The sequence below is a fragment of the Chenopodium album genome, chromosome 27, assembly GCF_948465745.1.
Source record: "Chenopodium album chromosome 27, dcCheAlbu1.1, whole genome shotgun sequence".
NCBI lineage: Eukaryota > Viridiplantae > Streptophyta > Magnoliopsida > Caryophyllales > Amaranthaceae > Chenopodium > Chenopodium album.
The window spans coordinates 5,669,872-5,792,298 of NC_137860.1; the positions used below are offsets into that span (position 1 = coordinate 5,669,872).

General features: G+C 33.9%; 6 protein-coding genes and 1 long non-coding RNA gene across 10 annotated transcripts; 4 read left to right on the forward strand and 3 right to left on the reverse strand.

Moving 5' to 3' along the window:
• Positions 1 to 5,201: 5,201 nt before the first annotated feature.
• LOC145619300 (ABC transporter A family member 2-like) lies at positions 5,202 to 11,772 on the reverse strand. Its single transcript, XM_081673967.1, has 16 exons — positions 11,163 to 11,772; positions 9,570 to 9,801; positions 9,295 to 9,464; positions 8,999 to 9,184; positions 8,750 to 8,845; positions 8,455 to 8,655; positions 8,126 to 8,285; positions 7,787 to 8,013; positions 7,349 to 7,466; positions 7,184 to 7,260; positions 6,983 to 7,072; positions 6,670 to 6,813; positions 6,285 to 6,590; positions 6,118 to 6,198; positions 5,833 to 6,012; positions 5,202 to 5,714 (listed from the first exon to the last, which is right to left on the reverse strand). Exons 1-16 carry the CDS (start codon positions 11,529 to 11,531, stop codon positions 5,445 to 5,447), a joined length of 2,907 nt encoding a protein of 968 aa, XP_081530093.1. The 5' UTR covers positions 11,532 to 11,772; the 3' UTR covers positions 5,202 to 5,444.
• Positions 11,773 to 16,809: 5,037 nt separating this feature from the next.
• On the reverse strand, positions 16,810 to 18,048 carry LOC145619598 (uncharacterized). Its single transcript, XM_081674310.1, has 2 exons — positions 17,675 to 18,048; positions 16,810 to 17,611 (listed from the first exon to the last, which is right to left on the reverse strand). The coding sequence occupies exons 1-2, from the start codon at positions 18,046 to 18,048 to the stop codon at positions 16,810 to 16,812; spliced, it is 1,176 nt and encodes a 391-aa protein (XP_081530436.1).
• A 4,724-nt stretch (positions 18,049 to 22,772) lies between these two features.
• On the forward strand, positions 22,773 to 33,289 carry LOC145621207 (ABC transporter A family member 7-like). The gene is made up of 18 exons (XM_081675947.1): positions 22,773 to 22,865; positions 23,716 to 24,079; positions 24,172 to 24,248; positions 24,327 to 24,471; positions 26,611 to 26,730; positions 26,853 to 26,977; positions 27,398 to 27,556; positions 28,165 to 28,327; positions 28,440 to 28,565; positions 28,652 to 28,735; positions 29,649 to 30,016; positions 30,502 to 30,702; positions 31,302 to 31,411; positions 31,513 to 31,597; positions 31,686 to 31,814; positions 31,886 to 31,991; positions 32,153 to 32,241; positions 32,815 to 33,289. Exons 1-18 carry the CDS (start codon positions 22,788 to 22,790, stop codon positions 33,112 to 33,114), a joined length of 2,829 nt encoding a protein of 942 aa, XP_081532073.1. The 5' UTR covers positions 22,773 to 22,787; the 3' UTR covers positions 33,115 to 33,289.
• A 10,002-nt stretch (positions 33,290 to 43,291) lies between these two features.
• Positions 43,292 to 49,226, forward strand: LOC145620520 (putative phosphoribosylformylglycinamidine synthase, chloroplastic/mitochondrial). The gene is made up of 4 exons (XM_081675206.1): positions 43,292 to 43,481; positions 43,748 to 43,803; positions 44,004 to 46,790; positions 47,418 to 49,226. The coding sequence occupies exons 2-4, from the start codon at positions 43,750 to 43,752 to the stop codon at positions 48,795 to 48,797; spliced, it is 4,221 nt and encodes a 1,406-aa protein (XP_081531332.1). The 5' UTR covers positions 43,292 to 43,481; positions 43,748 to 43,749; the 3' UTR covers positions 48,798 to 49,226.
• A 1,983-nt stretch (positions 49,227 to 51,209) lies between these two features.
• Positions 51,210 to 52,925, forward strand: LOC145621361 (uncharacterized). Of its 3 annotated transcripts, none has more exons than XR_014108404.1 (5): positions 51,210 to 51,527; positions 51,616 to 51,753; positions 52,375 to 52,463; positions 52,565 to 52,628; positions 52,705 to 52,925. It is a non-coding gene; the product is annotated as an uncharacterized LOC145621361 (long non-coding RNA). The 3 variants fall into 3 exon arrangements; XR_014108403.1 differs by having other exon boundaries at positions 52,383 to 52,463; XR_014108405.1 differs by having other exon boundaries at positions 52,416 to 52,463.
• Positions 52,926 to 54,899: 1,974 nt separating this feature from the next.
• On the forward strand, positions 54,900 to 76,375 carry LOC145620208 (succinate-semialdehyde dehydrogenase, mitochondrial-like). Its single transcript, XM_081674839.1, has 23 exons — positions 54,900 to 55,036; positions 56,171 to 56,302; positions 56,496 to 56,627; positions 56,818 to 56,931; positions 58,453 to 58,552; positions 59,059 to 59,107; positions 61,385 to 61,472; positions 65,887 to 65,997; positions 68,338 to 68,400; positions 68,555 to 68,665; positions 69,078 to 69,143; positions 69,227 to 69,304; positions 69,381 to 69,458; positions 69,673 to 69,739; positions 70,495 to 70,580; positions 70,870 to 70,902; positions 71,001 to 71,033; positions 71,166 to 71,266; positions 74,731 to 74,816; positions 74,998 to 75,104; positions 75,180 to 75,257; positions 75,956 to 76,023; positions 76,145 to 76,375. Exons 2-22 carry the CDS (start codon positions 56,171 to 56,173, stop codon positions 75,989 to 75,991), a joined length of 1,749 nt encoding a protein of 582 aa, XP_081530965.1. The 5' UTR covers positions 54,900 to 55,036; the 3' UTR covers positions 75,992 to 76,023; positions 76,145 to 76,375.
• Positions 76,376 to 77,093: 718 nt separating this feature from the next.
• LOC145619470 (ribonuclease E/G-like protein, chloroplastic) lies at positions 77,094 to 90,549 on the reverse strand. Of its 2 annotated transcripts, XM_081674164.1 has the most exons (13): positions 90,372 to 90,549; positions 89,935 to 90,062; positions 89,581 to 89,809; positions 88,190 to 89,493; positions 87,717 to 88,034; positions 87,496 to 87,537; positions 86,788 to 86,912; positions 84,019 to 84,166; positions 82,156 to 82,228; positions 81,811 to 81,923; positions 80,946 to 81,065; positions 80,531 to 80,686; positions 77,094 to 77,951 (listed from the first exon to the last, which is right to left on the reverse strand). In XM_081674164.1, exons 3-13 carry the CDS (start codon positions 89,807 to 89,809, stop codon positions 77,772 to 77,774), a joined length of 2,808 nt encoding a protein of 935 aa, XP_081530290.1. In that variant the 5' UTR covers positions 89,935 to 90,062; positions 90,372 to 90,549; the 3' UTR covers positions 77,094 to 77,771. The 2 variants fall into 2 exon arrangements, with proteins under 2 accessions (XP_081530290.1, XP_081530291.1); XM_081674165.1 differs by lacking the exons at positions 89,935 to 90,062; positions 90,372 to 90,549 and having other exon boundaries at positions 88,190 to 89,504; positions 89,581 to 89,716.
• Positions 90,550 to 122,427: the final 31,878 nt, after the last annotated feature.

The following is a 122,427-nucleotide window of genomic DNA, read 5'->3' on the forward strand; positions in this document are numbered from 1 at the left end:
TACTACGTATGTGACAAATTTAACATGTAATTACCATACATGGTCAAACTTTAATTTAATTGGATGTCCTATACGAAATAGCACGCAAACATGCGTGGTTTAACGTAATTTTTCGGGAATACTGAACACGGTTAAGGACTTAAGGGCTACTCCCTCCGTCCCCTTTTGATAGTCTCATATGGGCATTTTTCACGGGAATTAATAAACACAAATGAAAATAGTAAAAGTACACCGAAAAAATAAATTGACATTGGGTATGCAAAAAAGTAGAGAGAGAAAATAATAGAAGTGCATGGGAAAACAAAATTTATCTGGGAAAGTTAAATTTGCACAAATATTGTTGCAAATTGAAGGGAATTTTGGTAAAAAAAAAATAATATTAATGGTTATTGGAAAAAACAAATGGGATGAACATTTTGGGACTAAAATTTGCCCATAAGAAACTATCAAAAGGGGACGGAGGGAGTATGTATAAGCTAAAAGAAGAAAGTGTTAATGTAATATACTTCGCATTCATTCATTTTACACTGATTTGCGCGTGATTTGTTAATGGATTCCTAAACTAATACGGAGCACCAAAAAAAGAAATACTTCGTATTCATTCCGATGGTTATAGCTTGGGACTTAGAGCCTGTTCACTTAAACTTAATTTCAGTTCAATAAATGTGAACATGCCCTTACTTGCAATTTTAAATAATTCATTACTACTAGCTTGACCATTGGAGCTAAATAATGCAATCAGTTTGGTCAAAACTATTGCCAAAATAACAAAAAATAGAATAAATAAAATGAATTATAAAGAAGTTAATTAAGAAAGTGAGGTTCATTTGAATAGTAAGCTACTTCGTAATAGCTAGTCATTGGAGCTCAAACGTAGCTAATATGACAATTAGCTTAATTTGTCATTAGAGGGCTACATTGCTTACGTATTTATGACATTACGTGTGTGTGTGTATATATATATATACATGACTTAGGGCCTGTTTACATCTACTTAATTTCAGTTCAGTTCAGCTCCAATCAGTTCAGTTCAGTTCAGCTCCAATCAGTTCAGTTCAGTTCAGCTCTTAATTTCCCGCTCACATAAAATATTCATTTCAGCTCAATTCAGTGTAGTTCAGTTTAGTTCAACTCTAATCAGTTCAATTCAGTTCAACTCCAATCAGTTCAGTTCAGCTCAATTCAGTAAATGTAAACAGGCCCTTAAACTACATATGCCTTGCTCAAATAATCAATGACAACATATTTGTATTAATTGTGATATTTGTGCACAACAGTAAAGAGGGAAAAGTTAAGAATTCCTTAATTGTAATTAGGTAAACCTTCTTGATTGTCATAATTCCATGATTTTAGCTTAATTGATGACAGATATTTAAAGAACTAATGTCAACTTTTAGCTTGCTAATGTTAATTATAATTGATTAATCAATAATGATTTCATTTCCATTTCAACTGTACTTAATACAATCATTATTTATATAGCTTCCTATATGAGGTAATATTGAATATTTGAATTACAAAGTGTATTATTGCATGTTAAGCCGACACCACAAATTTACCACCCCTGTACCCACTTTTATAATAAACATACGAGTAAATAAATACTTTCTTCAAAAAGAAATTTAAACTTTATAAGTACTCCGAAAAAATAAATTTACTTTTTTTTTTTTGAGGGAAAATAAATTTGCTTTAAAAGAACTATTGTTAACTAAAAAAATCAGAGATTCTTAATTCTTAAAAAAAAAAAAAATGTTTAGAGAAAGTATATTTTTGATATTTTTTTTTTTTTGAAGAAATATTTTTGATATTTTTATTTGCTCATGAGTTTGTGTTGAGTGTTGAGTGTTGACAAATCATGTGTACCCATAATTCCAGCACTTTAACAGTTATAGTACAACCGATGCACGCAAAACAACCCCAATTAAAAACCTCGTTGGTTTGCATCGTAAGAAAAGGCAAACAATAAAAATAAATTAAAAAAAAAAAAAAAATCCCGAATAAAACGCCGCAATTCTATTAGATTTTGGGTACTCTCTATTTTCTCTCTCTTCATCTTTATACCCATCACCGACTTCAATTTCCTTCAATTGCAGTTCAAATTCTCCCACAAACTTCCTTCCTTCATCTTTCACTCTCACACTTTCCTTCTTCTTCAATTCATTGACTCTCTTTCTCTCTCCTATAACAACACCAACCAATCTTCACTCTCAGATCTACTGAATCACGTTCTTCCAGTTTTACAGATCTACAACAATGGCGTATCAATGGCTACCCCTCTTTTTCTCTCTCCTCTTTCTCTCTCTTCACACCCACTTCGCCCTTTCCTCAGATCCCCCTTCTCCTTCTCCTTCCCCTCAACTCGCTGCTTCCGACATTCTCTCTCCTCCTTCATCTTCCCCTTCACCCACCATCTCTCTTCCTCCTTCTTCCGACATTGCTTCACCTTCACCATCTCCTGCAAACGGCGTCGTTCCTGACAACACTTCGTCTTCACCCTCCCCCTCGCCGGAAACCTCGTCGGATTCTCCCTCCTCGCCGGAAACATCCCCATCTACGTCACCATCTCCGGCAACCGGTGACGCAGATGAGGTTGCGAAAGTAGAAAGTGAAGAAGCGAAGAAGTCCTCTTCCGGCGGAATGAACGGCGGTCATAAAGCCGGAGTAGTCGTCGGAGTAATGGTCGGAGTTGCGGCGGTTGGTTGCGCTGGGTGGATTTACAAGAAGCGTCAAGATAATATTCGGAGGACTCAATATGGGTACAATGCAAGAACTACTATGATCTAAAGAAATACTAGTATGAATATTATTCTTTGAATTTCATATTTGATACTTGAAATTTAATTGTTTTTTTTATATTGTTGATTACGGAGTAGTGATATACAGTGGTAGGAGATTTTTGTTATTGGTAATAGTATAATTAGAAAGATTTATTTGATTTTTGGATTTATTAAATAAATTGTTTGTTTCTAGATTTAATTGAATTATTATTGAACAGGGAGTCAAATATTATTCGGTTTTGTTCAGATTATAGTCAAATGTTGTTATTATTTGTTTTTAGAATTAATAATATACAACTACTAGTAGTTTGAATACTGTTTCAATGATTTTTTTGTTTGTTTGATTTCATTGATTATTAAAAGAAATGATTAAAACATGAAGAACGTTTTGAGATGAAGGTTCGAAGAGAAACATCAATGAATTCATACTTTATATGCCTGCAGTTTTTTTAACTCCAGTGTATTTACAGTGTACTTCAATTACATTTTCATGGTTTATAAAATTATGAGTACAGAAAAACGTAGTCATTATTTTTTAATTTTTATGAATACGGAGTACATACTTCGTAATTGACAAATTTGTTAACAGAAATGTGGGAAAAAAAAAAAAAAAAAAGGAGGTTAAAATTAGAAGTTATGAACCAAGATTCTTGAATAACATGAATTATGAAGATCTTTGGCATAAAAAATAACCAAGTTTAGAGCTTGTTTAAGGGTAATTTTCAATTTTTTTAATTCATTTAAAAATCACCCAATAGATAAATAAGTTAATTTTGATCGGCTCTAAAACCGAAGAAGAATTTTTACCCTTTTCTTTTCTGCTCCATACTCTTTTATCTTTTTGGCAAAAGATTTAGCAAGGATTTTAAAAGATAAGTTCTAAGTATGGCAAAAGATTTAGCAAGGATTTTAAAAGATAACTTCTAAGTATACAAACACAACTAGCAATAATCTTTACATTAGGAGTACCCCTCGACCCTCGTGAGGAGGACATCCTAATGTTTTTTTTATCTTACCTTTAAAAGAAACTAGCAATTATCTTCCCACATTTGTTCAAAACAGTATGAAGCAACACTACTACCAAAATAATGATCAGCAACATTACCATATCGTATAATATTCGACCATGGAATACAATAAAAAAACAGAATTAAAAAATAAAATTCCTTTTAAGAGAAAATCAGAACAGTAAAAAAAAATGGCAGTCATGGACGAAGCTCAGTTGAGGCCTAAGGGGGCCATGGCTCCTGAGGTGCATTCCTTAATTTAGTTGTTGTTGACGCTCGAACACATGGCTAAGTCTGTATACCATATATGCACTGCTATATTCATGGTAGTAATCAATCAAGCAAAGAACACAGTCCACGACTAGAGGTGGGGAGTCTCCTTGTTATTGAAAACTCATGTCATGGCTCCTAACACTAAGGTCCCGTTCTCTTCACTTCAATTTTGCTAAACTGAAATTATTTTTACTGAACTGAAATTATTTTTGCTGAACAGAAATTATCTTCACTGATTTTTTTTATTATAAATCTTCTTTATGAAAACTGTTACTGAACTGAAATTATTTTAACTGAACTGAAATTAATTTTACTGAATTGAACTTATTTTTACTAAACTGAAATTAATTTTACCGAACTGAAATTATTAATACATAATATTATTTTTTTTAAGGTAAATTATTTATACATAATATTATTTTTTTAAAGGTGAAGAGAACATGACCTAAATCCATCACATTAGAGCAATATTATTTTTTTAAGGTGAAGAGAACATGACCTAAATCCATCACATTAGAGCAGGGCCTTTTTGTCTTAGCTTTTCATCAAACCTTTTTCGCGATTTCAGTTTTTCTTTGAAATCATCCATATAAGCACCATCCACCAAAATTCTCGCATCCACATTCCCTCCAAAGATCTTGTAAAGCTGGGCAAAAAAATAAGGCATGGTTCACTGTTTCCGGAGTATATGAACACCGAGGGCAGTCATCACATTCCGTCAGGTGGCGTGCCTCGAGTAATGTGGTAGAGACTTTGTATACACTCGTGACTCGCCAAAGAAAGTTACTCGACATTGACTTTAATTCGCCCAAACCCCCATGACAAATCCAAGAATCCGAAACAGAATACTTTGTACTGCCCAATGACAAATCCAAGTATTTATTTATAACAGTCTACTCCGTACTCCTTGGCGACAAATCAGAAACAATGCTACAGATGACGTGCAGAAGCATTTGGTTGCTAAAGAAGCTATTATGCAAAATCACAATGTGTAGCTAGCTAAATTGGTGCATGGCCGCATGGGTATAAGGCCACAGGAGATGATCAATTCGCAAGCAACTAGGCATGGCCGTGTCACTCATCTAACAGGTTATAAAAAAGCTTAATCATAAAGCAAAACTCAATACCAGCAGCAAACCTCGGATTACTTCAGCTTCCAGAAATCCAAACTTTTATATCAGTACAAGCTATTTTATTGGAGACCATATGTACAAATGTATTACAATCCAATTGGGGTGGTAGTTTAAGCGAACACAAACATATTACTATAAGGTCAAAATTTGTTAATCCACATTCTCATATACAAAAGTGTGTATGTGTAAAAAGAATGCATACTTAGCTTAATCATGTAGTATATTATGTAAGCACCATAATAGATATGGCAATTTTATCTTTGGAATAGTGTTTCAGGAATCTGGTCAGGATCAATAACATGACCATGTATTTTCCCCCTTCGACCCAAGACACCTTGGCGAGATGTAGTTGGTGGAGCTGTTGGTAGCTGTACATTTGAGGGTATGGGGACTTCGCGAGAGTGACCTGATATGCACAAAGAGCCATAGTCGTCTTGTTCCCAGTATACTTCTACCATCACGCCTCTGGGATTTTCTGCAGATTCTGTTTCTGGTATCCCCACATATCGAGCCCCAACAGGTATCTGGAATGTATGATGCGAAAAAAGTAAATAAGGCAAGGGGTCAGTTTAGAAAAGCCTCTTTTATTTTTAGCTTATTAGATTCCCGAGTGAATTAGGCACATTTTGTTTATGCACATACCTCAACTGAAGTCTCGGATGTTGTCAGGTTTAAGGTGACCAATTTTCCCTCAGCAGCAGCACTTTCCATCTCTGCTTGTCTTGCAATGTTTAGGAAAACTTCTTCCAGACTAGTAAGAGCAAGCTGGATATCAGCTATTTGGAATTCTGCTTCTCTTTCTTGTAGTTCTTCGAAAAACATCTGATTAAATGAATAAATTAAAGGGTTAGCAACAGAATAACTGCTGCAGGTACATTAGAAGAAGAAAGGAACTTGGTGAGTAAAAAGAAATAAGGGGGATTTTACCGTCAATTGCTCCTCTTTTTTATGAGGAATTACAAAAGTCAGGAAGGATTTGCTCTCTTCTTTAGGCACTACACCCAAGTGCTGCAACAAAACATGTAGAAATTTAGACACTAATAAGATCAACCATATACAAACAAGAACTTTTGGAATTTGGATCTATAACATACATCCTTAAAAAACCGCTTGACAGCTTCCTGGGAGTGATTCACAACAGTTGAATCTCCTTCGATAGGGGTTCCATTAAGGTTCCCAACAAAGCTCACATTGGCTATGAAACCAGTTCCAAAGCGTGACTTCAATCTGATAGAAGTTCCAATGCATCGAAGTCTTCCTTTGGCCATGATTCCAATGCGGTCACCCAATATGTCAGCTTCTTCCATGGAGTGTGTAGTTAATATAATGGCTCGCCCTCGTTTTGCATTTTCTATTATGTCCCAGACATGCCTCCTGCTAATAGGATCCATACCTGTTGTCTGCAGTTTAAATAAGAGCTTACTTTTAGCTTATGCTTCATTCAAATAAATAACAAGTTCTGATGAATTGCATACATACAGGTTCATCCAGAATAATTAATTTAGGATCACCAATGAGTGCAATTGCGACACTTAGACGGCGTTTCATTCCTCCACTGTAACTTGAAGCCCTCATTTTTGCAGCATTAGTTAGCCTCACTTCTGCCAACGAATCCTGAACAACCTGGATATCATATTTAAGTTGAAACTGTTATGAATGACTGAATGAGCGACATCATTACCCTACTCTGAAGAATCAATCTTGGAAATTTATCATTGTTATTGGATAGAGTTTCATATCTAAAGGCATAAGGATTAGAGATAATGAAAATAGGGTGGTTAGGCAAACATACCGTCAAAATTGTAGCACTAGGAAGACCTTTTATATTTGCAAAGAGGTTGAGGTGCTCTTGACCAGTCAATTCATCCCAAAGAATATCAAACTAGAATGCAAAAAAGAGGGCATTCAATTGCTTAACTAGAGCTTAATAGATTTTAGCTGTCATCCTGTTTGACTACTCAAATTGTAAAATCATACAATATCAGAAGACTACCTGTGGACACACGCCTATTATTCTACGGATATTAGACATGCCAACAGAGCTTCGGATGGAATTCCCATGGATCAATGCTGTGGATCAACAATAATTGTGAGATTAACGTAATTTCAGAAAAGAAATTTAAACCAGAAAGTATGGATTCTCAAATCAAACTGTTACCATCTCCACTGGTCACTGGTGAAATCCCAGTCAAGCAATTGATAGCAGTAGTTTTACCAGCTCCATTAGGGCCCAAAAGACAAAATAGCTGATCCTTAGCAAGATTCACCCATAAGCCCTGCAGAAATCGACAAATAAGATATTCTGCTATTGTGTACAAAAATTTAAACAGCTAAGTATCTTTATCAGCAGCAACTTGACAATTCTTGGCTTCAAAATTATCACCCTAAACCTGATTACTGTTAAGCAGCACAATGGAAAAAAAGAAACATTAATAGAAATTTTCAGCTCAAATTTCCTTGTTCTTTTTGCGACACTTTTCCCTATTTTAAGCAGGTAAATCTTAACAAAAGCATAGTTTGTTTTGCGACTTTTGTCCATAATGATGTAGTATACTGCATTAGTATTGTCTAACAAAGTAATCGTGAGGTTGTTTACCCTGAGAGCATGGTAAGGAGGAGTCCTGTTGCATTTACAGCATCCAAGACTTGTTGACCCGGGATAAACCTTTGCAAGGCCACGTATTTGGACTGCAACATTTGAATCGACAACACCTTCGTTTGCTTGCTGCTTTACAGTATTCTCCTCTTGAAGAACATCCTCATCATCAGGAGTTACGTGCTCAATTTGTGAAGAAGAACTAAAGCAGGTACAGATACCACCCTCTGACGCATTCATGTTGAGTGCAGTTAGTTTATTGAAAAAATCTACTACTGTGATATATCAAATTTAGGAGAACTGGAGAAAAAAGTAAAAGGAAAGGACAAGACTTGCTACCTTGTGCCTTGCTTCCACCTTTGCCTGTCCAATATCCAGGAAACAAGAAGTAGAACACTGATTTCCTTACTCCATAGGGGTTTGGAATGATATTGTCAAAGTAAAGAGCCAAAACAAACCACATAACAAACGTCCCCGACAGCCATATGAAGACATCGTTCTGTCACGAGATGGCAGTACTTAATAGTTAGCAGTCTTAGCTCTAAAATGTCAATAGAGACTAAGCAAAGATGGGTAATATTTGAAATTGACAAAAAGGATAAGAATCACTTTTAAGGATATAATAATTTTAATAGACTTCATAAATAAATAAGTAGGATAAAACTCACCATTGTTAAAATACATTCATCATCATTAGCTGGACATTTCGTCCTTCCACTCCAGCTCATTCCAGGGTCTTGAGGTGTACTAGTTGCCTCTGTGAGCATCTGGATACCCTTGGCCAGCAGATTTGGAGGATAGAAGGACCATAAGACTCTGTATGTTTGTGAGAACATTTCACTGTATGGGAACCCAAATGCTGTCACAATCTGCACAATATGAAATAACATCATCAGTAAACAAGTTTATTGGTTTCCCTGGCTTTTAATCAAGAGCTCTGCAAAAGAAATTAGAGAAACTAACCTGGGTGATTAAGCCGATAATAAAGTTGTAGAATCCTATATTTGTAGCTGAAGATGACCGGCTAATGAAGGCTGATAGCGCAAATGCAAAGGCAGTCTGATGTAAGTTTAGCGACAAGAGGTCAGTGGATGAAATAAAAGTGGTATTACAGAAGGGCATAATAGAGTTTTTGAACAATTAATATTATGTAATCCTGTATCAAATTTGAATTTAAAACTGGTCAATCAACAAAAGAAACAAAGAGCTTACCATGTTCAACTGGAAAAGAAAGAACACAAGGAACAAGATTGCAAAGTTGTTGTTCAAGAAAAAATCAAACTGAAACATCATCCCAAATAATACGATGAAAATTGATGAAACAACAACAAGAAGTCCTTCCCAAGCTAGCCATGACAGCCAGTACGCAGTATCATACAGACCCATCATACTCATCACCTGAAAAGGCACAAAATGTATTAGACATGGAATCTTCAGTGTACGGCAGAAATGTTCCTATAAAATTCCGTTTCATTTAAACTGTTCTCCAGAAAATAAAGGGAAATAACCTCTCTAAGTTTTAATTCTTTCTCCATCACCAGGGAGCTCAATTGGAATACAAAGCCAAACATGGCAACTGCAAGGAAAAAGACTGGACCGATAGTTTCAATGGTAGAGAAGGGGTCATCTGGAGGATGAGCGAATTCTGTCAAGCCTACTGTCCAGCTAAAGTTCGGATCTGACCAAGCAAGAAATCCAAGAAAAAAGGCAGGAGTGGTTAAACATAACATAAATCAGAAAAGAGATAGGATAATCCAGTAGAGTATCAGAAAATAGAGGATACCTCCGATAAGAAACCTTGCTATCTCTCGTTCTGCAGCAATCTGAAGTGGAACCTGAAATTTGAAGGTAGGATCTTCATACCTCCCTCTTTTTTGTACTTGTGTAGAATTAGTTTGAACACCATAGCTTATTATGGTCGCATTTTGTTCTACAAAATGCAGTGCTCCTGGACAGTACATTGGGTTATTAAGAAGCCATGCATCAACCTCAGCTTCTGTTGCAAAGGACTTAACCTGCATAAGCAATCGCGAATCAAAGAATTAGCATGAATGAAGAAGCCTTTCAAAAGTTTCGTTTGTAACATCAGCTGTCCTTTTTCACTTCATTTAAGGTAAGTTTCAGACTGCAGCATCCATGCTTAACAGGGGAAATGTCATATGCCAATAAATTATACAACTAATATCTTAAGCTTTAGCTTAAGGTCTCAGATAATTCAACCAGCAGTAATCATGATGTAAGAGCAGCTGGATTTAAAACACGAAAAACCAGGCAAGCTCAATGTGTTATTTCCTACAGTATGTTACACAGCCACAACAATGTCTCAACCAACTTACAAGATTAGCTAAAATCCCTTCTCCCTTGTCATTTTCCACCTTTGGAATTCATGATTGGAGAAACTGTGAGTTGTGAATCAGGTTCCAATCAGGTCAAATTGGTCTAGAAAATACTAGTCAATCAACTCTTAGTGTGGTCATATTGAGGGTCTATAATGATAATCAATTGATTTAAATTAGCTCGAGTCAAGTAATTTCGAGTACAGTTTAGATTTGGGTATGAACATTCTAATCATAGAGAATAGTAGTCACTTGACTTGAAACTACCCCTTTTCTTAACCTTTTTCAAAGAAAAGTCTAAAAACAAAAAAGTCAATAGAAAAGGAGGTAAAACAAAATGTTTTCTAAGAAAAATGTGGAAAGGTAAGACATCCAAGCTATAAGTATCTAGCACACCCTACATCTTTACAAACTTTAGATAAACTCATAAGACTAGCAAAGAATAGTCACTCTACTTGTAAGACTTGCTAAAAACTAATACAAAAATCGTCGTATATTTAATAACGTAAATAACCAATATACTTACAAAGTACTTTTCAAATCGTTAATTAATTGAAGTTTTTTTCTCCATTTTACTCCGTATATGTGAGTAAAACTAACTAACCAAGGTTAACAAGAGTCAAGAGACCTCCAACACCTCATTTCTAGTTACATACACTAAATTCGCCCACAAAGGAAACGTATCAACTATTATCTATCATTGTATACCATTTACAATCATCGAAAATTTCAAACAAAAATTATAAGATTCAAACCCCCGAGCATAGCACAGAGGACTAAAACTATCACGAAGTAACACAATAAATGTTTATTCGCCAAAAACTTGTGCATAACCTTAAATATTGTTAATCACGAGTCGAACAAAATTAAAAGTTCATATTTGAATTTTTTTTTAACTGTATGCACAATGTAAAATGTAATACGGAGTAAGTCATATTTGTACCAAATCTCACCCGTCTACCAATCCAATAATCGGTTAAATTACAGTATCAACGTAACTATCAATTCCGAAAAAAGATAAAAATAAAAAAACCCAGTACCTTAGGAGGAGGAATAGGACGGCCAGGATTATTAGCCATAATTCTGGAAACAATACGTTTAACATTAGGACTTGTGTCACCGCTATAAACGAAGTCATAACAAGGGAGTTTGATGAAGAACTTGTCTTCACAAGGCGGAATCGGAGGCGAAACAAGCGGCTTTGGATCGAGAAGATTCTGGAAATTAGTGGTGTTCTTGAACTGGGCATCGAATGCTTTTTGGATACAGAACATCAAGAAGATGAACACTAATGATGAAAATAGTTGGAGAATTGTTGCCCATTTATGACGCCATGAAAGCAATGCGTTTTTACAGAATAATGATTTCAATTGTTGTAATAATAATGGAATCCCCTTTTGTAATTCCATTATTATTACTCCGTATCAGTAAAACGGGGTCGTGTTTGTGTTTGTTCTCGTGTTTTTTTTTTTTTGTTTTTGAGGATTTGGATTGGTGTAATTAGCAATGAAATGGAATCCCCTTGTAATTCCGTTGATGTTGTGTGTTAACAGAAATTTGATGTTGGATTGTTTTGTTTGGATTGGTTGGAATTTGGTTGGGATTTTGAATAAGTTTGGGTTTTAATAAATAAAAATTGTAAAAATTAAAAGTAAAAAAAAAAAAAAAAAAAAAAAAGAATACAGATTCGGATTGACTTTTTGACTATAAGAATTAAGAAGGATACCATAGAAATTTCATAGGAAGGGAGTTGCGTGTTTCCCTTTGTTTTGTGAAGGCGCGTTGGAATGGCTATTTTTAAGGTTTGTTAACTTATGGAATTTGTTATATACTTCCTCCGTTTTCTTTTACTTGCAACACATCTTTTAGGCACGCAGTTTTAGGAGATGATTAGTGAGGGTAAACGAGCCGATTTTATCACTATAATTTTTACACGAACATTAGAATAGGGTTAAGTATCATTTTTAAAAATTATAATGAATAATTTATCCGTTTACATTACATAAACCCGACCTCAAAACACGTGCCACAAGGCTGTGTTGCAAGTAAAAAGAAACGGAGGAAGTACATCCCAGTCTATTGTACGCCCAACTAATCAAAGTAAGGGTCTGTTCATATTTACTGAACTGAGCTGAACTAACTGATTGGAGCTCAATTGAACTGAACTGAACAGAATTGATTGGAGCTGAACTGAACTGATTGGGCTAAACTGAATAGAGCTGAAATGAATATTTTATAAGAGAAAGAAATTAAGAGCTGAACTAAACTGAACTGATTGGAGCTGAAATGAATATTTTATAAGAGAAAGAAATTAAGAGCTGAAATAAACTGAACTGATCGGAGCTGAACTGAACTGAAATGAACTGATTGGAGCTGAGATGAACTGAACTGAAATATAGCTGAAGTGAACAGGCCCTAAGTATGTTATATGCACCCGGATACACCATACATCCAACTGCATTAGGTTAGTTTTTGCTCTTCATTTGATGATTATATGAAAAACAATCATTTAAATAAGAACAAAATACTCATGGGTATACGGTGCACCTGGGTGTATATAACAATTTCTCTCCAACCCAAAGTTAGTTTTTGCTCTTTATTTGATGATTAAATGAAAAATAATCATCAAACGAGAACAAAATACTCATGGTGTACGATGCACCCGGGTGTATATAACAATCTCTCGTAAACTTGTGAATACTCAAATGTAAGTACATATATACAACTATATGCAAGTAATTTTTCAGTTGTGCATATTTGAAAATAAAAATATTGATGATGTGAAAAAAAAAAATAGTTCCTCTGTTTCACAAATATTACAACAATTATCATTTTAAGATGTTTTACAAATATTACAACATTTCTCTATTTGCGTATGTTTTTCCTCTTCCTCTCTCCTCATCACATAGGTTGCTATCTTTAATCCTCTCTATCTTTATCTTCTTCTTAAAATCTATGTCCCTTCCCATATTACAATATTAGGGAAATAAAGGAAGTACTTTGTAAATGACATAGGAGAATGACAATGTGTAATTATTGTCGGAATATAAAATTAAATGATATACTACCTCCGGTCCAAATTACTTGCAACTTTGGGGTATTATTTGTGAGATATAAAATATTCCAAAGTTGCGAGTAATTTGGACTGGAGGTAGTATAACATATGGGTTTGCCAAAATAACATGTATGTAGTAGGAATAATGTAGGATTGAATGAAGTATAATAAGTTTAAGGATGTCAATAAATCGATACACTCGTGAATTAGCTCGGTCAAATCTTATTCATCAGTATATAAATGAGTTCGAACATAAAAAATCAATTCGATTATTACCCAAGAAGTTGGTTGAGTACTCAAATGGCACATAAATTGACCGGCTCCAAGGAGATTCTTTCGTTACATATGTGAATCAATTAGCTTGAACAACTATGTGCTCAACTTATTTAGGGTCTATTATGTTTATCATGTTTTCGATTATTTTAGATCTAATTCATTCAATAAGTTAAGATCAGATAATTTCAGAAATAATAAGCTCTCATTAGGGTTATCGAAGTTCATATTACAACTAAAATTAATTAATTTTAATAAGTTTCAATAGATTCATATTAGTTCATATAAAATCACATGAATAAAAAGGCTTTTGAACAAACAACTACCAAAAGGGATGGCTAAATCGCTCAAGTGGTAATAAGCAGCTTTGTACCCCACTTAAGGGAGGTTTGGGTTCGAGCCTCATCACCGCATGCATAAACTTTTATTAATAGACTCACCCACCATAAGCCAGGTGTATATGATACGGGGTGGATTCGGATTTAGTTGGAGCTAAAATCTGATAAATCAGACGGGCTTACTAAAAATTAAACAAAAAGGGTTGAACAATAAACAAAAAGGATAACTGATGTTTGGTTACTTTTGAACTTTTAAACTTGCTTATAAATGGATTAGATTTGGGTTGAGATGTATTCATCCCATTTATAATCAACTCGAAAACAAATAAAACCTAGCTAATGTAAAGAGTTAACTATAACTTGCTATACTTCCCTAGTATTGTATGAACACCTCCCCTTCCCCCCTCTAGTATTAGCTCACACGATTAACACGAGTACACGACTATACGGTCTATACCGCTATACCACCAAACATGGAAAGATATGCGCAACTTGAACCCTTCTAAAGAGGTGGACATTAATATTAGTATCGTCAAAGCAACCTATGCAACTTTGCATTGTTTAGAGCTTGAACTTGAGTTAGCTAATGGAATTTTTTCTAATTAAGACTCAAAAAAGTGAATAACTCTCTTTCTATTCTAGGTCCATTTGTTAGAGTCTTGATGTTGTCAATCTCTTCTATTTCATGGAATTGAAGGAACATTCATCATAAGTTTGTTGCAAAATCTTGTGATACGTGTGCAAACAAAAGACTACCGACCTTATGTAATTTATATACTGTATATATACAATATATATTCAACAAAATTTTAATAATTATTTCAGAAAACTAGTCAAAAGACCTAATGATCATTATTATATTGTTCATTAGTACAAGTACAATAGAACTTTAGAATGAAGTCAAGCTAATGAAGATAATGAAATTTCAGACTATGCTCATAATACTCCCTCCGTTTCTTATTTCTTGCAACAATTACTATATTTGGGTGGTTCACATTTGTTGCAACAAGTTTTTTTTTTCCTCTTTTAGTAACTTTTTAAGGGTAAATTTACAGATATACCCTTATTATAACATCATTAGTATGCTGATTATTCCTAATCTATTTTCATGTACCCTACTTTAATCTAATCCTAATCTAATGATTCCCACCAAAAAAAAAAAAAAAAAAAAAAAAAAAAAAAAAAAAAACCCAAAATCAACCCTCTTTATATTCATCAGATTCATGAACACAATTGTTCATCTTCCCAACTACACCATTGAATGCAACCTTCAACCATCTGCATTTACTCCATGGCAACTTCTTTACTTCCTTCTCTCTCCTCTCTCTTCTCCCTATTTAACATTCTTTGTTTCTCTCTCCTCAATTTTCGGAACCCTAACTCTCCTTCTCTCAATCGTCGTTTCCTTCCTCTTCCAGTCATTTCTCCCTTCCTAATTCTCATATCTGTGAAAAACACAAAAAAATATGAGTTCCTCTTCTACAACAGATGGTTCACTCTTCTGCTATGAAAATCTCCCCCCAGAAAAACCCATTGATGACATCCCTCCTGGCACCACCAGATACATCTGCGAGAGGGCCACAGGGAAGATCAAGCCCCTTCGCCGCGCTAGACTGAGGCCCATCTTCTTCAGATGCAAACGAGGAGCAAAGCTGACTGAGTACATCTCCTCATACGAGGATGATGAGGTTAACAAAGCGCTGGTTCCCAAAACCCCAACACAACCCGTTGAGGTGATAGATCTGGACGGGGAGAGTGACGAGGAGGGAGGTCTCAAGGAAACTGCTGGGGGGTCTTCCAAAAAATCTGTTGCTGAGTCCCAGAGCAAAGAGAAGGGGGTTGCTTCTGGATCTGGAAAAGGGGAAGTTGTTGGGTCTGGATCTGGAAAGGGGAAAGCTGTGAAGGAGAAGCAGCAGAAGAAGGGTTCCCTCTCTGGTATGAAGAGGGTCAGATCTGGGTTGCCTATTGACCCGGATCAGCTTGCTGATGAGGATTACATGGATTTTCTGAGGGATGTCCACCCTGAGTGGTTCGCTGACAATTGACTACGCAGCGTATAACCTTTCTTCTCCCTCTTTTTAAATTTCTGAGTATATTTTTGTTGATTAATGGTTGTGTTTGTGTTTGTTCTGAGTCCCTGTTTAATTTTTATGGGTTGAGTCCCTGTGAAATTGGTGTTGTTGTTGTTACTATGCATCTGGATACTGTTGTTTTTGTTCTGAGTATACCTTGCTTTTAACTATCTTTTCCATCCCTGTGGTACTGTTGTTTTTGGCTGTTGTTGTTGGCTGTTGTTGGCTATTGTTATTGGCTGTTATTGTTGGCTGTTGTTGAGTCCCTGTGGCTGTTGTTGTTGGCTGTTGTATTTTGATGGACTATTTTTGCAGTAGATGGCCATTGGAATGTCATGTTGATGAATGATGATCATTATCCACTATGTTTTCTGTTGATTATGTTGCCTATTGTTTGTCTAAGTCCCTACATAGTTCTCAATGACTCTTATGAGAGAGAACAATAACTTGTTAGGATACATAATCCTTGGATAATTTGTTGCCTTTGGTATCTTGTTTGAGTTAGTCCCCTCTATTTGATGCCATTTTATGTGTTTGAGTGAAAACCATATGATGAAGGGACTCATTTGAATCATTGTTGCTTGTGATTGAATAGCTCCATCCTTGGTCTTATGGCCAGGATGTTGAGGTAACTTCACTGAGCAGCTATTTGATATATGCATACCCTATCTGATGGTTTTATGGACTATGTATACAATAAACAAACATATCTTCAATGTCATTACTTGTCTAAGATAACAATGTTTACACAAAAAGACATGAACCTGAGGCCCTAGTTTACATGACTGCCTTACATGTATTCCTTGTGATTCATCAAAATACACCTAACCTAAGCATTACACATTTAAATTAAGCAAAAGCTGGTAAGATATGTTGTATCATTACAGTAGGTGTCTTACCAGAAACTTCAAAATACTAGGAAGGTTAGGTGTGGCAGTCTATGTGCAGTCTATGAGTCCCCATTTGTTTGTGGCTTCACTTCAGTCAGATCCACTTCCATATATGCTTCTTCCTCTGCTGCATTTGGTGTTGGGATGAACATTGTGTCTAGAAAAGTAACTGCTTGTTTGATGAGCTCCTTTGGTACATGTAGATGTTTGGGTAAAACCCCTAGTCTGTCCAGCTTCTTCTTCTTCATGTGTGCTGGTGAGAAGTTGTTGTTGCCTTCCTTTTCTAGAATTTTAATCATGACTGATTGCAGTGTGAGCCATGTGAACTTGTTTGCCTTAGCATCAAATGCATTGTAGGCATTTATGACTTCTCTGATTAAGTCATCCAAAGTAGTGGGGAAGGCTTGATATTGGAGGGATTGAATTACTTTGAACAACCCTAGGTCTAGCACATTCAAGTCAGGAGATTGTGCTGGTTGATAGACCATTTCTATGTTGAACCCTTTTGCATTGCATGCAGCAATTAAATCATCATCTTTGGGCACTTGATGAGGTCTGGCATTATCCCCCTGTATTTTTACCTTTTTAGACACCCCCTCTGGCCACTGTTGATGTATTGCTGGTATTTTATGCTCCATAAGCATTTCTCTGATTGCTTCTTTGTTCACATTTTGCACTGCCTTTGTCTCCCATGTACCTGCATCTCTGTTTTTACTCTTCTTCTTGGCCAATTTTTTCTTCACAAATGGAAAAATGCCATACTTTCCATCATGCAAAAGAGTCCCATCTCTTGCATATAGTGGTTTCCCAATCACTGCCATGAACATGGCCTTCACCTTGAACCTTTTGGATTGTTGACACCTGTAAGGATCCTCTTCCTTTGGCAGTAGATAAAATTTTCTAGTTTTAGGGTTCAATTAGAACCATTTTTCATCAATGTGAATTGTGTCCTGCATGTCAACAAAATTTGGATTCCCTTGTCTTCGTATTGGGTTTATGTGACTTAACACCCACTTCATTCTAGCCACCTTGTGGTTGGATGTTAAAGCTGGGTGGTTTGTGCTTGTGTGAGTTCTGAGTCTTCCTTTCTTCCTTAATCTGTGTATGGTTGAATGTGACACATTTAGTGCCCCTGCATAACTTCTCTCTGTAGTCCTCTTGTAGAGTGGCACAGATTGCAGCCACTCATCTGAGTATTCTTTGGGTTTTGGCCCTGTCCTGCCTAGTTTCTTAGACCTGACATCAATGACATTCCCCTGTGCCATCTGCTTCTTTATGTCAGCATTTAACCTTGACATTGTTGATCTGTGAATGTCAAATTGTCTTGCTAGTTGGGAAAGAAAACCTTTGGGCAGTTCCCCCCTTGCATTTTGAGTAAAATGGCATCAACTATCTGCCTTTTTTGTTCCATGGTGAGGTCTCTCCTCTTCTCTCCATCCTGTTGTTGTTGCTGATTGTTGACAGTTTGTGAATATGCCCATTCTGCAGCATATTCATCCTCTGAATCACTGCTGGTCTGTGATGATGCACTTGAATACCCCTGATTTTCTTCTCCAATTAACTGTTCTATTGAAAAAAATTCTTCTTCATCCATGAGCAGATACTAACGTTGGTTTTTTTTTAGGTCTTGGGATGGTGATGAAGTGGAGGATGCAAGTTTTTGGTCGTGCTCATACAGAACCAGCTTTTGGAAGAAGAAAAAGCAAAGATGCTGCCCCTAATTTTTAGCACTAATTAGGTTAGATTAAGTAGGATTTGGGTAATTATGGTAGGACTAGTTTTAGGTTAGTGCTAACTTTTGAAAAAATCATGGTGAAATGTATTCATTAGGTGGGAGAAATTCTTTATGTAAGGTTGAAACAAAAAAATTCTGGTTACTTTCGAACCTTTTTATACCCCCATTTGCTTGTGAAAAGTAAATGGAGGGAAGAATTTGATGAAAATTTGGCTTAATTTGAATTTTGGTGAAAAATTGGGAGGGAAAAGTACACCCTCCCAAAAATCAGCCATGTGGTTGTTTAAAAAGCATGTGGTCCCTTTCCTTTCCCTCCTTTTTTATACTTAATCACATGGGATTAAAACTTACTTTACTCCCTTAAAAGTTTTGACTTGGGAAGCGTGCTCCCCCCCTTTGTTGCAAGAAATAAGAAACGGAGGGAGTATATCATAATCATACTACTTCAAGTAAAGTTTGAATTGCTTGAACAACTTTAGCATAACACGTTAACATGTCACATATAGCAAATTAAACTTGAGAGTGGGAAACTCAAATCCTAGCTTGAATATTCTCACACATGCTTCCGTCACAAATGAGGCTGAAGAAGTACATTTTTAATTAATTAAACTAGTGTGTGTCCCGGGCGATGCCCCGCATTGCTAGTTTGTACTTCTTTAATTTGATAATTATGTTCAAGTGTTGTATAGCTAATGTGTGATTTGGGCGTTGTCTCGGATGTTATAGTTTTTTTTTTTTTTACTACATATGTATTTATTTTCTAATTTTGTGAAAAATAAATAAATTAAATAACCTCAAAGGAATATACTACCTCCATATCGTATTAGTTGCAACTTTGGAATATTATATATCTCACAAATAATACCCCAAAGTTGCAACTAATACGAAACGGAGGTAGTATAATGTTAAATATGTGAAATTTAAAACACTAATAAAAGTTGGTTGAGATGGTAAGTGTGTAGCATTTATTTGTTTGAGGCTGAGGGTTCGAATCTAGACAAAACCATATTTTATTAATTTTCTTAAATGAAGTCGCAACCTTATGTGTCGCTAACGTGTCATTGTGACATGTTGTCATATACGTTGAAGAGTGTCACGTGGCACCGTTCCTTTAAAAGGAACACCTTTTAATAGATTGTATAGATTAAGGAAGAAAAGGTAAGTAAACTACTATTTGTTGTTTTCTCAAATTAGAACACATTTAAGAATATAATAAATTAATTAGTAGTACGCGGAATTATTATTAAGTTGTGGAATAGCACCATTCTTCTTGTTCTTGTAAAGTCTTACGTAGTACAAGTATATAATAATTTTGAATTTTGGTCTAAGTCAAACTAAGATCTCAGTTTAATTAATTAAATACGAAGTACTAGTTGGTAGTACAAAGTTCTTCTCAAAAAAAGTTAGAACTATTATTTTAAATTTATAATTAAGGCTTGTGCTTAGATGTGCTCATAAGCAAAGTTCATGTCATTACGCAATGACTTACGTATTTGCATAGTCGTGTCATTTAAAAAATATGTTTAATTAGATATTCCTCGATTCGATATAGTAGTGAAATATTTATATGCTACAACTAACAATGCAACTTGTGTGTTCATGAAGGAATATAGTGTATCGTCAAAGATTCAATGATTTTATACACATGGCTAAATCATAGGGCTAAATCATGATTAATAGGTGAAATGGATCAATAATTTTAAACCATATATATGTCATGATATACCATCATATACATTGATATCTCTCATAAATTACAGTTTTGAGATCAATCCCTATTAAGGACACGTACTTGATCTGGTGTGGTGATTCTTAATTCTCAAAGAACATTGTCTGCTAATTAATCCGATTTGAGTTAAATTGTGTAAAGTCTTGATATAATTTGACACCTTCTTAAAGATGATTTACTCGTTTTAATGTTGTTAACATGCATGTATGAATGGTCAATGATCAAGGAAGTGTAATAATTTTTTTTCTGTCGTCATACTTTAATCAGTGAGTTTGACTTCAAACTTAAAAGGAAAGTTCCTCATTCCACATTCCTAAATCCTAAGTATGCTATCTTACAAATTAATAAGTGGTTAATAATTCGATAATAGGGCAAAAAGAAGAAGTCCCGCCATAATTTAATATTCGTTTGTGCAATGAAATGTTAACGTTATGAATATAAAGTGAACATGAATACTACGTATATTAATGAAGTGTACGTACGAGAACATTTAATTATATATTCATGTCGTTTTAGAATAATACTGCGTGTACAAATTAATACATTAATACAAGTATATAATACTCCGTATTGAATTATTGATTCACATTATGAGACTATGAGTTCTGTTTATCAAATTCAACGTTAATCGGGTTGAAAAGATCGAGGAGGTATGGGTCAGAACAACGAAGATTCATCTTAGAGATTAATCATGTCTTTTTTTTTTTTTTTTTTTTTTTTTTTTTTTTTTTTTTTTTTTTTTTTTACAAGAGCAATGTCCAATTTTAATGACTATTGTTTTTAATTGTATCTTTGTATTTCCTTTTAAGTGTAACATTGAACACCAAGGATATGAAAAAATTTAGTGTTTTTTTAAATTTTTTTTTTGATTTTAATTTTTATAAATAAATTCAGATAAGTGAGATAAGATGGTAATAATACATTTTTATTAATGGTCAGTTCTCATTTATTGAATTGAACTAAACTTATTGGAGCTGAACTGAACTGAACTGAAAATTTTATGAGAGGAGGAAATTAGGAACTGAACTGAATTGATTAGAGTTGAACTAAAAATAAGCTAAAGAGAACAGACCCTAACTAAGGGCCAGTTCACTAGGGATGACAATTTAATCCGAGTTCGATTCGAATCCGTTTAAAATTAGTCCGAATCCGATAAAATAGATCTGAATCCGAATAGGAGGTGGATCGGACTTGGACCCTACGCAAAGTTCGACGGAGTCCGATCTGAGTCCGAATCCGAGAGTATGAGCAAATGCTTTATAACTTGGGACAATTGTTTGCTTGTTTTGTAGCAAAATTTGTTATGTAACTTAGTTCATATTTAAATATGTTATGTTTATACTTTACTTGATATGACAATACGAGCAATTATAGGTATATATTACAAAAAAAAATAATAAAAATAAATTCGGATTATTTCGGAGGTTCATATAAACGGACCGGATTCGGATCCGGAAATCATGAGTCGGATTGGATTCGGACTCGGATTTTTCGGATTCGGATGCGAGTCCATGGTCCGTTTACTAAACGGATCGGATTCGGATTTAGCTACATCCAACCCGAATCCGATCCGTTGCCATTCCTACTGTTCACATTTACTGAACTGAACTGAGCTGAACTGAACTGAACTGAACTGAAATGAAATGAATATTTTATAAGAGAAGAAAATTAGAAGCTAAACTAAACTGAACTGAACTGAAATTAAGTAAATGTGAACAGACCCTAATTAAAGTCTATTTTCTTGACATAAACTTATTTTTCCAAATAAATATAAATAAAGTGAGGAGAACATATATAGCATTATTAGCATTCACAAGTTATTTCAAAAAACCAAAAGCTAGAAACAAGAAAAAGTGTTTTCACTTTTCTGTTGTCAATTTTCAAAATTATCATGATTTTAATAAGTTTGACTAATTTTTGTTTCATTATAGGACATATATCATATGAGTTTAAAAAATAAAATACCAAAAAAATTGAAAACACAACAATTCCAAAGGAACCCTTAATCAATGGTGAATTATATTTAACATTGATTAAAGTTATAAGGGGTTACACTTAATACTCGTATATGATATCTAATCTTGTCTACATCATTATTTGTCCTTTTGATTCTTTACCTACCCAAAATAACTACTCCGTATAAAAGTACTTATACAATAAAGTTGTTTTTACAATTGATAATAATGTTTAAAAAAGTCATTCTACTTAACGAGTTGGATGTGACTTTTTAATATAATTTATAGAAGTAATTTACTTTATTAACTAAGCCCGAACATTACATTATTAAAATGCAAGGTATTACCAAGGGGATGATGAGGTTGAATTTTGACTATTTCGAATCTTATGACAACGCATAATTATAACACTAATGATATAAAATTAGAGTGAAACTTCCGTGATTACAGAGGTAATCAGATGGAAATTTCAACGCAATTTACCCAAAAAAAAGTGCATCGTTTTTCCACGGGGGCAAATTCGTACTTTAAAGAACAAAACCCATGAAAATCACAGCTTAAATTTAACGGTCAAACTCACAAACCCAGTTTGAATTTGTTTGTTTCAAAAAAAATTCCATGGCAATTCCTTCACATGGGCGCGCCAGTTTTTCTACTCAGGCCAATGCTCTTCTCCGAAAAAACTTGGTTTTTCAGGTACCCTTTTTCCTGCATTTTTAATGGGTGCAATTAATTTAAAATTCATTTTATGGGGTTTACATTTATAGAATTTAATGTGTTTTTAATTAAGTTGCATTTGCTAGATAATCTGGGAAATGGGGTTTGTGTTGTATTATAATTTAAGTGTTTGTATTTGTTAATTGTAGTGTTAATGTTGTTGTAGTTGATGTTTGGGTTTGTGTAAATGTGTAATTTAGATTAAAAGTAATTTGTTATGCCCTTTGTTTGGTGATAATACGGATTAATATTTAATAGTCACGTTGATAATATGATTTAAACTAGCAATGTGACAACTTAATCAAGATGGTTGTAGAGGTGTTTAAAAAATCGTGCGAATCCAGGGTTTTAACTAAAAAAAAGTGTCTTTTGGCTTGCCCGCGCTTTTTCGGGCCAGGCTAGCGGACCGGGCTAAGTTGTTCACCTCTTGATGGTAGTCAAATGTGGCTGAAGTTGTGAATTTGGGGAATTGGGGGTGTTTATATTAGTGGGCGATCTTGAAATGTATGATGATTGGGATTATTTTGTAAGAATTTCTTAGTGCTTAATAAATTGAGATGGTTTTTTTTTTTTTTTTTTTTGACAAGAAATTGAGATGGTTGGTGATCTATAAATGCTAAGATATTGTGAAATTATATAACTTATTTTATATAAATTAAGAAATCAGTTGACTTGTGTTGTCATAATTTTGCTGACTATATGATTCTTACATCTAGCTGATCATTTTATCATCTTGCTTAACGTAGATGTCAATTCATTTGAAATTGGGAAGGTTATATCATTGTGAATACTGTCTTAACTTTGCTGTTGCCTGAACTATACATTGCAGAGACGGAATAAACGTTCAAATTGTTGTCTCATAATATTCCCAGTTTTACTTTGTGTTCTTCTTGCTGTCTTACAACGAGCAATCGACAATGAATTGAGCAAAGATAAGTATAAATGTGGGTGTGCTCAAGTTAATGGCACAACTGTTTGTGGGGTTCAATATTCAACATTGGATCAAGCTTCTAGTTGTCCGATTCCTAATCCCCAAAAATGGCCTGCATTGCTTCAACTTCCTGATCCCCTGAGTCGCGCTGTGAGAACTGATGGTCTTTCATTTCCAAATTTGCCTAGTGAGTCATGTAGACGGACAGGTAATTGTCCTGTCACTGTACTTGTGACCGGGACTAATCGAACATTGGGGCAAGGTATATCTCTTCTCTTGTACATTTAATTTTCTGTACTTTCTGGTTCTTTGTTGAAACTTGGTTTGGTTATGGGTGATTTTTAATCTTTCTAGGCATGGCCAGCAACCTGTTTCCGACATCCCCTCTGAATTCCTCCAACCCTTTACTTAGTTTGGCCAACAATGTCTTGGTAAGTGTTTATGCATTCACTTTGTCTTCACTAGTATTATGGAAAGGTATGAAATCTTGACACCTTAAACTGCTCCAGGGAACAATTTCGATGCCAGCAACACAGAATTTTCTTGATCCTGCTTACTCCTCAGGCCTTCCTCTTTACTTCGTGAGACCACTCTGCCAGTACAACTCGTCGTTTTCTTTACCTGAAGAGGTTATATCATCAACTATGCAGCAAGGTATAACTAGGTTTCTGGCTTTCCATAGCATAATTTTCTATGAGCAGTGAATAAATTGAACTTTTTAATAAGGCGGGTGTTGTGTTGTGTTAAGAAAATATGCATGAGCAATATTTTTAATAAGGGGTGACTGAGTGAGGAATGAGTGAAAAGTTGCTGTCTGAAGCTCTGAGCAACACACAATGCTCCTTTTTCACTATTTTCTTTTAATTATTAAAACAAAATGTTATACAGTAGATAAAACTAATTTAAGATAATTGAGAAAATGGGTCATGTGAGAATCATAAAAAGCGGAGTTGAAAATCAGTTAATGCCAAATTGCCAATGTAAGCAAAATCAAAATATCCAATTAAAGTCTTGTTCTCTACATCTTATTTTTGCTAAATTGGAAATATTTTCATTAAGCTGAAATTGTTTTAAATGAAATTAAATTATCTTTACTAAATTTAAAATTTTTTATTGAATAAAACTTATTTTAACTAATCCTCAATTATATTTGTTCTTTTAATACATTGATTAAAACTTAGTTTTAAATGAAATTAAATTATCTTTACTGAATTTAAATTTTTTTACCGAATAAAACTTATTTAACTAATCCTCAATTATATTTTTTCTTTTAAAATGAAATTATTTTTGCTGAACCAAACGTATTTTTATTGAACATAAATTATTTTTACCGACTTAAATTATTTAATGAATATTATTTGGATAAGGTGAAGTTAATCGAGCCTAAGGAATCCAATCTTAATTAGAAAAATTTAGTATATAATGAGTATAAATATTATGAATTATCATAAAATATTTCTTGGAAAAAAAATCAACAAAAAGTCATAGATTCAAAGTTTCAAACACACACATTTTAATATTCATAACAATCTTATTCCCAAAAAATATTCATAACAATCTCTATTGATAATGCACCCCTAAGAAAATGTGTGAATTTTGATAAATCATGTTTATATTATAATATTTGAAATTATTAGAAAAATAATATGATTATCAATTTTAAAGTTGAATATAATGAGGAAACTCCATATACTTGAGTTGTTTTACCCATTTTTTATATGTTTTGCACATATTGTGTGCAATTGTGCATACTTCTACCTATATTTGAAAAAGTTTGTTTGTTATAATATCTATAAGAAAATTTTCTATGAAAAAATCTTCACCATGTACAACAATTATTATAAAAATAGCATATATATCAATTTCATAATAAAAAATCATTCATCTATTTTTATATAGATAATTAGTTTTAATAACACACGCTTGTCAGTGCACTTCTCCATTATTATGCCTGTGTAAAAATATTAGAAGTTTCATATTAGTAAAGTACACATTGAGACCAATCTAACAATATCGTGCATAAGTAAATTATACCTTATGAATACATCACAAATACAAGTAAAAGTTAAAGTAACTTATGAGAATGGTGTAAAAAGTTAAACGGGTTGTCTAAAAAATGGAGGAAGTAATGATTAACCTTGTGAGTAGCTCGATTAGCGTTTAACCCTAATTTAGCAATCAACAGTATAGAATAGAAGAAATTATTTAAATAATTTAGCAATCAATAGCTTAGTAAAATGATTGTAGGAAAGTTGTTATTGTTAATCTAGGGCATTAGTATTCAACAATGAGGGTTAAACAAATAAAAAAAGTTCGCGAAGGGTATTTGATCCTAGGATCTTGCATGCAAAAATCTTTTATCCATTAGTCATTAGTAGTTCATTATCACTACATCAATCTTTATATTACAATATACAAGTAACAACATTTCTATATATCCTTATTTATTTGTTAATGAATTCTATATGTCAAATCTCTTAATACTTTAAACATATTTTCATTTATATGAGAATAAACTGTTTCCCTCCTTTTCTCTTCTACCTTGCTTTGTGTGTGTATGTGGCACGCATGAATGTGTATACAATAAGGAGGTTTTTTTTCTGTCAAATTGTCTCCAAAGATTTGTCCTTTCATCTTTTAGTACTTGTCTTTGTGAGTTTATATTTGATAACCTTTTCTCTGTCTATATCTTTATATTAATTTTAGAATTCCTGAGAACGATTCTTTCTCTCGGACTCTCCCATGTACTATCTTATGGCTTGTTGTTCTAATGATCTTATTGATTCCTTACAGATGTAAAATGTGCTCAAGGTCTTCATCTATGGCGCAATAGTTCATCTGATATTAATGATGAGTTGTACAAGGGTTATCGTAAAGGTAACCCAGAAAGGAAGATAAATGAATATGTGTCTGGTAAGTCTTTAGCAATGAACTAATTTTCTAGAATCACTTGTTTACCCATATATAATTTTCTAGAATCACTTCTAAATATATATCTTTTTTTTTTTTTTTTTTTCCTTCCTTTCTTTTAACAGCATATGATTTTCTCAACTCAAACCTGAAGAACTTTAATGTGAGCATATGGTACAATTCAACATACAAAAATGACAGTGGATTTTCTACGATTGGATTGCTACGTGTACCACGCTCAGTGAATCAGGTAGTTTTCTAGATCCTTTCTTGTCTTTTAGGCTCAACACTCATTGAGGTCTTCCTTTTGTTTAATTACCTCACTTGATTTTATTGTTTATATTTATTGATTTTATTGATGTTCTAGCTTAGCTTGTTTGCTCATTTTTTTCCTGCCTTATCTTACTTTCACATTTCCACTTCAAGACTATGTAATTATGTATTGCAACTTGTGCTCCTCCCTCAATTGTGGTGACATGAAATATCTCTATCATTGTGCAATTGCTCATTGTCACCTAAAATCAGATTTGAAAGTTAAAGTGGTAACAAATTTTTTGCTCTGCTAGGAGCTTAATGCACTAATCTATTCCTATGCTATGATTTTCTATGGTTTTTATGTCCATTTGTATGTTCTTTCAGTAGACCTTATACATTCAATCTTATATTACAGGTGTCTAATGCCTACCTTCAAAGTCTGTTCGGACCCGGTACCAAAATGCTTCTTGAGTATATCAAGGAAATGCCAAAGCCTGGAAGTCAGCTTAGAGTTGATCTTTCGTCTCTCCTCAGTGCGCAATTTTTCACATATGTCATTATAGCACTATTTCCTGTAAGTATGCTTTATCTTTTAAATGTTTTTATCTCATACAAGCACCATATATTGGATTTTCCGTTAAATTTTTTGCTGCCATAGCTCTATTATATTTTACGACACTTAGCGATTGGACTTGAATAGGGCAAATTATTGGTTCTTATAGGGTCAGAAAAGTCACCTTATTGGTTCTCTTGGCAAAATAAATGTGAATGAACACCTTAAAAGGCGTACACACTTATGTACTTAAAGGGAGAAGAGGATAGGATTTAAATGGGGCTCATTGTGAGCCTATTATACATACAATTCCTACACTCTCTTCTACTTTATGGTTAGAGGTGATGATGCCAAAAACACCTCTTCCTTCCCCAACTTCTAACAAGTATGATGGAACAGAGAAAAAACCGTTGAACAGTCAAATCTTTCCCCCAACATCTTTATTTATCACATTTCTAATATCTTTACAAATTATTCAGGTGCCTCAAAATTTAAATTGTAGGCTGTTTGTGTATGCAGTTGACACAATCATTATGTAATGATGTTTGCTTATTTTACTGAGAAATTCACATCATTTTTTAATAAAATTTTTATTATTTATTTCTTATGAGTTTTGTATTTTGATGCAGGTTGTGCTGACTGCTCTGGTTTATGAAAAACAACAACGATTGCGTATCATGATGAAAATGCATGGGCTTGGTGATGGCCCATATTGGACAATTTCCTATGCTTACTTCCTAGCTTTATCTGTGATCTACATGATATGTTTTGTGGTACTCGGATCACTTATTGGTAAATAAAACCAAACATAAGTACTACGTTTTTTTTTTTTTTTTTTTTTTATATTATTTTTTTATCCCTTAACATGCAATACCACTCATGCCTTGTATTGTATTCTCTGCAGGACTAAAAATCTTCACATTAAATGATTACAGCATCCAATTTGTATTCTATTTCATCTATATGAATTTGCAGATTTCAATGGCTTTTCTTTTAGCACCTTTGTTCTCAAATGTTTTATCTGCAAGAGGTGTGAATTTAGTCCTATTACTGCCTTCTTACACTGAAGTAGTCTGCTATGTCGTGATTCTAATATGTTGTCCGAATTTGTTTCAGCTGTAGGTTATTTACTTACGTTTGGTACTGGGCTGTTGGGAGCATTCCTATTTCAAAATTTCATTGAAGATACCTCTTTTCCAAGTAAATTCTCATTAAATTTCTATTTCTATTACTCAACAAATTTATTTTGGTCATTCACACTTGTCGTTTTTCTCAATAATAGTTGCAAATTTGTCAATCAGTGAAAGTATATACTCTTTAGCATTGCCATTTTCCCTCTGCCCTTAGGAACAAAGTTAATGCAAGTATACAAAACTTAGGGGGTTTTATGTACAATACGTTATGCTATAGTAATAGTAATAGTAATAGTAATAGTAATAGTAATAGTAATCAGTACATTTATAGGGTATAATGGTATATGTGATGGATTTAGTAGATTTTCGTGTGCCATACACACTTGAAGATAAAACTTCATCATTTACAGCCAATTTGACTGAAAGAAATTTCTTTTACAAACTCAATATAGTGATTTAAAATCTGTGATGAATTTATATGGCTTTACAAATAACCTTTATAATATAAACCAACTCTTGAGAAGTTTGATGATCAACTAAAATAGTAGAATACATAAAAGACCCTTACTGTTTTATTTACCCTTTTAAAATTTAGTATTTTCAATGTCAAAATTATATGAGCTGTCATATATATTTTACGAAATGTGAAGCAAGCATTGCATGAATTTAGATCTATATTTATGTCTCCTCGTTTCATATTAGTTGATGCATATCATTTAGGCGTTTTATACCATTCATAAATCATAATAGTAATAATAATATCTTCAAAGTGTGTCAACTAAATTGAATTGGAGGAAGTATATGATAGCACTGTATTATTCATAAATCACAAGTTATGTATTGTTGGGTATCTAACGCAAATATTGCATGGGCCTGACTTGCTGTATTCTTAATTGGACTTGGGAAAATTCATCAATTTCTTGGTTAGTTGATATAATGAAATTCATGCATATCTAATCTTTTTGGGATTTTTATTTTAGGAGGATGGATTATTGTTATGGAGCTATATCCTGGATTCTCTTTGTATCGAGGTTTATATGAGCTGGGGCAATATTCTTATCTTGGGGATCAAATGAGCTCCCGTGGTATGCGGTGGGAAAACTTGGGTGACAGTAGGAATGGTATGAAAGAAATAATGATCATCATGTTCGTTGAGTGGCTGTTCATGCTTCCTATTGCATACTACATTGATCAAGTTATATCATCTGGAAGTGGTGGGAAGAGAAATCCTCTATTATTCTTCCGCAGCTTGCTAAGAAAGTCAAATTCTATTTCACGAAAGCGTAGTTTACACAAACAAGGATCAAAAGTCTTTGTGGAGATGGAGAAAGCTGATGTTGTGCAAGAGGTATTTCTTTTTTAACCATTGTATGCATATTTCTTTGTACTATGTAATCTTCATTTCAAGTAACAAGAGTTTTAAAATTGGAATGAACGTATCATACTCCCTCCATCCCCTTTTGATAGTCCCTTATGAGCATTTTTCTCGGGAATTACTAAACATAAATAAAAATAGTAAAATGACATTGAAAAAGTAATATGACATTGGGTATGCAAAAAAATAGAGAGAGAAAGTAATAAAAGTACATGGAAAAACAAAATTTACATGGGAAATCTAAATTTGCACAAGTATTGTTGCAAATTGGAGGGAATTTTAGTAAAAAATTAATATTAATGATTGTTGGAAAAAGCAAATGGGGTGAACATTTTGGGACTAAAATTTGCCCATAAGGGACTATCAAAAGGGGACGGAGGGAGTACTATCTTTGGAATTAGTTGTAGCCTGAATTTTTTACTGTACAATGTTGTGAACATCTCTGCTTTCCTGAACAGAGGGAGAGGGTGGATCAACTGTTATCAGAATCAAGTTCAAGCACTTCCATAATTTGCAGCAGCCTGAGAAAGATCTATCCTGGTAGGGATGGGAACCCCCCAAAGCTTGCAGTCAAAGGATTATCTCTCGCTGTACCTTGTGGTGAGTGCTTTGGGATGCTTGGCCCAAATGGGGCAGGGAAGACCTCCTTCATCAGCATGGTGAGAACATTGTTCCCTTTGCTTGCTACAATGCTACATATGTGCATGACTTCTAAAGTACTACCTTCATATCTTTAAGTATGCCCTTTTGGGTTGTCTCTGTTAAGTTTGCTCTATTCCATACGAGGGAACCACAACTTTACTCTCACATACAATACTTTTGGTCCCACCAAATTTTCTATCTCATCAAACTTATTAACGTAATTACTCCCCAATGGGGCAAGAGGGAGTACCTAAGTATGATTTTGAACCCATGTATGATCATTAAGTAATTTTGAAGGAAAGTTAAATTTAAAAGAACAAGTGTTGATAATTCAAGCTTTCTCTTATTAATTTCAAGAAAACATGTAGTGCACTAGTGATCTTACTTAATTTCAACTATTTGCTCTTGAATCCAGCAAACTAATACCATATGTGAGATTTGTTTTGGTGATGACTAAAAATGACAAGTATTAAAACATAGTCAGTGGAAAAATACTTGTATTAGGAACATTCTATGAATAAACACCAGATGAAATATTAATGGATAGAGATTGTAATGTTTAATTGGTTGCAAAATGGAAAAATAGATGATCAATGTCTTCTTTTATCTCCTGTAGATGATTGGACTCACAGAGCCAACATCTGGAGCAGCATTTGTTGAGGGTTCAGACATCCGTTCCCAAATGAGTGATATATACACCAGCATGGGTGTTTGCCCACAACATGAGTATGTTTCCAGTCTTTTATCCTAGTAAAATGCGTAAATTTTTCATTTGAGTTCCAATTGTTACGTTTTTGCTAATGCTTTTTTACTCTTCCTTTACCCAGCCTGCTCTGGGAGACCCTAACAGGAAGAGAGCATCTAATCTTTTATGGACGACTTAAGAACCTTAAAGGTTCTGCCTTAACACAGGTCAGTTTAATATACAGTATCATTGCAAGGACAAGAAAAGGCTTTGAAAAATTAGGAGGAATGTAATTTCTATGTGCTGTTACTACAGGCAGTTGATGAATCTTTAAAAAGCGTCAATTTATATTATGGAGGCGTTGCTGACAAATTTGCTGGAAAGTATAGTGGAGGAATGAAAAGGAGACTTAGTGTTGCTATTTCCTTGATTGGTGACCCTAAGGTTTGTCCCGTTGCTTTGCTGCCTGTAACTTTTTGGACTTCGGATATTCTAATTGATTTTTCTTATTAAAGGTTGTTTACATGGATGAACCAAGTACTGGATTAGATCCTGCTTCAAGAAATAATCTTTGGAACGTTGTGAAGCAAGCTAAACAAGACAGAGCTATTATCCTCACAAGTACTCTTTCTCTACAGTGATCAAATATAACGCAATCAATACGTTTATAAAGACTTATTATTGAGTTGAATGTGACTCATAATACTATACTTTATGGTTATATTTCTTAATGTGATCCCTAATATCTTGTCTCTTTGTCTCTCTTATTTTTCTTCTTTCAGCCCATTCTATGGAAGAGGCAGAAGTTCTGTGTGACCGGATAGGCATTTTTGTTGATGGCAGCTTGCAATGTATAGGAGGCCCAAAGCAGGTAATTTCTACTTCTAATCATCACAGATACAGAATATGCAAGTATTCTAACAGTCATTTTTTTAGCTGTGGTTAACTATTTAGATTAGATCTTGATCACTAATATTGACTGACTTGTCTAAGCTACCCAAATTGATGGTCTAGCATGTTATGTGTTAACACCTTCGATTATTCACTAGCAAGTCAGCCATTGTGCACTACTCAGTACTCACCAAAGTATACTCGTTAAGCCAAGTGACACTTTCTCCTCACTTGACAATTCTCCCATGCCTGGCTATACACAATGCAAGCGCACCTATTGTGCTGATGTAGCACTACACTTAGTGGAGCACGATCCTTATGCCTAGCTCCAAGGGTTAGGATCTAACTGGTAAAATTAAATCAAACAGATTGAAAAGAGTTTATCCTGCTTAAGATTTAGATCAGCTGCATGTTTTTGAATCGTAAAAACATAGGATTGTCAAATTTGGGTAGGAATTCTAACAACCATTGCATGGATACACATACACCATCTCAATAAAGTAACCTTGCTTCTGCTATACATAACAAGTGTTTTGTTCTTGTATAATGGCAGCTGAAAGGAAGATATGGAGGGACCTTTGTATTCACAATGACAACTTCTGCAGAGCATGATACAGAAGTGGAAACAATGGTGATGAGCCTATCGCCAAATGCCCAAAAGATATACCACATTTCAGGAACCCAAAAGTTTGAGATCCCAAAACATGAAATCCGGATTTCTGATGTTTTCAAGGCAGTCGAGAACTTTAAGAAGAGATTCACAGTCCAAGCATGGGGACTTGCTGACACCACTTTGGAGGATGTATTCATCAAGGTTGCTCGTGAGGCTCAATCTTCCGATGTTCTCTTATAATCATATAGGTTTGTACTTATGAGGTTTTGTTTAAGTTCCATACTTAGTTTAGGTAGATTATATATAAACTATCAAAGCATAGTCGTGCCACGTGTTCCTGTGTGCCTGTGTTTATGTCTTTTGTAATATAGTTGTGTAATAACTTTGTGTATAAAATGAGTTATACAATCATTTATAAGAGCTTGTACAGTAATAATAACACTTGGTAACATTTTCTTTGATTTTTTGGGAACTCTACCATACTATATTTACATCAAAGTCACGCAGTAAATTATTTTGCCTAATCAATCCATTACTCCATTGTCTAATAATTTCTGAGATGCCTAGCTAGACCGGCACACCAGAAAATGCCGAGGACGAAATTTATTATTAATTCATTATTTATATATAGATGGCCTTAAATCCTAAATTCCTAATCCTTTACACTTAGGAAAATACCACATTATTCACTATTATGGATAATACTAGATGAACCCCGTGCGATGCACGGTTTGTTTGAATTTATTAAAATATTTATATATATATATATATATATATATATATATATATATATATATATATATATATATATATATATATATATATATATATATATATATATATAGGGTCGGGATCCGGTGAGAACCACCCTTTATGTGAGAACCACCACCAATGTGAGAACCAATACCAACCATTAGATTATATGAAATTCAACAGCTGAGATTAAAAATACAAAACCCACCCAAACCCAAACCCAAACCCAACATCAACCATAACCTCTTTCTCTCTCCAGAAAAAATTACCTAGCTTATTTCTCACTCTCCTAAGTTGAAGGTGGAACATCAATGGCTTGAAGCTTTAAGGATCAATACTTTCTCTCTCCTCTTGTTCACTTATACATAATTTTGGTAAGTAATTTTTGAATATCTTGCCCTTAGTTCTGGTTTTTCATTATAATTTTCGAATAGAATTATCTCAATTTAGTATTTTCATCAAAATTTTCGAATTTGATGTTCTAATTATCAAATTTTAGTGTTCTGGAAAATTTCGAATTTGAATGCTCTTATTTTGGTTATTTGAGTTTGACATTATGATTATTGCTAGATTTTTTGAGTTGAGAGTTCTTAATTTAGGATTTTCATTATCAAATTATCAATAATTGAGGTTTGTTCGTACTTTTAACTTTGAATTGCATGTTAATATGAATGTTCAAAATATTTTGATTTTACATCTCTGAAAATTTTGGAATTGCATGTTAATTTTCGAATTGAATTACATGTTAATTTTCGAATTGCATTAATCGAATTGAATGTTTAATTGCATCAATTCTTTGATTGAATTGAATGAATTATTTAGGTTTGATTAATTTGATAGAGATTTTAGTGATTGTAATGATGTCAGATTAAACTTATGATAAAAAATGTTCTGAAATTTCCAATTAAATGCTCTTATTATGTTGTTAGTAGGTTTTTATTTTCAATTGAATGCTGTTATTATGTTCTTATTTTCAATCAAATTTAAAATGAGCAAATAAATTAAAATGAGCAAACCTAAATATGTATAATAGAACATTTAAAATGAGGTAACTACAATTAAAATGAGCAAATATTAATGACATTCACAAGTAATTCAAGGATCTATAAGTACTCAGTATACAGAATATGCACAACAATACATTTTTCTTTTCCAAATATAGGAGCAAAAATAATTAAAATGAGCAAATATAATCAAAATGAGCAAACATATTATGAGTTCCTTGGTCTACTTGCCTGCGTACAAGCCCCACCCCTTTCTTCTTGGTCTGTTTCCTGCACACTACACACCCTTCTTCCACTTCCCTGAACAAACCTATCCCCCCTGCACACTACAATTTTCTCCCACTTCCCTGAACAAACCAATCCCCCCTTCTAATTTTAGATTCTAAAATTATTGTGTATGTATGTGTGTGTGTGTGTGTGTGTGAGTGTGAGTGAGTGTAACAGTGTGTTTGTGTGTGAGTGTGAGTGTGAGTGTGAGTGTGAGTGAGTGTAAGAGTTTATGTATGTGGGCATTGAATTGCATGTTCATTTGACAAATGAGCATTGAATTATTTGCTCATTTGACAAATGAGCAAAGAATTGTATGCTTATTTCACAAATGAGCATTGAGTTATTTGCTTCTACGCACAAGCTCCACCCCCTTCTTCTTGGTCTGTTTCCTGCACACCAACCACACTCCCTTCTTCTACTTCCCTACACAAACCTATCAATCCTTCAAGGTGATAATTGAATACCACTTGGAACAACATGAGTGGTTAGGTTATATGTACAAGATAAGAGACAAGTGGATTCCGGCCTATTTCAGAGATGTGTTCCTTGGAGGAATAATGCTTACAACATCAAGATCCGAAAGTGAAAACAACTTTTTCTGCTCCTTTATCAATCCTCATGTGTCACTTGTTGAGTTTTACTTGAGATATGAAGCTGCAATTGATGCCCAGAGACACACTCAAGGTCAGAATGATAATGATTCAAAGCACAAATATCTTGAGTGCAAAACACCACTAGGGATAGAAAATTATGCCTCGCATTTAAAATGAGGAAATAAATTTAAAATGAGCAAACCTAAATATGTGTTATAATATAGAAAAAAAAAATGAGCAAACATAATTATAATGAGCAATTTGAACATTCAGCGATCACAATGGTGATGTGAATGGTGTGTTGATTGCCTCAGGCTTTGTCAAGTTGTGTGAGGAATATGGTATTTACAATGCAAGAGTTTCTGGAGCAAAACCTCAGCTTGATGTTCGGTCAGCAGCTAGATGGGTACCTCCGCCTAGTAATGTAGTCAAGGTGAATGTTGATGCTCATATGATGAGTGGTGTAGGGGTGAGTTTGGGGGTGGTTATAAGGTATGCAGAGGGGGCTTTACTGCTTGTTGCTGTAAAGAAGACCACCAATTGCTGGCAGCCGAATCAGGCAGAAGCTGCTGCTGCTAGATTTGGTGTGGAGTTGGCTGTGCGGATGGGCTACAATTGAGTGGTGTTGGAATGTGGTGCTATTGATGTAGTGCGTGCTGTCAAGAAGAAGGTCATTGGTGCTGCTCCTATTTTTTTGCTGTTTAATGATATTGTAAGGATGTCAAATGCTTTTATTTCTTTCGATTGCATTAATGTTAGAAGAGCGGGAAATACTTTGCTCATTTATCAAATGAGCAATAATTCTTTGTTCATTTTGTCAAATGAGCGAAAATTCTTTGTTCATTTATCAAATGAGCAAACAATTCTTTGCTCATTTATGAGATGAGCAAACAAATCTTTGCTCATTTATCAAATGAGCAACAATTCTTTGTTCATTTTTTCAAATGAGCAAACAATTCTTGTTCATTTATCAAATGATCAACATATGGTTAAAAATTTATAACATAGAAAAATAATTTAAAACATGTGATAAAACCTATTAGCTCAATTGGTAGAGCACTATGCAAATGCATAGGGGATGTAGGTTCAATTCCTACATAGGTTATCTCAATAAAAAAAATAAAAAAAAATCAAATTCGCACTAAATTATACGAGCAAAAAATTGGTTTGAAATGATTTATAATCATATAAACTTTGTTACAACTAAACTCTCATACAAACTTGTGTCTCAACAGTACATTAAATAAATGAACCTACGTGGGATTCGAACCCACATCTTTTGTGCATTTACACAATGCTCTACCCGTTGAGCTAGTAGGCTAATGTATTCAAAACACCAACAACAACAAAAATTATTTAAAAATGAAATGTGAAAGACTTACATTATATTTTCTTCAAACCTAAATCCCACTTTTGCAAACCCATGCCTCATCATTGCAACTCCACGATGCAAATGATCATCATCTGAAGACTTCCAGGGAATATTAAGCACAACATACTCCATATACTTTATCTCTTTCGACAAAATGACACTTTGAATACTTCCTTCACCAACCATAAACACATGAAAATGCGCTTTTCTGAAAATTAACACATCAAATTAAAATAAGAATGAGCAAATAGTTAGTTGCTCATTTGTCAAATGAGCCAATACTTAATTGCTAATTTAACAAATGAGCAAGCACTTAGTTGCTCATTTGTTAAATGAGCAAATAGTTAGTTGCTCATTTGTAAAATGAGCAAATAATTAGTTGCTCATTTGTCAAATGAGCAAACATTTCTTTAATCAACAAGCATTTCTTTGCTCATTTGTGAAATGAGTAACCATTAGTTTGCTCATTTGTCAAATAAGCAAATAATTAGTTACTCATTTGTAAAATAAGCAAACGTTTCTTTGATCATTTGGGAAATGAGCAATCAATTTTTTGATCATTTGGGAAATGAGCAATCAATATTTTACTCATGAACAAGTGAGCAAATAATTAGTTGCTCATTTGTCAAATGAGCAAATTAGTTGCTAATTAAACAAATGAGCAAAAACTTAGTTGCTCATTTGTCAAATGAGCAAATAGTTAGTTGCTCATTTGTCAAATGAGCAAACATTTCTTTAATCATTCATTAAATCAACAAGTATTTCTTTGCTCATATTTGAAATGAGCAATCAATTATTTGCTCACTTGATAAATGAGCAAATATTTCTTTACTCATTTATGAAGATGTTACATGTTCTGTGTCTGCAACACTCATACAGATGAAAGATCAATTATGATTTCAGCCACTTCTATCACTAATGAAACACAAATATGCATAGAGCAGCATTACTAAATCATGCTAGAGAACAGGTTAGCACTATATGCAAGCATCCCCAAAATTTAGTCCTAATTGACCAATTACCATGCAAGCATAGTAGGTAAGGTGTAGTATGTAATTGCTGGGGATTAGAAAATGATGATAGCAAGTAATTTCTATCTCATTTATCAAATGAGCAAGTAATTTCTTGCTCATTTAGCAAATAATCAAAAAGTTAATTGCTCATTTCTTAAATGAGCAAAGAATTACTTGCTCATTTGTGAAATGAGCAAACATTTCTTTGTTCATTTATAAAATGATCTGATCAAGTAATTCTTTAATCATTTGCTGTCTATAAGTCTGTTTGGCCACAAAGTGCAATTCAATCTTGGGATACAGAACATGCTTCAGTAACAAGCTAGCAGACACTCTTTTACTGCCTACCCTCACAAAGCTACTCATGAATCCATATTACTGCTCCTGCTCTAGACTTAGTGATATGCTCGGGTTCTAGCTTATTATCTTAGCCTCATCTAATTAGTATCAACTGCAATTCATTAGCCTCATCTAATTGCTTGGTCTCGGAATCATGTACTAATGGGAACCGAATATTAAAAAATACAAACCTTATAACAGCAGTGAGTAAAACCAAACACTCATTTCATTCCTACTGTCTAGCCAAGTTATCACAGCCAACAAAACTGAATATCATACTTCTAGTAGCAAAAAGTATGTGAAATTACTCAAATAAAGCTAAATACAAAGTATTTTACTAAGCAACAAACAGAAAATGAGCAAGTAAATATAAAATGAAAAAATAAAAATAAAATGAGCAGAAACACATACATTGTATTTTCTTGAAGAACATTTGCATTTGCAGAATCCATAGCAATTACTTCTAGGTTTCCAAAAAAAAAACAAAGAAAATGTAAGATAATTATTCAAATGAAGCAAAATTAAAACTAAAAGCAACTAATAATTACTCAAATATAAATCGAATAGAAATCACCAGGAAAAAAATCGAACAGAAATTGAACCGAAAATCGGCAAAAAAATTGACGAAAACCTTAATCAATATAATGAAGATTTCAATTGACGAAAACCTTAAGTAATCAAACTAAAATCAACGAAAATCACCTTGACAAAGAATCAATGAAGTTTAAAGAAGAATTGATGAAGAATTAAAGCAAATACCAGTAAGAAAGGGAGTAGAGAAATTGAAGGAGGAGAGAGAAAATGGCGCATCGAATGAAGGAGGAGAGAGAAAACGCTGAAAAATTGATTTTGAAATTATGTTTGATTGGGATTAATTGTGGCCGTTGGATGTAATTGATCCAACGGTTATAATGAGTCCTCACATATAATATTGTCCTCACATAAGGGATGTGGTCTCATATGATCCCATTTCTATATATATATATATATATATATATATATATATATATATATATATATATATATATATATATATATATATATATGCGCTAAAGTTTGGTATATATTTAGATAAAATTCCTAATATCAAAAGATATTATTTTATATTTAGTTAACTTAAATCGGGAAATCTCATTCGTCAATTTTGCTTACGTGTCATTTAAATTATTTAATTCTAAAAGAAATTAATAATCTCGTATTTAATTGGCTACCACAAAAATTTATTATCGTATAAGGCGCGCTAAGTAAATTAAATCTTACGTGGCTCTCTAAAATCTTGGGAAGAAACTCCCCTTTCTCTCTCTATATATATATTAGATTTTACTCTACCATACTTACTTATCATTGCACAAATATCTTCTCTCTTCTGATTTTCCTCTTTCTCTCTCTAAAAATGTCTGTAATTTTAAGAATCTTCTCATGGTGTTAGAGCAAGACCCACAGTTTGGACCTTTAATGGGTTGCTTGAGTATATTTCCTGGCCCATGATTTGGGATCTTAAATGACATTAAGTATTCAGGGCCAAATTGAATTGGATCATGTGATACTTGAGTTAAGGGACTTTACATGTAATGGAGAGTGTTAAAGTATATCCCACAAAAAAAACACATGTAGGAGTCTTACATTGACAAAAGAAGAGAGAGTTAAAACTTTATAAGGCTCAAGGGATACTCCTTTTATTGCCATATGGTTTTGGGATGTAATCTCCTTTGGACTTGTGAAGTAAATTCTCGATCTCTCTCTTGGTTTGCGGGTGCGACCCAGACCCGTATTTAACAGATAAGGTACTAAATTCTCATTCTTCAATTCATGAGAGACATTTACATTGTTTATTTGCCAATGGACCCATAAAGAGCTAAAATAACTCCCCAAATTTACCCGAACAAATTTCAAGGCAGAAAAATAACTAGCGGTGAAAATTTAATTTACAATATGGATTATATCCCAAATCGAATAAATTCGGTTTTGGATTTCTCAAACTAAATTCGTATTTGGTCTAATCCAATCCAAACCGTTCTAAGGCCCTATTCTTTAGAGCTGCTCTGCTCTGACGAGACCTGCTCTACCCTGCTTTGCTTAAAAATAATAATTAATGTTGAATTATAATAATAATAATAATAATATATAATAATAATAATAACTAATATTGAATTACTATAATAATAATAATAATTAATATTTAATAATACTAATAACAATAAATAAGTAAATAAAATTTAATTTTTTAATAATAATAATAATAAATATTTAAAAATTATAATAATAACAAATTAATATTCAATAATAATATATAATAATAATAGTAATAATAATAACGATAATTATAGTAATAATATTAATTATTATTATTATTAATTGATTTTTTATAATAAAAAATAATTTTTAAAGATAATAACTAATATTTAAAGATAATAATAATCATTAATTTTTACAAATAATAATATAAATAATAACTAAATAATATTTAATAATAATAACTAATAATTTAAAATAATATTTAATTATTATAAAAATAATGCGATAATAATAATAGTAATAATAATAATAGTACTAGTAATAATATTTGAGAAATTCAGAAATTCTCGACCACGCAAAACATTTGGGCTCGTGCTGCTGCTCATATATTTATGATAGGTTTTTCTATAGCTAAAGGAGTGTGGGCCCTGATTTTTTCTCGGCTTATGAAATCAATAGTGCTAAACTTTTATCCGGGGTTAGAAAGAAATTATACAGAAAGGGTCGCGATTTTAAAATTGTACGGATTAAAGGGTCAATATTTAATACTTCTGAACATGATATGTCAAACGGAATAATTGTTATATACGTTAGTGGTAACGACATTGTTTTTATTTTATTTTTAAAAGATAAAATTACTACTATTATTAGACTAAACGATTACACGTTTGGGATATGATAAAAAGATTTACTCCCTATAAAAGGGAGATTTCCCTTTTCCAAAATCACCATTCACCCCTTATCCACCCAAAAAACACACCCCTTGCCTTTTCCTCTTCGATGTCCATGGCTCCCAACAACCAAAACCGTCAAGCCCTTTCTCCGTTCGAGGAGCATTTTCAAATGCTTAATTTATATTTAGCTTTTATCATGGCGTTAGTGGTGCTACTGATGGTGTTAATGATTTCATAATCATGAATAAATGACGACTTGAAGTTTCCGGCACGAAGTGTACAAGGTTCGACTTGTGCTTCAAATTAACATCGTGTTTTGTTCGTAAATTAGGAGTACAAATTGTAAGGGTTTTGTGTACTTCGAAATTATAAATAAACATTACTTGAATTTGTCTCTTATGTCTAATTATTGCGGTTAATGTTAGCAAAATTAAATTTGTTATTACAATTATGAAATTATGCAAAATTTATTAGTAAAGGAAGTATGGAAAATAGGGGATCAAAATTTGTGTCTACAGGCGCCTTCAATGGCTCCTAGTTTTCCCTGCTTTTTCTTTTAGCATCGCTAGAGTTGTTCTTACTGTCGACGTCGGCGTCGGATTTTGAGCCATATTTCTAGACGTTATCTCTGCTTTGCTTGAAGTGTTTCCTTTGAGTGCGGCTCCTTCCTCTACCTCCCATGGCGGTTTCAAGTAAGAAGGAGGTGAAATAAAGTGAAGCAGGACAATGGAGAAGAGAAGGTAAAACCACCGGGAAAAGGGAAATGGAGCCTCCCATGGTGGTTAGGTAACAAGGAAAATGGAAAAAGTGAAGTAGGAAAGAGGTTTTGCGGTTGATGCAGCGGAAAATGGAAATGGAGGTGGGGCCCACAGAAGAAAAAACCACCGGATTTTGAAAAAAGTGGGAATTAACTTTTTAATTTAAGAGGTGATAATTTTTTTTTTCAAAAAAGGAAAAATTATAGAAAATAATACAACCTTTGACGTTCATTTTTAATATACAACCATTGGATTATACATTAATATTTCAACCTTTGGGAGTGTTCTTTTTAAACAGGGCAAAAAATCTTGTAACATGTTGAATTGGTTACCTTTGACACGTGTCATTATGTAATTTGTCTAAACATTGAATAAAATATTTCTTTTAAAAAAATTAAGTTTTAATTAATTTTTTTCCCTTATTTTTTTAAAGAAAAAAAAAACCCCTACCCCCTTCATGTTCAGCCTCTGCCCTGCTAATCACCGGTGACCGGCCCACGTTCCCCCACCCTGAGCAAATCTCCGACCACTGCACCGTCAATCACGCATCATGTCTATCATCACCATCAACCTAGTGGTTGCTCTGTTCTTTAGCTTCAGAGCATCATGCCCATCATCGTTGGCCATCATGAGTCTCAAAAAAATCAACGGTGGTGGGCAAAAATGATGAAATTGGTGGTGAAGTGCTAATTGGGGTGGCAAATTGGTGGCGCTGGCTGTGATTTGATGTGCATATGCGGCGCCACGACAGGGCTTTAAATGTTGTTGCGAGGAAGGAGAGCGATAGTAAGGCTGTTGGTTAGCTGTTGTTCGTGAAGGAGAAGGGAGTTGTGGTCAGGTGGGGTAGGGAGTTAAGGCTTATTGGTGGGGTTTGTGGGAGTTTTTGGTGGTGGGGGTTGGTTACTGTGGTCGAGAAGGGGTGAAATTGAGGCTGTAGAAGAGTTGGGTGTAATAGGGACTGGTTGGTGCCTTGGTGGGTGTGTGGGAGTTTCAGCCTAGTGGTGGGGGTTGGCAATGGTGGTCGGGAAGGGAAGGGGGCGGTTATGGTGGTGGGGATGGGACTGGAGTGGTGTAGTGGTTGTGGGAATGGATGGAGCACTGGTGGCGTTTAAGGGAAAGAGAGAAGAAAAAAATTAAAAATTTTATTTAAGCCAATCGTATAGCGACACGTGGCACAGTTAACTTGTTAAGCAGGTTGTATCCAGTTTTTGCGTGTTTAAAAAGAATAGTCCTCAAAGAGTCAAAGGTAGTAATATTACAATAATGCAATGCATAATCCAAAGGTGGTATTATTAAATAAAAAACAGGCCGGTTAATTTTTTTTTGAAACGCAAAGGTTAATTTTATTTTGAAATAGGTTGTTATTTTTGAGTAGTACGTAGTAATTAGAATTTATTGGACTTTGGAGCCTTCTCACGTTCACTCTGCCTCGCCGCACCCCTCCACCTTTCTCTCTCCGCCATTGCTGGCTACTCTCACTTCTCCATTCAACCACCTTCCGACCTTTCTCTCCTCCATTCAACCACCTTCCGAGCTTTCTTTCTTCCATTGAACCACCTTCCGAGCTTTTTTTCTTCCATTGAACCACCTTCTCAGGTAAGATGCTCTTTTTTTTTTTTTTTTTTTTTTTTTTTTTTTTTTTCAATCATCGAATAATCATTTTATAGTCTAGTGTTAATCGTCAATTCAATTTTCAGTATAATCAGTTTAGGGTTCTTCCATGTTGAATGGATTATTGAACTTATTAATTGTAATCACTGATGTTATGATGGATTATACTGTGCAATTTCTTTGTTAGAATTTTGCTGTTCATGTTCTTAAGCTTGAAGAATTTAATGGAGTTTTCATTTATTTTTTCACAGTAATGGCAGCTCGGTCTGATTTTATGGGTTCTACATTACTCAACTCAGAATTTAAGGTATTGAATTCTATTTTTTTTTTTTATTTTTCATTGATTATGTTTCGTATACTTGGCTACAAGTATCATACAAGGCCGTTTATTGAAAAATTTGCATGATTTTGGCTTGAATTGAATTGTTTAAGTGTCATACCCATGTCCGAGCTATTCGGGGGTGTTTTGTTGTGTAATTTTACTCATGTCTGGTTTATTATACACAGGGTTGTGTACAACGTAAACTATTTCTGTCTCGAAATTCGATTAGTACACGTAGGCATTTGGGTGTCGGGCTAGGTCGATTGCCAAGTTTGCACACTCGTAGTGTTGGGTTGAGAAGTTCAGGATTGGGGAAGGTGAAGGCTATTGTTTCAGGAGATGTGAGTGTCACATTAGGTGATGAAGTACAGCTGTCAGTAGACAAGGTTATACATTTCTTCCGTGTTCCGTTGATTCAAGATAGTGCAGCTGATGAGCTACTGAGGACAGTCCAGACGAAGATATCAAATGAGATAGTTGGTTTGAAAACAGAACAGTGTTTCAACATTGGGGTAGATACCGAGCTTTATGGTGAAAAACTTTTGGCACTTCGGTGGCTTTTGGGTGAGACTTATGAACCTGAAAATTTAGGGACCGAGAGCTTTCTTGATAAGGAGGTAATGGAAGGTTGTACTGTTGTAGTTGTTGAGGTAGGACCTAGATTATCCTTTACAACAGCATGGTCCACTAATGCTGTATCTATTTGTCGATCATGTGGTCTCACTGAAGTAAATCGTCTGGAACGTTCCAGGAGGTATCTGTTGTTTTCTAAGAGTCCATTGCAGGAGCAGCAGATAAATGACTTTGCTGCCATAGTTCATGATCGAATGACTGAATGTGTGTATACTGAAAAACTTACAAGCTTCAAGACGAGTCTGGTTCCAGAGGAAGTTCTGTATGTTCCAGTCATGGAGCAGGGTAGGAAGGCCCTTGAAGATATTAATGCGAAAATGGGTTTGGCATTTGATGAACAAGATCTTCAGTACTATACTTGGCTTTTCAAGGAAGATATTAAGCGAAACCCAACTAATGTTGAATTGTTTGATATTGCACAATCTAATAGTGAGCACAGTAGGCATTGGTTTTTTACTGGTAAATTAGTCATTGATGGGAAACCTGTTGAAAGAACTCTTATGCAGATTGTCAAGAGTACGCTAAAGGCGAATCCTAACAATTCAGTGATTGGGTTCAAGGATAATTCTAGTGCAATAAGAGGGTTTTTGGTGAATCAGTTGCGGCCTCTTCTTCCAGGTTTAACCTGTCCATTAGATGTACAGATGCGTGATCTTGACATTCTTTTTACTGCTGAAACCCACAATTTCCCATGTGCTGTGGCACCTTACCCTGGTGCTGAAACAGGTGCTGGTGGCAGGATTAGGGACACGCATGCAACTGGACGAGGGTCATTTGTTGTTGCTGCTACAGCTGGTTATTGTGTTGGAAACTTGAATATGGAAGAATCTTATGCTCCCTGGGAAGATGTATCTTTTACCTATCCATCAAATCTGGCTTCTCCTTTGCGGATTCTTATTGATGCAAGCAACGGTGCTTCGGATTATGGGAACAAATTTGGGGAGCCCTTGATTCAGGGTTATACTAGGACCTTTGGAATGAGGCTTCTGAATGGTGAGAGACGAGAATGGTTGAAGCCAATTATGTTTAGTGCTGGAATTGGGCAGATTGATCACACCCATATAACAAAGGGAGAGCCTGAAATTGGCATGTTAGTTGTAAAGATTGGCGGCCCTGCATATCGCATTGGAATGGGAGGAGGTGCTGCTTCTAGTATGGTGAGTGGCCAGAATGATGCTGAACTTGACTTTAATGCTGTACAACGGGGAGATGCTGAGATGTCACAGAAATTGTATCGTGTTGTACGTGCTTGTATTGAAATGGGTGACAAAAACCCTATTATTAGCATCCACGATCAAGGTGCTGGTGGTAATTGCAACGTTGTCAAGGAGATAATATATCCAAAGGGTGCTCAGATTGATATCAGGGCTATAGTAGTTGGTGATCACACAATGTCAATATTGGAGATATGGGGGGCAGAGTACCAGGAGCAAGATGCCATACTGGTGAAGGCTGAGAGTCGTAGCATGTTACAATCAATTTGTGATAGAGAGAGGTTATCAATGGCTGTAATTGGAACAATAAATGGTGAAGGGCGTGTTGTTTTGGTAGACAGTGCTGCTGTTGAGAAATCCCGTCGTGATGGAGTTCCTCCTCCTTCTCCTGCTGTTGATCTCGAGCTTGAAAAAGTTCTTGGTGACATGCCCCAGAAAACCTTCGAGTTCCAGCGTATGACTCATCCTCAAGAGCCACTTGATATAGCTCCAGGAACAACGGTGATGGATTCCCTAAAGAGGGTGTTGAGACTCCCATCCGTGTGCTCAAAACGCTTCCTAACCACTAAGGTGGATAGGTGTGTCACTGGCCTTGTGGCACAGCAGCAGACTGTGGGCCCCTTGCAAATTACTCTAGCTGATGTTGCAGTTATTGCTCAGAGCTACACCGACTTCACTGGGGGTGCATGTGCTATTGGTGAGCAGCCTATTAAGGGTTTGTTGGATCCTAAAGCAATGGCCAGGTTAGCTGTTGGTGAAGCACTCACAAATCTCATCTGGGCGAAAATTACATCTCTTTCTGATGTTAAAGCCAGTGGCAACTGGATGTATGCTGCCAAGCTTGAAGGGGAAGGTGCAGACATGTATGATGCTGCCACAGCCCTTTCCGAAGCCATGATTGAACTGGGCATTGCTATAGATGGGGGAAAGGACAGTCTTTCCATGGCTGCAAATGCTGGCGGTGAGGTTGTCAAAGCTCCGGGAAATCTTGTAATCAGTGCTTATGTTACTACTCCTGATATAACAAAAACAGTCACTCCAGATTTAAAGCTTAGTGATGGAGTTTTAATTCATGTTGATTTAGCCAAGGGAAAGCGACGCCTAGGGGGTTCTGCACTTGCTCAGGTTTCTTTCGTTCTTTTCAGGACTCTACTGGAATTTTTTTTTCTGTGCATTCCTACTATGGTAGTTTTTAGCTCATGGCATATGTTTTCTTTATCTCTATTCTTGGTTAAATAATCAGTTATACTTCACTGATACTCTAGTATAAAACTTTAGTCACTTTTTCTTTTGTCTTTTGGCTTATTTCAGCAGATTTCTTATTATAAAGATATAAGGATGTATGCTTGTTACCCAGTACCTCATTTATTTGCCATGCATGAAGCTGCTAACCTTTACTGGACTAGCATCAGTTAATGCTTTTAGAATAGGAACTGTGGAGGTGAAGTCTATAGTGCTGAATCCTAAAAATGTTAGGAATTATTGATTGAATCCTTGAGAGGATGCCTTGTTTTTCTTTTACTTATCTTGGATATGTTATTAAGGTGCTAGATAAATGTTATGTAGTAATTTAGTTGAAGTGTGCCATAATGTTTAGGCATTTTTCTTGTTATGTGAACATTGTTGTGTGTGGTGTGTGGTGTTTCACGTCTTAAAAAAGCTGATTGTGTCTCTGATTGTGGTCACAAAGAATAGTTTGATCCTTTTGTTTATATTCCTGATTCTCTTGCTCTGGCTTCTGTTTTCTTGTAGGCATTTGATCAAATTGGTAGTGTGTCTCCTGATCTTGATGATGTCTCCTACTTCAAGAGAGCATTCAATGCAGTTCAAGAGCTAATTGAAGATGATCTCATTTCTGCTGGTCATGATATTAGTGACGGTGGGTTACTTGTCAGTATCTTGGAGATGGCTTTTGCGGGCAACTGTGGGCTTTCCTTAGAACTAACATCTGGAGGGCATAGCCTATTTGAGACTCTTTTTGCTGAGGAGCTAGGTTTAGTTCTTGAAGTTGACAAAAATGCATTGAAATCGGTAATGGAGAAACTGAATACTGCTGGCATTTTGTCGGAGATCATTGGACAAGTCACTGCGGGGAGGACTATTGATTTAAAGGTTGACGGGGTTGCTCATTTGAATGAAGATATGACTTACCTGAGGGACATATGGGAGGAAACCAGTTTTAACCTAGAGAAATTCCAGAGGTTGGCCTCTTGTGTAGATTTGGAGAAAGAAGGTTTAAGGCACAGACAAGAACCTTCTTGGTCATTGTCCTTTACTCCTGCCTGTACAGATGATAAATACATGCTTGCAACCTCTAAACCAAAGGTGGCCATCCTCCGTGAGGAAGGTAGCAATGGTGATAGAGAAATGTCTGCAGCATTCTATGCTGCTGGTTTTGAGCCATGGGATGTTGCTATGTCAGACCTGCTCAGTGGAGCTATCTCTTTGAAAGAGTTTCGTGGAATTGCATTTGTTGGAGGCTTTAGTTATGCCGATGTTCTTGATTCAGCAAAGGGTTGGTCAGCTTCTATTAGATTTAACCAACCTCTTTTAGATCAATTTCAAGAATTCTATCATCGACCTGACACTTTCAGTCTTGGGGTTTGTAATGGGTGCCAGCTCATGGCTTTACTTGGCTGGATACCAGGTCCCGATGTTGGTGGTGTACACGGGAATGGCGGTGACACTGCACAGCCTAGGTTCATCCACAATGCATCAGGGCGATTTGAATGCCGTTTTACAAGTGTGACAATTGGAGAATCTCCTGCTATAATGTTCAAAGGGATGACAGGTAGTACACTAGGTGTATGGGCGGCTCATGGTGAGGGAAGGGCTTATTTCCCAAATGCTGATGTTCTCAACAGTGTTCTGGGTTCTGATTTAGCCCCCTTGAGGTATTGTGATGATAACGGGAAACCAACAGAGACCTACCCATTTAACCTCAATGGCTCACCTCTTGGGATTGCGGCTATTTGCTCTCCTGATGGAAGGCATCTTGCTATGATGCCTCACCCTGAACGTTGCTTCTTAATGTGGCAATATCCTTGGTACCCAAAGCATTGGGATGTCAACGATAAGGGGCCGAGCCCATGGCTGCGCTTGTTCCAAAATGCCAGGGAATGGTGTTCTTGATTGGCAATTTTATCTTTTGTGGTAGCTTTTAAGATTTTCAGCTATATTTAGCTCGCATCCAGGAGGTTAGTAGCGGGCGAAAATGGTGTCAGTCCTCCGCTTTCTCCAAAGAGAGTCATGGAGCATTAAAGTATGCAGTTTACGCTGGATATATGATTTTCAACTTGTTCTGAGGATTAAACTACCATTGAATCCAAGTTACCTTAAAAACTTGAAATATTTTGCAAAAGCATAATCACCTAGAGGAATGAAATTCATGTATTTGTAATCACATGTCAGCCTTCTTGTATTTCCCTCCCTCCAAAGTCTCACAAAGGAATTTCAGTGAGACATTTTCTCCTTTAAAACATTGATGTATGTTCTGACTGTTATACCTTGCCACAAAGTTGAGATGGTAAATTTTGAGTACTGGCTGTTTCAGATTTCTTAGTGCTTTTTGAAATAGTTTGAAATTGCTATAGTTCATTCTGATACACATCTTTGACACTGAAAGTTGTCCACTTCTGGTGCTATGTGCCGGACAGATAATAAGGCAGTAACAAGTGACAATTTCTTGATAGATATTTCACTCATTTGATTTGTGATTCAAGAATGGGAAGCTCTTTTTTTTTTTTTTCCTTTTTTTTTTAAATATGTTCATTTTCATAAGAAGTATTTGGAAAATAACCGCTGTTATTCTTGATAGCTGTACTGTTTCTTGATGTTATGGTTCCTGCTGCTGTAGTTTTGTTAGTGTAAGAAGGAAGTTCTGAAATGTGTTTATCAGTGTTCATCTGATGTTGCAAAAACATGATCCAGTGGGGAGGTTTCATAGTAGATAGTATGCTCAATCCTCTTGCAATAAGGGCATGCAATTTTTTTGCCTTTAAAGTCATCTGTTGGACTGTCAATGGCAAAATTATCTACTTCAGCTCTGCCTGGGCTGATTGTCTGAGAAATGATTCTGTTTTACAACAGTTTCTGCCAGGTTGCTCGAGATTCTGTATTAAAAGTTTAGGCATCATAAGTTTTACAGTCCTCCATGCTAATCCTAAGAGCTCTGATATTGATATGTACTTAAGCAGTTCAATGATGCTTTCAACAGTCTTAAAGATCTGGATGCTATGTGACATGTAAACCACATCCACTTGGAAGCTGGTGCCCCATTGGTACAGTTGGACTACTGAGTTCTTGGGACAGGTAATTTTTTCTCTCAACTTTCTTAGATTTTATGTAAAGGAGGCTAGGTAATCTTTATTATCCCTCAAGTATTGCATACCGGCTGCTTTTGTTTGAAAGGCTACATGATAACTACAATCTTGGTAACCAGGCTTAGCTTGGCATGGAACTTGTTTATTAGCAAGCTTGCAGCCTCATTGCCCAGGCAAATGAGTATGCAATGTAGTTCAGAAATAAAGAAACCAGGAAGCGTTATACAGCTTATACTAGAGGGAAAGTTCAGAACCAAAACAATAAATCAGTATTTCTCCTTAGTAATCTACTATTGTCTTATTATTACAAAAAAGTAATTAACAGGTGTTAAAGTTGATTTGGTATTTTTAAAAGTGATTTTATAAAGACTAGATCATATTTTGACTCGAAAGATCCTTGAAAAAGAAGGAGAGACTTAGTGGTCTTCTATAAAAGTACAGTTGTTTTCCCTTGATTTTTTTTTTTATTTTTTTTTTTATTGGATTTTGAGCTTCCAAGTTTTGCATATGGAAATCATGACCTTGATGAGAAATTGTGTGCTACATAGTAGCTTCCTTCAGTGGGTTAGACAGTTTAAAGTTTAAAGTTCCAGCACTGTTCAAATAGACAGTGTTAATAATCTACTGTTCAAATGAATAGTGAAATGACGGTATTGCCCTTCTGCTCTATCTCATATTTTTGGCCATGTAATTAGCTTTTTCCCCGTTCTCCTCCCATTAGAGATGACAATGGATCAAATTCGGATCGAGTGGAGCTTCACGCGCATCCATCCATTACTCGAATCTCTCCATCCACACCAATCTGTCACTCGCTTCACCCATTATCCATATCTGTCCGTCCATCATCCACAGATGAAACGGTGGAGCGGATAACTAATGGATGGGTATTAAAGTGAAAAAAAAAACTCACTAATTTTCGGTTATTTATACATATACAAATTTTTTTTAATTTTATCAATAAAAAAGAAAACAATGACAAGAGTTTGAAAATTTTAATTTGCAACATAAAAAACAAGTAATTTTCTTACACATGTCATATTTTATTATTAGGATTCTTAGATTGAAAATCTAAAAATATGTTAAACGGGTGGGTGGATGGTTAGCTAGTGAAAAAAGTATCATCCACATCCGATCTGATCCATCACCCGCTTCTCATCCATTTAATTTCGTCTATTTATTTAGAGCGGGTAGAGTGAGTTAGCGGATATCCACTTAATATTGCCATCCCTACTCCCATCCTAATATTGCCATCACTGCTGACTGGTATTCTGGTAGTCTTCTTTTCTGTCATTGAAATTCTTGGAGTCTGTCTACTGGTATTAGTGGCATATAATTTTGCTATCTTTTGGATAAACTATTAGATACCTTACTATCATTCCAAATAGCAGGATGCAATAATCAGATTGATCTTGCCAGAAACCCTGTCTGAATTATTGTCCCTGCTTCTATGTAACAGATTCATGTGAAGATATGGTGATTGAGGACTGTTACATTTGCGTGGGGGATGATGGAATAGCAATAAAGAGTGGTTGGGATCAAGGTATCTTCTACTTTCAATTTGTATTGATTTTAGTAATTTTTTATTTTCTTTGGATTTTTGGTTGATTTTTTATGACTTTTTTTGGAAGGTTTTTGGCGGTTCAGTTAATCAGGCAGCGGTGGTTGAATTTGTTGATTCTGGACGTGATTTAATTGTTGTTGCTGATGTGAATTCTTCTCATTTGATTTGCAAGATCGCGGCAGAATGTGATGTTGAGTTCGATGATGTGAGCTTATTTTCTTAATTAATTTCCATTTTTCCTGATAAATCTGTTTAATTACCTGCTGTAAGTGTGTAATTACCTTTTAGTATTCTGAATTGGTCACATTCTGCTTTTAATTGAACTAAATTTATGAACTTTTTTTTAATCATAATTTCTGTCATCGATTGCATTCTATATCTACATTTATATGATCCTTGAATAGTTCGTTTGGTTTTGTATAATGTACTCATGTCATATTATGGAGCAAAAAAAAAAAAAAAAAATGAGGCAAGTCAATCTAGTATTGTAATCTGTTTAACATATTGAAGAATCTGTGATATATGCTTTTAGTAATTTGAGGTGGCTGTAAATGCTTGTGTAGATTATATCTCTATTCATGTGGGTCATATATGCGTCTTATTATAGTGCATTGCTTCTTTGGTTTCTACTTAAATAAAGACTACCAATAACGTTCAGTAATTAACGTGTATGTTTTGTCTTGGTCTTCTGCTGAAGTTTTTTCAGATTTGTTGCTTATACTTTATGTTGCTTTAAACTATATTTGTTTCATGGGTCTTTATGGAATACTATTTGCTTTCATAAGAGATCTGAAATTCTGTAGTTAATTTTATTGGAGAGTGGTAGCCTGGTAGGTGATTCTAACATGAATATGCTCCAAGATGCAGTACTTTTCCAAGGGACTGGTCATTCCAGTGACTCCTTCTAACAGCCATGTAAGTAATGCTCTATTGACCTTGTAAGACTGACAATTATGTTTGGCATGTGATCATCAATTGATTATGTTTTGAGTTATTGTAACTCTGCAACTTTGTAGGTGGTGCAAGTTCTCTCCGCTTCACCATCTGCCTATTTGGAAAATCCTTTGTCCAAGCTATCAGGTGCTCCAACATTTACTGGACTATTTCATTGTTTTGTTTCTTCTGATTTTTCTTAATCGATAAACTCATTTTTCAGAAAAGGTGAATCTGAATGAGCCGTGAGGCCAAGATCTTGCATTACTTTCAATCTCCAAGTACTTCCATCAGGCTTTCTAGGAGTGTCATCCTGTAACATCAACCATAGAGAAAAACATATGTAACCTGACTATTAAATTCAAGACACTCTCAAATGTATTGAATACAAAGCCGAATTTATATCAAAGAGCTTGTGAGGTTTATTAATTGACGTTTTTTTTAATAAACACAACCACAACCACAACATGGCACAACTTTTTGCCAACTTTAAGTTTACTTCATACTACATCACGCAAGATAACCCTACAAAAATATCAAACTTTAGTATTATAATCAATCCACATGTTTATAACTGTAGCAGTACAATATCAGCAATTCATCAACTAACAATAACATAACATCCATAGCAGGAACGACATCAATAATAACAGCAGCGATTGCAGTAACAGCAATAAAAACAGCAGCGATTGCAGTAACAGCGACAACAACTGCAGTACAGGCTCGTAACTGAGCCAGGTAAATGGGGCACTTGCCCAGGATCCATGGGCAGAGAGGGCTCAATTCTCAGTTTTTAAGCTAACTACCCTCATCAAATCAGTCACCTTTCTTATGATTTCGTACCACAAAAGCAATGCATGGGATTTTATTTCAGGATTCCCAGTAGGATTGGCATATTGATTACCTACTAATTTCCTCTTACTTGATATCAGCTTGCTATCAAAAATTTTACACACTAACCAAGCCACCTACCCTCGTAAAATCGGTTTCTTTACCTTAAATACGAGGCACATGACCATCTTTGTTTGTACGTAAAAATAACGAACTGCCTAAATCATTGGCAAGGGGTCTTTCTCCCTACTGGTAGTCAGGTCATCCAACATTATAAACCTATTATCAAGAAAAAGTTGCAATTTATATAAAAGAAATTGAGAAGCCACTTACTGACTGAAATGATCTAAGGAAGAAGCATCTCTCATGGAATAAGAGCCCGCTTTGTACTCAAAAGATATGTACTTGTTGCCATTACCAGATCAGAGCATAAGAGAGTAAGAGAAAATAGAAGAAATAGAAAAAGTGAGAGAGCCTGTCCTACCATATGACTCTTGGTATTTACAATCCTTTGTAATGTTCATACTATTTTTAGGTTATAGGCTTGGGCTAGTGTGCTTTTATTAACTTGCACGGTTCATTGGTATCTTAAAGGCTTTTTATAAAGTAATGATTTGGGTCATTATATATCCCGTACAATTTGAGAAAGTAAAGCTCTAATTTTTAACATGTTTGCCTTGGAAATCTAAAGTTCACATTGAGAAAGTGAAGCTCTAATTTCAGCATTCTTACTGGAAACCTTAAAATAATTAGAATAAAATTTAAAAAAAGGTTTGAAGATGTAAATGCTCAGTGGAGCAACTGCTTGAATTAACGGCAAGCTAAGATAGGTGTATCATTCAGTTATTCTCTCCCCACTAAATGCTACTAAGCCAGAAAAATTCAAGTCAAAGCTCTATTTACCTAGTGGAGCTACCAGCCTTTTGCACTCCTGATCTTCAAATTCTGAACAAAGAAACATAATATTTCTAATTAACAAAAATATACAGACCTTCAACGGCTAAAAGAACAATATGTTACATTGGCAAACAAGTTTACCGGTCACTGAAATGTTTAAGTGAGTATGAGATCAGAATACGAGCATTGTTTCTTGCCTAACAAGAAAGATCAAATGAAAAACAGCCATCAATATTCATTATATCACACAAGAAATATCAAATGAAAATCATATGGTATGTATGATATACGTTTTTTGTTTTCTGTTTTTTTGAAAACCAAAAATAAGAAACAAGAAAAAGATGTTTCCACTTTTCTGTTGTCAGTTTTTAAAATTATCATGATTTTAATATGTTTTAACTTATTTTTAATTCATTATATCGCACATATCATATGATTTTAAAAAACCAAAAAACTGAAAATACAATGATGCCAAACGAATTTACCCGGGTGTTTCTTTCAAAAAAAAAAAAAAAAAAAAAAAAAAAAAAAATTTACCCGGGTGTATATTACAAATTTACCTGGATGTATATGCCAAAATCACAATTTACCCGGTGTATATAACAAATTTGATCCATTAATGTCCCATAGATCGTATTAAGACCCAACCCATTTACTTATTGGACCTATCTGACCCATTTATAACTGGGGCGGCTCTGAAAAAAAAAAAAAAATATTAACACGGATGAAACTGATCCCCCCTCTCAGTTCTCCATTGAAGCACACTCAACATCGTACTTGACGTTCTCCAACGAATACTTGTATCCTCCATTGAAGCAGCTTTTGAGGTAAATTGTTTGTTTTCATGATCATCATCATATCATATTAATTGGTTCTAAATACTAAGATTAAGAAAAGATCATAACCAGCGATTATGTTGCTAGAAAACAAAATTATGAGTCTAATTTGATAATCAAAACACTTAAATTATGTGATTTTTCGGGCTTTGTTTGATAATTGAAATCAAATTTTGTTGCTAATGTATTGCACAACCCTTTGATGTTAGGATTCAACTATGAAATTGGTGAATTACACCTCTTCTTCTGCATTATGGCTGATTATGATATATTATGGTATTTTACTAGGAAATCTGTATTTTACCGGCATTGCGAAATCGGTAATATGGGTTATGTGACTTATGTCTTACCTTACGCATTTCATTTTGGACTTGAGTCATGAATTATTGATCATAAATTAGTCGTGTCATATTGTCATTGATACTTGAACATAATTGTGTTGTCATTTCTAGATGCAGGGTAAAGTTTTGTTGATGAAATTCAAGAGAGTTATTGTGAAAATTCTATAGCTGTCGTTTGAAATAAGACTACCATAATGTTTTAATGTTCATTTCATGAGAGCTTGTTATATACACCCGGGTGTACCGTATACCCAACTAACCCAAGGTACACCCGGGTGTATATAACAAATTCTAGTAGTTCATAATTGACGTATTTTTCTCCAAGTAATTCATTACTCCCTTCGTTTTTAAATACTTGCTCCACTTTCTTTTTTCGGCAATACTTGCTCCATTTCCTTATTTGGAAAGCTTTTACAATATTTAATTCATTTCTTTCACCTAGTGGACCCAACAACTATCATATTTTATTAATTCCATATTCTCTCTCCTCCAATTTCTCCACTGCTTTTGCTTTTTACAATTTTTTATTCTTCCACCAACCCCACTACCTCCATATTTTATTACTTTTCCCAATTTCTCCTAAAACTCCGCGCATGGAGAAATGGAGCAAGTATTTAAAAACGGAGGGAGTATAAGTTATGGTTTGCTATTGGAATACTTTGGTCATATTGTTTTTTTTTTTTTTGGCTAAAGTTTGTGGGTGGTGGGAAAATTGATATAATCTTGTACTTTCTGTTGGTATTGTATTATTGACTGCTAATATGATGACGACTTGTTCCTTTAGATGAGCACTATAGGTAAAATTGTTGCTACGAGACTTAAAAGTTCAGGACTAATAAGAAGTCAAGCTCTGATTGCTGGAAAATGGACTGAAGCTTATAATGCGCATACCCGTGCTGTCATTTCTAGATGCAGGGTAAGTTTTTCTTGATGAAATCAGGAGAGACTGGAGAGTGATGGTTTGCTATTGGAATACTTGGTCATTTGATATTTTTTCATTGCTTTTCATGTGTTAAAGTTTGTGGGTGCTGCAAAAATTGATATGTCCTTGTACTCTCTGTTGGCATTGTATTATTGACTGCTAATATGATGACAACTTGTTTCTTTAGATGAGCACTAAAGCTGAAAATGTTGCTATGAGGCTTAAAAGTTCAGGACTGTTAAGAGGTCAAGCTTTGATTGCTGGAAAATGGACTGAAGCTTATGGTGGGCATACCCGTGCTGTCATATCTAGGTGCAGGGTAAGTTTTTGTTGATGAAATTCAGGAGAGTTATGGTTTGCTATTGGAATACTTTGGTCATTTTGATATTTTTTCATTGTTTTTCATGTGTTTAAGTTTGTGGGTGGTGCTGGGAAAATTGATATATCCTTGTACTCTCTGTTGGCATTATATTATTGAATGCTAATATGATGACGGCTTGTTCCTTTAGATGAGCACTAAAGCTGAAAATGTTGCTACGAGGCTTAAAAGTTCAGGGCTGTTAAGAAGTCAAGGTCTGATTGCTGGAAAATGGACTGAAGCTTATGATGGGAAGGTTATCGAGGTATGAATCTCTTGATTTAGTGGTTTCAGAATTTGTTGGTCTCTCAGATACTTGTGGTTTGTGAATAGTTAAGGTGGGTTAATTATATGTTAATATAGAGTTAGTAGGTTAGAATAACACTCAATTATCTTTTTAAAAAAATATGCACATATGTTAGCCGTACTTTTAGCTGAAAGAAAACATTCTGTTTTGACTGCCTGAATACAGATTTGGGAATAATTCTTTTTTCGGGATAGAGATAGACCAGTGAACACCACCTCCTCCGGCACTCTATAGGAATGTGTAATTTATGTTACTCAAAATATTAAAGAATTGCCAAACGCGACACTAATAAATTCAGACTTTGACAATGCACAAACTAAAAGATCATTTGCACTACAAGTGGTTGGTTATGAAGTGGCTGAACACAGACTGTCCCTTCTCTCATTTAGGTAATTAACATTTCCCACTCAGCACCTAACTTTGGTCACCTAGTACCAAAAGATCAATAGCATTATAAGTGGCTGGTAAATATTAGTTGAACATAGAACATTCTTCTTTCCATTTGGTACATTAGTTTTAGAAATCAAAATGCTTGTCAAGTTAGTTTCGCTAGCCAGTATCATCCTTGACCTTTGTTGTTCCTCTGACGAGCCCACCTCATATTTCATTTTCCTTAATTAAGAAGCCATGAAGGAGAATGGTGAAGATTATGGAGAAGTCACCCAATAGCCAAGTTTCTATGCAACTTGTGTGCTCTTACAGATTGGTTCTCGTCTATCCCATATAAAGATAGTAAAGAAAGCATGGGAGTTTTCAAGCTGCATCTCAAATTTTGTCACTGTGGAACATGTAACTCAGCTGCCGGCGAATCAGCTGGGTTCTTCGAATCCCGTGTGAATTTAAATGAAGGTTTCAAATGGTGGGTAGGACTAACAGTTGTCAAAATGCTCCATAAACTAACATGCATGTGAAATCATATATGGAGCAACCCAACAACCAAGCTGAAGCACAAAAGCCAAGGTGTTGTAGACATTTACAAGTCAATGAATCACAATGGGGTGTGAATAAAATGGAGGATAAGATCTTTATGCATAAAGTAACAGTGATTCAAAAAAAAAAGAAAAAAAAGAAAAAGAAGTTGGGCAATAATTTCATTAGAATCTCCAGGAATTAGCAAGCTTTGAGTTAAATTTGGACAACATTAATCTAGAAATGAGCTACTATTGCCATGAACAGGGAAATATCCTCCTCCTAGAAGAAAAAATGTGCTGGATATCTCCAATGGTTTCATTTTTTTTATTATAAGGTGCCATCTTAGTGGAATTTAGTTAAATTATGTCCTGTTCTTAATTGATAATATTGCTGTGAGGTCTGTCAAGCGGTCATTTCAGTGGAATTTTCAGATGGCAAGATAGTAGGAATCTTGTACAAGTGTCATATTAGTTGTACTTGATTTATCATTAAAGGAAGCAATATTTTTTAGTCTTTTATGTTGACTTGTATGGGCTTCATGAACTTTTCTCACATATGAGATGACAGGTGACCAATCCTGCCACTGGTGATGTTGTAGCAAATGTTCCATGCATGGGTGGAAGGGAGACAAATGATGCAATATCTGCAGCTTATGAAACATTCAGTTGTATGTGACTTGAGTCTAATCAATCTTGCATTTTTTAACATTCTGAAATAGTCTTTAACTCTTTATATTTACAATTCTCATCTTTTAGTCCTGATATGTAATAAATGTTTCCAATGTATGCAGTAGAAGCTTAATGTAGGTTGTACTTAATTTTTAAAACATATTTACCTTGTTGGTATGTTCAGCTGTAGAGGCACAATGTGGTGTTTCTAAAACTAGTTTAACCAAGGTTGGGTATGGGTGTTTTGGATGTAGACTACATAGGCATTCTATAACAATTAAAATTTCCTGTGTTTTTTGTATTGTTATTGGTAAAATATAAACTATATAACAGTCCAAATGGCTTTTTGTCGTTGCATTGGTGTGGCATTGCCTTTTATGTTGTACTTCAGTTCCCCTGGTCTATTTGCCTTAAAATACTGAATTAGTTCTTGCTGACTTTTTGTTGATGTCATGTCTTTGTTTAATCCCCTCTTTGGTTTCTCTTTTCTTTGTTTTCCCTTTAGCATGGAGCAAAACCACAGCAGCTGAAAGGAGCAAATGCCTACGGAAATGGTACCAAATTGTTTTCTATCTCTTTCATGTTTGATGTTCTTCAGTCAATGTGTATGAAAATAGTACCAGGCTGTTTTCTGCTTTCATTTATGAAGCCACATTTTTATATAGTTTTAAGTTGAATTGATGTTATAAAAAGTTTCCAGATCTAGGTATATGCGCAACAATTAAATATGTCCAATGGACAGACATAAAGTTGGATACTAAAGTCAGGTATTGACAGGGGTTTTGGATTGAAGAGAGTGTTCTTTCCCTAACTATTTTCTTTGCCTCTATCATAAGTTTACAATTTATGATTTTATTTCTATTTTTTTCCTAGACTTTCAAGTGGAAGAATGTAATCTAGTTTCTTGATTTTTTTTTTTCCTTTGGAGAGACCCTAAAGAGTTGGAGCTATTATAATCGACAATTTAGAGCTATTGGAAAACGTTACTGTTTCAGAATTTTCGGATAAGATGGTGAGATTATGGGCACTCCTCCGGTCTTTTCATAAATCTTTTTGTTCTCATTAGCAAAAACTTCTGCATGCCTTGCCATTTCCTTAAGTTGCTTACACAGCTTAAAGCCTTTGTTTGGGTAGGCTCAACACCAATGATGTTTGCAATTTAGTCTGGAAGACTACCTTGATGTGTTTGTGACTGTGATATGGCTGCACTTCTATCACTTTCTGCATTGTGAGTTGCATGTCAATTGTGGGAGTTCATGGGTGTTTAGTGGGTTTTTCCTCAGTAATTTGGGAGTTATTTTGGTGAGACATTGGAAGCTGGGAGCCTGGGAGGAAATTCCATTTGAGATCAGCATATGAAGCTAATTATTGTGTTGCTACTTTTTTGTGTTTTGTGACTATAATGAAATATAAGGATATTTTGCCTTTAGTATAGGCGGTCAAGTTTGGCAGGTTATACTTATTTTCCTTGCTTCACTTCGATGCTACTTTAGTTTTATTATTTATTTTGGGGAGGGAGGGGAATTTTGGGCCTCTTCTTTCAGTTCTTTGATAATGTCATGCATAGCTGGCATGATGTTCTCATGCTATAATGCTGTTAAAGGATACCTATTGCCTATGAATCATTTACTTGAAAGATTCTTCTTACAGTTCTAATGAATTCTCCTTTATTTGGAATATTAAGCCACCATTGTAGAAACTAGAAAGATTATCACATCCTTTTTTTTTTCATGGGCTTATTTAGGAACTGATGCTTGGATGTGTTCTTTGGGAGCCTAAATTTGGTAGTTAATTATAGTCTGTCAACATTTTAATTGTTCTGAAATAGAGTTCGTAATTTGTATGCAAAGATATTAGGATTTCTTGATTGAAGTTCCAGAAAGTTATTAGGATTTTTGAGGACAAGTGCAAAAGAAGATTCTGTAAAATTAATAGTTGGAATCAGTTTTAATAAGTAAAAGTCGATTTTAATACTTCCATTGTTCCTTTAATATGTGAAATGAGGGAGTGTGCAGAATTTTAGGTAGTGGGAAATAGGAAAAGAGTAATAGGGGCAAAGTCACAAACTTGTCTATGTGATTGAAAGCATTATCCAAAACTAGTATTAATGAGGGCATATTGGGTATTTGTAGTGGAAAAAGTGATATTTATTTTCCTAAAATGGGTATGCTGTGATATTTGTGAAATTTCCTTTGTAGGTAAACTTTGCAATGTTAAGGAACAAAGGAAGTAGGTAATCACTTAATTTAGCAAAATATAATTCTAATTAATGACAGTTTGTAACCTCATAAAAAATTATATATTAAATACTACGTTATAGTAATCAAGTAAAAATAATTTAATTATTAATATAAACCAGGTGAAAAGAATAAGGTCCTACTTAACAATTCACTTGAAACTTGTTAGTTAAATTATTATCTCAATCTCTTGAAATTAAGCCAGTTTAGATTACTTTATGACTCTTGATTCTAAAGTTGGAAAAAAAAAAGTGGTGTAAGAAACAAGGTGTATAGAGTAAGAGGGATGGAGTAATAGGTGTGAGTGTTAAAAAAAAAAAAAAAAGTGGATAAAGTTAGAGACAGAGTAAGCGTGTAACTAGTGAGGGGGTAAATAGTGAAATGATTTTACAAAAAATGGATCAAGTAGAAGTGAGTGAACTTCTAGAAACACCCCAAAACAGATAGTGTATCAAACTTTCTGGAATAGGGATATATGTTTTTTGTATTCTGGTGCATAAATATTGTGTATGTTGGATTATTGCATTTCATTATTTCCAAATTGCTCATGAATTTTTAAGTTAATGTGGTGTTATGTTTATTGAATTCATTCAGGTATGATTTGTTGATTGCTCATAAGGAGGAGCTTGGACAACTCATTACATTAGAGCAAGGAAAACCCTTAAAAGAAGCAATTGGTGAGGTAATATTTTTTCCAATTATTGAACACTTATTTAATTATTTCCAACTCACAATACAAGAACAAGACACCTCCTATTTTTTTCACCCAAATTGTGCATAAATTGTGCACACTACCACCCCCACTAATAGCTCCCTCAATCCAAGCTTGGAACTAGAAACCGACGGGGCTAAATTAGGCCAATAATGTGGTAATAAATCATTTAAAGGGAATAGGCAACAACATAGGTAGCAAGTAGGAACAAATGTATCTAAAATCATATGAAGGCTTCTTATTTCTTAATATAACAAATGCCTTTGTCCTCCTCAATGTGCGTATAAGTGAGCCATAGAACATTACTAATAGACAAACCAATACTTAAATTTATTGCCATATCGGGAACTAACACACAATTCCTCACAAATCAAATATTAGTCAAGCACCAAATCACCAATAGTTTGACAAAGTTGACGCATGTTAGAGTGTCAAAGCAACCATACATTAATTCATGGTAAACTGATCATGGTCATCTCTCCGATCCTTTTTATTCTTCCCATTTTGGAATGTTGGCACTATTCGTATGTTAAGAGAATCTTATAAATCACTTTTTTATATGAAATTTAACATAATCATGTTGGTTTTTATTTGATTCATCTCAATGATTAGTTTATCAATATTTAACCATTATACTCCCTCTGTTACTCTGGCAACAATTACTTAAAATAGCCATTACATATTACTCGCAACAAACCATTATTTTTCCTTTTATAGTAAGTCTTTTTGTATGATTTTACAAAATTACCCTTATTTTTTTTAACACCCTAATTGAACTACTGATTTTATCTTATAAACTTAAACCTAACATTGATTAACTTAACCATTTCAACCAAAATTATCATCTTCCATCTAAATTCATCATCACCTTCATTGGCAACCACCACCACCACTACCACCGATCTCCATTCTATCTTCATTAGCGGTCCCTCCATTCGACCGTAACCTTCTATGGCGACCGCTACCATCGCCGGAAGTCATCTCTGTTGTCTTCTTCCTTGTTGCCGCCTTCGTTTTCTCTCTATTCCTTTTCTTGTTGTGTTCTTGTTTCGTCATTCCATCTGACTTATTCTGACTTATTCTGGGTTTGTTGGGTGTTTGGGGGTTCGATTGCGGTGCTTGGTGGTTCGAATATGGTGATCGGTTTGTTGGTAGTTCGATTGTGGTGTCGGGTTCGTTGGTCGTTCGACTTTGGTGTCGGGTTCGTTGGTCGTTCGACATCGTGAGTGCGAATTCGTGGGTTCGTGGGTTTGAATTCGTGGGTTTGAATTTGTGAGTTTGAATTTCTGGGTTTGAATTCGTGGGTTCGATTGTGGCGCTGCTAGGTGATGGTGGTGGTTCGTTGCTGGGTTGTTTCGTGGTGCTAAGTGCTGCTAGGTGGTGTTGGTTTTGTGGTGATGAGCGGTTGTGTTTGATTTTGTTTTTTTGTTTTTTTTGGGATTAATACTAAACACATGCCCTTATTTTTCATTAATTACACTTAACATCTATTTTTAGGAGTTCGCAATCCTCCTATTTGTTGCGAGTAATTCGTAACGGAGGGAGTAATTTTTTTTAATAATATGCAACTATAGATATTTATGGTGAAAGTAATGCCTAACAAATGTGCACAGTCAAAATGAAAATAACATCTACGATCGGATCCGTTTCACATTTTTTGCAACTTTGGAGTCGACACGTACTCCTATGCAAAAAATGAGAAATGGAGATTAAGAAAAAAGAGGGGCATCTGATTAATAATTAACCACCCTGGAGGCTGCAGCACCACCACTTCGCTGCATCACCCAATACAAGTCACCAGCACCAGCCTCAACTGTCACAAGCACCGCCCATCCACCACACACTAACCCCGTAGCCATCACACACCCACCTCGTAGCCACCACACACCCAAAACCTAAAACCCACCTTGTAGTCACCACACGTGCACAAACTCGAAACCATCTACACACCACACCATGCCACGCTGTAACCACACCACCAAAACCTAAAACCTACCCTACAACCCCACCCCGTAAAACACCCACACAAAATAAACCCGAACCACTTACCCTAGTAAACCAATAAATCATACCACACCCTCATCGAAAACCCACTTCGCCATGAATTCGTTTGTAAATGGCTGTTTAAACTACAACCATAAAACGCGAAACTTTTCGTCTTTGTACTCCACGCGAAGATCTTCGCCATCCCGGTGTTTTGGCTCCGTGAGGAGAGAGAGAGAGAGAGAGATTCAGATTGAAGGATAGAGTAAGAAACTAGGGAATTGAAGAAGAACTAATTCAAGAAGTGGGTTTGAAAATTGGAAAATTTTAATGAGGGTTGAATGATGTTCTTCCGTGAATTGCATTGGTGTTGGTGGGTGGTTGGAGGAGAATGAATTAGTTTTGATGGAAATAAATAAATTAATTAAGGGTACGTTTGGCACTTATTTGGTTTTTACTTTCCTAATAAAAACAAAATGTGTTTGGCCTTATTTTAAAAAACAAGTCTCCAGTTTTTTCAAACCACAACGGAAAACTAGAAACCCCTTTTTATTGTTTTGTCATTTTATAAAACTAGACTAAGCAATGTTTCAAATAAGAAAAAAAAAATAAAAAAAAGCAACACTAAGCAAAACCTCCTCTTTTCAATCTCTATTCTCCATTCATCAGCTAATCAGACAATCAGACAATTACTGTAAAATTTCTCACCGGAAAAGGTCATTCAATAGCAAATAAACGCAACCCCAATATGGAATTCGACGATCCTTCAATTTGGGGTTCTAGTTTTCAATCCTAAAAGCTTCTTCCGATTTTGTAAATCAAATTACAAATAATAATAAGAGATTAGTATTTTTTCTTTTTTTTAAAAAAAAATGGGATTAAAATTTCTGAAGCTGTGCATCACATGTTTCCATGGTGATTATTCTAATTTGTAAATGCTTAATGAAATTGTGAATGAATTTGATTATTCTTTTTTTTTTTTTTTTTAAATTTGATATGGATTTTTTCAATGTTTAATTTGGTGATAAGAAATCTACCATAAACACTCAAGCCTAAGGGCATGCTTGGATTGAGGGAAATGTATTACTAGGGTAATAAAAGTCAAACAAAGCAGATGAAAGTGAATATAGGGAATGAGGAGATAGTGATGGTGTGATTGTAAGGAAATTATGTAGTGATGGTGTGATATGAGATGAAGAAAGAGGAACTAATACCTTAATTTTGGGGGTAATAGTTATACTAGGGGGAGGGTAGGTAACTATTGCCCTCATTACGAGGATAATAATTCCTCTATTTCACTCTTTTCCTCCTAGCACAACCATCTTTTTCATTTGTAAACACCTTGTCTCCTACAACAACACCTCTAATTACTTATGTTTCTTCAGGTTTGACTATTTTTACCCTCTTAATATATTACCCCAAATCTAAGCATGCCCTAACAAGGAATTGAAAAACTATGTGGCAGCAAGATGGATGAGTGAATGGTCTGATTAGTCTCGCATGGGTGGGTTGTGATGATGATGATGATGTTGTCGTCATGAAAATGAATAAGAGTTGGATGAAACTCTTTTTTTTTTTTTTTTCTTTTTTTGGTTAAGAGATGCTTTGAAGTACTAAATTGCAAGTAGTTTTTTTTTTTTTTTTTTTTTTTTTGAAATAAAGAAAAAATCAGTTTTGGGTTTTATAAAAACTAAAAAACATCAAATGATACTAAACAAACCCTAAGTTAGATTAGTATTTTATTAAGTTTTGTTTTAAGTAATTAATTGAGTTTATGAAAATTTTACTAAGGGTGTTTTAGTAATTTCATTTAAAAAACTTTACTAAAATTGGAAAATTTTGAAAAGTTACAAAAATATGTGAAACGGAGGTAGTAGTATTTTTAAAATCGTATTACATTCTTTGAAAAATGGTGTCTATAGTAGTATAGTATGTCAGTAAGTGACAATAACCAATCAAAGGGTATTTTTTAAAATTGCTATTAGTTCAAATAGGAACTCCAAATTGCTATTAGTTCTAATAAGAACTCCAAATTGCTATTACTTAGGGATTTTTGTAGAAAAATCTTTTCAGTTTTTTTTTTCCAATAACATTAGCTGGATTATATTGGGTGTAATATACTTCCTCTGTATTTTTGATTGATACCTTTCTCTTATCACGCTTGCCAACACATGTTTTTAACGATTAATAAATCTAATTATCAACATTGTAAAATTATAAAAAGTGGATATTAATAAAATATACATTGAAACGATTCAAACAAGATCCCACATAAATATGTTTTATTGTATCTATAAATCACAAAAGTGAGTCAAAGCGTGTTGTGTGAATAGTGTAAAAGACAAACAAAGTCAACTAAAAAAAACGGAGGAAGTAGCAACCACTTGATTTCTCATTGCAGGTTGCTTATGGGGCTTCCTTTATTGAATTCTTTTCTGAGGAGGCAAAACGTGTATATGGTGAAATCATTCCTACTCCACTATCTGATCGCCGGTTGTTTGTTCTGAAACAGGTATGTCTTTGAGGTCCAAATAAATAATGCCACTTTTTTTTTTTCCTCTTTTTTCTTTTACAAAATATCAGATAATATAAATATGTGTTGTAGTTTAATGTTATTTGCTTGTAATGGAATTTTCCTTTCAAAAAGTCAGAACATAATAGGTTATGAAGTCTTTGGAAATAGGAGCAAAATTGGTACTAATGCCTTACAGGCCATATTAAAGTATATTCTTACTTCAATATATTTGTAAGATTTAGATTAAGGGACTAGATAAGATCTAGAATTTTATTTGAAGAATCAACAATTAACGCTCTTGATAGTTTGTAGATTTGAAGATATTGGATAGATGAATTTCTTGTGGGAGGTTTCATTTCTTATGTTAGGCATGTATGTGTTGTAGTTTGATTTTTAAGTCATGTAAAAGAAAAAGTCTTTTCTTGTATTTTATAAGAGTAGTTACCTTAATTTACAATAAAGCGTTAAAAAAATTAGCTATACTTTTGGAAACAACTATATCTTAGACCATCTTATGGATTTTTTGGATGTATAAAACGACAGTTTACAGGGAAATAACCTCAAAGTCATCAAGCTCTTTTGGTATAGGGTTTATATAGCATCTACATATGTGATAACATGGTGTGCTTCAGCACATGTGTTTCTGATTTTGGGAATATAAAAGGATAATTATTACCTAAGTGACAAGAGAAATTCTCTTAGGTAAGACTCTTTTTTAATTTTCTCAGTGGTGAATTGTAAAAATGCTTATTATCTTTTGTAATCATAAACTTTTAATATATCTTTCTCACGACATTAATGACAATTTTTTAATTAAATCATTAACAGTAGTTAGATTTTTTTTATTTTTTGACAATTAAATTGTGTTAGAAATCAAATAATCAAAGAAACTCTTTTCTTAGAGAAAAAAAAAAAAAAAAAACCAAACTCAATTTACGGCCAGCAACCTACCAGCAACATCCTCTGCCCCCTCCCCCTGTGCCCTGCCGCCTAGCCTCTCCTCCGCCGCGAAGAGAAGAGATCATTTGATGAAGTGAAAGTTGGCTGAAAGAGAAGGAGGATTATGAGTTGGAAGGCTGGTTATAAAAATTGTTATGGTGGGAAAGTGGGGATGGGGCTTTCTTCTTGAAACTGAATTGTTGTAGCATATTGTAATTCCAAGTAAGTACAAGGTCGTTGAAGGGTGGGATGTGCAGTGTGGTTTTCCGGTGACTTCTGATTGCTCTTTGGTCAAAAGTCTATCCGGTCTTCCTCTTGTTAGTTGGTTTCAAGGTGGAATATGGCCATCGCGTGAGATTTTGGGAGTATCTTTAGACTTAAGAGAGGGAAGCAACTATGTTCTGTGGGGTTTTTTTTTTAATATTATTTATTTATTTATTATATGATTTGTCCATTTTACATGAAGCTCCTAGTTAGCAATTTGCCAGCAACCCCTTTCTTAGTCCACAAGTCTTTTGGATGGCCAAGTGTTCTCTTAAGGTGATAGCATTTGTGTGGACCTTGGCGTTGGGGAGAATCAACACTAATGATGTACTTCAAAGATGAAGACCATGGATGGCTATTTTTCCATATGTGTGTATTATGTGTTGTGTATAAGATTGAAACCATAATTGTGAGATATGTACCAATATTTGGTAGAGGAGTTTTGCATATGGATTGTACAACTAATCCCACGTTGGTTTACATCTGATGCAAGTTTGTTTTTGGAGCTTTGGGACGCGAAGGAGGAGAAGATGTTGTGGCGTAAGCAAAATGCTTTTATGGCAGTTCTATGGTGTTTGTGGTTAGAACAGAATGCACTAGTTTTCAAGGGAATCACTTGTTGGATAGGATAAGTTATTAGCTTCTTTGTGGGCTAAAGCGGTAGGAAAATATCAGTGTTACCCTCTGAGGAAAATATTAGAATGATGCTAATATATTGCCTCTACTATACTTACTGCTATTTGCTATATTATTTAAAAAAAAAAAAAAAAAAAAAAAAAAAAAAATCCATTTTTGCTGTTAGAGAAATAACAGTGGAGTCATTATCATATAGGTTCCAGTCTGTGTTTCTATTGTATCTCATTGTATATTGCATCCTGAGTTCTTCATCCTTTGCCCCATGTCAAGACTCAAGAGTCCCATTTAAGTGTCTCTTTGCAGTAGGAATTCATTTCACTAGTACACTGTTTTTCCTTGACTGATCTTAGTGGGATAGGGGAAGTATGAAATTATCTTATGTGATTAGGTCTGAGAGTTGGATATCGTCGTGCTGCTGTTGGATTGTTTATACCCTGCTTCATTGAATTTTTCATTTGATGCTGTTCCCTAATGAATCGCTGAAAATCTTCTCTGCAGCCCGTTGGTGTTGTTGGAGTCATAACTCCTTGGAATTTTCCACTGGCAATGATTACCAGAAAGGTCTTAAACTCTCTCATGATTTATTAGATACCTCTAAGCAATTACTATGAAGTATGGGGAAAACCACCTTTAAGCATTTAATTGTTGATCAATTTGTTCATTTTTATTTTTGATTGATATGTGATAAAGTAACATGTTCTTTTAACATTATCAGGTAGGTCCTGCTCTTGCTAGTGGTTGCACAGTAGTGATTAAACCATCAGAGCTTACTCCATTGACAGCTTTAGCAGCAGCAGAGCTCTCCATTCAGGCTGGGATACCTCCGGTAATTTCTTTGGATTGGGTGTTTTGTTATCTCTCCCAGCATCTTAATTATTCACTCCCTTATTTTATAAAAATAGCCATTGTACTGTAAAATCAAACAAAAGGATATGAGGACTTGCACTTGCAGTTTCAATTAATACTAATAATAATTGGCACTTCCTGAAAAGTGAAAGCTGAAATCACTAATCTAGTCAAGTATGTTGTGCACATATACTGCAAACACAAAATAGTCAAGTATGTTGTGCACTCATATTGTCAAAGAGAAAAGATTTAGTAGATTTCCTTTCTGTACTGCCATATTATTTTGTATTCTATAATAAACGTTCTTGTGTTGTAGAGATGAATGTTTCTACTGAAGATATGTTATAATGTTGGGTCACTTCTGTAAGGGTGATTTTCTTTCTACGTTTCAGGGTGTAGTGAATGTAGTCATGGGAAACGCTAAAGAAATTGGGGATGCTTTACTGGCCAGCACGCAGGTTGGAATTCTGATAAAGGATTTTTGTGTCTTTCTCAGTATTTGTTGTTACTGAATGTATGATAATACTTCTAATTTTGTAAGGTGAGAAAAATCACTTTCACAGGTTCAACTGCTGTGGGAAAGAAATTAATGGCTGGTTCAGCCAATACTGTAAAAAGGGTATGGTTAAATTTTTATTTTTGTGTGTTTTGGATTTGTAAGTTGATATCCTAATAATCTCCATTATTTATGTTAGCTATCCCTGGAACTTGGTGGCAATGCACCCTGCATTGTGTTTGATGATGCAGACTTGGATGTGGCAGTGAAAGGAGCTGTAAGAAGAAATTTTTCTTTATGTCATTTTAATCTTTATTTTACAGAAGTTGCAAATTTTATCCAAACAGTAAAGATACATCTATCTCTTTTCTGCTGGAATTGGTTACTGATTTTGAAGCCTTTTTAGATGCACCCTAATGCATGATCTAATTTGCACTTTTGTCATATGCTCTCTTGGTCTTGCTAACGAATGTTTTGGTTATCTTTCGCAGCTAGGGACTAAGTTCCGTAACAGTGGACAAACATGTGTATGTGCTAATAGAATCCTTGTTCAAGAAGGTATGGTGGAGTTTATCCTAAAGTCTTGGCTTTGTAGTGTGGTGAGACTTGATTTTTGTTTTGTTGTTGTTGATATTAATGATAATATATGCCAATGGGAAACATATGTTTTGTTGTTGTTGATATTAATGATAATAAAAAACAAAAAACACAATCTATACCAACATGCTGTAATTTTGATGGCTGTGGCAGTCTATAGCACCATGCTGTAATATTTATGTCCTCATATTGCAACATTAGTATGTGACATTTTATTCTGACATTGATGAAGCAACGATTTCTGCAATCTACTGTGGTAATTTATGACTGTTCATCATGCATGACCCTTTTCCTTGAGAGAATCGTAAAGTTTCAAGGGATAATAGTTTCTCTGTATAAGCTTTTTGACTTGTACCTTGTTCATGTGGTTAAGTGGCCTAAATAAATTTGAAGCGTGACCAAAATATGAAAAAGTCCCATTGAAAACAGCTGATTGTATCAAATAGCTTTGACAACAGCTAATGCTATCAATTAACTAAAGCAACTAGAATATATCCAGCTGTAAAACAAGAACTAATGGCCAACAACTGCTTACTTGACAAGACCTTAATTTTTTGATAAAAAACGTAATCTAACCAAGTAAGCAAAGCCCGAAGCATCTTGAAAGTAGAGAGTGAATGTATTGTAACATCTTCTATAAATACTCATCAATCAAGTTAAGGCTTGTCGCTCAATCCTTTGTGTCGAAGCCTAAAAATTTTCATAAAAAACTGCAGGTATTTATGATAAATTTGCTAGCGCTTTTTCAAATGCTGTCCAGAAACTTCAAGTAGGGGATGGATTTGTTGATGGTGTTGCTCAGGTGATGTATTATCTTACTTTGTGTTGAAAACTTGAAATTGATTGTTAGGTTTATTTGTTATAATTTCTAGAGAAAATGTGTGGTTCTTTGACAGATGTGTTATCTATTTATGTTGCATTATATATGAGTTAGTTTGAGGTCCGCTAGGATTTTACTTGTAAGATGACCATGCTGAAATACATGCAAATATTCAGTTTGATTTTATAATGGCAATCTATCTTAGAAGCTTGGTAAGCATATAATTAGATTTTAACCAACTATTGTTAATTACGTGTGCCTAATGTTGCAGGGACCACTCATTAATGAAGCTGCCGTTCAGAAGGTAATTTTGCTATCAGGGTTCTAGAAATGGTTGTTGGACCTATGGAAGGGTTACAAGGTCACTTATATATATTTTTTTTTAATGATGTTGGGGTATAGGTTGAAAATTTTGTTCAAGATGCCATCTCAAAGGTAAATCATTCGCTTTTTATACACACTAGCATACTTCCCTTCCCCTCTTTGTTCTTTGTTCTGAAGTGTACCCCCCAATTGTATTGTGTTATAGCTTCAGTAACTGAAAAGTATCTTCTCTTCCTTTTGAAGGGAGCCAAAGTTCTTCTTGGTGGTAGAAGACATCATCTTGGAATGACCTTTTATGAACCCACAGTAATGGCAGACATCAACAATGAGATGCTTATATCTAGGTACTCACTGAATCCTTGTGGTTATTATGCTCTCGTTCAATTCATGTGTGTGGGGAGTTGGTTGGGCAAGACAACGATTGGACATCTAGGCTTGGAAAAAACAATCATTTCTTTTGAGCGATAATGTTATGTGTACCCTAAGTGTCCACTTTGAGGGAAGTTGCACAAGTAGTCTACTCCTGCCTTGAAATCCTGATAACTTGTATTACATTGATTTTATGACCATATATTTATCTTATTTATTTTTGTACTTGCAATGCTTTCATAAAACGAAAATGTCATGTTACTTGCAACCAAGCCAATTTTAGTAAGTTTTATATGGAGAAAAGGGAAAATTACCCTTACTTGAATGCCCTTTCTACTTCCACTGTCCTCCACCCTTCTTCATTCCACATTCCAGGTCCTACCTCCCACTTACATGATCCACCAGCCATTACCAGTCTGTTAAACTAGCTAGCTCTCTTCCCCTACGTTAGCTAACTCACCAGTCACTAGTCCACCACCACTCTCCTCTTTTTAACTTCCCAGAATTCGAATTACCTCCCTTCATGCCCACTTAATATGACAATTAAGGCCAAGCCAACAGACCTCTACCTTACCTTATGTTGGCGTTAGCACGTAACATGAACAATGAGGGAGATATAGGAAGTAGCCTATTTACCAACATTGTTACAACCTTCAAGGCTTCAACCTTATCACATCCACAACAGAGAGGAGGAAGAGAAAAAGGGTGTAGGGGAGGTGAGATAATTACTAGTTTCTTTTTCCGAATGAGGAGAAGAGAAGGGAAGTAGAGGTATCACCTCCACTAGATTCTTTAAGACCCTTCCTTCTCCCAACCCCAATTACCACCTCCTCTTATGCCTCTTTTGTCGCCATATAGAGAGCATCATTTGCTGCGGCTGCAAATTCCTTTGTTTGGCTCTTTTTGTCTTAGAAGAGGCCACAATGGAAAATTACAAGGGAGCAACCAAGAACTAGTCAATGAGTGAAGCAACAAAATAAATCATAGTTTCAAAAGGGAAAATGTTTACGTTGTGGAACACGAAATAATATGGTTAATTTACATTTTCACCTTAAGTGGTTTTTATGTGTCCCTTTTTCTTCCAAATCATTCCAATTTTCTAGAGATATTATTTGTTGCGCAATAAAAGATATAGATTTCTTCCATCCTCATTCCTTCCATATAGGGCTGGCAAACGGGTCGGGTCGGGTTCAGGTTGACCTGTTTACTTAAACGGGTTGGGACCCCCCAACCTGAACCCGACCTGATTTTAAACGGGTTAACCTGAACCCGACCTGCTTTGACCTGTTTTTTTTTTTTTTTAAATAAACTTGTAATTTGTTTAACCTGCTATATAAACCTTTAAAAAATATGAATATTTAAGCTTAATCAACATTAAACAACATAAATTGCAAATTCAAAGCAACCATATTGCCATTGCCACTTCAAAATCAAAGCAAAAGCAAAATCTGCCATACAGCAATTAAAGTTTAAGCTAGGAAAAACTCATAAATATGTCCAAAATACTTAATAAAAGTTTCAACATCAACTAATTTAGAAAAACAAACTAAAAATTAAGTCTGTATCCCATGGTAGCTGATGAACTTTGAGGTACTCTCTGGTGGAATTGGTGTATTGGCAGCTTCGACATTCACCTTTTTTCAAAGAACATTATATAAATTACGAGATACCAACAGAAAATCACGACATTCCAAGGTTCCAACAGAAATTGAAGAAAAAAACTCATAAACATGAATGGAGAAAAAAACGAACAAATCGCAATGAATTGAAGAAATACTGAAATAATAGAGCAACATAAACCCTAAGGCCTAAACAGATCAAAACATTAAGTAATAAAGAACGAAATTTACAAGTAAATTACCTTGAGATTGTTGAGATGAAGATTTACAAGCTTGGATCCGCAACTTTTGGTGGAGAAATGTTGAAAACGGTGAAAATGAGAGTGGAGACTGGAGAGAGATGAGTGAGAATGAGCAGTGTGAGGTGAGTGAAAATGAGTTCTAGGTTTTTTACTTGTAGTCATTCATTTTAGTAGACTTACATAGTTTATTAATTTGGGCTTGGCCCATATTTAAAATTTAGGCTTAAAGTTTAAATTAAGTTAAGTTATGCGGGTTGGGTCCGGGTTGACCCGACCTGAAACCAACCCAATTACTTAAACGGGTTTAGGCGGGTTAGTTTCGGGTTGGGATTTCCAACCTGAACCCGACCTGTTTAACTTCAGGTCGGGTTCGGGTTGACCCAATTACACAAACGGGTTGAAAATCTAATATAAAACCCATTTATTTCAGGTTGGGTTCGGGTCAGGTTGTCGGGTTGGGTCAGCTTTTGCCAGCCCTACCTCCATATCAAACATTCTCATACCTTGCTATTTAAACAATGGAAAATGTCTCTCCCTTTCCCTTCTTTTTCTCTCTTTCCAAATCCCTTTATCCAAACAGTGTACAAGAGTCTTTATTTTAGTTTCATCAAATTCATGGAACAAGATTTGAAGAAAAGGTGTCTCCATAAATTTGTTTCATTTTACTTAGGGAGATTTATTTATAACTTCATCGTGGCAGAAGTGGCTGATACTTCTAAGATTTCAATCAAGTCTATCCCAATTATTATGAGGCCCTACGCAATTGAGATAAAATTAGGCCCTCTCTTTAATGAAATGGAAGATAAACTAACGATGTATAAATATCTCCTAATTAAATTTATATCCTCAAATAAATGTATTGATTTTGGGTAGTAGCTACTAGGTAAATGGGAATATATGGGTTACAGAAAAGAAAAAATTAATAATCAATCGAGTCATAACTTTAATAGCATTCTATTTTTGAAAAATTACAAACTGAATCGTGCATTTATACTTTACAAAAATTTTGAAAAGAAAAAAAGAAAAAACAAGAAGAAACATAAGAAGAAAAGAAACTACAGACTGTAATGTGTCTTGTGAGGCTCAAAATTCAAAAGCAACCTTAGCGTTCTTTTATTTTTATTTTTATTTTTTTTTAATTTATCGAAAGAAAGAAAAATAATTAAAAAGCAAGAAAGAAAAATAATTAAAATGTGTATTGTGAGAATTGAACAAGAAATCTACAAGACTTTTATTATACCATTGAACCAACGCACCTCAACTTATAATATTGCACAACAAATTTAATACAATAGGTTACTTATTTGAGGCCCCAATCAAATTTGGGCCCTGTGCGGTTGCACTGGCTAAGGGTACTCCAACAGTGGCACCTAGATAAAAAGATATCCGAGAATATTTTATACTATCTACAATTTTTGTGGCAACCTAGATATGAGGATAGCTAGTTGTTGTGAGGTTTAAGATTTAGACATTGTTTTTACACTATTGGTCCACTTTGAATCTTGATATGCAAGTATGATGAGTAACTTGAATTCTGTAGTAGACTATCACATTCCAATCCATTGGTTAAAATTGCAGGGAGGAAATTTTTGGGCCTGTTGCTCCTCTTCTTCCCTTTAAAACAGAGGAAGATGCTATTCGCTTGGCAAATGACACCAATGCAGGTTTGTTTATTGATTAGTCTTGTAGTTTAGACAGCGCATCAAATTACTCTGCAATATGTGTGCATTTTATACAGAAATCATAATCTATATATAGAAATCTAAACCCTGAATGTCTTTTCATAGTTCAGTGGTGTAGACTGATGTTATATCTTTCATTTGTGGTGTGAATTCCTCCATGCAGGATTAGCTGCATATTTATTCACAAAAAATATTCAACGTTCTTGGCGTGTTAGTGAAGCCCTTGAATATGGAATTGTTGGTGTTAACGAGGGATTGGTTTCCACTGAGGTCTGTATGCATTTTCAAAGTATTCAAAAGATAATAGCTAGTTATTTTATTCTAAGAGCAGCTAATGTGCAACAGGTGGCTCCATTTGGAGGATTTAAGCAGTCTGGCATTGGACGAGAGGGTTCTAAGTATGGCATGGATGAATATGTTGAAGTAAGTTACATGGTTTAGCTTTTTTTATGGAATCAAATTTTAACCAGTTGGTTGTGATTAATGATTATATGGCATTTTTTGTCCGTTAATGTGGTGTTAATCCCGGTAAAGAATGTTAAGCAAAATAGATAAGTTACGCATAGAGACTTTGATCTCAGAAATCTATTGCAAGAATTCAGTGCTTTGTGGACCAAAGAATGTTTCAACTGTACTACTCAGGTGAAAGAACATTATAAAAGGTGATTTCTGATTAAATTGATTAAAAACAGCTGTGTGGGTATCTCTGCATATTAGTTTAGTGAATGAATCTACATTTTGATTTTGAACTAGTTCACATGTATAATTGCAGCCCGAAATGGGGATTCAAATAGTAGGCTCTTCATGATCCCTCAGTGAGATGAGGATTCGTTAGCAAATTGTATACTTTTTTCTAAAGCATGCAAATATGCTCTTATAAAATTTATTAATTTAGGCTTCATGATAATTGTACATATGATAAGAGACCAACTAGGTAGATCATTGTTCTGCGTAGCTTAGGTAAAGGTTTAGTTATAGATGTTGCAGAATTTTTATAATGTGGCTTTTAATCACACTTTCTCTCTGTTCTCAATGTTTGATATTGCGGATAGAAATATAGAATTTATTTAATTGATCATTGACACTATCCAATTGACACCTTTCTATGCATAATTTTTCAGGTTAAATACGTATGTTTGGGTAACATGCATGGTTAACTTAATTGGGACAAATGCACCTATCATTAATGGTAAGCTCTAGAAACGTATACAAAATTACAAAAGTATCAGTCTTTGAACTATTTTGTCTTCTGTTTGAAATTTCTATATTTTCTCAGTTGGAGATCAAGATGTTTTCATAATTTTATGCAGGTTCACGTTGGTTATCTATATATCTGGGGAATCAGGCAATCTGGTTTGGAACGTACAAAATGAGCATCAGTAGAATAACGTAGATACTTGTCGAGTAATTGTCATTTTCTGTTTCCTTTGAGTGACTTGTATACTTTTGGGATGATTTTAGGGTGACTTTGATCACCATAAGCCAAAAATGGGCCCGTCATGAAGTAACAGCGGTTAAACCAAAAAAAGTACTATAATAAGTTTTTTTTTTTCGACAAAGGGAACTAAAAACAAACACACTAAAAATGAAAACAAAGTAAATCCCTACGACGAGCAGCACCAGCTAGAGTATGAGCAGCAGCAACTAAAGACCTTGAAACCTTTTGAATGTGACAACAAAAGAGGACAGGATACCACGAATTTCATCAAGAATCCAAACCACCGAAATATCTTTAGGACCAAGATCCATAATTAGCTGAGGAATAACCATACAGTCAGTGAGCAATATTATCTGAGAAAAACCCTGTTGGTAAGCATGCTTAAGCCCAAAAAGACAAGCCAACAACTCAAAATGGAGAGCAGAACTAGCCACACATGCTCTCGCACCACCTCCTATATACTGAGAAGAAGTGGAGCCTCAGAAACACCAACCCGCGCCAGCATTATAATTCCCCCACTCCCAGGCACCATCAAAGAGCAGATAAATATCACAAACATCCTATAAATCACCTCGAAGAACATGAATCGAAGGAGAACAAGAGAACCCCAAAGGAGTAGAAATTGGAAAGCAACCACTTTGCAAGCCTCCTTACTTCTATTACACCAACAAGAAGCCAAATCAAGAGCAGGGTGAATAAACCTCCAATGGAAAATCTAACATTCTGAGTTAACCAAATAGCCCAACAAACCCTGAAAAGATAGTCTAATTTAGGACAGTGTATGAAAAATTGAATACAAAATTTCTTATAGGTTAAAATAAACAATAAAATAAAATTATACTTTATGAATAAAAATTAATTCTCTATGAAAAAAAATTGGCACAGTAAATCTTATACACATACGAGTACATCTTTCTTTGAGTCCTTCCTCTACTACAGAGAATACCACTCAAAATCTTATCAAGTCACAAACTAACGAAAGAATTCTTAGGCAACCCTAAATTAGTTGTCTACAAAACCAGATATTCTTTACAAAATCTAAACCCTCAACATTATTTTAGTTCGAAAATTACATTAATTTACAATTAAACAAAATCATAGCCAACTAGTGAGCCACCCTATACATGCCATTTATTACATGGTTTCAGTTCATAACTCAATATCCAAGCTTTGTAGCAGTTATTGGCTGCTCTGATCTTCGCAAAGCTACAAATTCAAATTTGTTGGCTAAAATCCCATACCCTGAAAGGCCATACAAGTGCAACGACATGAGAGGTTTTAATTTCCTCAGATTTTTCACTTGTCTTGCCTGCTTGAGTTCATCACACCTGCAATAGCTACCCATCATTTGCAAAATCTTCTTTCACCAAAATTTGTTGTTCTTTAATGTTCATTGGATGTTATTTTAATCTTAGGTTACGTCACTAGCCTTTTTTTTCCGTCTCATCTTTCACATTTAAACTGAGAACAGCAACTTCGATAAAAATTCATATTCATGGTCATAATTTTCTTCCTGCCTTCCATCTCTTCACAGGGAACAACTTAGTTCTCTTGGTGGGTATAATTGTAGCAGCTTCAGCTGATTGAGTGGCCCCACTAACTTGTTGCTGGTTAGTAATTCCCTTTTCATCAGCAAGTAGTCGGACCTCAAATGCACCCCTCGCAAAATTTCTTGCTACCTGGTAAAGTGATGCAGGCAGCAAATGGTCAAATCAAGAGGGAACAATTTATATGTAGTATAACTAGTTTATCCTTAGTAATGTTTAAAGAAACAATAATAAAAATAAACTCTCAGAATAAATTTATATTCCAGTTTCATATACGAAGTATATTTCAAATTAGGTTCAAAGACGTGAAAATTATGGACAACATATTGTAAATGTTACAAGATCCATGGACTTGTCACTTATGGATGATAACAACAACAAAGATGCAGCATATTGAATAGATCAGAGATTTGGGACTCATTTTAAAATCAGTCAGTCAAGTTTAGCATTGGTTTAGTTGAGGTGGGTCATAGCTAGTGTTTTGCTGCACTTCCTGGTTCACTCATTAACATACAGAATGGGGAAAATCCGAATCTACGCTAACGCATACATATGACCTACATAGTTAAGAACATGCATACGTTATGCTTCAGTATTAAGGGGAGGGGCACTTTAGGTGGAATCATCATGATGATGTTTCGCTAGCTGTAGAAGAAAAAATATAGTTAGTGTGTTGAACATTGATGAGAGTTTATGGAGAAATTGTTGGCCAGAGAGCACCAACCTCCTGAATGTGCAATTGGTGATTTCCACCACGACTCATCATCAATATGATCATGTCTTTCAAGCTTTCCCCTAATCTAATTACCAAATTATTAATCAATTTTTCTTAACCTTCTTAATACCCTATAATCTACTGATAAGTGGGAGAATTGTTGGGTTCTACATTAATAAAATTAATGTGCAAGAACAACCTTTTACCTGGATCTATGTAATTTGTGAATGATGTATTTGGGCTTTCAACCCAATTTTCCTATTGATTCAATGCATGGTATAGGTGTGACCCAATAGGTTCAGTTAAGAGAGTAGACTTAGCTGACTCTAATAGCTGATTATTCTCATTAATTAGAAACGGCCTCAAGCTAGACATTCCATGCTTTCTATTATAGTGTAGAATGTCAAACTTCGCTGAAGAACACATTAAAGTCATGGAGAGTATGTAACCACAAGATTTGATGGTTTAGATTTGTACCCGTCATGGGGAGCAGTTAGGGGGTGGCATGAAATATTTAGGTGGGAAGGATATGTAGAAACAGACTCCTGTCCTGCTCCATTGTCATCTCTAAATTTCCTTCCATCATATGTGGCTTATTGTTTAGGGACAGAGACAGAGACAGAGTGACAGACTGAAAGGAACGCTATCACAGAGTGTAATAAATCAAGTATGAAGACTGCATGCAAGTGAGTAATAGGGTGTCAAATGTATGAAGTAGGGGGGTAAAAGTAGTTTTATCAAAGGGAAAATATCATAAGACTATAGAGCAAATTGCTGCCCCAAGTTCAGAAATAATAACCAAGGATGAGATCATGCCTCTAATCTTGATTACTAAGTAAATGGAAACCTAATAGGAAAGCCTCCTACAAAACGGCTATGCAGGGTGTGACAGATTTTTTTTCGTTATGATCACTGCACTGTCAGTCAGCCATCACAAATTCACAATTTGACATGCAAATGTCTTTAGCTCTGAATTGTTGTTTTCAACAGTTTTTAAGATAATATTGTAAAATAATACTTCCTCTACTTGGCATGCTATTTGAGGAAGAGATTAGAAAAGGTAAACGGACAAAGTAAACTTAATAAATTAAGCCGCAACCATTTAACACTTTCTGTGTGGTAATATTATTTTAATTAAATTGTTCGTTCACTGTGATGGACTCAGTGCACCTTGGTAGCCGCACCCGAACCTCCAATATGGGTCTACACTCTAAGGAGTAAATAACTTGAGATACAAGACAAAGGGGGGAGAGACAAGCAGCAGCATGCCAGCAGCAAGGGGAAAAGGCGGACAACATGGCAGATGTGGTAAAAAATAATCAATAAACACTAACACTATTTGGATAGATGGAAATGGAAGGAAAAGAAGAGAAGAGAAATGGAGGACATCAATTTAGTTTGGGTAAAGAATTGGGATGAGGAAGGGGAAGTAGAATGGGAGATCCATTTTTCCTCTCTTTAATAAGCATAATCCCTCCAAAATTGGAGAGATTTGGAGGGAAAATAGAGCATAGTAGTGACCAATATAATTGATGTTAGGTTAACTTGTAAAAGTGCTTAATTATAAATAGGATGTCCAATTTTATCAGATGTCTCTGAAGAGACAATTATATGTGGCATAGTAGTAGAAACCTCAAGTTGCTAAACTAGTGATTAATAGCCTCAAACTATCTGGTGAACCTTATGGCCATTTTTAATCAAGTATCAAGCTTCTATCTTTATTTATTCTCTTGATAATTTTCAATTACATACTCTGAAAAATCAGTCCATTACCTTCTATTGTGTGCCAAAATGGTCTGTTGCAAGTAAAAAGAAATGAAGTATATGAATTTAATGAAGTTTCATCTCAAACATGTGTATATCTGCAGCTTAAGATATTTAGTTCCTGAAATGCATTTATAAATTTGAACAAGTTCCTCCACAAACAGTCAGGTGCCAATAACCAATCTATCTTTTCAACAGTCAGTATGACCAAATAATAGGAACTCAGCCATACCTTTAAAAGAATCCAAACTTTCAAAGAGCTACTCAAAGTTGCTAATCTTGTCCTTTTCCCTGATGTCAAATAGTCAGACATGTAACTATCAACTCTCAACAGCAATCTGGGCCAGGACTTCGGGTTCTCAGGATCAGCTTTCTGGCCCACTGTTGCCTGATAGAAAGAAAGGCAACGAATTAGATTAAAATGGATATAAGAAAAGATTGCAAATGAAAGTAGATGAAAGGAATTAAAGTTCATCCTCTCCTCTGAACAGACTATTGTGGATGTGAATTAACAGCTTCGACAATCCTTTGTAGCAAGTTATATGAAGGAAAACACAGATTTGAATCCTTCACCAAGTAACCTACTTGGGTGTTTGCCTATACAGGTGAAGCAAAGGAAGAAATCTTAAACAAAAAGCTTTACTTACTAGCAAGCGGCATATTTCATGCTCAATCTTTGAGAAGGAAGTTTCTAGAGCCTCAATTCTCCCAGTACCATGACAGCAAGTGCATGGTTCACTTACCATAAATGTCACACTTGGGCGTACCTGTTTAAATTATGTTAAGAATATAACAATTAGATAATATAGTTACTTATAAACTACTGCATTCATGACTAAATTTTGAGCTGCATTCATTGTAGTATTGTACAAATAATATATTTTTTTCACTCAATCTTACAAGATCACCAACATATTGACCTTATTTGATTAATCTTTCAGCAGTAGTTTACCAGCAGAGAAAAAAATCGTGGGAACTCTATCAACACCTACTTAATATACAGCAGAAAGAAAGAACCTCCTAAAAAGAGTTCTTGTATACAGTTGACTTCATGACGTTTTTTTCCCTACAATTCAGTATACAGTATAAACCTTGAAAAACCTTATTAGACCCTTCGCTAGTCACTATACAGTATACACCTTGAAATTGACTGCTAAATATAGTGACCATCTTGCTCTTAATTGACAAAATGATATTCAACTTAAGGTCAAATTTTATGGCAGTGATTTACAACACAATAAAGTTCTAAATTTTTGTGATAAAAGATCCTTGAATAAAATTCTATAAGACAATGTTATAAAACTATTTACCAAGACAAACCTACAAATATAACTCAATTCAGGTTTTACAAAATGTTTCATTTGAAAAGTCAAATTTACAAAAAAAAAAAATTCAGACACAATGGAGTAATAAGATAAAGAGCCTACGCTGAACCTTTAACACAAAGCCAACCTAACACATTTTTTGGACCAGGGATATATGAGAAATGAAGCATTAACATTCAATACATACCCTCTTTCTGGTAATCTCCATAAGTCCATGCTTGGACAATTCAGAAACCTTAACGACTGAGCGGTCCCTCTCAACTGCTTTCTTCACTTCTTCATAGATTAATCTTTTGTTTGCTGGAAAGAAGGCATCAGCCAGAAAAAACTAAATATCAAGGGTAAATTATATTGGCAAGTTCTGATTCTCAAACAGAATTCCCTTTATATAATGTTTATCCATCCCTGCATTCTGAATCTGCTTAAAGTTTGCATAATTTCATACTGTTATCCTATTGCCAAGAAAAATACGAAATGACAACACACATCAGGAATTCATGGAGAGGAAGAATCAGAGTAGAGGTTTACTCACAATCATCCATCATATCAATAAAATCTACCACGATGATGCCACCAATATCCCTGAGACGCAATTCCCTAGCAATCTAGGGAAAAAAAAGCTGTTAGAAGTATTCTTACAAAGAATAGTAATTTTTACATCTAACTGGTTCTCTTCCCTTTCACCAATGAAACAAAAGAAGATGATTAAATATTTTTAAATGATGCAGTTTTCATGTCTTATAGTGTACTGTAACTAATTCTCTGAAGGTATTCTGTAGCACTATTGATAAAGATAAAGGAAAACTAATTCCAGTATCCCTTTCACCAATGAAACAAAAGATGATGATTGAACTTTTTAGGTATTTTGTAACACTGTCGAAGAATGAAAACTGGCTCTAGTTTAGTTATGCAAACATGAATAACATTTTACTCCAAGAGCTTTAAAAATAGAAAATGAAACATCTCGCATAAAAATAAGAAGATATATGCAGCCCTGAAGCTAAAAGAAGAAAGATTAAACATATATATAAACAAAAAAAGAAGTTAAAATAAGAAAGATAAAAGGATTATCAAACAAACACCAGCCGACGTGTAATTTTTTCATAGATTTCTAAACGTTTACAAATACATGAAACATATTTAATGCTTACAGTAAGCCTTAGGGCTTGAAGTATTATACTGTAAACTTAGTCAACAAAAGGAAAAGTTATCACTAGACCTGGTTGTTGGGTAGGGTAGCTCAATAATTTTAGGGTCAGGGCCAAGCTTAAGGGTTTACAATGGACAAAGTCTTAAATGGACAAGGCCCTTATTGGGTACAGGGCAATATTGTTTTTCCAATTTAATAGACAAAGAAAATAGATGATATAAAAATAATTACATAAATAAATTTGTATTCGTATATACAAGTACTTAATAATGCCTTTGTTCAATATTTATTTTAATTGATATTTTGTTGGCCCGCCCATTATCAACCCGCTATTGACCCTCGATCGCTCAACCCACTATTTATTTTGTAAAATATGACCCTCGTTGACCCGACCCTGACCCGTCCGCCCAATAATAGGTCTACTAATCACACACTATGATTAAGAGTCCCATACTCAAATAAACACATTGATGTAAAGATACCATCTTACATAGGGGTGTTTGGTTAGTAGCCTTTTGGAACAAAAAGAGCTTTTTGGAGCAAAAAGAGATGTTTGACCATTTCAGAAAGCTCTTTAGGGTGTATAATTAAAAGCTTTTTGAAAGAGCTTGACCCGAAAAGCTCTTTTTAAAAATTCTCATATGAATAGATTTTTGAAAGAGCTTTTAGTTTTTTTTGTTGTTTTATACTCTAAACAACTAATTACTACCCAATTATTTACCAAACACTTTTAAAACAGCTAAAAGCCCTCAAAAGAGGGTTACGTTTGCCTTTTTTGACGTTCCCCTTTAATGGTTACATTTCAGTTATTTCTTAACATTAACATAATTATTTTTTTACACATTTCCTTCGTAGATACATATTTTCCATGCAACTACCCCATTCATGAAAATATTTACATACTCCCAATGTAATCATTCCTATTTACAAAAATATTTACCTACTCCCAATGCAAATATTCCTATTTTCAAGATTCATTTAATATCTTAATACTTGATGTGTGTGATGTCTAATCATTGTTTTCCACTATATTATTTTCTTTATTAACCGTGTATACCCACCAAACGTAACCTTCTTTTGGGTTTGGAGGGAGTAATTGCCAAACAAGGCCATAATCAATGAAGTGTAATTAGTAATATGAATTTGGTTTTCATTTAATTTTGTTTAACCAAAAATGCAATATTTCCTTTTCAAACACAAAGCACCTGTGAGTAAACTTATCAGCACAAAAGTAGAGTGCCTAACTTGTTTTGCGGCAGCAAGGTTGACATCAACAATAGCTTTCTCTTGTGAAGCCCCTTGACCAAACATCCCATGTCCTCCATTCACATCAATAGAGACTAAAGCTTCAGTTTGTTCGATTACCAAAGATCCTCCATTTGGAAGAGCGACCCTGTCAACAAGATGCAGTCAGCACAATTTAAAGTACTTGCCTTACTGATTCAAAGATAACATAGAATGTTTTGACTTGTTTAAAAGGAAACCAATATTGTGAGAGCGCAATTTCTGATGCACGCACAAGTCAGAAATTCATAGAGTTTGACTATCTCCTAATATTTGCAAGTATGAAGCTTCAAATCAAGCATTATGAGAACCACACATGCCAATTTTGGATAATTCCCTCTGTCCTCCATTTTGTCCTCTTTTTTCCCCAAGTAAAGACAATTACCAAGTGAAAACAATGGGGCAAACCAATGAAGTGATTATCATTTACCACAACTTATTTTGCTTGATAGGCCTAATGATCTACTTAAATGTAATTTCAGCCACGAACAATTAGTTGTGTAAATTACTCTCAAACCTTAATTATCTAGAGTGGGAGATTGTTAAGACTAAGAGAAGAAAAACTAATATGAACAAAGTATGAAGAAATCGAATGTTCCAAAAATAGAGAGAATGACAAACACAGATTACGTGGAAATCCTCTCCCTGATCAGATGAGAGAAAAACTACCAATTTATTAGAGTTATCATTAATTAATTAATTGAACAATGGCTCCCTATAATGATCTTTCAACCAACTCACACAATCTCCCTAAATTGTGTATTGCAAATCCCTCTCTCAACTGAGCTTTCAAGGTGTTCATATTCCTTTCACTGGAATTCAGGGTACTATAACAAGGTACTATAACAAACAGAACCCGCCCCTTTATATTTTGCTAGGAAGTTCACCCTTTCTCCAAAAAATGTATATTTTAGACTATTATCCTAAGTATTAGGAAGCATATGATTAATCCTAAATTAATAATGATTAAATAGGATCTAAGTACTTTACAATGCTTATATAACCAAGCTAAGGAATAAATTTAATGAGAAAGAAAATATTTTGAACTCTTCCATGGATCAGGAATTGCCACAATCAAGCCACAAAAGAGCTTTGAACGTGAGACTTGCCGTAAGCTCTCATACCTCGCTCGCTATGGATTTTCATTCAACTTTTTCTTGCTTTGTCACTGTTCCTCCCTGACGATCCACAATATAGCCTGAATCCACCATGGGTCTCAGGTTTTGGCTTGTAAGCTAATGGAAATAAGTTACACTGGCTCTTATTATATGTTAGTTCCAACACAGTTATTATTTATAGCTTTTCTATGTCAATTTTAGTAGTACTTAAGCTATACATGCTCAGGGAATTTTAATAGATAGGCAAAGATATAGTCATGTACAAATTTGGGACCCAACACAATATCACATACAAAATTTATAAGGAGCAAAAATTTTGACTTAGAGGCATTTGTTGTTCACAACTAATGGACTTTCCTGATACAATTCTCTGTTTTATTTAACATATGTATTTAATTCTCTATCAATAACTCAAGCAATTTCCTATGACAACAAGAACACACAAATCAATCAATCACATAACAGAGCTATTAGTATCAGAAATTCCAGACTTCTAGAGTTGTCAGAGAATATATGTAAGCTGGTGTATAAATTATTAATCGGAAATCAAAAAGATAAAATATAACTTATTTCTTCAATCACTCGTAAATTTTCTACTTAGAGGATTTTCACATCAACCACTCGTAGAATTTTTCCATACATTGCTGCTCTCTTCCTATTCTGTTGTTCTTCAAAAATTAGACTATCTCCAACCCTTTTTCTTTATAACAATTTAGTTTTTTTTTTTTTTTTTTTTGATATGTTTTCTCCATCCACGAGAGTTTTCTTCCCAATTTTTGGGGTTTTTTTCTCATTTTTTTGGTTTTTTATCCTCATCCACGGATTTTTTTTTTTTTTTCTTTTCCTAGTAGGAGGTGATTTGGATTCATATGGGCTAAGGTCTTGTCAACAACTCCTCGATTAGAACATTAGTCTAAATTGTTAAGGTCTCTACTTGAAAAGATGCAAAGATTTCAAAAATTCACTGCTTGCGTCAAGCTTGAATTGGTGGAGTATGAAGTGTGCCGAGAATGCAAAAAAAATGGTAATCGTTATTTAAAATTTATGTTCTTTTCTCTAAATATGTGGTTTATATATCTATATTATTAGTGTAGATGTCGTACGACTAATTATTAATGATATTATTCTTCTTGTCAAACAACAACAACAACAACAAAATATCAACCACTCATTTAGATGGGGAACATACAGACAAATTGGCAGAGATGATCAGAATTTAATTTGGTCTTCACCAAGACCCATCTGAATTTTGGGCATCATTCTCTCATTCCTCCTTTCTCTCTACATCTCTCCTCGATAATGCCCAATAAAGAATTTTATAAATTCTATGAAAAATTTCCTAATTTGTTGATGACAATGCTCTAAAATTATTTTGACATAAACCAAGGGCATAAGCACATAACAATGGCAATAAGACCAATTCAAAATCCCCCTACTTGCAGTTAACCCTAACAAGACAATACCGGTAAAATGGTAGTTCAGATTGAACCTACTAATATAAGCATTCTAAAAAGCACACATGGAGTAATATCAAGTCCAATAATTAGATGTAAATAAACACAAAAATTACAACATACCACACCTTTGGAAATTTGACTCTTGGCATCCTCACCTTTTATTAAGAATATTATTGATCTCCTCTTCAATGTTGAATTCATCAAACAAAGGAACACTTTTCCTGTGTAGCTCGACTCTATCACAGAGCTCTGGAGCAATATCCTGCAGATAATTGGTCACCTGGAAAGAGCATCATATAAGAACAAAGTCCGACAAATAACATCTTAACTTGTTTAGATTATCAAGATACATGAATAACATATTACAACAATGATGATCAAGAATTTATTTCTACACTATAGCAAATAAGTTGTTTCAGAACAGCTTAAAACACCTCATGTTTACCTGAAGAATCGAACGAGGAAGTCAATAAGCCTCAATTAATTATGCATTTTGTAAGAACCAGTGTTCAGAAACACGTTTTATATCTATTCATCTGGATGGTAGAGGATCAAAAGCTTGGAAAGATAAGATGAATGATTAATGATTGACCTAAACTCAGATCAAATACAAATTCTATTGCCCAAAGAAAATAGAGAGATATCAACAAAATCTACTAAACTGCTATAAAAAACTTCATGGTCTACATCCAGGTAACATATACAGTCGAATAAATATGCAAATCTTCCATACAATAGGGCTATCAAATTTATAACTTTGAGCTTGTCCACCCACACCTTTGGACTGGGGTGCAATACAACCACAACAACTAAAACATATGTAAAGGGGCAACTTAAACAAATTCGAAGAGTGAGTTTCATACCTCATGGTATGTCCTTGGGGAGTCTACTACCATTCTCTTAACCTGAATAGAATAAAAAAGATAAGACAATAAGGCATGTAACATTTTATTATGAAAAACTGTTTGCAGCATACAAGTTCATTTAAATTCTAGGAATTGGACTACCAGAAAAGCATTTCAAAATGTCTATAAACGAACATAAAAGGTAAAATTATAGGGATATTGTATCAGAGGCAGCAAACCTTCTCATTAAAATAATCCTGGACAACAGATAGTGTCTGCCCCATTGCCTGGTGCAAAATAACAGGTACAGCACCTTCAACACCTTCATCTGCTGCAAGTGCTGCAGATTTTGCATGTTCAACAATATTTCTCCATGTTGCAAGCAACCCTTCCAAGTCCTTTCGCAACTCTTCTACAGAATGACCAGCAGCAACAGTTCGGATGGTCACACCAAAACCAGGGGGCTGCAAAGATTTTGCTATGACTCTCAAGCGTGTGCGTTCAACCCCAGAAATTTTCTTTGATACTCCAATACTCTTGCACCGGGTGATCAATACCTAACAGTGAAGGGAAAGAAGTTCCACAAATTTCAGAAAGGGCATAAAGATTTATGCATTTATCCACCTTAACCACTTGATAATTGATTTTGAAAACGAAAATACGTCAACAAAGAGAAACCTTGGGTTTAAAGTGTATCTTTTGCAGTTCTTACCCAGAATCTGCTCCTAAGCTTTGGATAAGCAGTCAATGTCGGACCTTTTTTACCCAACCCCTCTTTTACAACTTGCACAAGTATCTTAGTGCTTTTCCGAACATTAGCCCACATTTCTTCTGCACTGTGGATGTCATTGGTGCTCCTATGTTTTTTCACCACAGAATTATGGGAATCAGTTTGAATTTTTAAATGGTTCCCATTCCCATCCAGCTGATATTCAAAGTTCCCAAGATTTGAGCCAGTTCCATTACTGTTAACCTGAATAAGATTTCCCGTTTGAACTTCATCGGAATCCATAGTATCTTCATTTACATATCCCTCAAATTCTTCATCCTCAAAATCAACCTCCACATCATCATCAGCAAGTTCATCATCTTCTTCCAAAAATGCTTGTTTAAAATGACTGATGTCTAAGTTCTTCTCAAGCACGGATGATGGAGGGCAAGTTACATCATTTTCCTTTGAAGTATCATAGAGTGGAAATATAAAAGGTTCCTTATAATGCTTAATGTCCATAAGGGAAGGTCTGGAACTCCCTATATTTACAAATGCACCACCCATATGAGGAACAAGTTTTGTAATTACCCCCAGGTAAACACTATCACATTGCACATTACTTTTGACAGGTTCTAATAACAGCTCAACTAGATTTCCATCTTCAAGTACAGCTATCCTTTGCATCGTACAGATAGAGCAGTTGATTAATATCTCAGTAGAAAATAAACCCACTGGTGGAAGCAGATTACTCTCTGTTCCGGAAAGCAGCTTTTCTGAAATAATATGGTGCTGTTCCTGCAGTTCTTGAAGCCGTGCCTCATCTTGAGTAGGCTCCTCAATTATGGGAGTTTCAGCAACTGAGCTGACATTAGTTTCTGAAACATCGAGCATTGGATATAGGAGCCAGGGATCCTCAACAGGATGGCCTCTCTCAGAGAAAGAACTGAAGTCACCATCAACTTGATGATACATTTTTTCACTTTCAATGAAGTACTCACCTCCGTATCTGAAATTATTAGACGATGACTGTGATATAACATGATCATTTGGAAAGTTTTTCAAAGTTCCTTCTCGATCAATATGAGCATTGAAGTCTTTTTCAACATATTGAGAGGTAGCACATTGCCGCATCAACCAGGGCTCCTCCATAGGTTGATTCCTTTCGGTAAATTTGGTCTCTTCATCATTCAGACTATCTGAGTCTTCACTTCTAAAATAGTATCCATTGGTGACTATAAGATCATCTAAATAGGGCTTTTTTCGTAGGGAATCGCTGTCAAAGTATTCCACAATGTCTTCTTGATCTGTCAAAGCGCTGAAAGCATTAAGTGTTCAGAAGCTTACCTAAAGAAGAAATTTCACATGTCCAAATACAAAAACGCCCATAATACCTTTAAAAAAAGCAGTTACTGAAGACTGGACAGGAAGGTGTTGTTCCTGAATTAATGAACCTTGTAAGTGAGTGTTAGGCCTCGTCTTGTATAATCTTGCCAAAGGCACCCCATAATGTCTTTCATTTGACAAAGGAAATCTAAGGTTCACCCTCGAAATTGCATCATAACAGGTCCATCTACCGTCTCTTATAAAACAATTATAATGACAATTCACTGGACAAACCATCTGCTAAGATACATTGAAACAATAATATGGTAAGGAAGCTAAAATTCAACAAACTCTAAGACCCATCCCGATCATATATTAATTAAATATTCAATACATAAGTTCGAAATTTCAACATTATATACCTCAGCAGAAAATGTAGCAAGTGTCTGTAATTAATGTCAGCAAACTTCCATTTTCCCTTCCTTGTCCTAACCAACAGTACAAGGATGGTAAAACAAGCACCTGAAAACCTCCTCCCCTCCAAAACACCCTACAAAATTAGTCGTCGATCAAATTGTATGGTTACAAATAGATAATTAAAATCTCTAGCTGCCAATTCAAAGCTTCGCCAAAAGCAATTGTCGAACAAGACAAAAAAATTAAAGTGTGAGATGAGGTTGGGCAAATGAGATAAGCTTGCAAAGAATAACATTCACAATACTCCCAAGTAACTTAGGCAATTCACATTCAGTTATTCAATTTGTGAATAATACATGAAAACCAATCAACCAAATCAGCAATTATCACAAATTTTTTTAAAAAAAAATAAACAAACAAATTCAGAGGAGAAAGGACTCACGAAGAAGAGACGGTGGTACGAGCAAGGCAGGTGTGGCGGTGGTGCAGGCTGGAGTGTTAGTTAAGGGTGCAGTGTTGCGGTGTGTGGAGCAGTGAGGGAAAGCTTCTAGTTCTAGTGACTAGTGTTGGTAATTGACAAGGCCAGGGGATGGTGTGCGTCAAGGATTACGAATTCAGTGGAGAAGATAAACAAGAGTTTATTGTTGGCAAATTTGCCAAAAATAACCTTTTAAATGCACCATTTTGCGAAAAAAAAAACTTTTTAAAAGCTTAATCGTTAATAAAAACCTGAACTTAAAAATTTTTTGTTCAAACAAACCTAGTATCACTAATTAACTCAATTAACCTCTAATCTCTTCTAATTACTCTCTAACACTCACTTAACTATTAAACTAGTGTGTGGCTCAGGCGATGCCCTGGGTTGCTAGTTTGTACTTGTTTAATTTGCTAATTAAATTCGACTGTTTAGATAGTAAGACTTGTTGGTTTCGAATTTAATTCTTGCTATAAATATTTTTAAGTTGTCAAATTCATTCATTACATAATGGAAACAAATAGTATAATAAGATACAAATTAACTTATCTAAGTTAACTATAATTTTGTTGAATAATAAAACACAATTAATATATGGCTAAGATGGTAAGACTCTTAACTTAAGACGTGTTGGTCTTAATGACATGTGACGCATATTGCTGACATGTCGAACTTGAAAAAGGTGACACGTGGAACTTATTCTGTTTTAGGAACGCTTTTTAATATATAAGTATAGATAATTATATTAATTTATAAATTTTAAAAAATAACAACCACCACCACTCTAACCACCAACCCAGCCACCTTCCTTTCTCTCCCCTTCCCCTGCCAGCCACTCCCACCACCGGTGACCCAACTCCACTGCCGCCGACCCTCTTCCCTTTCCCTCTTACCACCTCAGCCACGAAAACTCCCTCAAAACGGCCTAACCCCCACCTACGACCGACCCCCTCTAAAACCCTAACCCCGACTACCACCTCTTTAACCACCAAGCCACCCTCTTCCCTTTCCCCTTCCCTGGCACCAACTCCCACCACCGGCGACCCAATTCCCCCCTCCCTAAACCCCGACAACTCACCTACTCACCTCCTCCTTCGTTCCGCCATCGCCAAAATTCTGCTTTCCTCATCTTCCTCCGCCATTACCGCCGTTTGATTGAGAGGGTAAGAGTAGGAATTGGGAGAATAAAGGTGATTGGAGATAAAAGGGAGTTAACGAGGGGGAAAAGAAAGAGAGGAATAGCAGAGTTGTGATGTTTTTGAAGATGATGCCATTGATGGATCGGAGCTTCGAGATCGATCAATTGCGGAACCCAGGAGGTGGTGGGTAGGTGATTTGTCAGGGGTTTAGGGAGGGGGAGGGTTGCGGTGGAGTTGGGTCGCTGGTGGTGGGATCTGGTGCCAGGGGAGGGGGGTGGCTGGGTTGGTGGTTAGAGTGGTGGTGATATTTTTTTTAATTTATAAATGAATTTAATTATAAAATTGTTAAGGGAGAGTAAGGGAATAATTTGGAGAGATTAGAGGTTAATTACATGGATTAGTGGTAGTAGGTTTCTTTGAACAAATTTTTTTTAACTTCGTGTTTTTTTTTACGATAAAGCCTTTTAAAGTTTTTTTTTCGCAAAATGGTGCATTTAAAAGGTTTTTTTTTGGCAAATTTGCCTTTATTGTTTTATACTTCTACGTTTTAATTTTTTTTTCCCTTTTTCAATTTATTTGAATTAACTTTTTTTTTTTAAAAGCATTATTTGAATTAACTTACTGGAATAACATATTCCTTTTTCGAAAGTTTATTATTAGTTGACATTTTTTTTTTTGAATAAGTTTTATACCTTAACTTCTTACCTACTCATTCACAAGATTCTTTATAGGGAGAAGAGAGCCATTTATCACGTGCTGATAGTTTCCCCGATGACCCGATGCCTTGGTAGAGCAAGTCCCCTATGAGGCAACCTCCCTTGCCTGTGTGCCTTACTAATACATGTATTTGTGGTGCAGGTTAGTGTCGTTACGTGTTGTTTCCTCTACTTATTAGCTTGCTGCGCATATGGGGAAGGCTAGCCTGGATCAAGCCTCGGGGATTCAAGCGTCGCACGGGCGATCTCGCCCCGTGACACATTGCTCAATTAATAAATAAGTTTTATACCTTAGCTTCTTTTTGAAATTTCACTACTCACTAGCTTTATCATTCCCTCTCCTCACCTTAAGTCTTGTTTGGTTGGATGTAGGAAGTAGAAATTCCGATGAAATTTCAATTTCTACGACATTGCAATTTCTAGGAATTTTTAAAAATTGTTTGGTTGGATGTAGGACATTCTGCTTCCAATAGGAAGTTCCACTTACCTAGAGGGGATAGGTAAGTTAATTCCTTCATTTTGTGAGAAATAAAACTTTCAGGTAAGTTAATTCCTCCATTTTGTGAGAAGTAAAACTTTCTAGGAAGTTTCAATTCCTACATTATTGTCAACCAAACAAGTATGCATATATTTATTCTCTAGGAAATCAAACTTCCCATGAATTTATTTATCAACCAAACAATATGTGCCTAAATTATACTCCCTCCATCCCCTTTTGATAGTCCCTTATGGGCATTTTTCACCGGAATTAATAAACACAAATAAGAATAGTAAAAATACATTGAAAAAGTAAATCAACATTGGGTTTGCAAAAAAGTAGAGAGAGAAAGTAATAAAAGTACATGGAAAAACAAAATTTACATGGGAAATTTAAATTTGCATAAGTACTGTTGCAAATTGGAGTGAATTTTGGTAAAAAATTAATATTAATGGTTCTTGGAAAAAGCAAATGGGGTGAACATTTTGGGACTAAATTTGCCCATTAGGAACTATCAAAAGGGGATGGAGGGAGTATGTGTTAATCAAATTAGAAACAAAGGACGAAATAAATACCCTTTTGGGTTAATACTCTCTCCCAACTTTTAATCACCCCATTCAATTCAATTATATTAGGACTTTTTATTTTCTCAATCTTAGATTTTTAGGATTAGTTTAGAATTCTTATCATTTTTAGAGTGAGAAAGTGAGAAAATTCATAGACTGATGGAAGATTTGGATGATTATTTGATGACAAAGATGATTTGAAGATTCAACCATTAATCAATTGAGCATTTCTTTCTCTCTCTTTATTGCTTTAATTTACTTGTTTTCCTAGTTTAACGTTTATGCTTTGCTTGTTATTTGTTTTGCTACTTAGTTGTTAATCCTTGTATGAATCTAAACTTAATTGTTTTGTTAATAATCTTACTTAATTAATCTTATTAAGTTTGTAGTTTTACTCTTTGTTTATCACATTTAATCTTTTATTTTTAGGCTAGGTTATAACTAGGGGAGGAGGAGAAGAGTATAGTATCGATTGATTTCAAATGTTGATGATTGATTGTTGATTATTCATGTCTTGTGTTGTTAGGTAATTGGTTTAATTCCTTAAGGTTATTCCGGTTAACGGTTACGATGTTTTTCACACTCCTACTCTAAACACCCACCCCTCCCTTTACAACATATTCATGCTTTTATTAAAAAAAAAAAAAATGGAAAGTTTAATAAAATTTCAACACTTAGACAATTTTAATTGGGCTGTCTCAGTTAATCTTGATGAAAAACAAATTTCGTTTAGTAGTGGTTTTGAACAAAACCGCTACTAAGGCCCTATTTAGTTCACCTTATATTTGCTTATCTAATCTGATATGATCTGATCTGGTCTGTTTGGTCTAATCTGATTTGATTGTCTGATTTGATCAAACTTTGACCTTAAGTGTACGATAATATATAAAGAAAAAATTTATCAAGTAGGGTCTTGTTAGATTAGTAATAATGTGTATTTTAATAATATGTAATTTTCATAACGTTTTTCATTACGAAATTAAAGATGTTTAGCGATAAAAAAACTGCACATTAAAAGAAGATTTAATCTGAACTAATTTTATTCTGATTTGAACTTATTTTTTCTAATCTGATCTGATCATAACTTATTTTTTTCTGAAATAAATAAAAATAAGATGAACTAAACAAGGCCTTAGCTTAGTCTTAAAACCACTACTTGAAGCTTCAAGTAGCGATTTTTAGGCAACATCGCTACCTCAAGTAGCAGTTTTATCCATTTTCACTACAAAATTTCGCTTTTGTCTCCGTGATAAACATAACATATCCATAGTTTAGGAGTTGCCTCTGACCAGTAACGTCAATTTATTTATTTATTTTTGAAAAATTTGTCAGAACCTTTTAAATGGCTCATTTTGCAAGAAAATACCTTTTAAAAAGGTTCTTTGTTAAAAAAAAACCACCACCATCATTTATTTGTTAGATGTAACCTGCCCTCCCTTTTCCGGCATTGACGTAGCTTTTTCGGCGTTGACCCCTTTATTTTCTCTACTTGCAGCCAAGTCTAGGGTAATTTTCCCTTCTTTTTTAAGCTTCTAATTTTTCCTCTATTTTTGTAGAGTATATACATTGAAAGGCTAATTAAGGCAAAACCACTCAACTCTTTCAATTGGAAGGTAAATTATTAAGGTTTTAATTCTCTTTCTTTCACCGTACCATTGTAGTTGTCAATTCATTTTCTTTTACCATTGTAGTGGTCAATTATCTTTCTTTATATATAATGGTGAATTGTGGATGTGCTATAAAATTCCCAATTTTGATACTATTTTACAGCAATATATTATGAATTTACATTTACCTCACATAATTGTTGCTCAATTAATGTTGTGCAGCAAAGGGAAGAGAGAGAGAAAGCCCAAATGATGTGATTGAAGAAGTGTAGAGCATTCATGGAAAAAGTGGAGAGAGGGAAAATAAAACGAAGGAGTGCAAATATAAATTTGGAAAATTTGTAAATAATAATCCCAACTTTGCTTCATTTACTTTTAATGATCCCAACTTTGGATTATTTTGGAATAATCCCAACTTTGGGGGCTGTTTACTTTCTTCAATCCCTTTTACCAGTGATCGGTTGAACGGGTTAATTTTTTTTAAGTGACATGTGTCACTAGTTAATTTCCTAAAAATAATTAGTTAAAAAAAACAAAATTAAAAAAAAAACCCCAGCCAGAACCCTTGACGCTGGGATGTTAATCTGCCACCCTTTGGCTTCGACCGGCCACCCCAACCGCGCCAATTTCCCCCTCCCCTTGCTAGACCGTCATCCACCCTTTCCCCTCCTCTGTCGGCCATTTTCCCCCAACCACGCATCTCGCTCCCTCACTGCCATCTTTGCAACTCACTTCATTGGCTGCTCCCATTCACCGGAAACAACCGCCACCGAACCACAGCCCACCAACAAACATATTCAACCAGCAACGATTGGACCAACGCTGCCCACAAACGACCTCCTCCCGTCCCCACCTTCGAAAAATCGTGAATCGGAATGTGGGTCTTCGAATTTGAGGATGAAATCGGGAGTTAGAATTGTGGGTCTTCGAACCGAAAATATGGATCAGAAGCGTTGCTGATGGGAAAATGCGAGTCTTCGAATTTCGGGATGAAATCGTTGTTGTTCGGCCGGCATTGTTCGGAATTTGGCTACGAATTGCTGCGGCGGGTTGGGCAGTGGTGGTTTGGTGGAGGATAGGGTGGGCCGGTGGGGGAAGGGAGGATGGTTGGTTTTCTGATTTTTTTTAACATATTTTTTAATTTTTTGGACCAATGAGGATGTAATACCCCGTATTTTTAATGTATAATACAACCTTCATCTACTTAACGCACCCCTTTAAAAACCCAGATATACCCTCCCCTCTCATTTTTTTTACTTCTTCTCTTATTTCGCCTAAAATCTCAAAATCATCAAATCAAGTTCATTCAATACCCAAATTCTTTGTCAAGAAAAATAAAAAAAATACCCAAATTCAATTTAAGAATTTTGCCATCATTCCTCAGACGTTAATTTCCGCTTGTTCATCCTGGCTAATTATTCGTTGTTGTTGTAAACATAATCTTTTAAATCTCCCTTATTTTTGTTTCTCCATTTTCCAATTAATTTTAGGGTTTAGTTTCGCCTTTTTTTTTTTTTGCGCTTGACTATGATAATTTGGGGTTTTTGTGTACTCTTTATACAATTCATCGAGTTTTGATTTGTTGGGATCGAATTTTCATCAATTAGATCGAAAGAATTGAATTGGGATGATATTTGGCTATAAAGAAGGGTAGTATTAGATGACTTGGGTAATACAATTTCACCTATTTTGTGTAACTGGTGTGAATTAGATTTGACTATTTTGTAGAGGAATTTATTTCGTATAGCTGGAATATAATCATTGTAGCCTTTTTGTTCAAATGGGCAGTAATATAATTCCCAATTTTCTTGTAGTGATAGAATACTATTCTATGGTATGCATAAATATGTGATTGATGGTGGAGATGTCGCGGAGTATTTTGATGTTGTCTATAATGAGTATACCTTACCTTTTAAAAATTGATTTTATTGACTATAATATAATGTGCTCATGTCTCACAATATTAGCTGCATAAGGATGCTTTATTATGATCAACTTGATGCTTATATCTTTTCTGGTAATCTTGGTCTTCAGCAAGTAAGCATGCTGATGAAGATGTTTTGCAAGAACTTTTATTTAATTTGCATGTGAGAAATAATAGACCTTATTGTTTTCTTTTAAATTTATTAAGATTTTGTTACCAAGTTGAAAGAAGAGAAGGGAAGATAAATTTTACAATTCTTTTGGGTTGTAAAAAAATAAGGAAAAAAGGGTTACGTTAAGTAAATACAGGTTGCGTTTAGCAACCCCCGTTATTTTATAAAATATACTTTTGGTCAAACTATTTTAATTATTGGATTATAATTAAAGCAAGTATTTATATTTGGGTCAATAAGTATTTAATCCAATGTAGCCCATCTTCATTATAAACCCAACCATCCTATTTTTATATTTGGGCCAACTTTTTCTTCATCTAAGTTTATAATTTTTATAAGCCCAAATTTACCCTAACCTACTCTACAGTATACACTATAAATTTTCCTTCAATCCCCAAAACTTCCCACACAAAAAGTCAATTGGTTAAAGTAATTATTTTCTCCCTTATTTCTCTTTTTCTTTTCTTTTATTTCTTTTCTTTTTCCTTTTCCTTATTTTTTTCCTCCTTCTTTGTTGCTTCTTGGTTCATGCGTGAGTATGAACATGGCCACTTGCTGCCACCTCCTTGCCACGTCACCTTGTCGACACTGACCCCAGCCGCCGTCAGCCATGGCGCCGGCCACCCACGCACCATGGTCGTCAGCTTCACTCTCTCCTCCTTGTTCTAATTTAACTAATGTATTATATATTTTAAGGTATTGTTTTTGATGGTTAAATTAGTAAACACCCAATTTTGATCCCTATTTTCCATATTATTTTTTTTACATTCAATCAACTAATAAATTTTGTGTAATTTCAATATTATAATAACAAATTTAATTTTGCTAACGACAACCGCAATAATTAGACATAAGAGACAAATTAAAGTACTGTTTATTTATAATTTTGGAGTATACAAAACCCTTACAAGCAATTTGTACTCCTAATTTACGAACAAAACACGAGGCTAATTTGTAGCATAACTCGAACCTTGTACACTCCGTGCCGGAAACTTCAAATCGTTATTTATTCATGATTATACCACTAACGCCATAATCAAAGCTAAAAATAAATTTAGCACTCGAAAATGCTCGTTGAACGGAGATGGAGCTTGATGGTTTTGGTTGCCGGGAGCCATGGAAACCGAAGAGGAAAAGGCAAGAGGTGTGTTTTTTGGGTAAAGGGTGATTTCGGATAAGGGAAATCTCCCTTTTATAGGGGATAAATCTTATCCGTATTTTCATCATATCCCAATTGTGTAATCGTTTAGTCTAATAATAGACGTAAGTGAAAATAATGTGTTACCACTGACATATGTAACAATTATTCCGTTTGACATATCCTGGTCGAGAATATCAAATATTGACCCTTTAATCTGTACAATTTTAAAACCGTGACTGTTTCTACAGTATCACTTTCTAACCCCGGATAAAAGTTTAATACTACTGATTTTATGTATCCTATTGCTATTATTATTATTCTAATATTTCAATCATCTTTTTTTTTTTTAAAAAAAAAAAGAAAAACGGAAATACAAATCATAAAAAACAAAATAGCATATATTGATAAGTACAAAATCATGCAAAGCATGCATGAAAATATGCATGCATATCAATTACCAATACACAAAGTCACAGCTCTCCCTTTTTTTTATTTTTTATTTTTTTTTATTTTTTTGTTTTGTTTAACTTATTTAATTTTAACTTGTTTTAATCCCACCATTTTACTTTGTTAATAACTTACTACTACTTCATATTTCATCTTCTTCCTTCCTTTCAACTTCCCACCAAAACACCATTACCACAATGCCTTCATGACTCACCTCTTTTTTTTTTCTCTCAGTTTATACAAGTGTAAGGTATGCATGTTATTTTCTTCCTGATTAATGCAATGACGAAAATATTTAAAAGTGAAAGAGTGGTTATGAGTAAAGATACCTCTACCATTACCACTCATTTGATATGTCAAATCCATGCAAAAGAAGAAAATGGTAAGCCATGGTTGTAATTTAGCAACGAGAATCAGAAAATGGTGTGATATGACAATACGCTGTATCATATCACTGAGCTGTGTTTCTTCCCAAACGGTAAGGTAATATGACCATCCACAATCAATGGCAAGCAACATTTTTTTCTCTTGTTATTTTCTGATAAGTGGCTTTTGTAATAATCTTGTTTAGCTATGGTACGTTTGAAATACGAAGAGTAAATACACTCTTCGAAGGAAAGTAGTACTAATTAACAATTGTGTTAAAATTATATTAGTACTTTTAATTATTTTTAGTCATTAATAATATTGTCATTTGTTCAGTCAAATTAATTAAGTTTTGCATGAAGTAGTAGGCTAATTCTATTTGTCCTGTACCTCATTAAGATGAATTTTGGTTACAATTTTTACCTAACTCTTGTATATATTTCGTATAATAGTATATTCTTTGTATTTTGTATTTTAGCTCCCATATATATACCACCCACTCTTCGCGAGAAAAAAGACGAAAAAAATATCGAAGAGAACAGCTAAAAAAAAAACTCATAAAAGAAGTCTAAATTATTTCAGCACTATAATTAGATTAAAAAAATCAAAAAATTTTATTTTAAGTAAAATATATATATATATATATATATATATATATATATATATATATATATATATATATATATATATAGGGGAAGGCTCTTGTGAGAATTGTTCTTATGTGAGAATTTTTCTTATGTGAGAACACTCTTTATGTTCTAAATTTTTACTCATATGTTCTAAATTTTAAATCTGATGTTCTAAACTTTTCCTTAGGTGTTCTAAATTAAATTAAATATTCAAAATTAGTATTCACATGTTCTAAACCATAAATTAGTTAAGTTTGATGTCATAAATTTTAAATAACTTGTTCCAAAATTTTAACTTATATGTTCTAAATTATATAACGTGTATTCCAAGATTTTTAATTATATGTTCCAGATTTTAAAGCGTATGTTCTATTTTTTTACACGTATGTTCTAAATTCTTTACTCACACTTTCTATATTCTATATCAGTTTGTTCTACATTTTTATTCACATGTTCATAATCTTAAATAAGATTTCTAAATTTTACTCATATGTTTAAAATTTCATAAAGCAAATTTTATAAATTTTTAATCATTTGTTCTAATTCTTAAATCAGATGTTCTAAACATATTATTCACACAAATGTTCTAAATTATTACTCATATGTTCAGAATTTTAATTTGAGTCACATGTTCTAAATTTTTACTCACATGTTCTAAATTTTTACTCATATGTTCTAAATTTTAAATCAGTTCTCATATATGTATAATTTCTCACATATGGACCTATTCTCACCGGATCCCTCCCCTATATATATATATATATATATATATATATATATATATATATATATATATATATATATATATATATATATATATATATATATATATACATACATATCCGGTAAGAACCCCATCTTATATAAGAACCCTTTCTTATGTAAGAACACTAATTATGTTCTAAACTTTTTCTTATGTTCTAAATTTTTTTCAACTTATGTCCTAAAGTTTTTCCTATATTCTAAAAATTTTCTTACTTATGTTTCAAATTTTTTCCAATGTTCTAAATTGTTTTTTAGATTATGTTCTAAATTATTTTTTTCAGCTTATGTTCTAAATTTTTTTTTATGTTCTAAATTTTTTTTTTCAGCTTATGTTCTAAAGTTTTGCCTATATTCAAAAAATTTTCTACTTATGTTCTAAATTGGTTTTTAAATTATGTTCTAAATTTGTTCCTATGTTCTAAATTATTTTTTCAGCTTATGTTCTAAATATTTCCTATGTTCTAAATTATTTTTTTCAGATTATGTTATTAATTTTTACCTATGCTATGATTATTTGTTTCAACGTATGTGGTAAATTATTTTTCTTATGTTCTAACTTTTTAGTTGCTTATGTTCTAAATTCTTGCTATCTTTTAAATTATTTTTCTTATGTTCTAAAATTTTCTGCTTATGTTCTAAATCTTTTCTGCTAATGTTCTAAATTTTTTTCTATGTTCTAAATACGAAATTATCAAAATTACAGAAATGTCATTACTAAAGGATCATTTTAGATGGTTAGACCAAAACTAATAAAGGGCTGAGATTGATTCTTATATAAGATTGGGTTCTTATATAGAGGAGGGTTCTTACATATATATATATATGGGGATGGATCCGGTAAGAACCCCACCTTATATAAGAACCCTTTCTTATGTAAGAACCCTAATTATGTTCTAAATTTTTTCCTAAGTTCTAAATTTTTTTCAACTTATGTTCTAAAGTTTTTTCTATATTCGAAAAATTTTCTTAGTTATGTTTCAAAATTTTTCCAATGTTCTAAATTGTTTTTAGATTATGTTCTAAATTTGTTCCCATGTTCTAAATTATTTTTTTCAGCTTATGTTCTAAATTTTATTTTCTATGTTCTAAAATATTTTTTCAACTTATGTTCTAAAGTTTTTCCTATATTCTAAATATTTTCTACTTATGTTCCAAATTATTTTTAATGTTCTAAATTGTTTTTAGATTATGTTCTAAATTTGTTCCTATGTTCTAAATTATTTTTTCAGCTTATGTTCTAAATATTTTCTATGTTCTAAATTATTTTTTTCAGATTATGTTATTAATTTTTACCTATGCTACGATTATTTTTTTCAACTTATTTCTAAATTATTTTTCTTATGTTCTAACTTTTTTGGTTGTTTATGTTCTAAATTTTTGCTATCTTTTAAATTATTTTTCTTATGTTCTTAAATTTTCTGCTTATGTTCTAAATTTTTTCTACTTATGTTCTAAATTTTTTTTCTATATTCTAATTTTTTTTTTCTATGTTCTAAATACGAAATTCTCAAAATTACAGAAATGCCATTACTAAAGGATCATTTTAGATGGTTAGATCAAAATTAATAAAGGGCTGAGATTGGTTCTTATATAAGATTGGGTTCTTATATAGAGGAGGGTTCTTACATGAGCCTTCCTCTCTCTCTCTCTCTCTCTCTCTCTCTCTCTCTCTCTATATATATATATATATATATATATATATATATATATATATATATATATATATATATATATATATATATATATATATATATATATATATACATACATACATAAACATATACATATATTATATATATTGTAGAAAGACTTGGCCTGAAATTAAATCGATCAATTCGACACTACTTTTACTAAATCCCCAAGATAGCTACTCAAAGTCAAAGGTAATATTTTCTTTCTTTTTATTTGTGATTTCATATTATTTTTACATACATTTACTAACTTTCTACTTTTGTGTGTTCCATAACCTCCTATGGCACTATACATGCCGGTTTCCTAATTTGAAAACCAAGTAGAATTTGACCGACCGCGAGCGAGTTTGAGAGTGAGTATACATCGTTTGTTTGATTTTTTTTTTTCTCTTGTATGTATCATCATTATGTAGAGTATGAAATGAAAGCAATGATAATTGACAAAATGCATAAGGAAGCTCCAAAGAATGAATGATGAAATCTAGCAAGATAGCATTTTCGACCACTTCATGTAAAAAAATCGTTTTTCATTATAAAATTAAGAAATATAATTTTTAAAGTAAGCTTATGTATTTAGGAGTGTATGAGACTTGGAATTTTATAAAAATAAATTTAACCAACCCACAAAAAATCAGACATTAAGACATAGTACCACCACAAATTTCTTACTACAGGTCTGTATATTTTCCAATTTTGACCAATATCCTTTTTTAATAATAAAATTTGAATTGACTACCTAAAAATTAGATTCCTTAAGCTTTGTAAATTGGGATCACACGTTCTCATAGGATGAATACTCTATTTTTTATGATTTTTACAAAACTAGGTATTAAAATGTTAAACTGATTTGAGGTTGTTTTTCCCAACCAAGCATACTCTTTTCATTTGGCATATCAAATGACTTCTAAAAAGGGAGAATTTTCTACAGAGCATCTAAATTTTTGTCCTTAACCTACCATTAAAAGGATCATGCTAATTTCGAAGTACTTTGACCATTATCACCCAATTCCCCATGAACGTCCCATGCTCAAATTCGACCGTTAAAACATGAATTATGGCATCCGAAATATTAGGGAAACTTTAAACCCTTAAGTTTTTAAAGAAAGAAAGAATGAACATTATTATATAATTTGTGTCACCCTATTATATACACCTCTTGTTTTTTAAAAAAAAAAAAAATTGTAAATTAAGTCATTTGAAAAAGCTATAAATTACTCATGCCTCAAGTTAATATTAATCTCATATAATAAAAAGACACATGTGTATCACTTTAAGACTAACTTTTTTTTAAGTAGTCTTCTTCATCCTATGGCTATATGAAAGGAGCTTTATAAATAATTCATTTAGTTTGGAATATAATGTCTTATACTTTTTAAATAAATTTTGTTTAAGTTTTAATTCCATCACCGTTCGGAAGAGCAAAATTTCCTTATGCATTTCTTAATAAAGAGACAACTAACTTTTAATTAAGCAAAACATGGCTTTGCATGCTTGTATCATTTTATTAATAAAATAAATCTTTCGAGTTATGGTTTATGGCTTATATTTGAATAAGAGGGTAAAATTGAATATTCTATCATGATAGGTTATAAGATGATCTATTTACCGCAGAGAATTATACTTTTAAAGTTTTATTATCTCTGATAGATCGCTTACATAATCTAACATGATTAAGATTTTCAATATACTACCTATCATTTAGATTTAAGCCTCTTGATTCATACCAAATAAAATCCCCTGTTTAGCACACTCAAATAAGCCCATACAATCTCTTTTTGGAAGTTGGTCAACCCTAAATAAAGTCGTTAATTGAAATGCATTTTACAAATAAACAAAAAATTATTCTCCTCAAAGAAACTTCTATGGTGTCGTTGATTCTAGTGACTTCCTCAACCTTGATAAATTGACCTCCATCTTGAAAGCAAGATTGCTCAGCCTCATTCAATTGACCCTATACGGATCGACCACTTCTCCCAAAAAAATAAGAATATGAACCTTCTTGAAACCTCGTATGAAATTTTGACCATGTATAAATGGACGTTTGTAAGAACTACGTAGGGTTTTGATCCGGGAGTGGATTCAAATCCCACAATGAGCGGTACGTAGGGTAACTTTAATGCTCAAACCCACCATATATCGTAAGGTTTAATTCACTTTTATTTTACATTTGAGTGTGATTGACAATGTGGAAATTTCCGTGTTTTTATGCATTAGTTTAAGGAAAAGTATGTGAATAACCATAACCAATTAACAACGTACTAGTAAGAGCCTGTTCATTTGAACAAAGGAAGAGACGAGTTCCAAACGTTCGATCTTCCTAATTTATACCTCGTACCTAGATCTCTACTTTTCCTAAGACCATACTTATACAGTGCCTCACCTAATGGAGTCAATGTCTTTTTCTATTTGAAAACAATCATAAATAAAAGACCGTCTCTATTCGGGCAAAAATAGAGGGGCGACTCTAATTTCTTTTTTTAGTCAAATTATCGACTTACGTGGGATTTTGACTTCTAATTTTAATTAGTAAAAAAAGGGTACCAAAAAACTATGATTAGTATGTTTTAAAATTGTGTTTTTAATGATTAAAGAGTATAAATTTCAGATTTTTGTACTGTTTTAGATTATGATTTTATAAGGTATTAAAGTTAGGGTTTTAAAATTATTAACGATGTGATTTTTAGGGTTCCTACACAAATTAAATTGGGGCTTTTATATACTCAATATTTCTATGAATAATTTAAGTATAAAAATGTATTTTGATGAGGTTTTAATGAGTTTTTGATTGAACTATATTGCTGGAATTTTGCCTAAAGTACTACTTTTGATGTTTTATGAAAAGGGTTTAATTACCCATTAAAGAGGAGTTTAATTAAGGGTTTTACTATAATTTTCAGATTATTTTAAGTAGTCTAAAGTGAATTTAAGTTGCTGGAAATTGTGTATACAAGGGTAATTAATGTAGTATTATTGTCCCTTTATGTAGGAGACTTGATTCGAGAGGTGTTGTAGTATATTTGGCCATTTTAAGAGCTTAATTGAGGTACATACGCATACTTAGCATATGTTGGTGATGTAGTATCATGCTAGACTTGATTTAAATTAATCCCAAGTAGTATCATGCTAAGATTTTGATTGGAAATTGTGGATTATTGATATTGGTGATTAAATTGGAAAGCATGATTTATTTGTGATGGATTAATGCATGGTTGGAAAATTAATATTTGACATGTTGTGTGTGAACCATACATTTATTTATGGCATGTTAGATTGCATGATTAATTAAACTACATGTTTAATTTGGCTTGGAATATTGAAAAGGAATTTTATTATGGTTTATATAATTTTTTATTGATGCTATAAGCATAGAAAAGGAGCTATATAAGGGCCTGTTCACATTTACTTAATTTCAGTTCAGTTCAGCTCCAATCAGTTCAGTTCAGTTCAGTTCAGTTCCAATCAGTTCAGTTCAGTTCAGCTCTTAATTTCCCTCTCACATAAAATATTCATTTCAGCTCAATTCAGTTCAGTTCAGTTCCAATCAATTCAGTTCAGTTCTGTTCCAATCAGTTCAGTTCAGCTCCAATCAGTTCAGTTCAATTCAGTTCAGCTCAGTTCAGTGAATATGAACAGGCCCTAAGTGTCTATGTACATGAGGAATAAATTGTATGTTGGTGCCTTAGTGCACTTAAGGTGTTTTTAACACCAAGGGATAGGATTTGTAGCGCTTTATGCGTTTAAGGTGTCTTTGACACTGAGGTAAAAAGGGTTCAACATTAAATATTATGTGGTCACTAATTATTCAAGAATTAAATTGTTGTGTTTGTTGATTGAATAATTATTGTTGATTGAATTATTATGGTTTGAAAGTCATTACCAAGTTTAATAATATGTAAATAGCGTAAAGTAAAAGAGATTACGCACCAAAACTCTTATAACGTATATACCTTGAGTATGAACATATGGGGGGAGTTATGAGGTTTTATATTTAACCATAATTTCTACTGGAGTACAGAATGATGTACATTCCTTATTATTATTATTATTATTATGATTATTATTATTATTATTATTATTATTATTATTATTATTATTATTATTATTATTATTATTATTATTATCAGGAATTCCGCCACCTATGTGTGGTTTTGATGCTGGCACGGTTAGCTCCCGTGCCAGTAACCTCAATAATTGGGGCAGGTAGAGTGGGAAACTCGTTCGATGCGTAATTAATGCTAAATAAATTATTTAGTGTTTAGTTGAGAAGTCTTGTTGAATGTTGTGTGTTTGTAAACAGGTGCATTGAGGCAAGAGTATATTGATAGGTGAAAGCATGTTAGCGTGTTTAATTACGCTTATGTACTCAGCTTTGCTGATTATGTGTTTGTGTGTTTATTGGCCTTATCTTTACCTTGGCCCTATGATGACCCATTTTTAATGGAAAGTAGTGGAAACAAGTAGAGATAAGCTTTTCAGGTATTGAAGCATATTCATGATGGGGCATGAGTGAAGAGCGAATCATGCTAGTTTCCATTAGATTATGACATGTTTTTATGCTTTAATTATTTATAATATTATTTATATGTGGGACTAACGCAAAGTTTTGGATTTGGTTTGGTTTTAATAAAGGCCTATAATGGTTCCAAGTTGTAGGTTGATTTTATTTGACTTTGGTTTTAACTTTACTTTCGTTTGGTTGTCTTCTTAAGTTGACTTCTTTTGAGTGGTTTTGAAATTTGTCTTCCGCTATGTGTCTTTGATAATTGCCTTAGCCATATTCACGGTGGCGGTAATGTCTTAGATTTTCCTAATTCGAGTTTTAAAGAGTTAAACAGGTATTTTAAAGGAAATGAATTTCTAGAGTGTTACAGGGGACGTAACACGTGTCAAGTGACTTGGTATTACAGGTCATTGACTTTGTTGATCGGTTTGGGATTGAAGAAAGTAAACAGCCCCTAAAGATGGAATTATTCCAGAATAATCCAAAGTTGGGATTATTAAAAGTAAATGGAGCAAAGTTAGGATTATTATTTACAAATTTTATAAAATATATTATTATAATCACTACTCATATTTTTTTCATAATTTTTGTAACTAATCCAATTTTAAAAAATAATATTTTATTTTTACTAGTAGTGGCCCCGCACTCTACATGCGCAATCAATCCCCCAATCGAGGCGATAATTCTATGTAAATTATGTATATGATGGTATTGTTACATGTTAATTATGTTTGCGTAGTGTCTAAATTTTGTATGCGTTTAAATTATTAAAGTCAATTGAAAAGGGAAACTGATGGGCGTTAGAACGGTTGCACATTCCACACTCAATCAAACACATTTATTAACAAACACCTTACAAACCAAGCATAATGACAAGAAAGAGTTCGGTCCACAAGGAACGGGATATGGTTGCTAAAGATCTTAACACTTAAGCTAATTCGAAGTCAATGGTGAATTTGGGTTCGTCAAGAAGACAAACAAACTATGGTTCTAAATCAATGGATTGAGGACACTAGGGAATGGGATCCACTCAGCCAAGGCAATTAGGCAAACGGGGAGTAAAATAGACAAAATATAGCAAGGACTATATGTAAAATCAACCTCATGCAATTAGAAAACAACTCACACTACTAAACTTAGATTCCTCATTAGTTTAGCAATAAATGATACATAATCAAATTGCAATAAGCAATGACATACTCAATTTACATTTCCATGTCGAACTAGGCATATCATGCTATCAAGCTCCTAAATCAAGGGTAGCTAATCCTATCATGAAGAACTAACAAGCAATCTCATATAATCAATTTAATTGCAATAAAAACATCAATGCTTCTTCCACATTTGCATAACTAACCCAAAAGGTTGAGCTTCACCCAACCCCTAGCAAGAAGACTACTCACAACTCATGTATATCAACATGCAATCAAGAATTAGGGTTCTAACTACTTCAATAATTGGGGAAAAATGGTTAACAATTGAAATAACTATCATACAATAACAAATTACCAAGATTTAAGAAGATTTAAATAACATGCAAAAGCAAATAAAATAAAAAATTTAATGGAGAAAAGTAGAAGGAAATTACTAATTGAAGCTTGAAATTGTTGAATACAAATTGCCAATCTTGAGAAACAATCTTGAAAACCAACTATTACAATGATTGAATTGATGAAAATTAAGCTAAATTAACTAAAAGGAATGTTTCAAACTAAGAGGAGTCTCTAAAAACTAGGCTATTTCTATCTAGGTTACAAATGAATAAAGGAGGAAATATTTATACTCCCCGTAACACATAGGGAAATCCGTCAAAAGAAAACGGATTTCCTAGCAAGGAGCGCTCGCTCCTCAAGGCCGCACGCCCGCTCCTCATAAGGTGTGCAATTTTGAAGTTTTGGCAGAAGGTTTGGCAGAAAGTTTGGAGCGCCCGCTCCTGAGGGGTGCACGCCCGCTCCAGCTGGAGTGCCCTCTCCATTCTCTAATTTTCTTGCCTTAAACACAAACCATGCGCCGAAAGCTTGCCAAATTGAGTCCATAGACCTGCAAAACATGGACAAACACAAACCAAGAGGGGGAAAGCTGAGACAAAACATTTTCATTCAAAAACGGGTTAGAAAGAAGGGAAATGATCGCAAAACCGGGTTTAAATTAACATAATAAGTGGTCAAATAAACCACTTATCAGAAACATTGAAATCTAAATTATCATATTAGAAAAATGTAACTTAAATCATCATATTAGAAAAAAAGTAACTAAAATCATCATATTAGACAAAGAAAAAAGTAACCTTTTTTCTTTCAAAAAAGAAAAAAGCAACATTTTTTTAGAGAAAGAAAAAAGTAACCTAAAGTATGCTAAATTTGATTAGTTCGATCAATCTTAAACTCAATTTAAATCCAAAATCCAAAATCCAATTATAACCACTGTCAATACTAAATGCACTAAATACCTTGAATGCAGATACAACAAACTCACTAACACCTTCAACAAAGACACTGCGCAGAACTGCATGCAACATAAAGTACAATCATCAAAACCGAACCTAAACATAACAATAATTAATATCACGACGAGCTGAACACGTCGCAGCACAAGATACGACAATACGAACAATAACCCAATTTCTGAATTTTAAAAATAATAATAAAACCTTAAAAGTAAATGATCGGAGAAAAAAAAAATAAGTAGAAAATAAACTCAACAAAAAATAAAAGCCAAAATCATAATAGTAATTACTCAATGTAGCTCAACCAAAATTAAAAACAAAAATCATAATATAGTAAAGTTTATGAAATCAAAAAATCATTTATGAAATCAATTGTCCATTGCTATAAAAATTCATACTAAATTAGTCTTACTTAAACTATAATAGAAGAAAGCAAACGACAACTAACAAAACGCATTAAAATCCCATTATCCTAAAATCAAACACAATAAAAAATGAAAAATAAAATCGTGGTGGTAAAATTCCCAGATCTTCCAACTACCCCACAAACAAAGCTCTGAAATCATAGAATAATAATCAAACCCTTATTGTAGGGTTCAATGATTAAAAACATTTATGAGTAATTTATCAATACCAATAATTACATACGTCAACAATGTGTAATATCATATATACATAATTTAACGTAATTTGTTAAATTATAAATAATTTTAATATAATTTATTTAATTTTGATTTAATTTGAATATGATGACAATCCAATTATCACACTCATTACAGTTGCATTTTTATTTTGATTTAATTTGAATGCTTTTGTAATTTAGTTTTCTACGGCAATTAAATTATCACACTCATTACAAATGCATTTTGGTTATCTGGACAATCTGATCTTTTGGTTCGAAAATTTGTTTACCAAACTAGTGTTATTGGTAGAACATTTCACGTTCTTTTGCCTTTGTAACCTAGATATCACGGGTTTCTTGATTGCCAAATTAATACTAATTTTTTTTAGTATAATATTTTTTAGCCAACAATTTTTCTAGTATAAACTTTTAAGTTTATAATTTATATATTATCTTTTATTTTCGGATTTATTATGATAAAAAAAAAAAAAAAAACTAATTTTAGATAATTTACATAAATTGGTTTGAAAAACTGATAAAAAGAAATTTTGAAAATTTGTTTACTAAGATTATGTAACAAACTCAATATAAGTTTGACCTTATCTTGTGAAATTTCTAGAGTCAAAGCTAAAAAACTCAAATTATATAAATCCCCTTAACCTCAAATTTCAATACTATACTTTCATTCCTAAAAGAACACTCATCATCTTTTTCAATCTTTTCTCACGTAATCTATCTCTAAAAAACCCAACCTTGCCTTTAACTAGAAAATCATAGATCAACGACCTAATCTACCCTTTGTTTTACAACCAAAAGCTTTTCATAAAAAGTATTTGATTATTTCAAAAAAAAAAAAAAATTGAAGCCGAATTTGCCGAGTTCGGATGTCACCTGCAACTCGTCACTTTCCATCTTGTTTTGGTTTTAATATTTGGTCCGTTGGATTTTTGTGTTGATTGATTTCCAAAAAAAAAAGAAAAAAAAAGACTTTGTATTGATTAAGGGCTTGTTCACATTTACTGAACTAAGCTGAACTGAACTGAACTGATTGGAGTTGAACTGAACTGAACTGAACTGAACTGATTGGAGCTGAACTGAACTGAACTAAACTGAAAAGAATATTTTATGAGAGAGGGAAATTAGGAGCTGAACTGAACTGAACTGAACTGATTGGAGCTAAACTGAACTGAACTGAACTGATTGGAGCTGAACTGAACTGAACTGAACTGAAATTAAGTAAATATGAACAGGCCCTAAGTGGATTTTGGGTTACTTTGTATTGATTTAGTGGATTTGGGGTTTGGATGTCGGTGATGATGACAATGATGGTGATGAACTGATGATGATGATATAATGCGTTCATCTAACTCTATAATTAGTTGTTTATATTTTTGGGGTGACTAGATTATGGGTTGTGATAAATTAATCATACGCCCAATTTTTGTATTAGTCATATAATTATCTAACTTGGAATCGTTTATATGTAGACGGAGGCTACTAGGTGAATGTTTCGGAGGTTTATTACCTTGAGTTTTACGCAAAATTAAGGTAATTTTCAATATCCATCATCTTTAGAATTCCATTAGGAAATTATTTTGATATATTGTGTGCCAACTACGTGCTTATGTAATTATATGTGATGAGTGTGCTATCGTATGATATTATGGAATCATATTATATACTCCCTCCATTTTTAAATACTTGCTCCATTTCTCCATGTGCGGAGTTTTAGGAGAAATTGGAGAAAGTAATAAAATATGAAGGTAGTGGGGTAGTTGAGAAAATAAAAAATTGTAAAAAACAATAGTAGTGGAAGAATAGGATGAGAGAGAATATTATGTTGGGTCCATTAAGTGTGAGAAATGAATTAAATATTGTAAAAACTTTCCAAAAAAGGAAATAGAGCAAATATTTAAAAACGGCCGAAAAAGGAAAGTGGAGCAAGTATTTAAAAATGGAGGGAGTACTAGTTTTCGATCTTGTGTACTAGTATATGTATTTTCGAAAAAAAAAAATTATTTGATATCGTAGGAGTTTTTAAAATAAATAAAATCTTGGGAATTGGATGATGAAGTTTATGTGGTTGATAGTCTCTATGACATGTAGGATGACTATGTTCCAATAATATTGGAATTGAAATATAGTTACTTGGGATTAGATTGATTTGTGCAATACTCGTGTGCAATGTGATCGGACAATGTTATTTAATAAAATGTACAGTGAAATTTAATTTAAGAAGGGAAATGAAACCCAAAAGGGTGAAGAACAGGTTACTCACTAGTAGTTATGGTTGCTACTAATTGGTTTAAATTATTGTATATTGTTAGTCTTCCTCCTAATCATTGGGTTTTAGTGAGGGGTGTGCACACTAGGGACATTCTGTTTATTTTATGGCCATTTGGGGTTACGAGCGACCCTCTGTAAAGTAGGTGGTGACAGGGACTAGTCCGGCTTATTGACGTTCTCTTTTCCTTTCTTAACTAAAGTAATGAAGTGTTATATGTGTTTTTGGTTGAGCATTATGTTGTATATGAGACTATATTATGCATAAAACGTTTTCGAACTAAAATTAATTATATTACGGGATGGAGTTGGAATTACTCGGTTTATCTGATTTTTGGGAGTTTTCTCTCTTTGCTTGTTTCTGATTTATTTTGCAGGTTGGTAAGAAGCCAAGAGGGTACTCGGTTACGTGTGAGGAGACATTAGAATAATCACGTAGCTATGACAATTTAGTTTATTTTCGAATTTAATTATTTCTTTTTAAAGAGTTTTTTATTTTTTAAACAATTTGCAGTTTTGATGTAATGACTATTTTATTTTGCCACAACTTAGACCACTTATTTTATTATATATTATTTCATTTTGCTTTACATTTATTTTCTACGAAAAATAAGTGTAGCAGTAAGACTCCCAGAGTTCGATGGTTGGGGTTTTAAAAGTTAAAGGTTACTCTTATTGTTTTAAAAATACTCGAATTTTGGGGTGTAACAGCTAAATTATTAAAGTTCGAGACTAGTAATTTTATATTTATGCACATATATTCACATTCCAAAAGATTGTAATGAATGTGCATCATAACATCGGACATAACCACTTATGAATTACAAACATACTAACATTCACATGGCTAAGTGCCCATATGACCAAATATAGCTATATTTTTACGTAACTACATGACTAAAAATTTAATAAAGATGTTCTTCAAGTGAAAACTCTCCCCTTGCTTTTGGATCCTTGAGCAAGAAGCCGACAAAATATTGATATCATCTTTTCTGGTGATTATTGTGATGCGTAAACATTTTTAAAACCCGACCTAAGATTTTTCAGCGTTGTCTAAATTTAACACTAAATTAACACTGAATTGTAAATTCTCAAATTGCATAGCTAATTACAAAGCCACCATTACTAACACCATCATTTAAAGGGAAAAAAAAAAAGAAAAGCAACCCAAGGCAGTGTCGGTAGTTATTGTTCATAAGTTACAGTAACTAAATTCTTTTATTTTAGGATTTAGGAATATAGATTATATTGGAAAGAGGAATTAGAGAAATTGATTATTTTACCACAAAAGGTTTAATGGTTTTTTCACAAAATACCCCTGAGTTATTACTTAATTCACCATGTATCCGTAAAAGTTTCATGAACATGTCACCAAATGCCTCGTGAAGATTTCGAATCGTGGTCAAAATTGAAAAAAAGTTATTGAAAATGCTTCGTTTGCGACAAAAATACTCTAATTTGCGTGACACGGGTAAAATGAGACATTTCAATAATTTTTTAGAAAATTTGAAAATAATAATTCCAACTTTGCTCCATTTACTTTGAATAATCCAATTGGGATTATTCAAGAATAATTTTAACTTTGAGGTCTAAAAAAAAAATTTCTCAGATAGCAAAAGTGAATTGCATGTGTTTCACAAGTCAAAATTTCCTTATTTTTATCTCTCTTTTATCTTTCTTTCCTCTTACGGAGTACCTTTTATACGAAGATTTTTTTTTAGAGATTATTCATCTTCAACCTCACTTTCAGTAGATAATTCCTTCGTGGATATTCTAGGTTTTGACGACAAATAGGTAAGCCAATAATTTCTCATTTCTATTTTAATTTTTCTTTTTTTTTTTTTTTGGTTTTTGTTTAGTATTCAGTGATTAGGTTTAGGATTTTTCTACTGACTAAATTCTCCGTAGTAATCTAATATAGTTAGTTCAGAAGGTTGTTTGATTTGATTTATGAAAATTGAAGTTTGGTGTTTCTTTTCGGAATTTTTCATGTATAATTTTAATGCATTTTTTAATGTCAAAATTGAATTTTGGCCATTGCTATTTTTCTTTGAGCAAGTTAGAAATTAATTAAATGCCTGTAAGATTGTTCCTTTTAATTTCTAGTTGTGCTTTTTATGTTGTTTATGTTAAACAGATTTATGTGTTTAGTTATGAAAACAAGAATTTTATTTATTTTTTTAACTGAGGAAGTTTATTAAATTGAATTAAGGAATGTGGATTCAGCCTTCATTCTTCTTTGTAATGGAAGGATGATACAGTATCAAGCTTGCAATTTGCAGGTTTTCGGGCTTAAAAGAAGTGGTTCAATGTTTAGGTTTAGGCTTTGGTTGTGCTGAATAACCGTTTCAGTGATTTATTTTGTATTAAATCTTCTCGAGTTTTCTATGGAGTTTGAGTTTGGGGTAATTGGATGTACATGATTGAAAGACGAGGGATTTGCCTGTGTTTAATTGTTTATCTGCAATCGTAGTTGCTTCTCTTTTTCGATATTTATTAATATCTCTTTGTATGTAATGTGTAGATGCTCGGAGATAAAAATGGATAAGGAGCCTGTGATCATTCATACAAGGGTTTGAATTTGGAGAATGGAGATTATGTGGCTATCAAACAGGTTTCATCGGAGGATATAGCACTGTAGGATCTCAACATTATTATGGTCTGTTCCTTGTTCTTGCCTACCTCCCTTAGACGTTTAATTCAGCTTTCGTAGTATAATGGGATTTATGCTTAAGGACTTTTCCGTTGTTTCACCTTACCTCTTCCTGGCTATATCTTTGTATTTTTATGTTTCAGTTTTGGTGGAATTGTTGTTGTTCGTATCTTCTATGTAGCCTACATGTGGCCTTGATTGTTTTCTATGAGCCCAAAGTCATGCCCTCAATAATGTAAAGAGAAGATAAAGACAACGGAACATAGTGTTCAGTTGTAGTTAAGTCAACAACGGCCAATTGACCAGATTGGTGATTAAAAAAGACCCTTAGTGACAAATTGGTAAAAAAACTTACTCCTGCGACAATTTGGTAAAAAAAGCTAACTATATGCGACAATTTGGTAAAAACAATAAACTCTGGCGACATGTAGCCCAAAAAATCTTATTTTGTCGACAAACTCTTTAAAAATCTAAATTTAATTTGTTTTTTGTGTTTTTAAATTTCTTTTTCCCATTTAAGATTTTGAATTAATATGCCATCCCCTTTTTATTTTGCTAAATCCCTATACAAAATTTATTTCCAACCCCTTTTTAAAAGAATTTCGTTAATAAGGGGCATGAAACTTAAGTGAAATTGATACTTCAATTTTTTTTTTTTGAAATTGTTATTTTCATGAAAAAGGCTGGTAAAAAAACCACGAAAAACGAACTAAATTAAGCATTTAATTGCCGCCTGAGATTATTTTATTTACCAAATTGTCGCTTAGGGTTAATTTTTTTTACCAAATTGTCGCCGGAATTATTTTTTTTACTAAATTGTCGCTAAGAGTCTTTTTTATTTACTAATCTGGTCAATTGGCCAGTCAAAAACCAAGTTACATCCAATTTGAATATTAATCAATTTTAAAGCTGTTGATCTATCAAGTTGTCGGTGATCAAGTCAAATCTTATTTGAAATTATTTTCATGGTAAAGCTAGTTTTTCAAAGCAACGTAGTTCAAAATTGGGTTTTACTTATTTCATTTGAAAAATATGACACAAGAACATAGTCGCACACGCTCACATGCTCTTGCACACACATGTTAGCTGTATCACTGCATCACAACCACATTGTAAAGGATTTTGAGCTTATCGTGACTGAGAATTAGGCTGCAATAGCGCAAAAGTCGTTAGCGACCATGCCTGACCACCGTATCTGAGATATAAAACCATGATTAGAGTGGGTAATGATGTTTAAATAAGGGTACAAGTATAATTTTGTTAACAAACTTTAAATTTTATTGTGACAATTATCATGCAATTTTTTAGGAAGTGTTGCAAGTAAAATTAGAGGAAATATAGTCCTTACAATTGTACTTTCTTAACCACTAGATAAAAATAATTTAAGTATTATTGATCACATGCATTTCATGTTGCCATCCTCATCAAAGGGACCACCAACACCCTTGTTATTTATATATAATTTAATATCCAAAAATATTTGCATAAAAAAAAACATCCAAAGATACTCCTCAAAAAATAAAGAAGGATTATCTGGGTTATTTTGATGCATGGTAAATGAGAATGATTGTGAAGTTTGGAGGAATTACGTGTGTTTTTGGATAAAATTAAAGATAGAATTAGATAAGAAATAAGTGGTGAGTGGTATTTAATTAAATGAGAATAATCTAATGCATTAATCCCTAATTATATATAATCATTTCATAAAATAACATATTGGCGATATTCTGGACAAAAAAAAAAAAAAATATTGGCGATATTAGACATCCAAAGGGTAAAAGAATCTTATCACTCACATTAGAACGTGAAAGTGATCCATGTGAGATGATAAGAGTAAATAGGAAATGGATCACCAATCATTTTTCAATTGAATCCACCTTAATTTATAATTTTATCATGTATTAGTTAATTTTTATTTTCATTTATCTAATCAACCACTCACCATATATTTCTTATCTCGTTCTACCTTGAGTTATATTCGACAAAACACAAAATATCATTGTTGACATGCATCCCATTAATCAAGATTATTTTTCTGTTCTTCTCCTTTGTGGAAAAATTAAGGGCTAAAATAATGTTTAAGTTTTAAAACTTTGTTAGTGAACCTTTTGATGAAGACGACACTTTTCATTAGATTAGAAAAAGATTTATGGAGGTCTCTAATGAGACAAAAAAAATTGTGTGATTTTGGTTGTATTTCGATTCTCAAAGTAATTTAAACGTATAATTCATTAAGATTCTATATATTTTGATTATAATTAATAACAATTCATTATTAATTGTGTTTCTTAATTGTTTTACTTTTGCATTTTTATTGTCCCTAGCCTAATTTAATTTCACACTAACTTTAAAATAGAGTTTATTTGATTTTGCTGGCTTATCAATTACTCTCTATGTATCGGCTCAATTTTTTATACTTTCTTTATGATCGTCCGGCATTAAATTTTACGCTTTTATTTTGGGTAATGACCCTACTAATCCTTTATATCAAAATAATAAACATAATTCGTCTTTTCTTATATTTCTCTTTGTTTTCCTAAGTTTTACTCATTTCCCGTTTTCATTCGTTTTTGTAAGTTCTACTCACTTAGTCACTTTTACTTTACTCCATTTACAACTTTTATTTATTTATTTTTTATCATTCACAACCCCACTTAGGTGCAATGTATAAAAAAGCTCAAGGCGCACTGGGGCGAGAGGGGTTCTACTGCGCCTAAGGCGCGCCTCTTTGAAGTGAGGCGCATTATATGGGCTGTTAAAAATTTTTGGCTGAAATTTGCCTCATCTGCGCCTAACCCAAAGCGCCTCGCGTAGACCTAATTAAGCGCTCACCTCTGATCGCCTCAGCGCGCCTAACACTGCTTAGGTGAGGCCCAATATCGTTTAATATATCTCTTACTCTTTATCTCTCTCTTCTTTAATTCAAAAGCACCCACATGCCTGATTTTCACTTCCAATTTTCCTTAGTTTGCATAACTATTATTAATGTTAAGTAAATTGTTGTAAAATTAATATTAATATATGCTTCCTCCATTCCTTAAAGATTGTCTCATTTGGAATTTTTGGCACTTTCCAATGCAGTATTGTAATAAAAGGATATCTCTAAGATCTGTATTACAAAAGTTGACATGTTTGGAAACTAAAAATTGAGACACTTTTAAAAAGATCTAAATGGGACAATCTTTTAGGAACGGAGGGAGTTATATTTCAATATTAAATTTTTTTTATATATATATTTACATATATAATAAAGGTCAAACTTGCATTGGCAAACATGCCTAATTAACCACTTTAATTATTCTTAGATAGGTAAGTATTTATTCTATATAAGTCTTCTCTTCCACGATGAAAAAATTAGGTTCTACATCCTCACATTCAAATTATAAAACTCTATGTAATCAATTTTATTTTTCAACAATACAACATATTATTATTTGATTTCGAAATCTGCTTTTATAATGAAATTTCAATTGATAACCAAATAACCTGTCTTATATACATAATCTACTTTTAAATAAATTAATACTCTCACTATTCCTAAACGCTCCCTACAAAGTATTAAGGGGCCGTTTGGTTGGGGGTATTCATCAAAGGGAATGAGAATGGGAATTAACTGACCCGTTTCCTTTTGTTGTTGTTTGTTAGACACCTTTTTTCATTCCCTTTACCCCCTCCATCACCCCAAATCCTTCCAACTTCATTCCCCACCCCCCTAGACTTTTCCATTCCCTTTCCCTAGCCACTCCTCCACCACCATACCCACACTAGCCATTTCCCTTTTACCTTACCCCCACCACCCAACTGCCACCGCCACCAGTCAAACCTCCACTGCCACTGCTGCCCCTTCCCGACCACCGCCGCCCACCGGTAAGCCTTCCCCTCCCCTAAAAACCTTCCCCCACCACATAAATAGCTAATTTCGTAAACTTTACAGCCACCACCCAGCTACCCTCGCCGAGTCACCGCAGCCCTTCTTTGCCGCCCAAAACCTCCTCTCGCAGCCCTTCTTCGCCGCCCAGATATCTCCCCTACCTCGAAAACCCTAGAATCTCCTCCTCCATGTAAAAACCTACGGCCACCCTCGAAAATGGTGGGAGAGCTGGCGCACGGTTATACGGGGAGAGAGGGAGTTGATTCTAGGGTTTTTGCGGGCTGGGGAAGGTTTTACGGGAACGGAGGGCAACGGTGAAGGGCGGCGAGTGGTTGGGGATGTAGAGCGAGTGGTGTGTGTGTGGGGGGGGGGGGGGGGGTTGGGTGGTGGCTGGAAAAGGTGGGAAGTGAAGAAATTAGGTGGTTGTGTGGTGGTGGGATTGGTGATAGTGTTTTATTTTGTTTTTAAAACAACAACATTAAAATTTTTTGGGTAATTTCATTCCATTCTCTTTCTTTTCCTTTGTTCATTCCATTTTGTTTACCCCGTGTAAACCAAACGGCCCCTAAAAATACCCCCATTCCTGGGACTTGGTTTAGGATTATATAATACTTCTTTAGTATTTAATACTTGCAACACTTCCCTAAAGTAGAAATGTCACGACACTTGCAACGCACTATAATTGGAAAGTTTTTGAAAGTTTTTTTTTTTTTTTTTTTTTGGTTGAAAATTGTACTATTACCCTTATTTTATTTTCATGGACCATTAAATTATACTCCTAACAATCTCTCATCCCTATTTTAAGTGTGTTTAATCATGCGAGGCCTGCTTTTCGTAACTACCGCGAAAAAGTGTGTTACACGTATCAAAAAATAGAGGAAGTATATGTACCACTGATATGTAGTCTAGTATACTTTGATTATTGTAGAAGGTTGTTTGATTTGATTTGTGAGAATTGAAATTTGGTGTTTCCCCTACAAATTTGTCATATGCAATTATAGTTGCGCAATAATTAGCATTTTTAATGTGAAAATAGAATTTTGACCTTTGTTTTTAACCGATTTTGTTGATTATTGTAAATTTGCATTTTTATTACCCCTCTCTTAATTTAATCTTCATACCAACCTTAAAATAGATTCTATTTGACTTTGGTGACTTATGAATTACTCCCTATTTATTGGATCACTTTTTATAATACCTTAGTTTCATATTATTTGAACCAAATGAGTTTGCACATACTCCTAAAAAAATTTGTTCATGAGTGTTAAATGATAGAAGAAAGAGAAGGTAATACTTTCCTTATCATTATCCCATATTAAATTTTACACTTTTATTTTGTCTACTAATCCCTTCATCTCAGATAATTAACACAATTGTCTTTTTGCAATTTTCTTGCAACCAAGTTGAATGGACCATAAACCAAGGAAAAGGTGAGAGGAGGTGAAAAAGGCAATATTACTCTCCTTAACCTATTGCCCACCTGTATCTATTATCCTATTCCAATCCCAACCAACACCAAGATCCCTTTAATATTCCCATAGGAATTTGAACCAATTCCTTGCATCTTTTGTGCCATCCTCATTGTCTATGGATCCAACATCTATGGAGATTTTGGTCCAAATGGTTATTGGTGGTGGTTAATTTTGGTCGAAATTATTAGTGGTGATGGTCAATTGGTCTGTGAAATTCGAAAGTAACGATTCTAAGTGATCGTGTCATCATGTAGGTGTTGCGTCGAGTTAGTTAATTGGTAGAAGGAAAAGAGAGGTGAGGATGCGTTTTCACTTGCTTGCTGTTAAAAGGACAACCTATGTTGGTAGTAGATTGTGTGTTTGGTACTTATTAGGAGTTCAAACTAAAGACAGTTCTTTCATGGACTCGTATCATCTAATATGAATTTAGTGCAAATGATGGAATATTCCTAATATGTTTAAGATTTGACCTAGTTATCTATTAATTTAGTTTCATGTCTAGTTTGCCGCTTCATATATTTCACATGCATGGTTTCTCATCTGTTAGTCCTCATGATAAGAGAACTAAAGAGAGTAATGGAGATTCTGTATGTTCACACATCATAAACTAAATCCAGATTTTCTGGTGACCTTTTAATGCTAATAGGTCACGCGAGGGAAATCTTTGGCGAGGTTAGTCACTTTTCTTTCTTCTGTTATAGGCCACAGCTCCATGGATTGTTTGGTATGTTGTACATTTTTAGATCGCATACCCAACATATACTGTTGCTGTTTCAGGCTTTCAGCTATATAAGTTTTTATCTGATTGCATGTTGGTGTTGGAAATGTATTAAGTTAATACTGCTTTCAATTTAACTTTGTTCCTCCTTTTATAAGTGCTTTTTGGCCTTAACTGTCTTAGGGCCTGTTCTCTTACGTTGAAATTCAATTTAGTTCAGCTCAGCTCCTAATTTCCTTCTCTTATAAAATATTCATTTCATTTCAGTTCAGCTGAGTTCAGTTTAGTTCAGCTGAGTTCAGTCAATGAGAACAGGCCCTTAGTCTATTTGGGGTATTGCCGATTTGCCATACTTTTTTTTTATTTTTTTATATTTTTTTTAAATTTTTTTTTAAATTTTTAATTTTTTAATTATTAATAACTTACAGAAACTTATTATACTATGTAGTATAGTGTCATTTGCAAATCCATGATAATAATCAAGGAATTTTAGCTCTTATTCTAATTTTTTTGTTGTTTCTTGAAAAAAAATAATACTACAGTTATTTTCACTATTGGCTGTCTTGATTTTGTTTCATTATTTTATACTTCCTCCGTTTTTATTTAGTTGCAACACACCCCTTTGGCACGCATTTCAAGGAAGATATTAGACTAGCTAAACGAATTAATTAATTTACGAAATTTTACCACCAATAAAAAGAAAGGGATAAGTTGTTACGGTTTAAATTTTATAGATTAATTAATTCATTTACCTAGTGTAATCACCTCCTCGAAAAGCGTGAAAAAAAGGTGTGTTGCAAGTATAAAAAAACAGGGGAAGTATAATCACTCTCTTAAGGTTCTTTTTATCTTTTGTTTTCTACTGTTATTAAGAGCGTATTACTACTTTTGTATTTTCTTTAGATATAACTCATTTAGGGTCTTTAGTAACTAGTATTTAGCTTTTGCGATGGCAAGGGTAAAGACGTATTCTTCTCCCGCTTGGTCTTTTAATTTTAATTCTGTTATTTTGTTCAATTTGTTGTAAATCCAACTTTTAAAAAAAGAGAACTTATAGATTGACAGTACTTATTAGCCCAAAGTTAAAGATTCGATCATGAGATGATGTGTTCTGTGATCTGACAAGGATAACTTGTCAAATTGCATTTTTGTAGTATGCTAGGAAACAGGAAAAGATACAGAGGATGAAAAGATAGTATTTTGATGTCTCAGGATTCTAGTATCAAAATAACACTACTCTTTGTTTTTGCTGCATAACTCATTTTTTTTATATTCAGAAAGTGTTAAGCAGTTTGAGGGTGGAAGAATTGTTGATCATAGGAGGTTGATGCATGGCAAATGTGTTCTTTTTAATATTTTTATGCGTAGTTTCTCTCTTTCAAATCATTATACTTGGTTTGTATCTACCCATCTATTGAGAATGAGAAAGTTGATGTGTTGGAATAGTCGCATAGGAATAGTTCATTGCTTAAAAGCACTGTTGGTGTGCTGTGAATTGTATGTGTATTGCCGGATCAGTGTATATTTGCCAGTAGTTGGGTTTTATGTACTCTGTACTGTACTAGATAGGCTATTAAGCTCAATCGGTAGAGCAATGTGCCTATAGTTGCACATGATGTGGGTTCGACTCCCACATAGTCTAGATTAAGCTTGTTTGTTACTGATTTACCGAAAAAACAGTAAAGTCAGAAAATAGTAACAATTGTTGCGTTGTGGCCAATGATTCTCTTGGTAGAGTTTGAACTTGTGACGCAAAGCCTTTTTATCTCACATCTCATCTTAAATTTTTTTTCTTACACATTCGCACCTTAAATTT

Coding starts and splice junctions, on each gene's coding strand:
- LOC145619470 (XM_081674164.1), bottom strand. CDS start 89,809: ATGGTTTGTCCAGTGAATTGTCATTATAATTGTTTTATAAGAGACGGT. Junction 89,494..89,580: donor AGTAACTGCTTTTTTTAAAG/GTATTATGGGCG, acceptor GCGCTTTGACAG/ATCAAGAAGACATTGTGGAA. Junction 86,913..87,495: donor CCCCAAGGACATACCATGAG/GTATGAAACTCA, acceptor TGCTCTTTCCAG/GTGACCAATTATCTGCAGGA.
- LOC145620208 (XM_081674839.1), top strand. CDS start 56,171: ATGAGCACTATAGGTAAAATTGTTGCTACGAGACTTAAAAGTTCAGGA. Junction 69,305..69,380: donor CAGCCAATACTGTAAAAAGG/GTATGGTTAAAT, acceptor TATTTATGTTAG/CTATCCCTGGAACTTGGTGG. Junction 74,817..74,997: donor GGCAAATGACACCAATGCAG/GTTTGTTTATTG, acceptor TCCTCCATGCAG/GATTAGCTGCATATTTATTC.
- LOC145620520 (XM_081675206.1), top strand. CDS start 43,750: ATGGCAGCTCGGTCTGATTTTATGGGTTCTACATTACTCAACTCAGAA. Junction 43,804..44,003: donor TACTCAACTCAGAATTTAAG/GTATTGAATTCT, acceptor TATTATACACAG/GGTTGTGTACAACGTAAACT. Junction 46,791..47,417: donor GGGGTTCTGCACTTGCTCAG/GTTTCTTTCGTT, acceptor GTTTTCTTGTAG/GCATTTGATCAAATTGGTAG.
- LOC145621207 (XM_081675947.1), top strand. CDS start 22,788: ATGGCAATTCCTTCACATGGGCGCGCCAGTTTTTCTACTCAGGCCAAT. Junction 28,566..28,651: donor AAATGTTTTATCTGCAAGAG/GTGTGAATTTAG, acceptor AATTTGTTTCAG/CTGTAGGTTATTTACTTACG. Junction 31,815..31,885: donor CCTTGATTGGTGACCCTAAG/GTTTGTCCCGTT, acceptor TTCTTATTAAAG/GTTGTTTACATGGATGAACC.
- LOC145619598 (XM_081674310.1), bottom strand. CDS start 18,048: ATGTCAAGGTTAAATGCTGACATAAAGAAGCAGATGGCACAGGGGAAT. Junction 17,612..17,674: donor ATTCACATTGATGAAAAATG/GTTCTAATTGAA, acceptor GGATCCTTACAG/GTGTCAACAATCCAAAAGGT.
- LOC145619300 (XM_081673967.1), bottom strand. CDS start 11,531: ATGGAATTACAAAAGGGGATTCCATTATTATTACAACAATTGAAATCA. Junction 9,802..11,162: donor GTCCTATTCCTCCTCCTAAG/GTACTGGGTTTT, acceptor TTGCTTATGCAG/GTTAAGTCCTTTGCAACAGA. Junction 7,261..7,348: donor ACCAGTGACCAGTGGAGATG/GTAACAGTTTGA, acceptor GTTGATCCACAG/CATTGATCCATGGGAATTCC.